This window comes from Chiloscyllium punctatum, chromosome 26 (assembly GCF_047496795.1).
Source record: "Chiloscyllium punctatum isolate Juve2018m chromosome 26, sChiPun1.3, whole genome shotgun sequence".
Lineage (NCBI taxonomy): Eukaryota > Metazoa > Chordata > Chondrichthyes > Orectolobiformes > Hemiscylliidae > Chiloscyllium > Chiloscyllium punctatum.
The window spans coordinates 56,699,557-56,810,774 of record NC_092764.1 but is presented as its reverse complement, the minus strand read 5'-3'; the positions used below and the strand labels follow the sequence as shown (position 1 = coordinate 56,810,774).

The 111,218-nt window shown below is 40.9% G+C and overlaps 1 protein-coding gene and 1 long non-coding RNA gene across 3 annotated transcripts; one reads left to right on the top strand and one right to left on the bottom strand.

Moving 5' to 3' along the window:
* Window positions 1-29,873: 29,873 nt before the first annotated feature.
* Window positions 29,874-43,717, bottom strand: LOC140453079 (uncharacterized). 2 transcript variants are annotated; one of them, XR_011952294.1, is made up of 4 exons: window positions 43,603-43,717; window positions 41,056-41,141; window positions 36,186-36,248; window positions 29,874-35,210 (listed from the first exon to the last, which is right to left on the bottom strand). It is a non-coding gene; the product is annotated as an uncharacterized lncRNA (long non-coding RNA). The 2 variants fall into 2 exon arrangements; XR_011952293.1 differs by having other exon boundaries at window positions 41,056-41,148; window positions 43,603-43,710.
* A 225-nt stretch (window positions 43,718-43,942) lies between these two features.
* On the top strand, window positions 43,943-107,457 carry hsd11b2 (hydroxysteroid (11-beta) dehydrogenase 2). Its single transcript, XM_072547467.1, has 5 exons — window positions 43,943-44,213; window positions 96,055-96,267; window positions 98,365-98,550; window positions 99,788-99,925; window positions 105,125-107,457. Exons 1-5 carry the CDS (start codon window positions 43,943-43,945, stop codon window positions 105,460-105,462), a joined length of 1,146 nt encoding a protein of 381 aa, XP_072403568.1. The 3' UTR covers window positions 105,463-107,457.
* The last annotated feature ends 3,761 nt before the right edge of the window (window positions 107,458-111,218 follow it).

Here is a 111,218-nt window from a genome sequence, read left to right as displayed (position 1 = left end):
TGCATTGCTTCAAGAGTCACCGGAAGACTGCTTTCTAATAATGGCTCAACTTGATTTGTCAGTCTGCTTGCAGTAGCTCAGTACAGCACCAAACTGTGCTCAGACCCAATTTCCCTGGCTGCTTCTTGTCAGCATTGTTCCATGATCTCAGCGCGTCTTTTCTTTCTCCAGGATTTTCTGTTGGCAGAATGATCTGTAAAGACACATTTAGATGTGTTTTTGGGAGCTGTCATCTGCTCCAGTTCCTCTTTATGCAGGATGACTTTTCTGTGATTAATGAGAAATCAAGCATCATTATGAACAACAGTGCCCAGAACAGTAATAGGCTTTGGGACGGCACAGAAAGGATAGTGAACTGGGCAGAAGCACGGCAAAGGTGAATGAGGCACATTGGGCAGACTGGTATGGGAAGGGTAGTACAGTATGAATGGCATAACTTTGAAAAGTTTAGATGAGTCAAACTTTGTCAAGAACCCACCCGTGGAATATTTTAACATGGAGAGTCTGGCCTGGGGTCTCTCTCACTGCTACCACTCACTGGTTGATAATCAGCCTGTTTGGATGTGTTATGAATGCATCTTCCATGGCCATCAAGTCTTGAAGTGGGACCTCTGGTTCAAGGGCATGAATATTACACTGCACCATGAGACCTCACTCACCGATGCAGAGAAAGGCTGACAAGTTTGACAGATCAAGTTCCTGCTGCCTGAAAACTTATGAATCATAGCTAGAAAAGTGAAGGAGTCTGCCCTCTAGCCTGACCCACAGATCGGCTCAAAGCCTGAAACCAATCCTCTTCAGCTCTTCAGTACAAAAAGGCTGGCCATTCACATCCAGTGAACCTCTCTTAACTGAGGTTCCACTGCAGTCTTCTGCAGAACGCCCAACAGCATTTATAGAATGACAAAATGCTGCAATGGCAGTGTAGTATCTGCCATGGTGATTCTGGGCTCCTCCATTGAAAGAGGTTTGCAGCCTGCCTCAGCTGCCGAAACAAATGTCCTCCAATACACCAGTGGCAGACTGAGTAGATGCCCCCAGATGGTAGTATGGCAATCATAGAACCTACTGGCCTCATTCAGGATGTCAGCTTTACTCCTCCTTCCCCCTCCTTTCTTGCCAGGACTTGTCAGTAAAGCTGGCCAAACTGCTGAGGCCTATGGTGAGCTGTTGCAGTCTGGGCTGGACCATTCCAGTCCCTAGCCTGTTACAGGCCATCCCATGTGGGTGTCTGAACTACCCTCTTCAGGCCTTTAGTAGCTGTCCATCTCATCTGCTGCTATTGTCACTCGAGATGCACATTGTAGAAGCAGCAGTGTAGAACATAGAACATAGAACAATACAGCACAGAACAGGCCCTTCGGCCCACGATGTTGTGCCGAACTTCTAACCTAGATTAAGCACCCATCCATGTACCTATCCAAATGCCGCTTAAAGGTCGCCAATGATCCTGACTCTACCACTCCCACGGGCAGCGCATTCCATGCCCCCACCACTCTCTGGGTAAAGAACCCACCCCTGACATCTCCCCTATACCTTCCACCCTTCACCTTAAATTTATGTCCCCTTGTAACACTCTGTTGTACCCGGGGAAAAAGTTTCTGACTGTCTACTCTATCTATTCCCCTGATTATCTTATAAACCTCTATCAAGTCACCCCTCATCCTTCGCCGTTCCAACGAGAAAAGGCCGAGAACTCTCAACCTTTACTCGTACGACCTACTCTCCATTCCAGGCAACATCCTGGTAAATCTTCTCTGCACCCTCTCCAAAGCTTCCACATGTTTCCTAAAGTGAGGCGACCAGAACTGCACACAGTACTCCAACTGTGGCCTAACCAAAGTCCTGTACAGCTGCAACATCACTTCACGACTCTTGAATTCAATCCCTCTGCTAATGAACGATAATACTCCATAGGCCTTCTTACAAACTCTATCCACCTGAGTGGCAACCTTCAAAGATCTATGTACATAGACCCCAAGATCCCTCTGTTCCTCCACCTGACTAAGAACCCTACCATTAACCCTGTATTCCGCATTCTTATTTGTTCTTCCGAAATGGACAACCTCACACTTGGCAGGGTTGAACTCCATCTGCCACTCCTCAGCCCAGCTCTGCATCATATCTAAGTCCCTCTGCCTCCTCACTGTCCACAACTCCACCTATCTTCGTATCATCTGCAAATTTACTGACCCACCCTTCGACTCCCTCATCTAAGTCATTAATAAAAATTACAAACAGCAGAGGACCCAGAACTGAACCCTGCGGAACTCCACTTGTAACTGGGCTCCAGGCTGAATATTTACCATCTACCACCACTCTCTGCCTTCGACCGGTTAGCCAGTTTTCTATCCAATTGGCCAAATTTCCCTCTATCCCATGCCTCCTGACTTTCCGCATAAGCCTACCATGGGGAACCTTATCAAATGCCTTACTAAAATCCATGTACACTACATCCACTGCTCTACCCTCATCCACATGCTTGGTCACCTCCTCGAAGAATTCAATAAGACTTGTAAGGCAAGACCTACCCTTCACAAATCCGTGCTGGCTGTCCCTAATCAAGCAGTGTCTTTCCAGATACTCGTAAATCCTATCCCTCAGTACCCTTTCCATTACTTTGCCTACCACAGAAGTAAGACTAACTGGCCTGTAATTCCCGGGGTTATCCCTATTCCCTTTTTTGAACAGGGGCACAACATTTGCTACTCTCCAGTCCCCTGGTACCACCCCCGTTGCCAGTGAAGACGAGAAGATCAATGCCAACGGTACTGCAATTTCCTCTCTTGCTTCCCACATAATTCTAGGATATATCCCGTCAGGCCCGGGGGACTTGTCTATCCTCAAGTTGTTCAAAATGTCCAACACATCTTCCTTCCTAACAGGTATCTCTTCTAGCTTAACAGTCCGTTCCACACTCTCCTCTTCAACAATACGGTCCCTCTCGTTCGTAAATACTGAAGAGAAGTACTTGTTCAAGACCTCTCCTATCTCTTCCGACTCAATACACAGTCTCCCACTACTGTCCTTGATCGGACCTACCCTCGTTCTCGTCATTCTCAGGTTTCTCACATACGCATAAAATGCCTTGGGGTTATCCTTGATCCTATCCGCCAAGGATTTTTCATGCCCTCTCTTAGCTCTCCTAATCCCTTTCTTCAGGTCCCTTCTGGCTATCCTGTATCCCTCCACTGCTCTGTCTGAACCCTGTTTCCTCAACCTTATGTAAGCCTCCTTCTTCCTCTTTACTAGACATTCAACCTCCCTCGTCAACCAAGGCTCCCTCACACGACCATTTCTTTCCTGCCTGATAGGTACATACATATCAAGGACACGTCGTATCTGCTCTTTGAAAAAGTTCCACATTTCCACCACATCCTTCCCTGACAGCCTATGCTCCCAACGTATGCTCCTCAAATCCTGTCTTACAGCATCGTAATTTCCCTTCCCCCAATTGTAAAATCTACCTTGTTGTGCGCACCTATCTCTCTCCATAACCAAGGTGAAAGTCACAGAATTGTGGTCACCATCACCAAAATGTTCACCCACTAACAAGCCCACCACTTGTCCCGGTTCATTACCGAGTACCAAATCCAATATGGCCTCCCCTCTGGTTGGACACTCTACATACTGTGTTAGAAAAGCTTCCTGGACACACTGCACAAACACCGCCCCATCCAATCTACTTGATCTAAAGAGCTTCCAATCAATATTTGGGAAGTTGAAGTCGCCCATGACTACGACCCTGTGGCTTCTGCACCTTTCCAAAATCTGTTTCCCAATCTGTTTCTCCACATCTCTGCTGCTATTGGGGGGCCTATAATAAACACCCAACAAGGTGACTGCACCTTTCCTATTTCTGACTTCAGCCCATACTACCTCCAGAGGCAGATCCCCCTCAAACTTCCTTTCTGCAGCCGTTATACCATTTCTAATTAGCAATGCCACCCCCCCTCCTTTTTTACCACCCTCCCTAATCTTACTGAAACATCTGTAACCAGGAACCTCCAACAGCCATTCCTGTCCCTCATCTATCCATGTTTCCGTGATGGCCACAACATCGTAGTCCCAGGTACCGATCCACGCCTTAAGTTCACCCACCTTATTTCTGATACTCCTTGCGTTGAAGTATACGCACTTGAGCCCATCTCTGTGTCCGCAAGTAGTCCCTGTCAGTGCTACCTTCTCCACAGCCTCCCTACAGTCTTGGGCATCCTGACACACAGCTAGCTTACTTGCTGGACTACAAGTCCGGATCCCATCCCCCTGCCAAATTAGTTTAAACCTCCCCGAAGAGTGCTAGCAAACCTACCCCCCAGGATATTGGTGCCCTTCTGGTTCAGGTGCAACCTGTCCTGTTTATACAGGTCCCACCTTCCCCAGAATGCAGTCCAATTGTCCAAATATCTGAAGCTCTCCCTCCTACACCATCCTTGCAGCCACGTGTTCAACTGCACTCTCTCCCTATTCTTTGCCTCACTGTCACGTGGCACCGGCAACAACCCAGAGATGACGACTCTGTCTGTCCTAGCTTTTAGCTTCCAGCCTAACTCCTTGAGCTCTTGAATGACCTCTCCACCCCTCTTCCTACCTATGTCGTTGGTGCCAATGTGTACCACGACTTCTGGCTGCACACCCTCCCCCTTAAGGATTCTGAAGACACGGTCCGAGACGTCTCGGACCCTAGCACCCGGGAGGCAACAAACCATCCGAGAGTCTCGCCCATGTCCACAGAACCGCCTGTCCGTCCCTCTAACTAGAGAGTCCCCTATAAATAGCGCTCTCCTCCTCTCCCCCTTTTCCTTCTGAGTCTCAGAGCCACAGACCCCTTCACTGCAGCTTACACCTGCAAGGCTGTCCCCCCCAACAGTTTCCAAAGCTGTATACTTATTTTTTAGGGGAACGACCACAGGGGAACCCTGCACTGCCTGCTTCTTCCCCTTCCCACCTCTAACTGTTACCCAGCTACCTCTGTTCTCCGGCGTAACTATGTCCCTGTAGCTTCTATCAATCACCTTCTCAGCCTCTCGAATAATCCTCAGTTCGTCCAACTCCAGTTCCAGTTCCCTAACTCGTTCGGTGAGGATCAGGATCTGGCTGCATTTCCTGCAGACGAAGTCGGCAGGAGTATCGGTGGTCACCCCTACCTCAAACATCCTGCAGGAGGAACATTCCACCACCTGCGCTGCCATAACTGTACACTTTGTCTCCAAAAACAAGAACACTGAGTCAATAACACTGAGTCACTTACCTGTGGACTTTAAAGTTAGGTTAGAGGAGGCCCTACAAAAGTAGGACCTGGGGTCTAGAACACACCCACTCAAATACTAATCACTTAACTTCCCGCCCAGCTCTGTGCTCCAACCTCACTTCCGCTGCCTGCTACAGGTAAGTAATTTTGAAACAAACTGTCTTACCTTAGCTGTAGTCTCCCGGGTTCGCTTTTCCTCGGCCGCTGCTCCCACTCAAATGACCGTTGGTGATTAAAGGGTGAGTATTTATACTCACAGCTCTCCTTCCCGGCTGCCCCTCTGTTTGCCGTCACTTCCTCTGCTGCTCCCGCTCTTTTTGTGAAGAGAGAAAAAAAAACACCGCTGCCCGCTACAGGTAAGTAATTTTGAAACAAACTGTCTTACCTTAGCTGTAGTCTCCCGGGTTCGCTATTCCTCGGCCGCTGCTCCCACTCAGTGTAGCTAACAGCAGGATGGCAAAGGACAATATCAGATTGGTTACTGGCTATTCACGACACTTTATATTTTATCCACTGACTATAACTGAACTGAATATTAGGCTTAGTTTATAATGACCTGCAATCTGCTACTTACTGTATCTAACCATTGACCGAGATAAACTTCAACACACAAATATTTCATTTGTATCTTAATTGTTTAATATATCATCAGGAAATGAAACCAAGTAGCCTCCTCAACCACCCTTAAGGCTGGAAATCTACAAAGGAGGAGGGACTCTACGTAACACTTCAATCCAAAAACCCTCCATTATAGAAACAAAGAATATAGGAGCAGGAGTAAGCCATTTAGTCCTTCACTGCTCCACTGTTCAATATCATCACACTTTCTCTCCATACTCTTTGATCCCTTCACCCTTAAGAACTGTATCAAACTTGTTTTGACCTCAACCACTTTCTGTAGCAGAGAATTCCACAGGCTCACCACTTTCTGGGTGAAGACATTTCTCCTCATCTCAGTCCTAAGTGGCTTACCCCACATCCTTAGACTGTGACCTCTGGTTCTGGACAGCTACTGGGAACATCCATTCTACATTTATTCAGTCTAAGCCCTTCAGAATGTTACAGGTTTCTATGAGATTCCCCCTAATGTTCTAAATGTATTACTGCAGGAATCTTCCATCTGCGTCTCTAGCACAAAATAGATGTGCATGGCCAATAACTGACTTGTTGGAAAATTTGCCAGCTCCTCACTGATTTCCCAAGTGAACCCATTTTCCCTGCTCAGTTTACTGCCAGAATTAATTGTTCTTGAAGAGAATGTGAAAGAGCTAAAATTAAATGCTCAATCTTGTATAAATGGAATGACCTCATGTGCAGTAATTGGGCAGTAATGTCAGTTCCCATGTGTAAAGAATTGAAATCTTGTTTTCCTCAAAAGTGACCAATAGATATTTTTAATCAACATGTTCGAACATGTTATGACATCTCTGGTGCAAGTAGAATTTGATCCCAGTTGTCCTTGCTCAGTGGTGGGGGCACTACTGCCACAAAACAAGGGCCCCTCAAAGGTGAGGTAAGGTGGGTTCCAGCAATCAAAATGAGAAAATTAGGAATTAAATTGAACACTTCTTTCTCTTCAGAATCATTTTTGCAGGAGATATGTGCTGGCAATACCTACTGTATAGAGTCACCTGGAACGACCAAACAGAATTGCCTTTGTGGGCTTGGAGCCACCTGAGAAGCAGTTAAGTCAGTTGCTGCCATTTGACCTGTAGCCAACCTCGTCCTGGGTTGTTATATACAGAATCATTGAGCGTAAGACTGAAGTTATGTTGGGCATTTAGAAAACACTGTTTCAGCTCCAACTGGAATATTGTGTCCAATTCTGCTTGTCCATTTTAAGAAGGAGCTGTAGACTTTGGAGATGGTGCAGAAAAGATTTACAAGAATGGTTTGAGTGGAGTTATGTGGGAGATTGGAGAAGCTGAGGCTGATTGCATAACAAAGTTTTTTTTTAAATGCAGTGAGTTGTTAGGATCAGAAATACACTGCCTGAGAATGTGATGGAGTTATATTCAGTCATGACTTTCAAAAGGGGAATGGCAAGTCATTCAAGAAGAAAACAACTGCAGGGCTGTAACAGAAGGATATCAGTGTGGTCCCTGTTCAAGGAGGCAATAGGTTTGCATTTGCAGAACTATTATTACCTGACTGAAGAGGATTGGGCTTGGCAAGATGCAAAATGTTCACAGAAAACAAATAAATGTGATTAAGTTGATAAATCTCAAAACATCATTGTTACTAAAGTAAAATACTTCGCTTACAGTCAATCTCAAAACTTGGAAATACTTGGCAAGTCTGGCAATATCCTTGGAGATGGCACAGATGTCCTGATGCCCAGATTAAATGTTGTTCCAAATCCTCATCTTATTGGGTGCTGCAACCTGGCACCAATTTTCAACCTCTTCTGACTTGGAAATATAGCACCATTCCTTCAGTATTGCTGGGTCAACATCCTGTAATTCTATCCCTAATGGCATTGTTAATCAACCTACTGCAAGTGGATTTCAGCAGTTCAAGAAGGTAGCTCACCAACAGCTTCTCTGGCCAGCTGGCAATGCCCACGTTCCAAGGATGATTTTTTTTAAGTAGGCATTATTATGGGGACATTGGTTGGACTTATTTATTTAAACAAATGTTGTGGGATCTGGCTCTGTTTGGTCACACCTGACCAAAGAAATGTGTTCAATCTCACACCAATCAGCTCATCAGGAGCTGACAGGTGAGGCTAGGCAAATTTCTCAGCGAACAACAGATCTTGACGTTGATGATCCAGGGCATCAGAAGCTGCTGGCCAATCATGGATCAGCAATTACTGGTTCCCAAAGTCTGCCAGTCCAGGGCTATTCCTTGAGGGATCCAGCAGTGATTCAGTAAGTATTTTTTGTACCTCTCTTACGTGGTGAGGATCACAGAGAGGGGATGTTCAGAGGCAAGGGCAGAGGAGTGACTTTGAGAGGATATCATTTACCCCTCGTTCATAGATTCAACTGCCTGCAGATCAGGCCAATTGGCACACCCCTCCCCTCCAACCTGCCGAGGAGATCACCATGATTTCCCAGTTGGACCTTTCTTGTCCACTGGAGAGCCAGGAGATTGAGAAGGTGGCATCTTGAGCCCCTTAAGTGATCATTAATTGACCACTTAATGGCCTTAGTTGAGGGTGGGTCAGGAAAGTCAGCCATTGGTTTTCTCACCCAGAACCTAATTAGTGAGGTCTCTCCAGAGCCCACTCACCCAATTATTTCCCCATTTCACCAACTCTCTTACTGGCCATCTTCTGCCCTATAAGGAGACTGAGATGATAAAGGTCTGTCTCCTTTGAGGTAGAGAACTGTTCTGCCCACTTAAGTTCCTTTGACATCACCGTATTAGGTGGAGCATAATGTACTCCTTAGCATTAACCCATTAGGAAACATGGGTGTCAGACCACCACTATGGAAGGTAAACCCTCCAAGCATTTGTCATGCTTCCAAGGTCATGAAGGGGGTGGGGTGGGGGGGGGGGGGGGGGGGGCGGGGGGGGGGGGTGACAGGTTAAAAGGGGCTGAGCTACAGATTTCCAATTAGTTTTTTAATTGGCCTTGTGTGCTATCTACCTTTACAGGGCAGATAATAATTACCTGTTCAATCCACCCTTCAGCAAAATGGCTAGGAGGTGGGAAATTCAGTCAGTGCCTGTTTCTGTTCCCACCCCATATCTGGCCCGAAGGTCCTGGCAATCTTTCAAGTTGATAATCTCTCATTGGAGCTGGAAGATGTTAGATGCTTTTGAGCAAGTATAAAGCCAGAAATAAAAGTGGGACAGAGGTGGGGTCGAGAAGTAGGAGCATGAGATTTACATATTATTCAAATTTAACATGCTCTCTCCCAAACATTCCTGTCTTCCACGTTATGCTCTGCTAGTAACTTGTTGCATTGATGAAATGGTAACCACTCTGAGAACTTGCTTCATGGGGGTTGATTCATATGCTTGAAAAATATTATTCTAAAACTGCCAGTTATTTCTTCCAATTGTCTTTACAAAGTAATCCTCAATTTATATACCAGACATGGGCTCAATACTGCCTAAAGAATGTATCATGGTCTATCGTACATACTGCACAACATCCCAGTGCTATTTATTGTCCCACTCAATTTTAAAATGTATTTGGCAAGTCAATGTTTATCCAGGAATGGTATGGATAGGGCTTTTTCCAATATCTTAAACTAAAATACAAAAGGAAAAACCAAGTTAAATAAAACAGCACCATTATGTATATAGTGAGTTGAAATGTAAATCAAAGGGTAAATGTTCCACCCTAATTGAATCCAATGATGAACATTCGAAATGTCTGGTTCGTTCTCTTTGAAACACCACAATGCCATACCAGCAGATCATTTTATTCAAGCTCAAATTACAATTATTTACAGGTAAGGTATTTAAGCAGAAACACTTGAGCAATATATGCATTATTCGAAATGAGACTCCAAAATCCTTGTTGTTCTTTTTAATATCATCTCAGAGTAACTTTGAGAACTACATTAGAAATGATTCATAATCTCTCTTAGCTGCAGGACTGCTCCTCAGTCTTCTGTTTATCTTTCCTTGGCAATGTATCACCGTTCCTGCACTGTCGCTGAATCAAAACCCTGGAACTCCCCTCGCAATGGCATTGAGGGACTATCTACAGAACATGGACTGCAGCAGTTCAAAGCAACAGCTCAACACCACTTTCTCAAGGGCAAATAGGAATTGGCAATAAATGCTGGCTCAGCCAGTGACACGCATATCCCACAAGTGAATTTAAAAAATCTTAAATTTACTGGTTTGATAAAACAAGTACTTTTTACTGATCTGTCAGTTGAGACTTTAGTTATTTTTAACTCATGAACAGGTGTAAATAGTAACACCTCAGTAGCAGCCAGTGAGGAGTTGAGGTCAACCTCAAGAGTCTCTGAAACTACAGCAAATTGAGTCTCTAGTGTGCAACAGAAGTATTTATCCTGTGAAATGAGCAGAAGATAGTTACATAATTCAAATGTCTGATATAAAGCCAATTACTTACAGCAGTGATTAATGGACAAGTTGCCTAAGCAGCTCCACTGGCTAGGATTTGTCATGACACTATTTGCAAACTAATACATTTACCTCATTTCTGTCATTATTTGGATTCATTCACTTTTACACTTCAAAAAAGCATTTTCCAAACACCGACTTATATTTGACACAATCATTCTGTGCGCAGACACTGATACTAACAATAACGGCTGGCTGCTTCCCTTTGAGCCCGATATAGTTGAGCAGTTCCACTTCCCTGACTGAAAGGCAAATGTTAATCCAACTAAACCTGATTATTTGATACCAACTAAAGCTATGGAAATCTTACCTTAGAGATAGTTGTTCCTATTTGATGCAAGATTTTTAAAAAAGCTCTAATTTATTTGTCAGATATAATTCAGGAAATAACTTCAGATGAAAGCAAAACACTACAGAATCTGAAAGCATGTAATTTAGACAAGTGACTACACTAGCTTGTTCTAGTGAGATGGCCTCTGGTTAAGTTAACTGCAAAAGGGAAAACCATAACTATTAAGCTCTCCCTCCATTATTAGATGGAGGTTGTTGCTCAGTTTGTTGTTGATAACTGCAGTTGCTGCAGTTAGAATTTCATACGGCATCCTGAGGGGAATTTTGTGTCATTAGTACAAAGAAGTGCAAAGTACAAAGCACAGTGGCTCAGCAGTTAGCACTGCTGCCTCACAGCGCCAGGGACCGGGTTCGATTCCAGCCTCAGGCAACTGGCTGTGTGGAGTTTGAACATTCTCCCCGTATCTGCATGGGTTTCCTTCCACGGTCCAAAGATGATTGCAGAGGTTCCAGTGTTGGACTGGGGTGGGCAAAGTTAAAAGTCACACAACACTAGGTTATAATCCAACTGGTTTATTTGAAATCACAAGCTTTCAGAGCAATGCTCCTTCGTCAGATGGAGTGGGTGAGGACACACTGACACAGAGTTCATAGGCGGAGAGATCAAAGGATCATGCAATTGGTGTAAGTGGACTGAACAAAATGGCTGATGGAGATCTCTGTTAAAAAAAAGAGATACAAGTTTCGATTGATTAAGGTGCAAATTCAGAATCTGTTTCAAGTCCCTGCCCTCAGATAAAGGTCTTATCAGTGTCTGCCTAACTTTGCAAATTTCACTCCAGCAGAGATACAAAAGGTGACATCTCAGGTCAGACACTGAATTGTAAGTATGAGGCCTCATTCAAAACCTTTCTCCGAGTTTTAAATCAGGCTGATTTTATTCCAAAAGCATAAATTTATAAAATAATCAATTTAAATTTGCATCTCCTTTCTGACAGAGTTCTCCATCAGCCATTTTAGGTTTGTTCACTTCACTTGTACCAATTGTGTGAACCATTGATCTCTCTGCCAATAAACTTTGTGTCAGTGTGCCCTCTCTCACTGTATCTGATGCAGCATTGACCCAAAAGCTTGTAATTTCAAATAAACCTGTTGGATCATAACCTGGTGTCGTCCAAAGACGGGCAGGCGAAGTGGATTAGCCGTGGGAAGTGCAGACTTACAGGGGTAGGGTAGGGGAATGCATCTGAGTGCAATGTTCTTTGGAGGGTCAGTTGTTTTGGCTCATTGGGCCACATGGCCTGCTTCCACACTGTGGGGATTCTAGAAAAACTCTGGCATGCATCTGAACAATGGCCACCACAATTTCTCAACTACTCAAGTTAGTAGTTTAAAAACTGGGAGAGTTGTAAATAGGGCTGTAAATAGAGCTTTAAAATGCTGCTAAATTTCTTGCATACCCTCCCATTGTCTGCAAAGGGAGCAGCAAAGTTTGAATATTTATCCGATTTTATTTATCTTTGACATATTGTTGCACAAGATGTTTTATGTGTTTACTCACCAAACATTATAAAAAAACATTATCCAGCTATTATCTCATGAGTCTGGGACTTTGCTGCACTCAAATTTACAATGAAACAAATACGCAAAAGTACTTTGTTAGCTGTGAACTGCTTGGAATGTCTCAAGATCATGAAGAGAACACATTCTTTCTCTCCTTTCTTTGAATGGAATGTCTTTTGACTGTTGCAAATCCTTTAAGAATATAAGCCCTTACAGGCTCCAACATCAGCTTGGATTTCAGGGGTCTGACAATGATCGGCTCACTCCAGCACAATTTCTTTTGAGGGAACAATGCAATGAGGGTTAATCTCCACATCACTCACTTCAATAAAAGTCATAGTTTCCCATACCCTGACTAAAGGAAAATTCCAGCACTGGTGTTTAATGCGCTGTTGAGATTAATTATTGCCAGGTCATATCTTCAAATGTGTCAAAATGGTAACCATTTCTGGCACCTCAAAGACAGAAGTAAATGAATAGCTTATTTTTGTATCAGTCTCTACTTTATGACACTCTGTATAAGCTAGTGGCTATTTACTATGATACAGTTCCTAGGGGTTCTAAGGATGAATTAAATTTAATTGTAGCCGTAGTACCAATGCTAGAAGTGTAACCTAAATCCAGAACTTGTGTCTAATCATCACTGGCAGTGAAATGGAACAAGACCTGTCTAGAGGGAGATTGGATCCCAGTTCCACTGTTACACACTGTACAGTCACCGTTCCAAGTGGAAACTGCTTGTGACCTTTATAATCTTATTTACCCTATACTTTCTCAAATGCCATTGTGGGTCTACCTCCAGCACATGGACTGCACTGATTCAATGACTCAACTCGGGATGGCCACACCCAACAAAATGAGTAATCAGTTAAAAACACACACACACACACACACACACACACACACACACACACAATTTGCTTGTGGCTCAAGTAATAAACCAGATATTAGTTTTGAGGTTCAGCTTTTTAATTTAGTCCTTAGTTACTCATACTGCCAATGCAGAACCTCTTTCTTAGTCTTATCTATATCACTGGTATCCACATCAACACCAACAACTAGATCTTTCCTCTCCCAGAACAATTTTCTCTCCAGTCCCAGGCAAATATCCCTGGCATCAGCTTGCTAAAAATGCATTTTGGACTGTCACTTCCAGCAGCAAGGAACTGTATCTATCCCCTTAGTTACACTATCTCATCTCACTAGTCTCCTAGACTCATTACATTCATTTCTTCCTCTTGTTTGAACTGCTTCCTCTCTGACAGTGCAATGGGAAATTTATGCAGACCCCATTTTATAAAAACCCGATCCTGCTGGACAAGCTCCTCAACCTCTACTTTCCTGCCCCTTTATCTGCCTTACTCACAGTCACAACTTTGTGTCATTGACTATGGGCCAAATCAAATTAATCCCATTCTAATGGGTGTAAATACATCTCAAACAAAGAAACCAGGTATCTTTTCCCTTCCCTGGTGTATTACATTATCTGTACCTCTGCCTTCAGCTCAGTGTCTACAACTTGGAACTTCTATTCAGAGTCACTTATTGCAGATGTGATTGCATAGTGTCACACTAGCATCCATCAGCTCCCACATATTGTAGCTGCAACATCTATGCGTGTGAATACATATGAACATACAAATTAGAAGCAGAAGTGGACCGTTCAGCCCCACAGGCCTGCTCCACCATTCAATAAATATCATGGCTGATCTGACTGTTCCATGTTCCCATCTATCCGTGATGAACTTTCATCTACTTGCTTATCAAGAATCTATCCACACTGACTTTAGAAGTATTCAAAGACTCTGCTTTGACCACGTTTTGAGAATACTTTGCCAGCTTTATTATGTGTCAATTATTACATTTTCCTTAATTTATAATTAATGTACCCTACCACAGCTAAGTCTTGCTGCTGCTACTAAACCCAATTGCTACTAATAAAGCTTTACAGTTACTAATATATAACTTAAGTTTGAAAGATAAAAGAGAAAAGACTCACTAGCTTATTTCCCAGTGATGTTTCACCTGGACTTCTTCTGGAGATCTCCCACTGGTCTGAGTGACTTTCTCACTCTCTGCACCACTCCTTTTATCTCAACAGCATACTCTCATCACTCGCACTGGTCCCACAGTGACACTTTCTCTCTCTCTCTATTACTCCCTTTAATTCAACAGCACTATTGCCTCTCCCACTGGTCTCATATCTCATGATTGTCATAAAAATCCAATGGTGTGGTGCAGGAAAAGCACACCAGTCACACAGCATCCGAGGAGCAGAAGAATCAACATTTTGGGCCTAAGCCCTTCTTCAGGAATGAGGGTGCTGTGCTGACCGGCTGTGCTTTTCCAGCATCACACTCTTCGACTCTGATTTCCAGCATCTACAGTCCTCACTTTCTCCCATAAAAATCCAGTGGGTCACCGTTGTCTTCTGTGGAAGGCAACATTAGTATTGTTGAGTCATTACTGCCTCATTTAACTGTTGCATCAAACAGTTACATGTAATGGTTCAAGATGCGCCACTATCACCTTTACAGGAGAATGGAAAACTGCATATGGACAAAATGAATTTATGTCACAACGAGATGTTACTGCATGCAAATAGGACCCTCAGCCGTTGGAAGTAATCAGAGCAGCCAGGATCTTGTTGAGTGGGATATCAGGCTCAAGAGGCCACTAAATGGCTTACTCCAATTTCTAACTCATGTGTTGTTATGCTCCCACTCTAGACCTATCTTTTGGCCTTGTTGTAGACTCAGATTCTTAAAGCGCCAAAAGAAGATTTGTATTGACGCTGTCATTATCTCACCCGGTAACAGTCCTGGACAAATCAGATCCCAGATTGAAATCTGGCTTAATGGACCATAAATTTTACTTCTGCAATTTGTTTACAGGGGTGATCAGTCAGTGAGCATTATCACAAGAGGCTGCCAGTGTACTTTTAAAAAAGAAACATTAAAAGGTTTGTTACTCACAAAGGAAAATAAAAGTACTTTGCACTATACATGAACGATTTGAAATAGTTTTATTACAAATAACCAGAAATAAATATTCAACCCTTTTAACGTCAATCACAATCTTACCACACTCCAACTTCAGGGAAGGGTCATGTTGTTTCCACTTTAATGTTCCTTGTTCAGTTGGTTATGCCTGCATTTACTCAGTACAATCTTATTTAGTTCATGTTTCTTCCTGAGAGCCATGACCATTTCAATCTAGAAAGACAAAGACAGCAGACATTTGGGAATGCCATCACCTGCCAGTTCCCCTCCAGATCACTCACCCATCCTGACTTCGAACTATATCTCCATTCCTTCACTGTCACTGGGTCAAAATCCTGGAATTCCTTTCCTAACAGCACATTGGATGTCCCTAAGCCACATGGACCCAGGAGTTCAAAAAGGCAGCTCACCATCAACTTGAAAAGGGCAATCAGGCTTGGATACCAAATGTTGGACAAGGCAGTGATTCCTGCATCAAGTGATATTCTGAATATCAAAACATATTCTGATGCCATTTTGATGTGTCTTCAAAATTGCCCTTACACATCGAGCCCAAGAACTCTTAATCACTGTCCTGCATGGTAAATCTAAGCCAAAGCTTACCCCTGTAACTTTGTGTGCAGACCCACATAACTGACTGGGCAGAGAATAAAGGGGTGGGCTGTATGATGTCCCCACCAAGCTCCCACTCCAGCTAAAGCACGGACAGTCAGCCAACAGGACAATAACAAGCCTGCCCCATGGCCAGAATCCATGCACCGGGAAAGGGAATTTGAGCAATTGTTGCAGAGTCAGACTTCCACCCTTCACTGGGGTATGTGGGTCAATCTGATTGAATGCCCTATGGATTCTGGAGTAAGGCCAATCAGGAGGTTTTGGACACCATGGTTTTGGTATCTCAGGAAGAGAAGCAGGGGGTTAGCTTTTAAACTACGTGTGAGGGGAGGACTTGGGGGGGCTGGGGGGGGGGGGGGAGGACAAATGTCACCTCCTCTGAAGCTGGTACCTCCTTCCTTCCTGTTTTATTCGATGCTTTAAAAAACATAGAAACTTTAAGCCTGCCCACCTGCCCACGCAACCACACATGGAGCAGGCAAGATCATACTGGAGTGAATGGAGTTGTTGAATAACTAGTTTTTGGTCACACCCACCCTCTGTCTTGCGGGCGGGATGGCAATGGTGAAACACATCCCAATGGGGAGTATGTATTATCCAGCTTTGGTGCCTATGTTTTTAATCAGCTATTTCTTTCCAGCCAGAAAGGAACACATTTCCAGGCACATAGGGGTGATCCACGGTCAAAGCTGTCCAGAACTCTGTGTTCAGCCCAGGTCACCGCACTGTAGGAAGAATGTGATTGCACTGGAGCAGGTGCAAAGGAGATCCACCAAGATGTTGCCTGGAATGGAGCAGCTTGGCTAAAAAGAGGGACTGGATAAGCTCAGGTTGTTTTCTTTAGAGCAGAGAACGTTGAGGAGGAACCTGAAAGTCATAATATTCAAGTCAATGAGCCTAGAGCAGGAAAGTAGAACTAGTGTGGATTTAGTATAGCTTCGTCAGTGTTAAGATACATGTCTGAAGCAGGTAAGATATGAATGTGAGCCTTCTGGCCCAAAGATAGGAGCGTTACCACAGCCACCACAAGATCCTAAAACTACAATAAGGTACAGTTGCTAAAGCAAACAAATGAATTTCTGACAAATTGATAGTCTATAGGGAAGCAATATCGATGCTCTGTTAATTGGCATTTCAATTGATACTTCAGGTAAGAGCTTCAGTTAAAGCTGCATACAGTCACAGCCAAGTTAGAGATGACTCGATGGCCATAGTGACTAGAAATGATTTTATACACCATAGTCACACTGTGTAACTATCCTCAATTCTCCATATTTTCCCAGACAAATAATCCTTCTGTAGTTTCAGTCATAAGTTCTATTTGCTGAACCATGTGAACACTCTGTTTAAATTGAGAATCCCATGAAATAATTCAGAGACATCAACAATGTTTGCCCATGCTTAGTTCCAAAGGTTCAGTGCACTCAGAAATCAGAACACTGCAATATTTGTTCCCAGTGGTTCTGTAACCAATATTAAGACTCAGGGATGGTAATAGCCATCATAGGAGTCTCCCCTTTTCAAATAGCAGCCTGAAGATATTTTTGTACTAAACTAATGCTCAGATTCTGGATCAACAAGTGGCTTTATTTACATGGTATAGATTCCAGATGAGTGAGGTTCAGAAATTGAGCAATTTAGCAATGAGTGAGGCAGATCAAGATTCAAACCCGTAATTCTGGTGAGAGTTGAGTGGAACATTAAGCAGGCATGGATTCAGATGTGCTGTGTCCCCACCCATTCTCTGAGAGCTGGGTTGACTTTGAAAGAGGTAGTGCCTGCTCCTAATGAGGGAATAATTTTAAGCAGGAATCACTTCCTTGGCCCAGTTAAGAAGTGACTTAAGATTGGAGGTCAGCATGCTCAAGCATGTGAGGCCTGTTGGACTTCCAACTATCCAATTTAAAAAAAGGATCTGTACTGGACCTCTGATGTTACAACAATATTTTGGATGGTTTCCCAATATGTTGGCACTGAATAGAACCGTCACAGCTGACCTAGGCTCCTCCCCATGAGGGTAACCAGCAGAATTCAGGCAGAAATGAATTTCTAGTGGGTGTGGCTGACTACCGACCCAGGTGAAATGTAAGTTATGCTGGACTGACACTTTAAAAGTCAAAACGTGTGGTGCTGGAAAAGCACAGCCAGTCAGGCAGCAGGAGAGTCGACGTTTTGAGCTCCAACAGTCTGCCAAGGACATGCAAGTCCTGGGCCTCCTCCACTGCCAAATTCTAACCACCTGATTCCTGGAGGAAGAACACCTCATCTTCCGCCTTGGGACTCTCCAACAGACAACACCTCACCCTCCACCATTTCTGTCACATACAGTCAGACCCCAACACCAGAGATATATTTCCCTCCCACCTCTTTCAGCATTCCGCAGAGACCATTCCCTCCATGACTTCCTCGTTAGATCCACCCGCCACCCCCCGACCCCCAAACAATTCACCCTCCATTCCCGGCATCTATCATTGCCACCGCAAGAGGTGTAAAACCTGCAGCCACACCACTCCCTTCATTTCCATCCACTGCCCCAAAGGATCCTTCTAAATCCAGCAAAAATTTTCCTGCACATCCAAACACCTCATCTACTGTGTTCGTTGCTCTCCGCTAGATTGGGAAGATGACACCAACTTGCGCAACATTTCAGAGAACATCTCCGGGACATACACACCAATCAACCCCACTGCCCTATGGCCCACCACTTCAACTACCGCTTCCACTCCTCCAAGGACATGCAAGTCCTGGGCCTCCCCCACTGCCAAATTCCAGCCACCCGACACCTGGAGGAAGAATGCCTCATTTTCTGTCTTTGGACCCTCCAACCATATGGCGTCAATGTCAACTTCACCAGTTTCCACACCACCCCTCCCTCCACCTCATTCCAAATCCAACCCTCCAATTCGGCACTGCCCTCTTGAACTGTCCGACCTGTCCATCTTTCTTCCCACCTATCCACTCCACCCTATCACCATCACCACCCCACCTTCATCTACCTATTGTATTCCCAGCTACCTTCCCACCAGCCCCACCACCCCCTCCCATTTATCTCTCAGTCCCCTTGGCACCCCCTACATTCCTGATGAAGAACTTATGCTTGAAACATCAACTCTTCAGCTCCTCAGATGCTGCCTGCTCTGCTGTGCTTTTCCAGCACCACACGTTTTGACTCTGATCTCCAGCATCTGCAGTCCTCAGTTTCTCCCTATTTCTTGAAGAGACTGATCATGTAACACCACAACATTTTGGAGATAAAAAGTTTAAGCCTTGTTCCTGCCATGTTATCATCTCTTTAATAAAAGCTGCTGCTATAGTTTAAATATGTTGTCTTTCTAGCCCTTCTTGAACCTACCAGTAGACTCATTAGATGCCACCTCACTGATCTACCAAGTTCCAGCAGTGGCAATATGGAGGTTATAAATCGAATCAGGGTCCTATGATGTTTGGTGCCTAATAACAACATGAAGTTGATTGAAGTTGTTAATCTTTATGCCATCCATTTATATAATAACGTCTGTTCTAATGAATTACCTCAGTCTTGCAAGCCTCACATGTTCCTATCATTGGAATGCCAATGATTTCAAAACCAATTTTCAGAATTATATCCATGATAACATTCTTTAAGTAAAGGCAGTATCAGATGGGCAGTCAAGAGTTCAGGCATGATTAGGAAAGTACATTATGTTTTACTTTCAGTGCCAAATGTTCTTAGAAAACTGCACTTTGTCCTCATTATCCCAATCTCTTGAGAGGACAAGGAAATACAAAGTCTATTATTACAGAAAATTCCAGGTCAATGAATTCATGGCCTCCTACTGGCAAAACATTTAAACTGTGATGATGTAAATAGTCTACATTATTGATCAAATGAAAATTAGAGTATATATTTTGCTGATGTAAAGATTTATTAAATTATACAGTTGTCCTTCACTTAATCTCTGCAGATTTAAGTTTGTTGAAGGAGTTCCCTTTAATCTCTATTACGTATCAAAATGGGATCAGTGGCACTCCCTTGATATTATTGGCATTCAGTTCCTTGACTGGTTTCCAGGTGCTTCTGCAACAAGTTCAGTTCAGTTTGCAGGGCAAATAAGGACATAGTGCAGTTTATTTATTGGCATGCTAAATTAATGTAAAGATTTCCTTTTCTGATAAAGATTATCATTCATGCAGCTAGCTGATATTGTTTTTTTTTGTGAATCATCTCAGCTAGGATATACCCTGACTTAATTATGTTCAAATAGCTCTATTCAAATCATATCTTAGTAGAGCAGTAAATCTGGCTTCAATGGTTTTAAGTTCTAAGCTTAAATGTAAAAGTTGATATTATCTTTACATTTTATAAATGTGAACTAAATATGGTCCCAGTGTACCTCCAAGCAGAAAAGTCATAGTGTATTATATTATTATAGTATCTTAGATAAACTTTAATTCAGAAGTGCATATTCTTTGGGCAATATGAGTACAATATCTGAAATAAAAGCGCCACTTGTCATCTACTTGCAGACATCTTTTGTGAATCCCATTAAATGTTATGGTCAAGATATTAGCATACACATAGCTAATGTGCACTAGAAGTACGCAATGCAGGCAGATCATACCATTAGCTGTGCCAATTTAAAGCTCTGAGTTTCAGCCAAGTCCTTTCCTTAAATTGCATTAAACAGCACCGAGGACCCTTTCCATTTGTATTACGATTCTACATAGGTTTCATAATTGGTTCAAGATGCTCAAGACTGTGAAATGGATCACAAATTTCTAAAAGTCCCAGTAGTGTAAAGCAAGTGTGATAAAAAGCTGACAATCAACAAAATTTATTTAGGCTTAAATTCTAGCACACCACAGAGAAGATGCTATATCGCATCAATGAGGCAAAGTTGAGATTTCAATGTGATCTTTCTTGTCCAATTGAAAAAATGCAATTGACCTTGGAGTAATAGCTCATCTCCAACATGATATTTCTGTAGGGCAGAACTCCATTACTACAGCACTGGAATGCCAGCTTAGATTGGTTGTTCAAGTCTTTGGTGTGGAACTTAAAACTCCAACCTTGTGACTCAAATGTGAGAGTCAATCACTGAGCCAAAGCTGACATTTATTAACTGACACATGTTTTGTAAAACATTTCTCAACTCAGTATTTTTCTTTAACAGAAACATTAAAATACCACATAGCTGAAGTCATACCTAAACCATTAAACTTTTGACAACTAATCGTGCCAAATGTTTTCTCTAGTTTATATAACCTAATAGAATTTGACAATTAAAAATAAATGTTCAGCTCTGAATCTAGCTTATTTCTATAATACGCAACCTGAAACAATTTGGGATATCAGGCTGTGGGAAGGTGGCTTTGTGGCTCTTCTCATCCCTGAGATAGGGAAGGTGGGTGTTTTAAAGAGGAAACAAAGATTCTGTGTACATGAGGATCATGGGGGTGGTTTCACAAAGAGAAGTGCTTTATTCTTGCTTACATGATGAAATATGTTATTTATACATAACCATGTGTTAAGTTTAGCACAGAAGACTTTGAAAGTTTTCTGACCATGTACTAGCCCAGGTCTTCTCCAACTACGTTAGCACTGTCAAGAAGTCTGCAACTGCTTTAATGTGTTGAGGGCAAGTTAAGAAATAATAGCAGAAAAAAACTTGCACCATTTTAATTTAAAAACAAGCGTTACTTGCCCTACTAAAGTACAGAGTTCAGATGCACAAATTTACAACTCCAGGAAAGTTGTAGTTAATCAGCAATTGATGCTAATTGCATCGTAGGATAAATTCAAATTGAGGCAATTCACAATTAGGAGCAAAATTGTGTGTTAAAACCAGACCCTGAAACACAGATGTCTTAGTGGCACAGTACCCACTTATTTTCATCTTTTCACCAAAATAAGCCCTGGATCTTTTAGGTTCACATATTTTTGGAAACGCAAAGACTGATTAGGTATAATCAACATGGCTTTGTGCGTGGGAAATCATATCTCACAAACTTGATTGAGCTTTTAGAAGAAGTAACAAAGAGGATTAATGAGGGCAGAGCAGTGGAGTGATCTGAATGGACTTCAGTAAGGCAGTCGACAAGGTTCCTCCTGGTAGACTGGTTAGCAAGGTTAGCTCACACAGAATAGAGGGAGAACTAGCTATTTGGATACAGAACTGGCTTGAAGGTAGAAGACAGAGGGTGGTGATGGAGGGTTGCTTTTCAGACTGAAGGCCTGTGACCAGCGTTTTGCCACAGGAGGTATAGTTAGTAAGTTTGCAGACGACACCAAAATTGGAGGTGTAGTGGATAGCAAAGAAGGTTACCTCAGAGTACAACAAGATCTTGATCAGATGAACCAGTGGGCCAAGGAGTAGACAGATGGAATTTAATTTAGATAAATGTGAGGTGCTGCATTTTAGAAAGGCCAGTCAGGACAGGACTTATACACTTAATGGTAAGGTCCTTGGGAGTGTTGCTGAACAAAGAGACCCTAGAGTGCAAGTTCATTGTTCCTTGAAAGTGGAGTTTCATGTAGAGAGTATAGTTTCATGTAGAGAGTATAGTGAAGAAGGTGTTTCGTATGCTTGCCTTTATTGTGCAGTGCACTGAATGTAGGAGTTGAGAAGTCATGGTCCGGCCATATGAGACATTTGTTAGGTAATTTGTGCAATTCTGGTCTCCCTGTCAGAGGAAGGATGTTGTGAAACTTGAAAGGGTTCAGAAAAGATTTGCAAGGATGTTGCCAGGGTTGGACGGTTTGAGATATAGGGAGAGGCTGAATAGGATGGGGCTATTTTCCCTGCAGCGTCGGAGGCTGAGGGGTGACCTTACGGAGGTTTATAAAATCATGAGGGGCATGGATGGAATTAATAGACAAGGTCTTTCCTCCAGGGTGGGGACTCCTAAACTAGAGGGCATAGGTTTATGGTGAGAGGGGAAAGATTTAGAAAGGACCTAAGGGGTAACTTTTTCACGCAGAAGGTGGTGCGTGTTTGGAATGAGCTGCCAGAGGAAATGGTGGAGGCTGATGTTTTAAAGCCATCTGGATAGGTATACGAATAGGAAGGGTGTAGAGGGATATGGGCCAAAAGATGACAATTGTTTAGGATGTCTGGTCAGCATGGATGTGTTACAGCGAAGGGTCTGTTTTTGTGCTGTATATCTCTATGACTCCATGATTGTCTCACTGATTGTTCGTAGGTATAGTCTCAATGACCAATACACAGAGGTTCTACATCCCCAGGGTGCATGAGTATTGGTATAACTTCCTACTCAAGTCAAGCAGGAAATCGTCTCTCTTTGCTACTTATTCACAATAATAAGAATGCTATACCAGTGGCTCTGCGATTGTAAAATTACCTTGGCAAATGATACATATTTTTGGTACTGACAGTCACATAGCACCGGAATCTTAGGCAATCAGAGTCACAAAAAAGACTGACGTGGAAAGCAGCAACAATACACAGAAATTGATAAAGACAATAGTAAATTGCAGTTCTTCTATTTTGTATTTTTTCAGAATATTAGTATCCATAATGATTGTCACTGGTGTTTTATTTCAAGATTCACTCACTCTCAGAATTTGGTGATTTGATTGATTTAAAGAAAGGAATTTTTAAAATTTAAACCTGAAACAGCATAATTGCTAGCTGGTAATTTATCCCAGAGAGGGGCACAGGATTCATCCTTTCCGTGTCTGTCAGTCTCACAAAACACTTCCAGCACCACTCCACTATCTCTCCTCAACTCCTTACCCAGCACAATTTCTGCAGGTCTCTGCACTAGCTTTATTGATCACATGCAAACCAGTTTCCTGTTTGTATACATTCAAAACAGACAATGGATGCATGTTGAAACTATGTTAATAACTACTTGGAGAAATCTTGAGGAAAGCTGGGATGGGAGATGGAAATGCCAGTCCTGTGAAGCAAGTTTAGTGTTAAGGTATATTGTTGGACTAGACACAGAGGATTTAATACTGCTAATGGCCAATGGTAGACTGGAAGGGAATATTCTCAATGCTAATACTGAGAGCAAATTAGAAAATATTTCTTACATTATATTAAAACAACGACTACACTTCAAAAGTACTTCATTGGCTACTACATAGTTTGAGGCAACAGTTGATGCTATAAAGACCTGTATCAATGAAATGTAGATTCCTTCTGATTTATTGCAGTCTAGTTTCTACAAAATGGGTACTGGTTCACCTTTAAACTGTTGTTTCCCAAACCCTACATTTCAATAAACAGACTGTTTGTTTTCGGTATCTGCATTTTGTCTAATTTGGTTTGCCTAACTGGCTTTTTTGGTTTGCCAAACTGTGTAATTTTATAAGTAGGTAGGACTGTCACTTTAAGAATCCAATCACATTGTGCGATGATGATGTCACAGCTACTTTCGAGGGAAACCAGTAAATCTAACCTTGCTAGGACAAAGTGAGGATTGCAGATGCTGGAGATCAGAGCTAAAAATGTGTTGCTGGAAAAATGCAGCAGGTCAGGCAGCATCTAAGGAGCAGAAGAATCGAAGTTTCGGACATGAGCCCTTCAAGAATCGACGTTTCGGGCATGAGCCCTTCAGGAAGGGCTCATGCCCGAAACGTCGATTCTTCTGCTCCTTAGATGCTGCCTGACTTGCTGCATTTTTCCAGCAACACATTTTCAATCCAACCTTGCCAACTTATAGAGTGAACACCTTGTACAAGAAAGCTTCTGCTATTTTTTAACACTTCAGTCCCCTATCCTTCTTGAAATATAACACAAGAAAAGAACTGGCAACAAGGATAAAGTCTGCTTTGTGATCCACTAGGTCAATCCACTGATTTAATGAAAAAATGTCATGGTCCTAACTTAGATCTCGGAAGTATACAACAAAAGAAGAAAAGAAATCAAAAGACACCATCATTGCAATAATGCAGGTACAGTCAGTTAAAAAACAATAATTCACCCAGGGAAGAGAAATAAACGTTTTAACCTCCTGAACAGTGTGGTAGTGACAGAAGTCAAAGCTCAACAAGAAATAGTAAGAATCCTGGAGCCGTTCTTCACAAAAGCATTGGTGATTGTTGAAAGGTTCAAGTTCCATAAATGCAATCAACATAGTCTTCAATCAAGCAACGTCCCTTTACGGCCACTACGTGCTGAAAGTTTTGTGGTGTTACATCACTTGACCTTGCATTTTAGTTTGAGGTCGGTTTAAAGCACTAAGAACACACATAGTGCCCAAAAAGCAGCAGTACCAACTGCCATAGTCTTGAAACTATATTGTCAGCTCAATCATCTTTAAACCTGACAACTAAGGTGTCCATGTTATAGCAGTATGAACTCCTTGCAAGGCCAGCAGAGCATGACCACAAAAAGGACAAGTAGTAAAATCCTGCTGCTCAAGACACTTCAGATTTTCTAGCGCTTCATAGGCCTTGGGTATAAATTGGAGTTTTAGGCCCATGTATTGTGCCAACAGTCATATCCAAGACTGATCTCAGAATCTGACAAAATAGATTATTGAAAGGAAATTACAGTTTTGACAGAAATTCTGCCTCCAAATGTAGTCAATTGCACGTAGGACTTTTCTTGTACTACTCTATAGGGACTGCAGTAGTTGTGAGAGTTTATATGTTGCAATTCATCTTTCCTCGCTTGGCTTTGCATAGTGCCATCCCAGATAGTTTTCTATTTTTATTTGACATTGAATATGTGTGGAATTTGAATTTTTGCCAATTACAACAGCATTCAATTGCAATCATGTGAGTTGTTGCCAAACCAACCACCAGGTAATGTGCACACCTCATTAAATTGCAAAACTTTAGCACAATGACTTAAGTGTCATGCCAAACAAATACTTTGGGCTGAAAATGAACTTATTCTGGTGAAAGGGGACACACCCAAATGTGTTGATTTGATAAATGATGGACCAGTACTGGGAGATATCTAAATGTGGGGTGGATATAGCTTAAATACATTTCAACCATGATTAAAGGAGGCCAGCGAAAAAATAGGATAAATAGTAGCAGGAAAAGTTACGCTTTTGAAAAGTGGCACATGATAAATTTATGGAAGGAAATAAGGAGGATAAACTTTATGGAAGGGGATCAGAAATGAAGATCATGAAGATTAAAACAGAATCTGAAGAAGGTCAGTGGAAAATATACCTGAAAGTACAGACTTTTCTATGCAATAAGTAAGGCAGAGAATTAGTTGGGCTAATTACAGGATGAAAGGGGCCTTCTAATACTTGGACATAAGGAAAATGCGGAAGTGCTGAACAAGTATTTCTGCTGACCTTATACCAGGGAAGGTGACAACAGGTTTACAGAAGTATCTGCAGGCTTTGAAATTCCACTGTGAAAGGTAAACATTCAACAGAAAAGTTTATTAAAATCAAAAAATCTGAATGAGATTAATTGTAGAATAGTATCCAGATGGCACATACCCAGGAAACTGTGGGTGACTGAGAAGGGGATAATGGAGACACAATCTATCATTTGCTTTTAGTCTTTCAAAAAATATGCATTCTAATTTCCACTGGCATTGCTGGTAGGCAAGACACATCACTTTCAGCACAAACATGCAAGTCTACTATTCACCTAGGAAAAAAAATCTATTATACTTTCTCGCACACACTGAGCATTAATGTTAGAATGAGGTTTTCCAGGTGAATCTCATTGAGTGTGAGTTTCCTGATCAGGGCTGTTAACCTATGGCCCATCAGGGAGTCCTGGCTGACAGATATAAACTGGAGTCTACTGTTTTGATCACACAGCATTGCCCTTTGATGTGAAGGGCAGTGCTTGTCACTGGCCACTTGGGTGTTTTTCATATCTTCCTGGTGGTGGAAATTGAATAAAGATTTGTGCACTTTGTGTCTTTCACTGTGTCTCACATCTAAAAAAAATTAAAAAAAAATAAAAAATAAACAGGTGATCACCAACACCCTGGAGTTGTGACTGGCCACTCGAGTGTTTCCTTCCCTTCCGGAGAGATTGGACCATTTTGTGATTGTGATTCTGTGTATGTGCAAAAAAAAAAGAAAAAATAAATAAAAAAAAAATAAACTGGAGTCTACTGTTTTGATCACACAGCATTGCCCTTTGATGTGAAGGGCAGTGCTTGTCACTGGCCACTTGGGTGTTTTTCATATCTTCCTGGTGGTGGAAATTGAATAAAGATTCGTGCACCTTGTGTTTCTCACTGTGTCTCACACCTGCACACATGCACACCATGGATGCTGGGGAAAAATAAGCACTACCGCAGTTAGGCGGTAGTGTGGGGGTTAAAAAAAATATATAAACAGGATTCTTGATCACACAGCATTGCCCTTTGATGTGAAGGGCAGTGCTTGTCACTGGCCACTTGGGTGAGAAGAAAAAGAAAAAATAAATAAATAAAAGAAAAATATATAAACAGGATTCTTGATCACACAGCATAAAATGATAAACTGGAGTCTAAACAAAGTAAGAGAATACTTAATAAATGGCAAGGTACCAAGAAATATAAAGGACTTGGACTTTGAAACCCCAGTTCTCTGTAGGTAGCAGCAAAGATAGACAAGGTGTTTAAGAAGGAAAAGGGATACATTCCTTTATGAGAATATGAAAGTTGGGAGGTCTTACTGCTGCTATCTAAAATACTGGTCAGGCGAGAGTAAAGTAAGAAAAGATTTTAAAAACACAGAAGTCTATCCCCTTCATTGTTTGATCACACAGCATTGCCCTTTGATGTGAAGGGCACTGCTTGTCACTGGCCATTCGGGTGTTTCCTTTCTTCTTGGTGATGGAAATTTGAATAAAGATTCGTGCACCTTGTGTCTCTCACTGTGTCTCACACCTGCACACACACAACATGGGTGTGTGATAAAACGAGCATGACCGCAGTTTGGCGGTAGCGTGGTGGTTAAAAAATGAAAAAAAGGGAGAGAAAAAAACAAAAAAAATTAAAATAAAAAGGAGTGTCAAAAAAAACAGGAGTGTCAGAGGTTATGTTCACACCTGAGTGAGAGTAACACTCTGAGGGAGCTGGACCAGTGTTACATACTACACATGCATAAATAAAGGGTGACTTGGTGACAGGATACCAGCCTCTGTGGATCCATTTCACTGGGTTTACATTAGATAGTGTAATGTGTGTCTCCATGCCCACCTGGGATTTGGGTTTACTGTCATGATTTCCTAATTCATTTTTACAGGAAGCCCATTTCTTACTGATGTGTACTGATGATCTCTTCACATCTGGACACATTTTGTATCTCTTATAGCAATTCCTTTCCTATCCCCATGCACAAAGATATTACCTTCACTCAGTCCTGTATCACATCACAATTAAAACATAGGGATCCAATTTTTTTTATCCCTCCACGTGGATGACCCTTGACGTAAATGCCATCAGGTCAGACAAAAGGCAGAATGTTCTTGGCTTGTGATGGTAGGCTTTAAAGCATTGGGGGCCTGGGAAAATGGGGAGGGATCAGATCAAGTTATAAAACCTAATCATCAGAAAGAGAAATAAACAAACAGAAGTCTATCCCCTTCACTGTTTGATCACACAGCATTGCCCTTTGATGTGAAGGGCTCTGCTTGTCACTGGCCATTCGGGTGTTTCCTTTCTTCCTGGTGGTGGAAATTTGAATAAAGATTCATACACCTTGTGTCTTTCACTGTGTCTCACACCTGCACACACACAACATGGGGAAAAAAAATAAACAGGAGTCTTAAGGGCACTGCTTGTCACTGGCCACTCGGGTGTTTCCCTTCTTCCTGCTGGTGGAATATAAATAAAGATTTATGCACTTGTTGTTCTTCTTCACTATGTCCTATACCTGCACACACATGGGTGCTGGGGAAAATAAGCACCAACGCTATTAGGCAGTAATGTGGGGGAAAATAAAGAAAATTTAAAAAGAGCAGGAGTGTCAAGACATCAAAAAGAAGTGTGAACAGGAGTCTCTGCACTGTTTCTTATCTAATTGGACTGTCTTGTATGTATTTGTTACTGCTTCCTCTATGATGACTGAAAGTAGGATTTGAGGTTTGTCCTCATTTTCCTGAAACCAGCTGAACTGTGGGCTTTGGGGTCTGGCTTTGCTGCTCCTCTCCTTTGTAAATTGCTATTTCTCTGTATACAGCTCTTAATGTTAATTGTTTGTAAACTGTACTGCTTAATAAAATAAAAAAAACAGAAGTCTCAGGGATTCTTCTCACTTTACGGACTGAATACTTGAACCTAGGAAATGGCAAGTAAAATTTGAAATTGCAATGTCAATTTAGTCCGCATTTAGTACAAGACAATCTTGGTAAAGGAGTTGAAGCTCCAGCTGACCAGAGGATCATTGAGCAGCTATTTGTCACTTCAAATAGCTATTAATGTTTGGTAAAGAGGCTGCACATCATTTTCATGACTGGAGTTGTCCTAACGCCTGTCCTAACAGCAGTCAGCTGGTTTGGAGTGAGCTCAGCATCGATGTTAATTTCAAACATACTTAAAGGGATATCCACCAACAGCTCACATTCACTCTGTACTGACACTAAAGTTTAACAGCCAGTGAGTGAATCAATAAACCAGACAGCAATCTTTTACTTGCTACTAAATTTATTTATAATGTTACAAAGGTCTGCCTCCTCCCTAAGCAACACCCAGTGACCAAACAATATCTCTTTAATTCTGTACAAGATACTTAACTAATTAATGCCCTTTCCCAGTAAATTTGTAATCTCAATAATACAATTAAACTATAAATAGAGTCCCTTTTCTCCCTTCAAATTTACACTTTATAACGTACAAACAATACAGAGAGTCTGTGTTAAACATTGCCTCTTTTTGGGATCATTTCACTTTAACATTGCAAAGTTATTAAAACCAGAAATCTAATTAAATGTCGTGAGATTCCTTTTAATGTTGTTTACTGCAGTACCTTACCCGATCTGTTTGGTGCCATTTGACACACCCACTCTCCTCAGGCTTGAAGCTGCTCCAATGCTTCCAAATTGCAGCCTTTCCCCCACCTCACCATTATTTGACGATTTCACCAGGGACCCCTGCAGCAACCCAGATCACACACTGCCTGCAGCAGCCACTGCCCCTACCCCGTCCCCCAGCTACAAAGTATCCTGCTACCCCACCCCGACAAGGCCATTCAGCCAAACATGCGCCCTGGACCTGCACAGACACAACAGTGCTGCCCTGACTAATACAGCCATTTATAGGTTGGTAGGAAGACAATCAATACAATCAGCATCGGTTTGGATAAGGATTAGGGCCAAGCATTGCAGCACCCACAGCTACAGAAATGAGGTCAGGAGAATAAGAAGGGAAAAAAAGATTTCATTTATATGTTTCCTTTTACAACTTCAAGATGTCCCAAAACATTTTACAAACAAATAAATGTTTTGGAGTGTAATTAGTATTGTAATGTAGAAAATGATGACATTTGTGCAAAGAAAACTCCCACTAAGAGCAATATGATAATGGATAAGTAATATATTCATTGAGGGATAAATATTAGCCAGAACACGATAAGACCATGAGGCCACAAGATCTAGGAACAGAATTAGCCCATTTGATCATGACTGATATACTTCTCAACCTGATTCTCTTGCCTTCTCCCTGTAACCCTCGATCCCTTTATTAATCAACAAACTATCAATCTCTATCTTAAACACACTCAATGACTTGATCTCTATAGCCTAATGCAATAATGAGTTCCACAGATTGAGCACCCTATAGCTGAAGAAATTCCTCCTCATCTCAGTTCTAAAAGGTTGACCCTTCACCCTGAGGCTGTGCCCTCAGGTCCTAGTCTCTCTTCCTGGTGGAAACATCTTCTTCATGGACACTCTATTCAGGCCTCTCAGTATTCTGTAAGTTTCAAATCTTCAACTACTCCTCTTATGGTAGGCCTTTCACCTTGTAAACCTCCTCTGGACTGGCTCCGATGCCAGCACATCCTTCCCTAGATATGAGGACCAAAACTGCTCATTCCAAAGGTGGTCCGAACAGAACCTCTGCTCTTGTATTCAAACGCTTTTGGAATGAATGCTAACATTGCATTTGCCTTCCTAACTGCCAACTGAACCTGCAGTTAACCTTAACAGAGTCCTTAACTAGGACTCCCAAGTCTCTTTGTGCTTTCCAAAGCGTTTTCCTGTTTAGAAAATAGTCTACACCACTATTCTTACTTGCAAAGTGCATAACCTCACAATTTTCCACACTGTATTCCATCTGCCACTTCTTTGCCCACTCTCCTAGCCTGTCCAAGTCCTTCTACAGCCTGCTTCATTGACACTACCCACCCCTCTGGCTATCTTTGTTCCATCTGCAAACTTAGCTTCAATACCCTCAGTTCCTTCACCAAGATCATTAATGCATAACGTAAATAGTTGTGGTCTCAACATTGATCTCCTTAGAAGAACTCTAACAGATTTGTCAGGCATGACCTACCCTTGATGAAGCGGTACTGACTATGCCCTATTTTACTATGCTTTTCCAAGTACTCCACAATCTCATTCTTAATAAAGGACCCTCAAATCCTCCCAACATAAGAGATCAGGCTAGCCGGCCGATAGTTTCCTGTCCTCTGTACCCCCACCCTTCTTAAACAGGAATGTTACGTTGTCCATTTTCCAGTGCCCAGGGACTCTTGTTGACTCACGTAATTCCTGAAATATCACCACCAATGCCTCCACAATCTTGTCAGCTATCTCCTTCGGAACCCTGGGGTGTGGTCCATCCAGTCTGATTAGATTACTTACAGTGTGGAAACAGGCCCTTCGGCCCAACAAGTCCACACCACCCCGCTGAAGCGCAACCCACCCACACCCCTACATCTACCCCTTACCTATACTACGGGCAATTTAGGATGGCCAATTCACCTGACCTGCACATCTTTGGACTGTGGGAGGAAACCGGAGCACCCGGAGGAAACCCATGCAGACACGGGGAGAACGTGCAAACTCCACACAGTCAGTCGCCTGAGGCGGGATTTGAACCCAGGTCTCTGGCACTGTGAGGCAGCAGTGCTAACCACTGTGCCACCGTGCCGCCCAAGTCTGGGTGATTTATCCACCTTCAGACTTTTTAGCTTTTCCAGCACCTCCTTAGTGATGACCACTACATTCACCTCTGTCCCCTGACTCTGGTATGTAGCAGGGAACAGTCACCTGCTCTGAGGAAGGGTCACTGGACCCAAAAGGTTAACTCTGATTTCTCTCCACAGATTCTGGATTAGTGGTGCTGGAAGAGCACAGCAGTTCAGCAGCATCCAAGGAGCAGTAAAGTCGACGTTTCGGGCAAAAGCCCTTCATCAGATACTGCCAGACCTGCTGAGCTTTTCCAGCATTTTCTGTTTTTGTTTCTGATTTCCAGTGTTTGCAGTTCTTTTGGTTTTTATTTGCCAAATAAATGAAGTGACAAAAGGAAAACTGGACACAGGTCTTATGAAGCAAGTTGATACACAAAGTGAGCCTGAGATTTATGCATCACTTTCAGAAATGACTTCCATGGACTATCATGCAGTAAAAGATTTACTCTTGATACATATGAATTAGTTCCTGAGGAATACAGATAAACATTTCAAAACACAAAGAAACATCCAGGACAATGCCTACATTGAATTTGAAGAGGTAAAGTGAACCAAGTTTGACTATTGGATACAAACGTAAGGAGTAAGTGTCATGTTTCAACCTCTGCAGGAAAGTATGTTCTTAGCAGAAATTAAAAATTCACTTCCTCCAGTAATTAGAATTAGCAATGTTGAAGACAAAAGAGTTGCAACAATTAGACAGACAGTGGAGATGGCTGATGATGAACTGGTTCATAAAACAAACCTCTTTTTGTCATTGCCATAAATGCAATAAAGATAGAAGGTGAGAGTGTGACAGGAAGACAAGTAGCTCATACAAAGAAGAGGCAACTGAAAATAACCTGTGAATTTATCCTTAGATCAGCAAGGAAGGTATTAAGGGTGAAAGTGAAAGTCAAAGATCTGTTTCCATTTAAAAACAGTTTGCATATTTACTCAGTATGCTAGAAGGTGTGTGAAACTCAACACGGGACTTATTGATGTTCCTGAACCTGGAAAGAAAACACAATATATGAAATTGTCGTTTAAACCCTAAGTATGAGACTTAAGATGAGCACTGCTGTGAGTGCATGAATTGTGAGAGCTATAAAAGGATTATTGTTGAGGAAAATTAACCCCTACTCATCAAATGGTAAAACCAACTCCATAATCCTTTATGATGGATTATATGTCTACATTCCTGGACAGACTAATGGGAGCCTGCAAAATAGCACAGGAGCAATTAAAACCTTTTCAAGCGCAGATGAAGGAATGGGCAGATAAGCAGTCTGAAACCTGAGCATTTCAAAGAGGAGCCCAGACAGTCATGAAGAGATGAAGTTGTAATACTTTTACAGGTCAGTCTTATGAAAGCAAGATTCAGTTGCTCACTCAGGTAATAAATATGGGTTAGTGAAGTTAATTATCAGAGTGACACTCCAGATCACAAGAAGAAGAATCAATTGTGCTAAGATATTACAGTAGCAAGAAGCAAGCATGTCATACATTAAGAACAGTGAAAGATGACAAAAACATTGTTGATGAGGTAGACGTAACAAACGATTCACATTTTGAACTTCTTACTATGTGATTTGCTCATACTGAAAAGGTAGGGCAGTTAGACACCTTATTCTCCTATTTAAGCGAAGGACAACTAGAGTATCTAGTGAGGTTACTTATGGAATTTAAAGAAGAAATAAATCAGAGTGTATGACTTTAGCCAGGCTTGAGGTCCAAAGTCTGTGAGAAGATTTGTAGCTTGGGTGCTCGTTGTTGTGGTTCTGTTCGCTGAGCTGGGAATTTGTGTTGCAGTTGTTTCGTCCCCTGTCTAGGTGACATCCTCAGTGCTTGGGAGCATTCTGTGAAGCGCTTTTGTGATGTTTCCTCCGGCATTTATAGTGGTTTGTATCTGCCACTTCCGGTTGTCAGTTCCAGCTGTCCGCTGCAGTGGTCGGTATATTGGGTCCAGGTCGATGTGCTTATTGATTGAACCTGTGGATGAGTGCCATGCCTCTAGGAATTCCCTGGCTGTTCTCTGTTTGGCTTGTCCTATAATAATAGTGTTGTCCCAGTCGAACTCATGTTGCTTGACATCTGAGTGTGTGGCTACTAAGGATAGCTGGTCGTGTCGTTTCGTGGCTAGTTGGTGTTCATAGATGCGGATCGTTAGCTGTCTTCCTGTTTGTCCTCTGTAGTTGTTTGTGCAGTCCTTGCATGGGATTTTGTACACTACATTGGTTTTGCTCATGCTGGGTATCGGGTCCTTTGTCCTGGTGAGTTGTTGTCTGAGAGTGGCTGTTGGTTTGTGTGCTGTTATGAGTCCTAGTGGTCGCAGTAGTCTGGCTGTCAGTTCAGAAATCTTTTTGATGTATGGTAGTGTGGCTAGTCCTTTGGGTTGTGGCATGTCCTCATTCCATTGTCTTTCCCTTAGGCATCTGTTGATTAAATTGCGGGGGTGTCCGTTTTTGGCGAATACATTGTATAGGTGTTCTTCTTCCTCTTTTTGCAGTTCTGGTGTACTGCAGTGTGTTGTGGCCCTTATGAACAGTGTCTTGATGCAACTTGATGTTATAGTAATACTGAGTAATGCCATTCTGATCTTTCGAAAGACTCTCAAACCATGTCAGTACTAGTATTTCTAAGAGTGTGTTATCACAACTCACTGGGGTCGATAGAAAACATGTACTGAACAAGACTGTATTATGAGTAATTAAACTGCAGCTATCGGTGAAGAGTTATAAATTATCAGCATATAACACTTGTAAGTAAAACACTAATCTCCTATTAAACTCCCTCTTTACATACACAAACAAGTAGATGTAGATAGGAGAAAGTGAGGACAGCAGATGCTGGAGATCAGAGCTGAAAAATGTGTTGCTGGAAAAGCGCAGCAGGTTAGGCAGCATCCAAGGAGCAGGAGAATTGACGTTGCGGGCATAAGCCCTTCTTCAGGAATCCATAGGGACAAGAACACATGGACAGAGGGAAAACTGGGAAAGCAGTTCCATAGTCTTTCTTCACAACTTTTTTTGTTTATTTGCTGGTGGAACATAGGTGTCACTGGCTGGTCAGTATTTACTACCTGTCCCTAATTGCCCTTGAAAAGCTGATTAGAAGGTTTCTTCTTGGCCTTCCTTTTCCAGATGGTTCCACTGGTTTGCAAGAGGCACAGGGTGACTGGTTAGCTTATAAAATGTCTCTGACTAATCATTAAAAGTCACAATTTACAGCAATTGCTGAAGAAAAGATAAACTGGCTTTCTTCAGGTTTAAACTGGGGTTGGACTGCAGAAAACAGAGAGACAGCTGATGAGCTGGTGGAGATTTTATCACTTCTCTCTATCTTGTTTCCATTCTTAAGCTCGTCAGTTCCCTGAGAACCAGTCACACGGTCATCTGTGGGCAAAAGCCGTTTATCAATGATTAACTGGTCACTAGTCCATAGACCAAAATAACATCTTGTTGTGAACAAAACCTGCAACCGAATACCTCTTGGGTCTAGTCGCCTACAACCTAAACTTCAATTATTACATGTTCAAGCAATGTTTCAATTATGCTTATTTTTCAAGACATATAATAACCCTTGCAAACTACTGGTTTTAAAACCAGTTCTTTCTCATTCATTTCACAATTTAAAAAATCATAAGTACAGACCGTCTTTACAGTGATTTACTCAGATGATATATTCATATGCACCAATGGCCGAGAAGAACATATAAAACAATTAGAAGCCTGATTTCAACAATCACTCTTAGCTGACATAGTGCTAAGTCTTGCCAAGAGTGAGTTTTTGAAAGCACAAAGAAATTCTAATTTACAATGATTATAATCCCTTGACTTCTGTAGAAATGATTAAGAATAAAACTAGCTAATGGTTTTGGTGAAATCTGCTAAGTCAGATTTCTAATGTAAAAATTGTTCATATTATCAAGAAGGATAATACAATTGCTCAGCCATTATCAAGTATGATGAGGAGCTGCTGACGTTGGACTGAGATGGACACAGTTAAAAATCACATGTCACCAGGTTATAGTCCAAAGGTTTATTTGAAAGTACAAGGTTTCAGAGCTACACTCCTTCATCAGGTAGCTATAAGCTTTGAAAGCTTGTACTTTCAAATAAACCTGGTGATATGTGATTTTTAACAAGCATGTACCACAATTGCATTGGGATTGTTTACCGATTAAAAGGTGACAGGAAACTTAATAGATTTTGTATGAAGAGTGAATGAGAGGAATGAATATCATAAGTAAATACATTTGGAAGTGATGTTCCATTTCTCCAAGGATGGAGCACATTGAGAATTTACAAGACTAAACATTTGACACTTTCTGGAATAAAAGGTGTTATTAGCCTTATTTAATGGAATACCTGTCTTTGGAAGAGTCCATGATGCTTCTCTGCTGATGGTTGCTTCGTTGATTTCGATTTCAGCTTGAAAACCCAGGGAGTCAGAAAGGAGAAAGGGAGGCGGCAAAAAGGAGCAGTGAAACAGCAGGATATCTCTTTCTCTTTTGGCTAGTTGACATTTAGGAAACGGACAATGTTCACACCACAATACTCTGACTGCATTGCAGCCCCTGAAAAGCTAACCTATGACCACTATCCAAAGACTTGAATCCAGCTTAATTTTCAATTGATCTTTGTTTAAAAGCTATCCCATCAATATTAATCAGAAAGTCAGAGAGATGTACAGCATAGAGACAGACCCTTTGGTCCAACTTGTCCACACCGACCAGATATCCCAACCCAATCTATAACTGCTTTCCGATAACTACCATTTATTGCACCCCCTTGCTGTTGTAAATTCCTCATTGCATCTAATGGTTGCTCCAACCAATCCATTTGATCTGATAGGATTCACAACCAACAGCATTTATTGCAGATATAATCCTCAGTAACATGTAAACTCTCCCTAAACTCCCACATCTGACAGGAAGAGCATATCATTTTACTAAGGGCCATTTTTGATTCTTCCAATCTGCAGTCCCAGAAAATTGCACAGTCTGATTCCCCCACAAAACACTGCTCCAGGCTAGATAGGTCTCTTGATTAAACTTAAAATATAAGCTATAGCTATTAATTTAACCTGGGGCAGTGTTTGTAAAGGAATAAGACGGCGTTATTTTCTGGGTCTGTAGATTGTGAAGGAGCAAAAATGGCCTTTGCAGTGATATGTACTTCTTGTCAGATGTGGGAGTTTAAGGGTGACTGCGGATTATATCTTCCATAAATGCTGTTGGATGCGAATCTTATCAGATAGAGTGGATCAGTTGGAGAGATAGATAGAAGCGATGAGGAATTTGCAACAGCAACAGTATGTGATGTATGGCAGTTATAGGAAGGGGGGAAAGTCTCAGATACAGTCACATAGATGGGTTAACTCGAGGAAGGGTGAGAGAAGTCGGCAGCTAGGGCAGGAGTCTTTTGTGGATATACCCATTTCAAACAGATATGCTGTTTTGGAAAATGTAGAGGGTGATGGATTCTCAGGGGAACATAGCACGAACTGCCAAGTTCTTGGCATTGAGACTGGCTCTGATGCAACGAGGGGTACGTCGGCTTCCAAGAGATCAATTGTGTTAGGGGATTCTGTAGTCAGAGGTACAGACAGACGTTTCTGTGTTCAGCAGAGAAAAAGCAGAATGGTGTATTGTTTCCCTGGTGCCAGGATCAAGGATGTCTCAGAGAGGGTGCAGAATGTTCTCACGGGGGGAGCGGGGCCAGCAAGAGGTCATTGTCTACATTGGAACCAACGATATAGGAAGGGTAAAGGTTGAGATTCTGAAGGGAGATTACAGAGAGTTAGGCAGGAATTTAAAAAGGAGGTCCTCAAGGGTAGTAATACCTGGATTACTCCCAGTGCTAAGAGCTAATGAGGGCAGGAATAGGAGGATAGAGCAGATGAATGCATGGCTGAGGAGCTGGTGTATGGGAGAATGATTCACATTTTTGGATCATTGGAATCTCTTTTTGGGTAGAAGTGATCTGTACAAGAAGGACGGATTGCACCTAAATTAGAAGGGGACTAATATACTGGCAGGGAAATTTGCTAGAACTGCTTGGGAGGATTTAAACTAGTAAGATGGGGGGTGAGACCCAGGGAGATAGTGAGGAAAGAGATCGATCTGAGATGGGTACAGCTGAGAACAGAAGTGAGTCAAACAGTCAGGGCAGGCAGGGACAAGGTAGGACTAATAAATTAAACTGCATTTATTTCAATGCAAGAGGCCTAACAGGGAAGGCAGATGAACTCAGGGCATGGTTAGGAACATGGGACTGGGATATCATAGCAATTACAGAAATATGGCTCAGGGATGGGGAGGACTGGCAGCTTAATGTTCCAGGATACAAATGCTACAGGAAGGATAGAAAGGGAGGCAAGAAAGGAGGGGAAGTAGCATTTTTGATAAGGGATAGCATTACAACTGTGTTGAGGGAAGATATTCCCGGAAATACATCCAGGGAAGTTATTTGGGTGGAACTGAGAAATAAGAAAGGGATGATCACCTTATTGGCATTATAGTATAGACCCCCCAATAGTCAGAGGGAAATTGAGAAACAAATTTGTAAGGAGATCTCAGCTTTCTGTAAGAATAATAGGATAGTTATGGTAGGAGATTTTAACTTTCCAAACATCGACTGGGACTGCCATAATGTTAAAGGTTTAGATAAAGAGGAATTTCTTAAGTGTGTACAAGACAATTTTTTGATTCAGTATGTGGATGTACCTACTAGAGAAGTTGCAAAACTTGACCTACTCTTGGGAAATAAGGCAGGGCAGGTGACGGAGGTGTCAGTGGGGGAGCACTTTGGGACCAGCGATCATAATTCTATTTGTTTTAAAATAGTGATGGAAAAGGATAGACCAGATCTAAAACTTGAAGTTCTAAATTGGAGAAAGGCCAATTTTGACAGTATTAGGCAAGAACTTTCAAAAGCTGATTGGGGGCAGATGTTCGCAGGTAAAGGGTCTGTTGTAAATGGGAAGCCTTCAGAAATGAGATAACAAGAATCCAGAGAAAGTATATTCCTATCAGGGTGAAAGGGAAGGCTGGTAGGTATACGGAATGCTGGATGACCAAAGAAATTGAGGGTTTGGTTTCAGAAAAAGAAGGAAGCATATGTCAAGTATAGACAGGATAGATCGAGTGAATCCTTAGAAGAGTATAAAGAAAGTAGGAGTATACTTAAGAGAGATATCAGGAGGGCAAAAAGGGGACATGGGATAGTTTGGCAAATAGAATTAAGGAGAATCCAAAGGGTTTTTATAAATATATTAAGGACAAAAGGGTAACTAGGGAGAGAATAGGGCCCCTCAAAGGTCAGCAAGGCGGTCTTTGTGTGGACCCACAGAAAATGGGGGAGATACTAAATGAATATTTTGCATCAGTATTTACTGTGGAAAAGGATATGGAAGATATAGATTGTAGGGAAATAGATGGTGACATCTTGCAAAATGTCCAGATTATAGAGGAGGAAGTGCTGGATGTCTTGAAAAGGTTAAAAGTGGATAAACCCCCAGGACCTGATCTGGTGTACCAGAGAACTCTGTGGGAAGCCAGAGAAGTGATTGCTGGGCCTCTCACTGAGATATTTGTATCATCGATAGTCACAGGTGAGGTGCCGGAAGACTGGACGTTGGCTAACATGGTGCCCCTGTTTAAGAAGGGCGGTAAGGACAAGCCAGGGAACTATAGACCGGTGAGCCTGACCTCAGTGGTGGGCAAGTTGTTGGAGGGAATCCTGAGGGACAGGATGTACATGTATTTGGAAAGGCAAGGACTGATTTGGGATAGTCAACATGGCTTTGTGCGTGGGAAATCATGTCTCACAAACTTGATTGAGTTTTTTGAAGAAGTAACAAAGAAGATTGATGAGGGCAGAGCAGTAGATGTGATCTATATGGACTTCAGTAAGACGTTTGACAAGGTTCCCCAGTGGGAGACTGATTAGCAAGATTAGATCTCATGGAATACAGGGAGAACCAGCCATTTGGATACAGAACTGGCTCAAAGGTAGAAGACAGAGGGTGGTGGTGGAGGGTATTTTTCAGACTGGAGGCCTATGACCAGTGGAGTGCCACAAGGATCGGTGCTGGGCCCTCTACTTTTTGTCATTTACATAATTGATATGAATGTGAGCATAAGAAGTACAGTTAGTAAGTTTGTAGATGACAGCAAAATTGGAGGTGTAGTGGACAGCGAAGAAGGTTACCTCAGATTACAACAGGATCTGGACAAGATGGGCCAATGGGCTGAGAAGTGGCAGATGGAGTTTAATTCAGATAAATGCGAGGTGCTGCATTTTGGGAAAGCAAATCTTAGTAGGACTTATACACTTAAATGGAAAGGTCGTAGGGAGTGTTGCTGAACAAAGAGACCTTTGAGTGCAGGTTCATAGCTCCTTGAAAGTAGAGTCACAGGTAGATAGGATAGTGAAGAAGGCGTTTGGTATGCTTTCCTTTATTGGTCAGAGTACTGAGTACAGGGGTTGTGAGGTCATGTTGCAGCTGAAAAGGACATTGGTTAGGCCACTGTTGGAATATTGTATGCAATTCAGGTCTCCTTCCTATCGGAAAGATGTTGTGAAACTTGAAAGGGTTCAGAAAAGATTCACAAGGATGTTGCCAGGGTTGGAGGATCTGAGCTACAGGGAGAGGCTGAACAGGCTGGGGCTGTTTTCCCTGGAGTGTCGGAGGCTGAGGGGTGACCTTATAGAGGTTTACAAAATTATGAGGGGCATGGATATGATAAATAGACAAAGTCTTTTCCCTGGGGTTGGGGAGTCCAGAACTAGAGGGCATAGGTTTAGGGTGAGAGGGGAAAGATATAAAAGAGACCTAAGGGGCAACTTTTTCATGCATAGGGTGGTACGTGTATGGAATGAGCTGCCAGAGGATGTGGTGGAGGCTGGTGTAATTGCAACATTTAAGAGGGATCTGGATGGGTATATGAATAGGAAGGGTTTGGAGGGATATCGGCCGGGTGCTGACAGGTGGGACTAGATTTGTTTGGGATATCTGGTCGGCATGGCCAGGTTGGACTGAAGGGTCTGTTTCCATGCTGTACATTTCTATGATTCTATGACTCTATGACTCTACGCTAACCTAACACTTATGGCTTATATTTTAAGTTTAATCAAGAGACATATCTTCTTCAAACATTTAATCAAGAAAGTACCCACTCTACTCATTACTACAGACTTACAGTAAGATCACACTTAAAAACTGTTCACTTACCTGTTTCTGTGCTGTGACCACTCCCGAACAGGTTCCTCCAAGACCAGTTGTGAATTCCACTGTTTGTTACTTTTCCCAGATGCACTCTATGAACTCAACAGCAAGGTCATCAGTAATTCAATTTTGTCAACAAGCAGCTTGCTGCATTTGAGGAGTCTTCAACCTCTACCCCATGTTTTACAAGGAGAAAGTGAGGACTGCAGATGCTGGAGATCAGAGTTGAGAATGTGCTGCTGGAAAAGCACAGCAGATCAGTCTCCATCCAAGAAGTGGAAGAATCAACGTTTTGGGCATAAGCCCTTCATCAGGAAGGCTTATGCCCGAAACGTCGATTCTCCTGCTCCTCGGCTGCTGCCTGATCTATGTTTTACAAACCATGCGTCAATAAGGGTGTTTTTCCCTTTTAATTAAATATTATCTCTACAGAATCATTTTTTGTCCTGTGTGTGTTTGAGATTAAAGGAGGATATGGTTCTAGTTCTGGATTATAGTTTAGCTATTAACCAGTTGAGCTATTTGTTATAAGAATAAGTTTTATGACATAAAAACAGATTACCTTGAGTTTATTGAAGAAGCCTAAAAAAGTCCCCTTTATTCTGCATTGCAGTGCCAAAGGGAAACAATTGGCCATTTTGGTGATCAAATTTAAACATTTACACTAATGGTGTGTCTCATAATGTTTGGAGCTTCATTATCTGCAGATTCCTCCCTTTATAGTTGTAGCAATTGATTAGAGCATGACATTCTAAAATAGCATTGCTGGTATGAAACCTGCCTGCTCTGCATATTTTCAGTGAAGTGTAGCTGCTAACTCTTTGACCAAAATGGCATCCAACCTGTTTTGCATCTGATAAATGTATGTGTTTGTGAATGCCATTTTGGATCTCTAATGGCCCACCCAACTCAGTGTTACCAAGCTCAATTTTGTGCCCCATGACCTCAGATGGAGTTGCTACTGGGCTACATGTAGATAATGAAGAGGAGGGGACAGCACAGATTCTTGCATGACTAGCTTCTTGATCAGTAGTTGAATAAAGGCTTATGGGCAAAATGCAGGAAAGTGGACATGAGAAATGTTGGATCAGCCATGATTGTATTAAATAGCGGAGCAGGCTCAAGGGACTGAATGGCCTACTCCTGCTCCTATTTCCGATGGTCCACAGTGTTAACTGTAGAGGGCTGGGAAGAAAATATATTGTTGCAGCCGAAAAGCGTAAACAGTCTCACTGAGTTGCACAATGAAAGAGAAGTATTTCAGGAGGATGATATACAGGAAAGTCAAGATAATAGGGGAGGGATAGAGCAATGTAGACACTTTGATTAGGATTGTGCTGTGCTATAGAAGGGGTACAGACCTGACTGAAGAAATCCAAACATGAATTTATCAGGAAAATGGACAGAACTTTTGACGGTCTTCAAGGTCTTTGGATGAGTGGTTCATAGAATCATAGAGATGTACAGCACGGAAACAGACCCTTCGGTCCAACTCGTCCATGCCGACCAGATATCCCAACCCAATCTAGTCCCACCTGCGAGCACCCGGCCCATATCCCTCCAAACCCTTCCTATTCATATACCCATCCGGATGCCTTTTAAATGTTGCAATTGTACTAGCCTCCCCCACTTCCTCTGTCAGTTCATTCCATACACGTATCACCCTCTGCATGAAAAAGTTGCCCCTTAGGTCTCCTTTATATCTTTCCCCTCTCACCCTAAACCTATGCCCTCTAGTTCTGGACTCCCCGACCCCAGGGAAAAGACTTTGTCTATTTATCCTATCCATGCCCCTCACGATTTTATAAACCTTTATAAGGTCACCCCTCAGCCTCCAACGCTCCACGTTAAACAGCCCCAGCCTATTCAGCCTCTTTCTATAGCTGTTGAAGTGGGGACCAAATCTAGAAAATGACAGGGATGTCTGCTGTTTGAATCCGGTTCAGACTGGTTTAGCCAGGGCTGACAGGATCAAAGTGACAAAGACCACTGAACAGGTCACCCAAACAATTGGGAAGAGTGTGCAGTTGGGAAATTGTTCAATGATCTATCCCATTGTATTTGAAATTCCCCATGGTTGTGCATCACAATAGCTGAACGTTGTCACCGAAGAAAACGGATTAACTCTGTAGGTCGCAGCGAACAGTCGTGGCTTTTCCAGGTTTCCCGGAAGTTGATAGTTTAAATATCCTGGACACGAGGTTAGCTGGACGCTTTGTTAATCAGAGTTGAATGGGAAAACATTGAGCAACGGTGGAGCGTGTTCTTTGGAATTTCAAAGCGGACTCTGAGTTCGACTGACTGATCCACTACGTGTAGGAAACCCAATTAACAGCCGCTTCTGTAATACTTCATTCCCCCTAATTGTGACATTTCACGACTTACAATACCCCGATTCCCAGCCACTTTCACGACCCCTGGAAACATTTAACCTTCGACTGCACTGGCCACGCCAGGACCTGCAAACACATACAGGATGTTACACCTGACCGGTGCTTTTATTTCTATGGTTTTTAATGAAAGATGGTGATTCTCTGTTGCTGAGAAGTTTACCTCGCAGATTAAAGTTCAGCCTCTTGGCAGCTTTCCAACATCAAATGGCAGATATTCTTTCAGCTTCGATGTGTTTTTTTCTCAAAGTTGAAAACAAACGTGGGGTACTTTCTAATGAGCTGATCTGAAGCAACGCCGCCAGCTCTCGGTTTAAGATTTGAAATCGTTCCTTCAAACTGCCGAGTTTTAAGTTTTCTATCACTATTTAAGCTGGTGCATATTTCCATAGTCCCTCCCCCTTTTGGGGCTACTCGTTTCTTCGAACAGTCTATACTATAAGTACTGTCTTTGAAGCAGTCAAAACTTGGACCAGCTGCAAAGTGTGCGTCTGCCAGAATCAATGGAGGACTATTCCAGCTCCTTTCTAGTTTATACGTGTGTTATCACCGTGCTAGGCATTGTCGCTTTCCTGAGGCTGTTCATGTCTGAACTGCAACTGACTCATCGCCTGATCATTTATGCGATTCTCCTTCTGTTCCTAGAGAGGATCTGTTGCATGTATCTGACCGGCTTGTCAGGGGTTCTGGTTTTCACTGCTGTATGCTTGCTCGCCTTTCAGTCACTTTCCTCTCCTAAGTTATCTGTGCAGGGAAAGGCTGTGCTCATTACAGGTAAGAGGCACCCTGTTACTGAAAAACACGTGTTTGAATTTCGTAAGTGAATCTTGGAAAAAAAATGCATGCTGTCAAATATTTGTAAATGGAAATGCATGGGGAGATTATTAGTTCAAATTGTTAATAGACCAGTTTTAATCTTATTAAGTATGCTTCAGTGACTAGCCTCTGGGGTTCTGAAATGATAAAACATGTGTTGCATTGTGTACAATCCTTTTATGTCTGTGGCATACTTCCACAGTGGCAAAAATATTGGGCTGTTCAGATTCTGTCACTTCCTTCCAAGTGATGCTGCATTTTCCCTATGAAACACCTCAGAGAACAAAGATTGTTTGAGAGTGATCATTGTGCTGAAATTCTGGGACTTCTTCATGCTGTGTTTTTACTCATGTCAAATGACCCATATATATTTTGTCAAGTAAAATGAAACAAAATTGAAATATTCCATTTTTTAAAAAATCTAATCTCTCCTGGAAAACATTTTGCAGGTTTTCATCACAACTAAATTATTCTGTTGAAGTGGGAACAAATTTTTAACATGCATATATGATTCTTTTACCAATCTCTTCCCATTTCTCTCGTCCTTTCAATGCTATCAATGGCAGAGGACAAATGGGCAAAGTTTTACTAGATCAACAGGGTCCAGACACCAGGGAAAAGGGCAGCCCTCTGCGACTGCAATTATTGCCTTCACATTCTTTTAATAAAGTATTTCCAGCCATTAATTGTTGTACTAACTCCAGCCTACTAGCTGTCTACAGATCAGCACCAACTCACTCTGAAACCAGTGATTGATGATTACTGCTCATCTGTAAAAGTATGCATTTCACTTCTTTGCTGTATTTGTGGTTCTAAATGAGTAAGTCAAAATGGAACCCTGATAACCAGAGTCTGACAAATCTTATGTATTCATAAACCAATGTTAATTTGTAAACTCTTTAACACAGTAGTGTGGGTGTGAGGAAGTCAGCCACTGTGCTTACAACACAATCAAATTTGATCTTGGCTGCCTTGCATCTTAAAAAAATTGTCAAATGAAGTTTAAAATTAATCTAACTTGAAGTTAATCTATTAATCTAACTGAAATCAACTGTTGAAGGAAGCAAGTTCCAGATTTCAACAAAAGCAAAGGGAAGTAATTCTTTCTAATATCATCCCTGAATGGCTTTGCTCTCATTTTATGATTAAATTCCCTCTTTTTCCCGCCACATGAAACAGTTTCACTCTAGCCTGCCCATTTCTTTAATCATTCTCAACATGTCCATTACATCTCCCTTTGATCTTCTATAGTCAAAAAAAATCCTAGTATTCTCATAATTTAACCCAGGAATCCCATTATAAAACTGCAGAATTTGTGCTCTGCCCTCCAAAACTGATGTACAGAACCCCTCAGGGTGTGATGCCTATAAGTGAATGTTATGCTCAAGAAATGGATTAAATAGAGGATTCTACAAATGTAGCAGAACTTTGACTGTCTGGGGTAAATGGGTGGGGTGGCAAAGGGAGATTGGGTGGAGTAGTGAGGGGACACTGGTGTGGTGAGGACAAACTAGGCTTAGGGGGTATAAGATGGGTGGGGGAGATGGGGTGGGAAGGGGAGACTGGGGGGTGCAGGGTGAGGGGAAACTGTGTTGTGGGATGGTGAGAGGAGACTGGGCTAGGAGTGTGGAATGGTGAGGGGAGATTAGGGTGATGAGGGGCGACCAGGGTAGGATTGTGGGATGGCTGGGGTAGAGGTGTGGGATGGTGAGGGGAGACTGGGGTGGCAGTGGTAGATGAGAAATTTGCTGTGTTTTATTTTTACAAATTGCCATTGATGTTCTTCTCGAACTCCAAGGGCATTACACCCTCCTGTATTAATTTATCCTGAATCCAAAATAATAAACAGATCCTGTCAGTAAGTTGATGACTAAATGCTCATTTGGTATTTGTAAATATGTCCTTTTGTGACTGGATTAGTTGATGATAGGGGTGTGCTTTAAAGATCTCATTGGTATCCAAGATCTTTGGGGCACAGTGAAGGGAAAGTTCTTCCAGATTGCCATTAACACAACTGCAAATCACCTTGGCAACAGTTAAAAGTTCCACTGAAGAAAGGGTCAGATTAGGACAGACGTTCTGTCTGCTGCTATGAGAACATCAGCTGTCATTAGCATTGTGCAACAGCTGTATCTTTTCTTTTTCGAAATGTGCAGGACAGCCCCACTTGCCAAGAAGACAGCAGCACATTTTAGAGTGTTCCTGAAGTGAGTTGTGTACCGATCCCACTGTTTTTCACAGAAACACAGCCTAGTTTATTCACTTCACTACTTTTTCAGCTTACTCTACTTAAACCATCTTCCTCATTCATTTGATGTTTCAGAGCCAAGGTTTCTTGTTGCTATAAGTCAGCACACTGCAAACATTTTGGGAAGATTGCCTTTTAGCTATTAACAAATCATAACCACAAATCAACATTTCTCCAAGTCAGCTCAAATCAATTTTTTTGTGTTAGTATCGTGTCCTGTTACTTTTTTTTTGCTCTACTTCACTGTGGTCTGCAAATCTAATAGGATCAAAATGCAAACCAGAAAATTAAACAAACCTTACTTTGTTCCATTTATTGACTGTACAATAATAATCCCAAGCTGTAGGGGCCTATTCCTGTGGTTAAATGAATCCTGCTTACTTTCTGGGCACATATTTTCTGACATGGAGGTCAGAATAGTCAATTGTAATTTATAAAAATGTTACATGGGATTTTTTGCAATCATTCGTGATGTATGATATTACTACAGTTAATAATATTACAATAGCTGAATTCATTCAGCACTATACATTTGGAAAAGACTGATGTTCCTTCAAATGTAAGAACATGTGATAAAATAATTGAATCTGTTAAAAAAATTTAAAGCTTTTCTGATGACTTTTCAGATGTCCAACTAAATGCGATACCAAATGTTACAGGGTTAACAAATAAAATATCTTTCGCAAACATATCAGAAATGTAAGGCAGAATATACAGGTGAGAACCAAGAGGAATACCGAAGGTTTAGCAGGAGGTGAAAAACCAAATAATTGAAGCAAAGAAGAATTAGGAGAAAATACTAGCACCTAACAAAGAAAAATACTAAAATATCATGTTGGCATATAATAGTAAAAGCGTGATTAAAAAAGGCATAGGACTGATTAGAGATCAAAAGATGGAATTAACACATAAAGGCACCGGTCATGGCTGAAGTGTTAAATGAATACTTTGTATCTGTCTCAAAAAGAGGAGGATCCTGCTTGGGCCATGGTGACAGTGGAGGGAATTTTATCACTAAAAAGGTTCAAAATTAATAAAGAAGAAGCCTTAGATAGACTTAAAGTTGGTAAGGCACCGGGATGACATGAGATGCATCCAAGGATTTTGAAATTAGTGGGGATAGAAATTGGGAGTGAATTGGCCATAATCTTCAGTCTTCCTGGACTTGGGGGAAGTACCAGTAGACGGAATAGTTGCAAACATTATGGTCTTGATCAAGAGACTTTGTAAAATCAATCCCAGCAATTATGGACCAGTCAGTTTAGCTTTGGGGGCAGGCAAGCTTCTAGAAGCAATTACTCAGGATAGAATTAGAAGTCATATGGAAAAAGGGAGGTTGATTAAAAAGAAATTGTGTTTAACCTAGCTTGCTGGAATTTTTTTGAAAAGGTAACAGAAAGGCTCAATGAGGGTAATGCTGTTGCTCTACATAGATAGATACATAGATTTTCAGAAGGCATTTGACACAGTGCTGCACAACAGACTTGTGAGGGAAGTTAAAGATCAAGGTATAAAATGAACAGTAGCCTAGTGGATATAAGATTGGCTGAGTAATGGTCACTGGATATTTTTAGTAGATTTGTGGTGGAGTTCCCCAGGGGTCCTATTGGGACGCTTGCTTTCCCTAATATGTATTAATGGGTTTAGTTAGCTGGATGGCTGGTTTGTGATGCAGAGTGACACCAATGGTGTGAGTTCAATTTCTGAACCGGCTGAGGTCGCCATGACGGGTCCTGCTTTCTGAACCCCTCCCCTTGCTTGAGGTGTGGTGACCCTTGGGTTAAGCTAACTTCAGTCATCTCTGTCCAATGAGAAAGCAATGCTGGGGTTCTTCTGGGTCCATGGTTTTACCTTAGCATAATATTCTGGGTTTTGGTATGCAGGGGCCAATTCCAAAGTTTCCAGTTGACGCAAAGTCTGAAGGATTGTGAACTGTGATGACAACAGTGTGAAATTTCAAAAGAACATTGTCAAGTTGGTGGAATCGGTGATTAGATGGCACATTAGGTTCAATGCAGAGAAGTGTGAGGTGATGCAATTTGGTAGGAAGAACACTGAAAGACAATAACAATTAGGGGCACAATTATAAATGGGGTGCAGGAGCAGAGGAACCTGGGTCCAAATGTGCACAGATCATTGAAACTGCTGGGACAGGTGGAGACAGCGGTTAATAAAGCATAGTTTCCTTGGCATTACTAATATGGGCAATGATTCAATAGCAAGGAGGTGATGTTGAATTTTTAAAAGTCTCTCGTTAATTCTCATTTGGAGTACTATCTGCAGTTGTGGGTGCCATGTTATGAGAAGGATGTGATTACGCAAGAGAAGGTGTAGAGGAGATCCACCAGCATGTTGCCTGGGCTGGAGTGTTTCAGATAATGATGAGAGGCTAGGTGAGTATATAACCACATGGCACAGTATTAAGGAAAGGAACAGGGGGGGTTAGTGAGAAAACAATTTTTCACTCTGAGGGTGGTGGATTTCTGGAACTCAATGCCTGAAAGGGTGTAGAAGTATGAATCCTGAAGATATTTAGGAACTATTTAGATGAGAATATGGAAGATCACAGCATTCGAGGCGATGGGTTGGATGCTTGAAATGGGATTAGAATAGATCGATGCTCACAACTGTTATGGGTACAATTGGCCAAATGGCTTTTATTCATACTGTGAAAACTCTGTGTCTCTATGACCAAGAGGTAAAGGACCCAATTCCACCTCGTGAGAAAATTAAAGAATTTTGGCCAAATTTCTGCCGGCATGCACTGCCTTCCTCAAAGCCCAAATAAATTTTTTCCATGATCATGAAGGAGTCAGTGAGGTCAATGAGAAGGGATGAGGTGGGGGATATGGTATTTAAAAGGCTGTTTGAACACCAATTGGTGTAGATCTGGTGATCCAGTTTCCAAATCAATGGCAATGGGTGGGATCTGGCAGGAGGAGGACAAAACCTTTGATAGTTTCAATGCATTATAGTTCCATGTTGTGCTGCCAATCCCTAAATATATGTTGTTTTGAAACTGAGAAATTTCAAGTCATTTGTATTCAAGTCACAAGTTTTTAAAAATCTGATTTCAGTTTAGACTCCAGTCCACTTCACTTACTCTGCTGGAAATAATAATTGGAGAATTCTTACTTCTCTTTCTGAGATTGCTCAGCTCAGTTGACCTGAAGAAAGCTGTCCTTGCCAACCCTAATTGTCTTGTGCCGCTTCTATGTTCTACATGTTCTATTTCTTCAATGCCATTTTGGTTTTTGTTGTGTTTAAGTTCTTTTTTTCCAAAATAACAGTCGAGTGGGTCCATCTATTTCCCTACGTTAAACTTTCTTTTAAGTTAGTTTCTAGGGGCACTAGTAGTAGATGACCTGTGTGGTGATATGTTTTTATAGCCACTGCTATCATGGAATCCCGACAATGTGGAAGCAGGCTTTTCAGCCCATTGAGTACACATTGATCCCACATTGATCCTTTGAAGAGTATCATACCTGGACCCCCATCCCCATAATCCTGCATTTCCCACAGCTAATCCATCTAAACCTGCACATCTTTGAATTGTGGTCCTGCAAACCCATACAGACAAGGGGTGAATGTGCAAAGTCTACACAGACAGTCGCTCAAGGTGGAATTGAACCCAAGTCCCTGCCGCTGTGAGGCAGCAATGCTAACCACTGAGCCACTATGCCACCTCAACCATGAATGGTTACAGTAATTCAATCCTCCATCGTTTAGAGAGAAATGGATGCTTGGGAAACAACAACAACAACCATCTGCATTAAATAGTATCCTTTTAACATGGTAAATTGCTCTGTGGAACCCAATTGGAGTGTAATTAGGAAGAGTTTGACTAACTATGAAGCCAGCAGTTGTTAGAGGGTACCAAAATGAAGTATTGGACTGGTTACTAAATAGCTGAATATTAAGAATAGTTTCAAGACAGACAAGGGGGAGATTTTCAGGAGGGATTTTCCATAGTTTGGAGACTAGGTAGCTGGTAAAGTGGGAAAGTGATGAATAGACTCAAATGAGTACAGAGTTGGGAAAATGTACTGATCTCAATGTGTTGTGGGACTGTTAGAGATAACGGAGATAGGGACAGAAATTGTTTGGTTCTGACTGAAACCTTTGGTCTGGGGAGTGTGTACCAACAATTGATTTTCAACGTTCATAGAACTGAACAGATGAATTCTTGTTACATCTTGACCATTAAGTTTATTGAATCCCAGTTAGCCAATCTATTTATTATTAGGGGATATTTCACACAGGATGGAAGAAAAGAAATATTGTCAGTGTAAAAATTTGCTCCAGTACAAAGATTTATTGTATTTATAAATGTCAAGAATGAAAACATGTGGCCTGGATCATTCCCTCATTCCTACTTATGGAATTCTTGCCTTTAATAAATAACTCTGAAGTCAACACTGTACTATTGATCAGGGATCGTCTGCATGGCTTTGTCAGAGGGAGGTCATGCCTAAAACATCTGGTAGAATTTTTGAGGAGGTGACCAAGGGTTTGGATGAGAGTGGAGTGATTGATGTAGTTTATATGAATTTCAGCAAGGCCTTTTTACAAGGTCCCACTTGGGACACTGATAAAGGAGGTTAAAAACTCATGGGATCCAGGGTAACTTGGCAAGATGGATGCAAACTGACTTAATGATAGGAGACAGAGGGAAGTGATAGAAGGCTATTTGTGTGACCATTGGGTCCAATGTGCAGTGGCGTTCCACAGGGATCAGTGCCGGGTACCTTTATTGTTTCTGATAATCATAAATGATGTACTGTAAATGAGAACATTGGGAGTGTGTGTTAAATAAATTTGCGGATAACACAAAGATTGGCAGCCAGTTGACAGTGAGGAGGAAGATGTTAGGTTACAGGAAAATCTAAACGGATTGGTCAGATGGATAGATCAGTATCCGATAGAATTTAATCCTGATAAATGTGATGTGATGCACTTTGGAAGAGGGAATAAAACAAGGGCATTGTCAATGAATGGCAGGTCACCGGGAAGCTCCGAAGAACAGAGGTATCTTGGGATACTTGTCCACAAAACCCTGAAGGCAGCAGGGCAGGTTAACAGCGTAGTTAAGAAGGCATAAGGAATACTTGCCTTTTATAATCTATGCCATGATTAATAAAGCAGGAAGCTTACGTTGGAGCTGTACTGAACTTTGGTTAGGCCAAAGTTAGAGTACCATGTGCCGTTCTGGTCACCGCACTGTAGGGAGAACGTGATTACATTGGAGGGGCTGCAGAGGAGATTCACCAGGATGTTGCCTGGGCTAGAGCAGTTTCAGTTTTATAAACTCGGGCTGATTTCTTTGGAACAGAGAAGGTTGAGGGGACAACCTGATAGAGGTATAAGATTAAGAAGTACATGGCCAAGGTGAATGGAAATTAGCTGTTTCTCTTTGAGGAAACTCTTTTTCACCCAGAGGATGGCGGGATCTGAATGCTCTGCCTGTGAAGGTCGATGAGGTGAAAAACCTCACAACTTTTAAAAAACACTTGAATGGGCACTTGAAGATTCGTGTTGGTGAACTTTAGTGTGGGGAAGTGGATCACATATAAATAGTAAATGTTTAGTTGTACAGACTTGCTGGGCTGAAGGGCCTCTTCTATACTATATGATTCTTTAATTGAGGGACAGATTGAGTTGTTGACCTACTCATATAAGCTGTCGATACAGTACTTAACTATGCAGCTTGGTGATGGCCAGTGTAAGCCTTTATTTTCTGTCTTGCTAGTAATAGTTTAAATTCTGCTCCAGAATGTAAGCAAAAGCAAATAAAATATATTTGGGCCTTTAATATTATGTGAAGCTGCTCTTAAAAGAATTGGTTCCACGATATTAAAAAATATGGACAACTAACACAGTGCTGTGTTCTAATTGTAAATCATTAATTAAAGGTACAAGCACAGAGTGAAATATGTCAGCAAGTGTATCTCAATATTACATTATGTCAAAAAATGTACTAGTGTGATGGAACCCAGAGGTGAGTGTGTTTTTTTTTTCTCTTTTGCTGTATCATTTCTGTAGAACAATACCATGTTGCATCTTACTTTTGATGTTGTCATCCTTTACAAAACACCATTCTTTCTGCCTTCCATTGGGCTGAGTGTTCCTGAGTATCGTGTTTCCCAAATGTTTCCCCAGTGGAACCCCAAATCGAGGCTGAAAATAGTGGCAACTTCTCTTTTGGATGGCACGGTGGCACTCAGTGGTTAGCACTGCTGCCTCACAGTACCAGGGACTTGAGTTCAATCCCACCCTCTGGTGAATGTCTATGTGGAGATTGCACATTCTCCCTGTGTCTGTTTGGGTTTCCTCTGAGTGTTCCGGTTTCCTCCCACAGCACGAAGACGTGCAGGTTAGTGGATTAGGTATGTGAAATGCAGGATTACAGGGATAGCGTAGAGGGGGGTGGGTCTGGGTGGGATGCTCTTTGGTGGGTTAATGTGGACTTGATGGGACAAATGGCCTGCTTCCACATTGCAGGGATTCTCTGATTCTCAATGAAGACTGAGAGTGGAGAAGGGGTCCCATGTTGGCAGGGAGACCCCTTGAATAGGTATTATAATTTGGCTGCAGCTCTGTGGTGGCCATCATTGCCCCAGATCCCAGGAGACTGAAACTGTAGTTTACTTGGGGTCCTGACATTTTCTCCGTAACTTTGGGAAGAACTGCCCTATTGGGCAAGATTGTTTCTGATAATAATGAAACTTTGTATATGGAAAAGAAATAACATTAAAAAACCTCATGTTAGTTGTAAGAAAATAAAAGTTGAACAATAAATGCACAATTTTTTCCAAACACCAACCATAGAATTTTGGAAATTTGATACTGCACACTAATGGTGTCTTGTGCAAGCATGTTTTGAAGTGACTCAGTATTATTTACTTCCTATTTACTTTTGTTTGGGTCAAAACTTCAAAGAAGTTTCTTATTTGATCATTTGGGCTTTCAGCCAGTGATTCATTGCACTGTATGCTTCATTAATCCACAGTACAATGAAGGCCTAGTGAGTATAATGAAGTAAATAAAGCTTCTGATCACAATGCTATTAAATCCTAAAGAAATCACTAGACTTCTGTCAGATGTTATTGTGTTTTTTAAAAATAGTTGAAGTACTTCAGTATCTCTCAAAGCAACATTATTTTCTGTGATTCAAAGACATGTTATCGATGTCAAAGATTGAGTGTCATTGATGCCAAAGGTTTTCCAATTGGTTGTCTCCTGTTCAGATGATGATTAGCGTGTCATACCATACTCAGATACCAGGCTGGTGATCTGAGTCACTGACAGCAGTCTTGTCAGCGGGCCAGAGGGCTGTGGCATGTGCCCATAATACATTGAGGAGTTGTGGTGATCTGAAGGATATATACTCCTGCAGACGCACTTGTGGTTTGGATAGACTCTTAGGTTTCTACAGCGCATTCAAAATGGAGCAGTCAGTTCCTACAGCATCAGGACATGCTCTCCTCCTTTGATGAGGGCCATCTGCAAAATAGATTGAATGTTCATTTCAGAAATGTGGTTAAATGTTGATTATAAATAACTGCCCTGAATTTGTAATTATATTTCAGCATTCAGGAACAGAGAAGCAATTCCTTATATTAAGTAATGTTGTGACATTTTGACATGTAATGGATCTATGTAAAATCTAATATTGTATAAGTTAGACAATTAGAGAATTTAAAGTGTTCAGTTCCTCCTGTGCAGTTGTGCTAGAATCATGTGGGCTCAGTTGTTAGCACTGCTGCCTCACAGCACCAGGGTCCCAGGTTTGATTCCAGCCTCTGGCAACTGCCTGTGTGGAGTTTGCACATTCTCCCTATGTCTTTATGTGTTTACTCTGGGTGCTCTGGTTTCCTCCCACAGTCCAAAGATACACTGGTTAGGTGGATTGATCATGCTAAGTTGTCCCAAAGTGTCCAGGGATGTGCTGGTTAGATGGGTTAGCCATGGGAAATGCAGGATTACAGCGATAGGGTAGGGGTGTGAGTGTGATTGGATGCTGTTCAGAGGGTCGGTGTGGAGTAGATGGGCTGAATGGTCTGCTTCCACACTGTAGACATTCTATGATTCTAAGTCTGGTGGAGAGGTTTCAACTATAAGGTTCCAAACTTTTCTGTCTGATCCCCTGGGCTACATTTGGCAGGAATCTCCCAAACAATGTCAGATGGGCCAAAGGGATCAAGTCCAGTGGCCACCCAAGCCAGACAGTTCTTGAGAAACTGCTAGTAAACAGCTAGTGAGCAGAGAATATACTAGTCTGCTGGCTGGCAGAATGACTAATCTGCCTGTAGTTACAGGTCTGTAACTTGGCCAGTACCCAAGATGTTTTGCACTCCAGTCCAAACACTTTAGAAATGTCCAGCAGTCCCCTCTGCATATGACAAGTTTTCTCAAGTGCTGGCCACCCTAAGTGACACCTCTACCTGCACCTTTTGTTTTTAAATTGACGCAATCCCATGTCTGCTGCTGAATTACCAATAAAGATTTCTGGTCCATGAGCCAAGTTGTTAGGGAATAACATGGCCTAAGAATCTTTTGAAGATCACAGTTGACAGCATACAACATTTCTGTTCATGCTGATAACATTTGAGGGTGGGAGATGTACCTGAACTTTGTTTTATTCCTTACCCTTCTGTCCCTTGATCCCAGGAGTACTGAAGCCTAACTGAGATAGCAGGGCTGACCGAATGTAACGTGGACAGGGGAACAGAGTGATTCTGCTCTGCATCTTGCTCTCGAGCATTGAACAATTACAGCAGTTTTGACAATTATTTAGATATTGTGGCACATCCTGATTATGAACTGGTGATTTCTCAGAAATCTTTCTTCACAGAGCAGAACAGACCATGCACACATGATGCCCACATTGGTGTCAGCACTTTTTTTAGAAAAAACAAATTTGTTTGTTACAAAGGAATTTCAAATCAGATTGCAGGAAGATAAGTTCTAAAAATTCACTTCAGTACATTCCATTCCAATTGTGTTTGTTTTAAGATGAACAAGCATTGTTTAAAAAACATCCGTATAAAGAAAATTAAAGGAAATGTTCAAACAATCTGGGATATTGGTGGTCATGGTTGGGAAGAAAGATGGTAGGTAGTTGACTCCAGAGAATTTTGAGAGAGTGATCTTCAAAAAGGTCAGAGTCGACATTTAACTATGGTAAATGAAACAAGCTTTAGGGCCAGAACTGAACAACAGATCAGCTTCTGAGAAGGAGAACAGGTTTGATGAGTCAATTTTTCTTCAAATAACATCTGAGACAAGCAGTCAGTGGTGCACGTTGTGCGCAATGTCACAAGACGGTGAAATTTCTGGGCGTCTGTTTACAGCTGCTCTTGCAACCGTATGATACATTTTAGTAAAAGCAGTATTCTCTCTGTTTTGTGAGTATTCTGACTGCAGCCCAGCCTTGCACAGCGACGGCAGCACCACCTCACAGCTGTCTGGGTCCTTCACTGAAATGAGGTTACGCAATCTCCACCTGGTTCCAACTGGGCAGCAGTCCACAGAACAAAGTTGCTCATAATTTTGCACTAATTGACAGTAAATTGGCTATTTTGCTCAAAGAGGCCTCAAAGATGGCTGGAATGAGAAACTGAAACGTTGTTCTAGCAGGACTCTTGTTGTTTAGGCACTTTCTCCTGGTGGTGTAGTTGGTCTCTACATGGTTCCATGTTGCTGTCAAAAGCAGAAAAGCTTCAAACTCCAGCAATGCCATCCCATAGCATAATAGGAAATAAGTACTCAAAATAATTACGATAAAGAAACCTTGGCATTCACAGCAAATGAAATAAAGAGTTGCCTTCTCTCCCTCAAAGAGATGTACAGCATGGAAACAGACCCTTTGGTCCAACCCATCCATGCCGACCAGATATCCCAATCCAATCTAGTCCCACCTGCCAGCACCTGGCCCATATCCCTCCAAACCCTTCTTATTCATATACCCATCCAGATGCTTCTTAAATGTTGCGATTGTACGAGCCTCCTCTTCCTCTGGCAGCTCATTCCATACACACACAACCCTCTGTGTGAAAACGTTGCCCCATAGGTCTCTTTTATATCTTTCCCCTCTCACCCTAAACCTATGCCCTCTAGTTCTGGACTCTCTGACCCCAGGGAAAAGACTTTGTCTATTTATCCTATCCATGCCTCTCATGATTTTATAAACCTCTATAAGGTCACCCCTCCGCCTCAGACAGTCCAGGGAAAACAGTCTCAACCTGTTCAGCCTTTCCCTATAGCTCAAATCCTCCAACCCTGGCAACATCTTTGTCCTCATACTTAGTTATTTCTGCCATCCACAGAAGGTGAATCCAGAAGTCCACAACCTAGGTTTCCCTCGCTTTAAGATATCAGCTGCAGATCACTGCAAGCTTTCTCGCCTTCAACTCTGAAAATTGTGGGTTCAAGTCAACCAGTATAGATTAAGGAAAATAATCTGGGTAGGTGCCTCGGTGCAGTACTGGGGAAGTGCTGCACTGTCGGAGCTGTTCTTAGTCAGATTAAACATTAAACTGAGGAACAAGCTGCCCACTCCTCGGGAGAAAACAGATTGAGTAGCATTATTTCGAATAAAATAGAAATCCAATCCCTTCCTCATGCCCAACAAGAGTCTCATCCTTTTATTCAGCCCTTTCCACAGACTTCTCACCATCATGTGCACACGCTGCATCTCCAACAGAAGATGATTTCTTCTTCAATTCCTCTATCATCAACTACTACTGTGGTTAGTCCAATAAATTGTGTTCCTCTAAACTTCCTTGCTTGCTGATAATTCTCTCTGCTTTCAAAATATTTATTTCCTATGAGAGCCTGATTCCCTCACTAATTCCTCCTTTTCTCTCCAACTTGCTTCTCTCCAACCTTCTTATCTCATCCGTCCTCTGACTGGTTCAGTATTTCATTCAATCTGTGCAGAGCACAGAGAATGGAATCAAACCAGAAAATTCTCAAGATACCCAGCAAGTCAGCTAACATATGTAGAGAGAGAAAAACAGTTCATACTATATTTCATCAGATTTGGGAAAAGTTCAAGATGGAAGTTATAAGCATGTAAAGAAGGAGGGAAATGGTGAGGATCAGAGAGGGAGGATTAAAGGGAAAGTCTATGATAAGATGGAAGGCAGGAGAAGATGGCCATTGGATAAGTGCAGAAACAAAACATGATTAATGGTAATTTATTTTTTCAAAAGTAAAAACAATTATCAGAAGTGTTCCAGCAGTCTATCAATTCCTCCCTCATGTTTCACAGTCCAATTTGTTGTTCCCCTCCACCATTTTGACATTCATTGACTTCTCCCCATGATGTGATTCTTATCTCCTTTCCGTTCTCTTCAAGGGAGAGTCTTCCTGAAAACCTTCCCCTTGTCTCAGACACAGTCCCCACCAGAGCTCCAGGCCTTAGGCTTCTCACAGCTCTTTTAATCACAGGCTGGTGCTCTCCTACCTTTGCTGCTGATAGGCTCACCAGTAACATGTAACAGCACAGTCGGGCCATCTGATTGGAGGAGCAGCTCCTTGCAGATATATTTTTATTAAATACAAATTAATCTTGTATTTGAAACTCCAACTGCAAATAAACCATAATTAAATAAAACAAACAATAAACATCCTTTCACGTTTTCCTGTTCTGTGATCATTCTAGAGTTGTAGCGTCATGCAACACGGAAACAGACCCTTTGGCTCAACCAGTCCATGCCGACCATAATCCCAAAATAAACTAGTCTCACCTGCACACGCTTGGCCCGTATTGTTCTAAACATTTCTTATTCATGTATTTATCTAAATGTCTTTTAAACATTGTAACTGTACCCGCATCCGCCATTTCCTCTGGAAGTTCATTGCACACACAAATCACGCTGTGTAAAGCATTCGCCTATCATGTCTTTATTAAATTTCTTTTCCTCTCAACTTAAAAATGTACAATCTAGTCTTGAAATCCCCCACCCGAGGCAAAAGACACCTGCCATTCACCTTATCTATGCCCATCATTATTTTATAAACCTCTATAAGGTCACCTCTCAACCTCCTATGCTCCATGCTCCATTGACACTAGTGCCAGCCTATCCAGCCTCTCCTTATAATTAAAACCCTCCATTCCTGGCAACATCCTGGTTCTTTTCTGAACCTTCTCCAGCTTATTAATATCCTACCTATAACAGGGCAACCAGAACTGGACACTGTACTCCAGAAGCGGCCTCACCAACGTCCTGTACAACCTCAGCGTTCTTTCATAAGGTTAATGATGGGAATTGTACGAATGAACTGTAAATTCACCCCTCATCTAATGAAATTTGAACAATTATCCTTCACGCCTTTGGATGTTGGGATACTCCCAGTAATTGCCTATCAGTATTTTTGTTTGGATCTTGCATACTTTCAGCTGATGCAGCCTGAGATGTGAAGACTAGACAATGAATGAAGCTTTCCACAACTGCAGCATGGAGCCAAGTGTAGCAACACGACAATAATGTATTAGTGCAGGTTATGACCCAACATTCAGTATCCCTTTCATTCCAGGAAATAAAATAAGATAATAAAGTGCTTAAATGTTGAGTTTGCCTTTGTAGCAGTAAATTGTATTCTTCAAAGGAACATTTGTTTAAAATAACCTGTATGTTAATCCAATTTTTAAAACCCATTCTTGGGATGTCACCTTTGTTGCCCGTTCCAATAGCCATTAAGCAGGTTGTGGTGGATCGCTCCAGTTCATGTTGTTAGGTACACCCACAATGATGATGGTGAGGTATTCCAAGATCTTGACCTAGTGACAGTAAAGTAACAGCAAAATATTTCCAAGTTAGGATAGTGTTTGTGTCTTAGAGGGGAACTTGCAGGTCAAGCTGTTGCTATGCATCTGCTGCCCTTGACCTTTATGGGTGGGAGAGGTCCTGGGCTTGGAAGGTGCTGTTGATCAAGCCTTGGTGAGTTGTTGGCATGCATCCTGTATATAGCAGCCATTGTACATTGGTGGTGAATGGATTGAATATTTCAGATAATGAATGGAGTTCCAATGAAACAGGTTGTTTTTCCTTAATGATATCAAGCTTGGAGTTGCTTTGATCCAGGCAAATGGGGAAGAGTCCATCACACTCCTGAGTTGTGTCTTGTAGATGGTGGACAGGCTTTCAGAGTCAGACAGTGAGGTACTGACCCAGAATTCCTCTGATTTTTCCTTGCAGCCATCTGTTTAGCTCGTTGGTCCGATTTGGTTGCTGGTTAATGGTGACCTCCAGGATGGTGATGGTAGGAAATTCAGTGCAGTCGAATGTGCAGGAGAAATGTTTATCTTTTCTTCTGTTGGAAATTGTTATTACCTGGCCAGTCTATGGTCTGGCACAAAAGATACATAACATTTATCAGCTCCAGCCTGGACGTTGTCTGGGTTTTTGCTACATGTGGACAGAGATTACTTTAGTATCTGATATGTTACAATTGGTACTGATCACTCTGCAATTGTCCCTGCTTCGTACATAGGACTTTACTCTGAGGAGCCTCATAGTTCATGTGATGTTTTACTATACTCATATGTCTGGTCCAGGAGGCCTAGGTTCAAGTCTCAGCTGCGCTGGAGTTATGTAATAACATCTCTGAACAGGTTGAGAGAAAAATATCTACTCTTTGACTGGGTTGTTTTAACCATAGTTGACATTAGTTTGTGCCAGATATGACTTCAACCAGCAGAGAATTTTTCCCCTGATTCCCATTGACTCTAGTTTTGTCAGTGCTCCTTGATGTCACATGTTGCATTGGTGTTAAGAGCAGTCACTTTCACCAGGTTTGGACCAAGGCTGTAATGAGGTCTCAAGCCTGGTGGTCCCAGTGGAATCCAAACTATGCATTTATTGCAGTTTATTGCTGTGTAAGTGCTGCTTGATAGCACTGTTGATGACACCCTATATCATTAGGTTTGAGAGTAGATTGAAGGGGCATTTTATCGCCCACAAAAGCTGCAGTAACCTGGGCAATATTCCATGTTGTTTGGTAAATATCAGTGCCGCAGCAGTATTGGAACAATTTGGCTTAAAGGCAAGGATAAGCCTTCCATAAAATTTAAAGCTCTTAATGGAAGTAAATATTAATCATAAGACTCAGGAACTTTCAAAAGTTGATTGGAGTTGACTGTTCACAGGTAAAGGGCTGGCTGACAAGTGGGGGGCTTTCAAAAGTGTGAGAAAGAGAGCTCAGAGGCATTATGTTACTGTTAGCTTGTAAGGTAAAGTAGGTAAGATTAGGGAACAATGGGTGAATAAAGATGTTTAGGTTCTAGTCAAGAATAAAAAAAATCATATGTTAAACATAGATAACTGGGATCAAGTAAATCTCTTGACAAATACAAAGAGTGTGGGGCATTTTTAAGAAGGAAATCAGGAGAGCAAAGAGGGGATATGAGATAGCCTTTGCAGATCAGGTTAAGGATAATATAAAGAGATTCTACAAGCACATTAAGAGCAACTAAAGAGAGAATAGGGCCCCTTAAAGATCAGTGAGGTCATCTTTGTGTTGTACCTCATGAGATGGGAGAGATCTTCAATGAATATTTCACATCAGTTTTTACTGTGGAGAAAGAAAGAGGCTAGAGAAATCAGGGAAATAAATATTGATGTTTTGAAAACAGCTCACATTACAGAAGAGGAAGAGTTGGAGTTCTTAGAAAACATAAAAGTGGATAAATCCCTGGGACCTGATCTAGTGTATCCAGGATGTCGTGGGAATTTAGGGAGGAAAATGCGGGCCCCCGGCAGAAATATTTCTCTCCTCGATAAACACGGGTGAGGTGCCGGAGGACTAGAACGTGGTGAATGTTGTGCCTTTATTTAAGAAAGGCTGTAAGGAAAAGCCTGTGAACTATAGACCTATGAGACTGACATCGGTGGTGGGTACGTTGTTGGAGGTGTTTCAGAAAGATAGGATTTACATGCATTTGGGGTGGAAAGGCCTGAATAAGGATAGTCAGCAAAAGAAATCTTGGCTCACAAACTTCAATAAGTTTTTTGAGGAAGTAACCAAAAAGATTGAGGGCAGAGCAGTAGATGTTTACTTGGACTTTAATGAAACCTTTTAATAAAATTCTGCATGGTAGACTAATTAGTAAAGTTAGATCACATGTGATTCAAGGTGAGCTTGTCAATTGGATACAAAATTGGCTTAACAGCATCTGACAGAGGATAGTGGTAGAGGGTTCTTTTTCAGACTGGTGGCCTGTTACTAGAGTATTCCACTGGGATTAGTGCTGGGTCCACTTTTGTTTGTCATTTATCAAATGATTTGGATGCGAATATGGGAGGCATGTGGATGACACCAAAATTAGTGGTATAATGGACAGTGAAGAAGATTATCTAAGATCACAAAGAGATCTTGATCAATTCGGTAAATGGGCTAAGCAGTGGCTGATGGAGTTTAATTTGGATAAATGTGCGATAATTCATTTTGGCGAAATAAACAAGAGCAGGTCTTACACAATTAATGGTAGGGCCCTAGGTAGTGTTGTAGAACAGAGAAACTGAGCAGTTCAGATGCATAATTCTTTGAAATTTGCACCACAGCTAGTCAGGCTAGTAAAGAAGGCATTTAACATGTTTGTCTTCATTGCTCAGACTTTAGACTGTAGTTGGGATGTCATGTTGAAATTGTACAGGATATTGTTGAGGTCTCTTCTGGAGTACTGTGTGCTGTTCTGGTTGCCCTGTTATAGGAAGCATATTATTATTTAAACTGGAGAGGGTTCAGAAAAGATTTGCCAGGATGTTGCTGAAAATGGTGAATTTGAGTGTAGGAGGTTGAGAAGTGATCTTTATAGAGGTTTATAAAACCATGAGGGGCATCGATAAGGTGAATAGCAAAGGTCTTTACACGAGGATGGAGGAGTTCAAAACAAGAGGCCACATTCTTAAGGTGAGAGGAGAAAGATTTAAGAATGACAAGAGGTGCAGTCTTTCACACAGCATGTGGTTAGTGTGTGGAATGAACTACCAGAGAAGTGCTGGATGCAGGTATAGTTTGTGTATAAAAGGCAGTTGGATAGGTTCATGAATATGAAAGGTTTGGAAGGATATGGGCCAAATGTGGGACTGATTTGGTTTGGGAACATGGTCAGCACGGGCTAGCTGGACCGAAGGGTCTGTTTCCATGCTGGATGACTCTATTGCTCTATGACATGGATAACTACGGAGCATAAATCTTTGGTACAATAGCTAGGATGTTTTCAAAGCCTGTAACTTTTTGCAATATCTAGCATCTTCAGCTGTTTCTTGATATCACGTGGAGGGAATCAAACTGATGGCAAGGAACACTGAAGGAGACGAAGTTGAATCCCAGAGTCGTTCTGGCTGAAGACAGTTGCATACCTTTCAGCCTTGTCTTTTGGACTGATCCGCTGGGTTTCACAATCACAGGGGATGGGGTTGTTCACGGATTCTCTTTCTCTGGCTTTGGCGGGGCGGTGTGGACTTGTTGGGTCGAAGGGCCTGCTTCCACACTGTAAGTAATCTAATCTAATATACATGTGTGGAAGTGGCAGGACTGTTGAGTTTGATATGGTCTGTGATCACTTGCCTCTGTCTATGTTTGCTATTTCCACTGTTTAGCACCCATGCCACTCCTGTGTTGTAGCTGTACCAGGTTGGCATTTCCATTTTTGGTATGCCTGGCATGTAGTCCTACACTCTTCATAGAGTTTGGGATCCCCCTCTGGCCAAATGGTAATGTCATGGGAGAGATTGAATATAAATCTTGTCCTGCTCACTGCCCTTCATGAATGCTCAGTTGTGAGCTGCATGATTTATTTTGTCTATTCCACTTACCAATTGCAGCCATAACTTGGTCAAAATCCTGGACCTCCCTCCCTCACAGGAATGCAGATACGTTGAATGGGTAACAAGTTAGCAGATGGAGAATATGTGTGAGATGTGACTGTTCACTTTGGCAGGAAGACCAGAAAAGCAAAACATTACTTAAATGAAGAAAGTTCACAAAACTCTGTGATAGAGTAGAATCTGGGAATATTGGTACATGAATCACAAAATGGTTAAAATTGGCAGGTTCAGCAGATAATTGGAGAAGCAAATGCAACATTGTTTAATGCAAGAGGAATGGAATGTAAAGAAAAGGAAGTTCAAATTACACAGGTGTTTGTGAGACCATATCTGGAGTATTGTGTATAGCTTTGTACACGACATTTGAGAGAGCACATGATTTGTATTAGAAGCAATTTAGAGAAGATTCAATTGACTGATTCCAGGATAATGAGGTGATCTTTTGAGGACAGGCTGGGCCTGAATCCAGTGGAGTTTAGAAGTGTGAAAGGCAATTTTATTGAACCATATAAGACTCTACGAGTGGCACAGGGGCTCAATGGTTAGCACTGCTGCCTCACAGTGCCAGGGACCCAGGTTTGATTCCAGCCTTGAGCGACTGTCTGTGTGGAGTTTGCACGTTCTCTCTGTGTCTGTGTGGATTTCCTCTGGGTGCTCTGGTTTCCTCCCACAGTCCAAAGATGTACAGGTTAAGTGAATTGGCAATGCTAAGTTGCCCATAGTGTTCAGGGATATGTAGGTTGGGTGCATTAGTCAGGGGTAAATGTAGGGGAATGGGTCTGAGGGGGTTACTCTTCAGAGGATCAGTATGGACATGTTGTGCTGAAGGGCTTGTTTCCACACTGTAGGGATTCTATAATTTATATAAGATTCTGAGGAGAATTGACTGAGGGGTTGCTGAGAGAATATTTTTCTGTTGTGGCAGAGGCCAAAACTAGAGCACATAGTTTTGAAATAACATGGACATAAAGAAAATAATTTTCTGAGAGTTGTTGTTCTGTGGTATTCGCTTCCCCAGAGAGCAGTGGAGGCAAAGTCATTGAATGCATCCAAGACTGAGTTGGATAGATTCTTAATTCCCAAGGAGTCACAGGATATAGAGAGAGGGCAGATAGGAAAATGGAGTTGGTGCAACAATCAGGTCAGCCATGATCTGTTCAAATTGTGGAGTTGGCTAGAGGCCTGAATGGCCTAAGGCTGCTCTTAATTCATATGTCAAAGCATTTAGGTGTATCTGCAACACATGGACTGCGACAACGCAAAAAGACCACACACCACCAGCTTCACAAGAGTAACTGGGAATAGGCGATAAATGCTGTCCATATCCAGTGACGTTTACATCCTGGAAAAAAAACACTTTTTTTTGAAAAAGACAGCATAATGGAGGCTGTCCTCATCGTGTGAACATGGGGCTTCATCTGCACATGGATCGTATTTTTTTAAAATGCAAGATTGGTGGGATGCTGGTTTCAATCCTGCCTTCCCTGAAGCAGTCCTTTTCTCCAGGTGATTATCATCTCTGGGATACCTTCCTGATGGTCAGTTCTGATTGTTACTTTTGGCTGAAGACAGAAAACCTTTTGCCTATTAGCCTGCTGTTTTTGAACAGTTCTGGGCTTAGGTTTGCATTCACTGGTCAATGTTTGGTAGTTTAATATAACTTCAGAACGTGAGGCACAAAGACATAAGTATCTGATTAGCATGGGTTCACAGTGATTTCTTGACGTAAATTATTTATTTTTTAATATGGCAAAACTGGTCGGAAATACGATTTATTTTTCAAATTCTGGTTTGTACTCTTGCTTTGCAGAATCCTGTGGTATGGTTTGACATAGTCTCTGTGATGTATTCCTTGGAACTCAGTGTCACTTCCATCAAATAAAAAATAATTAATGTACTTGGATTTAAATCTTTTTTCAACTATAATCCCCAAGTTGGCTGGTAGAAGAGTGCAGGAAATCAATGGTAGATTCTTTTCTTTTTGTGCCTTTTTGGAAAGCACTTTATTTTGATCTAATACCCAGTAAAAGATTTATTCTGTGTGATTTTTAAAAAAATTAACATTTTATTGAAATCCTGTAGGAACTGGTAGAGTTCGTGCACACCGATCAACTATTAATATGTTGTCCAATAACCGCAAAATATTAATTGAAGCATCAATGTTGACAAGTTCCTTGTTAGTTTGGATACAATTGCACCTTATCCAAAGACTTGGTGTTGTAAGTGAAATTTGCATTCTCTCATCAATTTTCATATTAAACTTTCATTTGCACAAGTTGTCAGAACAGGAAAATTTCCCCAGCAATCACAAACTAACATTGTTGGCACAATCATGGTTTATTTGACGACAGCACAGAAACTGACCCATTGGTTCAACTTGTCCATACCATCCAGATATCCTAAATATAAACGTATTCCCATTTACCAGCATTTGGCCCATATCCCTCTAAACCCTTTCTATTCATATACCCATCCAGATGACTTTTAAATGTAATTGTACCAGCCTCCACCACTTCCTCTGGCAGCTCATTCCATAGTTGCTCCATCCTCTGCGTGGGAACAGGTGGGACAGGGATGATTACTGGTTTTCGGAAGAGGAAGAGGAGGGACCTTTTTTTAAAAAAAAATGACAGTGGGGATGGCAATCTGGTCAATGAAATAATTATCCATTTGAAGGCTCATCAAATGAGGCTATCAATTGTGCTAAGGACCAAAAAGGGACAGTCACTCTGCTGGGAGAGTTCTATAGACCCCACACAACCATAGAAGATAGAAGAGCAAATATGTAGATAAATCTATGTAGATAGATTTCTGAAGTGCAGAAACAACAATGCAGTAACAAGGAATTTTAGCTTCACTGGTATTAACTGGCAGAGTTTTGCTGCAAAATGTATTCAGGGAGCAAAGTTCTTGAGGTACTTTCAGAAGAATTTTTCTTTTTGACCAGCAATGTAGGAAATCCAGTGAGAGACAGAGCATAATTCTGAACTCGCATTTAGGAAATTGAGCAGGGCAGATGGAAGGAATGGCATTAGGAGAGCATTTTTGTGATGGTGATCATAATTCACTTAATTTTCACATATTTCTGGAAATGCACAAAGATTAAATAGGAGTTCGAGCTCTAACACGGGATGTGGTCTTTTTTTTAAACTAAACTGAGGATTAATTTACAGAAGTGGACTTTGCTCTTTGAAGCTATATGAGTTGGAGCAATGGGAGGCAATCGAAAGGGAGATTTAAGGGATTCAGAGTATCGTATACCCACAAAGAAAATGTGTGGGGCAGCCAAATCTGGTGCCCCTGGTTGTTAAGAAGCTTACAGAGGAAGATGAGATAGAAAGGAAAACTTTTATCCAACACCTAGAACATAATACTACAGAAAACATAGGAGCATAGAAAAAAATCAGAGTTGAAATCAAAATTGAAATTACAAATGCAAAGGGAGTGCATGAAATAATTTTGACAAGGAAAATCACAGTGCACTCAAAGACATTTTATCAACACGTTGGAGTAAGAGGATAACTAAGGAAAGGATGGGGCCCATAAAAAGACCAAAAAGCTAACCTAAGAGTAGAGGTAAAAGTAGTTGGCATTGTTTTTAAATATTGCTTTATTTTCTGTTTTATGAACATATGAAATAGCAGGAAATGTTGGTCATAGGGCTGCCTGAGTCTGCTCTGCGATTCAATAAGATCATGGCTGATCTACATGTGTTTCAATTTCCAAATTCGATCTACCCCTGATAACCACTCCTCCCCCGCCTAATAAGAATTTGCCAATCTTTCTGCAGTCCTCACTTTCTCCTCTTTAATTCACCCTGTCCAAGTGAACAACCTCAGTTTCTCACATTATACTCCATCAGTCAGATGTTAGCCCACTCACTCAGCCTATCTACATCCAATAATATACTCCTTGCATCTTCACAATGTACTTTCCTACCTAACTTGTTGTCATCTGTGAATTTAGCTACCATGGCTTTACTCCCTTCATCTAGGACATTGATGTAAACTGTGAAATGTTGAGGGCCCAGCACAAATCCTGGCAGGACCCCACTTGTCACATTTTGTCAATCTGACAAATGCCTACTTCTTCATTAGTTTCTGCTTTCTGCCATCCAGTCAATCCATGCCAATATGTTCACCCTTTTAAACCATGAGCTTTCATTTTTTTTGCAATAACCTTTTGATGTGGAACCTTATCAAATGCCTTCTATAGATCCACATACAGTGTTAATATATTAATGATTGTATGCAATTATAGGAGGCATATTCCAGAGGTTTGCAGATGAAACATTGTTGGTAGTGATAAGGAGAGCTGTAGACTGCAAGAAAATATCATGGACTGGTCAGATCTACAGCAAAGTGGCAAATGGAATTTAAACTGGAGAAGTGAGAGGTGCCGCAGTAGGGGAGGTCCAACAAGGCAAAAAAGATACACAATGAATGGTGCAATACTGAGAGGTGTAGAGCAAGTGAGGAAACCAAGAGTGCATGACCAGAACTTTGCACGTAGCAAGATAGGTTGAGAGGGTTATGAGCTAAAGTGTAGAATACAAGAGAGGTTATGTCGTTCCTGTATAAGTCATTAGTTAGGGCACAGCTTGAGTAGTGTTCAGTCTGATCACACTTCATTCCAAAAAGGTTGTAATTACACCAGAGAGGGTATTGTGGAGCATTCAGAGAATCTCGCCAGGAAAATACAGCAATGAGGTAAGATTTGATAGGCTGGAGTTGATTTGATTAAGATGTGCAAAATTGTGAGGGATCTGGATGGAGTGGAAAGGCCTATTTACCTTAAGAGAGGGTTAAGTGACTCATATTCATGGATTTAAAAAGAATAGTAGAAAAATTGGAAGGAATATGAAGAAACATTTTTTCACCCAGTGGTAGCAGGGATCTGGGGCTCATTTTGTGAAAGGATAATAGAGGCAGATCCCCTCCAGGTCATTGAAAAGATGTGTGGATATGCACCTTAAGTACCTATAGTGATTGTAACGAGATCAGCCTGGTGGACCTCAGAGAAAATGAATTCCCTGACTAGGGCTGTTTAATCTGGTCCAATCGGGGAGCCCTGGCTGAAAGATATAAAAAAGAGTGAGAGAGGGTTCTGTTCACAATAAGAACTGGCTTTAGGGAGTTTGATTTCAAGGATTCACCATGTGTATATAAAAGGAAACTTGGTGACTGGATATCAACTTCAGTGGAGTTATTTCAATACCCTAACCTGTAGGATTACAAACCAAGGTGAGATTAGGCCAGGTGGCTTGATTTTGGGTAGATGGCATTTATGGTACAGTAGGCCTAGTGGACTCCTGTGCCATAAATGTTCTATGATTCTATGGGGTATTTTACATCCACATGAAAATTGACAGGTCTTTTGGATTCAAAAGTTTTCCCCTATAATTTCCTCCAGCTAGAAACGCAAACAACTACAGTGGCTGGAATTTAGAATGCACCAAAGATGGTGTTGCAGCCAAACATCCTGATCCAGGAAGGTGGGCGAGCACCTACACTGTTTTGGGGAACATTTTTTAAATCCATGGTCAGCAGACTGCTAGGGTGTCTGCCAAATTACTCTTGTTTACTTCGAGTCATATGGGTCATGCAGCATAGAAACAGGCCCTTCGGTCCAATCACTCCATACTGACCATGTTCCCAAACTAAACTAGCCCCACCTGCCTGCCTTTGGCCCATATTCCTCCAAACCCTGCCTATTCATGTACTTATCTAAATGTATTTTAAGTGCTTCCACCACTTCCTCAGGAGTTAATTCCACCCGTGAACCACCCTCTGTGTAAAAAAAAAATTGATCCACGTGTCTTTTCTAAATCTGTCTCCTCACACCTTAAAAATGTCTTGAAATTCCCCATCCTAGGGAAAAGACACCTACCTTTAACCCTATCTATTATCCTCATGATTTTATAAACCTCTATAAGGTCACCTCTCAACCTCCTATGCTCCTGTGAAAGAAGTCCCAGCCTATCCAGCCTTTCTTTATAATTCAAACCTTCCATACCCGGTAACATCCTAGGAAATCTCTTTTGAACCCTCCACAGCTTAATAATATCCTTCTGCAAACTGGGTGACTACAACTGGATGCAATACTCCAGAAGGGGCCTCACCAATGTCCTGTACAACCCAAACATGACTTCCCAACGCCTGTATTCAAAGGACTGAGCAATGAAGACAATCATGCCAATGGCCTTTTTAACCACCCGGTCTATGTCTGACGAAAACTTCAAAGAATTATGTACCTGAAAGCATAGGTTCCTCTGTTCTGCAACATTACCCAAGGCCCTGTTGTTAATTATGGAAGTCCTACCCTTTTTGTTGTATCAAAACTGATGCTATGATAGATTTTTAAAGATGAATGTTTACCCTCTGCAGTAATTGAAGTGGCATGTGTGAACACAGATGGTGGGGTGACAGGGCTTGGGAAAGTGTTAAGTTGAATACCAGAGCCTTAATTGAAAATTGGAAGGGTTCCATACGGGTTTGTCCAGACATTGTGAAATTGAAATCCTTTCCGAGCAGATTTCTGATAATTGGATACTACAGGATCGTAAATCAAAATAAACTGTGCAGAGTTGGGTTTTTTTTTAAATCTGCAGCTGAAGCAGAAATTATTGGAAATGTGCCATACCAATTTACATTTATATAGCACCTTCAAAAGTTTAAACTCTTTTGAGGAACTAGATTCTAATTGATTGCAGGAAAACACGGAAGCTCAGGTATTTGATGACAGCAGTTACATGGCCAAATGGACCTTTTCTCACTGTCTCGTGCTGTGTCTGTATTAATGAACTTATAACACTGAACACTGCCTATAAAATCTCCTGTTCTGTAAATCATATCAGTTATCTAACAACTGGCGCTCATGTACAGGAAGAACAGCTTCTTGGTCATTGTGCAATGCTTGAGACCAGGCATCTAACCTGGCATCATTTCAAGTATGCTCCAAAAGAGATGTTGAGATGAATTATCTTTAGGAGCATAATATTACAATCCTTAGGTGCTATATCCAACAGGCAGGTTGAATTTCATGAATTAAATCTTATTTTCTACTTTTAGAAATTGCATCCCAAAGTGAGGGCTGTGCTCCGCAAAATTTGCTTTATATTTCATAATTGTTTCCTTAAATCAGAAATAAGAAATGTCCCTATAATTGAATGTAATTGCATTCATCAGAGAGTAAAAAAAGTGTTTTGCCTGATATAAGTTCACAGGAGAGGAGGTGTAGTTTCCTAATTCATTACAATTGTTTGCTTCCATTCATAAATTTTTATACTCATTGGGGTAATTACTCACTCTACTCTGTCTCTCAGGATTAGCTTTTTTGACAGTTCGTTGTGAAAGTGTTGACAGGTTTCCTAATGATACTTTAAAATGGGAGACTCACTGCTTTGGTGTAGTGAAATGGTGGCTGGTGTAACTTCTGTGAAGGGTATAATTTTATTCTAATACAAACAATACAAGACCAAGTTCCTTTTTGAAGCAGGCTTGTGGGAGGCAATGTATTTTAGTGAAGTGTATGATGCACTGGGGAGTACTCATTAACCACAGCCATAACATTGTTTAATCGGTTTTATCTGGTTTAGAGCATTAGAACCAGTTGGGAGCACTGCTTCCCTGTTGGCCAAATAACAAATAATGTGGAAGGAGAATGTGATCCTTGAATAAGAAGGGGGGACACTCAGAACTAGAAGAAACTTTCTCAATGATTCTGTTCTGAATGGGCACTCAATGACAGTTTCAGGTTCTTCAGTTGCAAAGAGTTTCTGGAGCCCAAGGAAATGAAAGCCTTTCTCTAATATCTCTCCAATCTCAAAATTTAAGACGTGTATTAAACCAATCTCATTTGACCAAGCTTCTTATCGCCTGTCCTAATATCTTTCTATGTGGCTCAGTATCAAATTTTGTCTGATTTTACTCCTGTGGAGTACCTTAGAATGTTTCACTGGATTGAAGGTGCTATGTGGAGTAATGAATGGTTAATGTACATTTTTCAAGCTGGAGGGAGGTCTGTTATGGAGATCCCCAGGGATTAATGAAATCTTATTTTCTATTTTCATAAATTGCATTCCAAAGTGAGAACTGTGTTCTGCAAATTTACTTTGTATTTCATAACTATTTCCTTAAAACAGAAATAATCCAGCTGCTCCATTCTGGGTCCCTGGGTTCAATTCCAGCCTCAGGCGACTGTATGTGTGGAGTTTGCACATTCTCCCTGTGTCTGTGTGGGTTTCCTCCAAGCGCTCTGGTTTCCTCCCACAATCCAAAGATGTGCAGGTGAGGTGGATTGGCTGTGCTACATAGTCTGTAGATTAGGTGGATCAGGCATGGTAATTACAAGGTTACGTGGGTTGGGCGGAATGTTCTTCAGAGGGTTCGTGCAGACCTGAGGGGCCAAATGGCGTCTTTCTGTACTGAACGGATTCTATGATTCTGCTTTGGAGGTGACAGTATAACCTGATGTTAAACAACAGCACCATCAGTAAGAAATGTCACTACAATGTGAATGCGTTCATCAGATGGCAAAACAGCTTTTTGCTTGATGGAAGTTTGCAGGAAGGGAAGTGAAATTTGGCAGTTCATTACAATTCTTTGCTTCCATTCATAAATTGTTATCCCCATTGGGGTAATTATTCACTGTCTCTTGGGATTAGCTTTATTGAAGGATCCTTTGCAGCTACTCATAAATATTAACAACCTAAATCTTGATAGACAGGACCCACAGTTTTAGTGAGTTTTGAGAAGATTTGTAGCTCAGGTTGAGGTTTTGAATATAGATCTGCTCGCTGAGCTGGATGGTTCATTTCTAGACATTTTGTTACTTTTTGGAGAAAAGAACAATGAAAGGAGATTTGATAGAGGTACAGGTCATTCTGTTATGTGCGTTTTGTTGACGTAAATTCGCTGAGACACAATTGACGAATTGGGGACGCTGTTTGAAAGCGCATACTTTTAAAACATGTGTTGGCTGGAACACGATTACAGTGCCAACACTTTAAGCACTATTTTTAAAGCGTGATTTTTCTATAACACAGAATTGCACAAGAATGCAATGATCATATTATAGAAGAATTGACTGTATTGGAAATCATGAAGTATGTGGATAGAGTAAACATGGAGAAACTGTTACCAGCCATGAAATGATCAAACTGCGAGGGCACAATAATTAGTGAAAGACGCAAAGCAACATGAGAAGAGATTGCTTCACACAGTGACTGATTCAGCTCTGGAATACACTGTGGGAGACTTTGATTGAGGCAGGCTTAGATATTAGACTATTATCTGAAAATGAAGAATGTGTAGTGTTCTGTGGAGAAGGTTAGGAAATGGCACTAAATGAATTGCTCCTTCAGACAGGTGGGCCTCCTCCTGCACTGTAACAATTCTGTGAAACTTCAACCCATCCAGCCGTCTGATGTTTGCAATGTTTCCTATGTCTGCATTACATTTAGAGGTAAATGGTATCTGTTGTGAGTGGTAGAGATCAGGAAGATTGCAGAATTAACCTTGGTCTTTGCTTGTTTTAACCAATCTCAACTTGTACATTGTATTCTGTCTCCTCATTGCTACATTACAAAGAGTAATATTGTCCAGGATTGTTCCAAGATTAAACTTGGCTGTGACTCTTTTCCCTCCCGTTGATATACAGCTAGCACTCACTACTTGTGCTCGAAGACAGATGGTTAACAAGGTCAGCCAACAACACGCACAAGGAATTGATCCTGTGACCTTCGTGGCATAATTATCCTTTATTTAATCCAACTAAATCATTAGTGAAATAGGACACGGCTCTTCCTGGGCACTCCAGCCCAATCCTCCTCCCAAGACTGAGTCATGAGCCTCTTACTGAGTTTAAAGTTATGCTGGACAACGCTTAGCTCTTGGTCTTTGTTCTGTGAGTCTCACTAGTAAAAGCATAGTTAAAGATTTCAACATCCTTGTACAAAGAGGAAAAAAAAACAAGCACTGTGTACTTTGACCCTCATGGTCAAATGAGAGCCACCACTTGTAATACACTTGCTCAAGGAGGCCACTTTCACAGAAAATTGCATTGTATAAACACAGAAAATAACAAAAGTATTCAGTAGGTCAGGCAAGATGTGGAGTTCGAACTAAAATGTTAATTTTGTTTCTATGACCTTTTATCAATACTGCATGGTAGTCAGTGAATGGAACACTAACATCTTCAAAAGGGAAGATGAGAGGAATATAAAGAGAAATGTTTTGTTAAGTTCTCTTCTCTGGAGACGTGAAAAGGTTGGGTAAAATTTCAATGTAACCCCCAAGTGTGAAACTGTCATTGAACCTGAATTCTGAAATCACCAACACCAATGAAATAAGATTACAAAATAACTATGATGTGGAGGTGCTGGTGTTGGACTGGGGTGGACAAAGTTAAAAATCACACAACACCAGGTTATAGTTCAACAGGTTTATTTGGAAGTACTAGCTTTTGAAGTGCTGCAGCTGACTAGGTACTGGATGAAGGAGCAGGGTTCTGAAAGCTTGTACTTCCAAACATACCTAGTGGACGATAACCTGGTATTGTGATTTTTAACTTAATAAAATGACTAGGCAGCAAAGTGAAAACTTAACTCATTATGTCGTTTATGAAACCAGTGTGTGTACAAATGTAACATAACAAACTCATCTCACAACTTTTGTAGTGGCAGAAATGCTCTTCATTTCAAAAAAAGAACTTTCACCCACGGTCGAGTTTTGTAAAGATTGAATCTTTGTCAGATTGGTTTGGCCAAGGGATTCACACCTGCACTAAATCAGTACTTACTAATGTTCAAAAATCTAAATTTAGTGCATACTTTTGCTTCTAATTATCAGAATTTGATCTTGCCTGGAGATGTTAGAGTGTTGATTAATCACAATTTTCAAGATACAAATGTGGGTCCCTTCCATCCACTTCCTAAGTCATATCAGGAATAAAGCAAGAGGGCACATAAATTCATTGTTACACTTGGTGTCCGAGTGAAGGAAGCTCAGAGCAAGAGAGATGTCATCTTGTATTCCTCAATTTAGTGGTTGATGCTGGTCTACCCACTTTGTCTCTTCTCATTCCTTGTCCAGTCCAAGTGGTCTCCTAGCTCCTATATCATTTTTAGGGTTTGCATTTCAATATAGTAGGAAATGGATGTTGGTTACTTTGTAATTTGTTTCACAAAGTTCGGACGGTCCTCTGGGAAAAGTGGCTTACTCCACTATGTGTAAGAGAGCAGAGAACCCCTGGAGTGTTAATGGAAAATTATCGTATCGTGGTGTTTATGACTGGTGAAGTAAATACTGAACGCTTATTTTCAGTTTAGAATAATCAGAGATTTTTGTTTTGTTTGGTTTAGAAAGTCTAGAGATAGAAAGTATGATAGCAATTCAGAGGGAATCTGAATGTGGTCAGAAACAAATATAATCACTTAGAATGGAGTTTTCTTTAACAGAGCACTTCAGGGATTAAGTTACCTCAATGAACAAATTTAAGTTTATGTAACTTCCAGACCAGAAGTGTTTAGTTAGCAATCTGCAGGTTATTAGAATCTGAGAAAGTTTAAGTGCTCAGTTTTGTGACTATAAGGCAATGCTGTGTAATTTGAAATTCAGAAGTAGGTTGAAAATTTGCTTTTCTGGGTGTTTTGACTTTTCTAACTGTATTCTAAATTAATTTCTTTTTGTAAAATTAACTTCTGGTCAATTATGAAAGAAACTTTGCAGCCTCCACTAACTATATTTTACTGGGTGACTATCACTGTGAGGATAGTCTTCATGCTGGAATCCAACTCGCCCAGTTGTACCATCAGCAGAAATGATAATAAGTAAGGGGACGCTTAAGAAAGATCTAAGGAAGTTATTGAATTTAAGAATCAGTTAAATCAGTTGTACATAATATGAGTATTTTGGTGAAGCTTATTGCATGGATTGGATTTTCAAAATGGTTTTGAATGACAAAGAGTTTTCTGGGAGTGGAAAAGATAATGGTGAATTATTTGAAAGCTTTGAATAAAGCTGAACTGACAGTTAGCAGGCAAATTAAAGGTAGAATTAAACAGGATCTTGTAAGGAAGAAATGCTGAAGGCGATTATCTAATGGTTAGAATTAGAAGGGAAACATTAAATTGAGATGTCACAGCATGAAGTAACTAAGATGCAGAAATAAAAATGAAACTTTAATTAGAGAAATGGAAGGCTTGAATTGGAAAGGGAAGGGATAAAAGGCAAAGAGAATTAGGGAAAAAATGACACCCATTTTCTAAGTAAAGCTAATGATCCCAATTAATGTTATTTCTGGGCAAGTCCGATCCCAAACTGAAACCTGGCTTGATGGATAATTTATTTTTAAAATTTGTTTTGGGTTTAACAACATGGTGTCCCGCTGAAATATAATGTACAGAATGCTGCAGACTTTGCTTTAAAAAAAATACAAGTTTACTGACAAAAGAACTGAAAATAAAATAGAGCAAATTAAACTATGTACTCAATGAATTCAGTGGTAAATTCATGGTAGATATATAATGCCATTTATCCCAATTTTATCTATTTTGTATCCAAAACATACACCCCGTTTCCTCTCTGTAAGTAATCTAATCTAATCTAATCTGCACAGTACACACAAACCTAGTAAAGTATCTAAAAGCATCACTCCTATGTAGACATCAGAGTCCTGTCTCTAACATCTCGGTAGGTTTAAATCACTTGTGACTTTAACCTGTAAATTGGAACTGCAGGTAGCTCCTTCCTGGTGTTATGCACATGAGCTTAAATGTACTCCACTTTAAGTAACCTATTCAGAGGATTATCACAACACTTCTGCTCTGGGACTGTTACTAACTCTTTATTTTAAGATAATATAGTTTCACTATGTTATTCTCTTCTTGGGTGCACTGGCCTATATACCCATCTTCATCCAAAGACTTCACAGGACTGCCAAAAAAAAACTTTTAAAAAATTCTCTTGAGGCTTTGGCTGTTTCCCTTAAACTTAAAATATCCCGTCCTGATTTTCTAAACTTGTTTCTTTATAAATTCCTCCACTGTGCAAAAGCTCATTAATTTTTAGGCTAGGCATCAAAAACAATTTTGAAAGAAATCAACATGGCTGCAGAAATACTCTCAAGTTAGTTATTAAATTGAGGCACTCAGAAAACCCATATGTTATGAGCTCACAAAACAAATCCCCAAGCTTACAATAAATATAAATCACATAGTCTAAAGAGGTTTTTAAAAACAGTAATGGAGAGAGAAATGGAATTAGTAAAGCTTGAGCAATTAGACAAGACTTGGTCACAGAAAAGCTTAGAGTAAAGAAAGAAGCTCTAATGATTTTGATTTCAATGAGGGATTTGACTTCACGGAAAATCTGTGCTATTAAAACCCTTGCTGATTTTAAAATTATTTTTACTTTTATTCTTTTATTGATTTTGGTTTGCGGCTGAAGATTACTTTGTGAAACAGCTTGTGGTAGAATGAAACGGACAGACCAAATATTGTTTATTTGTGAGGCCAGGCCCAAAGGCTAATTGCAGCTGAGTCTTGATCAAATCGACACAGTGACCCTGGGCAGAGGATTGTGTTTAAACAAATTGCAGAAATTGGCTATTAACAATGTCACTTCCTGGGAATTGGTTCTGGCAAATCTGGAAGAAACCCTACGTTCAAGCAGATTGCAGGTGCTGAATGGTAATTGAGGCCTTGGAGTGAGACAGTCTATCTGTAAAGGTGGAATCATTGTTGACATTTTGGTTTTATTTGAACTATGGTATCTGTGGAGATGAACTTGGTTGCTGACAAATATAGTCTGAAGATTTGAAAGCTCCTTGCCTAATCTCCCACATCCACTTCCAGGCACCCAGACAGTAGAAAGCAGAGTGAGAAGTATCACTGCCTTTACCTGAGTGAACTGAGAGGGTGTCTCTAAGTGTTGGTTCCAGAAAAGCAGCCAAGGAGTCCACATCTATGCCTATGAAAAAACATTCTGTCAAAACTTTTACAGTAGTTTTTTTTTATCTCTTAACCATATTTGTCTGTCTGGCTTTTATGTGAATGGTGGCTGAAAACAAATGTTTTTGATTTAAAGCATAGCCATTAATCACTTTACATTTTTTAATTTAATAACAGTTAAGCCTTTTGTTTGAGATACAAAACTGGTGCCTGGAATTAATTACTCAGAGTCTGGGGTTGGTTCTTCAAAAGCTTGATTAGGAATTGGAGTAACTATTCGGAGTTTTCAACTGTTTAACTTGACTGTGTTGAGAGGTAGAAAGGTGGATTTGGTTTGGCTGTCTGACACTGTCATAACAATGCTTATTATCTAAATTTACTGAGGATAGTGTCAAAAGATATTTCACCTCATTTGAAAATGTATCTGGGCAGGTGAAGTGGCCAAAATTTGTTTGGAACTTGATGTATTTTGACAGGTACAACTTTTTAAAAATTCACTTGAAAGCCATGGGTATCGCTGGCTGGGCCAGCACTAATTGGCTGACCCTAGTTGCCCTTGAGAAGGCAGTAGTGAGCTGCCTTCTTGAAATGCCTACAGTTCATGTGCTGTAGGTTGACCCACATGCCTTAAGGAAGGAATTACAGGATTTTAACTCCGTGTCACAGAAGGAACGACTATGTATTTCCAAGACAGGAGGTGAGTAGATTGGAGGGCAACTTTCAGGTGGTGGTGTTCTCATTTATCACCTGCCATTGTCCTTCTAGATGGAATTGGTCATGTATTTGAAAGATGCTGTCAGGATATTTGGTGAATTTCTGCTGTGCACCTTATAGATAGGAGCAGCATGTGTACCAAGTGTCAGTGGTGGAGGGAATGGATGTTTGTGGACACAGGATTCAATCAGTTAACTTTTCAATTGTTGAAGTTTGGGGAATGTCAGGGAAGTTATGATTATGGAACAAATCAGAAATAGCATTGCAACAGTCCTAAAATTAAAAAAAATGAGTGCTAAGTATCAAAAATAAGAGGCACAGCAGTTCTGGCAGATACCCACAGACATTTACATGTGGGGGGATGGTCATTAGAGAGCCTACAAGTGAATTGGAGGAATAAAAATCTGCAAATGAAAGATATACTCGTTTTTAGGAAGCAAACAAAAGGATGTTAAAATAATAAAAAAGAGAGGCTAGAAGTGAAATTAGTGAAAATAACATTGTAATAAGTTAAACATGAAAAAGCCAATTGCTGGAAATTAAGTAAGAGATTGATTGCAAGTGTAGGTACACCTCAGGAATCCATAGAAAAGGGAGCATAAGGAAAGGAAATTTGTATCAAACCTGTAGTGGAAGTACAAAAAGAACATGTTTCCTTAAAATGTATTAAGCAGAAAGCATGGGCTCACTTCAGTCACTTCAGATAAAGGAAGTGAACTTACAAAGATATTAAGAAACTGGAGCAATTAGTCACTGATTCTGCCTAATGATGCCATTTATCTTCAGAGGAGGTAATGAAGAAGAAAATCTTATTGGCAGTTACAAACAAGTCTGATAGAGTTGGATTAAGGAATGACTTGTGAATGCTGAGGTGTAGTTGGATTTTTTTACTGGTTTGAAAATATTGAAAGTTAAAAACCAGTAGAAGTAAAATATAATTCCATGATTCTGAAAGAAATGTGTGCTGGAAGATGAACACCTTCGTTTGGTTCCTGAATCTGTTGTGACTAGATCTCAAGCCCATAGATTCTTCTTCTTATCTAATTCTAATTAAAAAACAAAAAGGTGACTTGGAATTTTTGGGTAGTTATTAGATAAAGTTTTTGAAAATCAAGAATTGACTCATATCCTATTCCAAAATGAGAGAGCTGAATTAAAAGAATTGGATGTTCAGGATTCGTCACCAAAATTGACTTGCTGAGAGGATATTGGCAAGTTGCATTGACTAATTGAGCCAAAGCAATACCTGCTTTTGTAACACTGGATAGACATTGTCAATGCAAAATGAAGCATTTGGAAGAAAAAATGCAACAGCGACATTCCAACAATTAATCAATAAAATCTTGTTGTGATTATATGGTTAGCGTTGATTTGGTTGTTTTCAGCCAAACATGTGAAGACCATTTACATCACTTGAACAAACTACTAAACGAGATTAGTTACAAAGAGCCAATCTAGTTATAAACCTGGTGGAAAGTGAGTTTACAAAAGTAACCTATTTGGGCCAGTCTGTGGGACAAGGCCAAGAAGTACTTAGAGAAGTGGAATTCATGATTGTTTTGGTTCTTTTCCCATGCGTAGGGAACTTGTAAGATTTCGTAATATATTGGCATGAAGTTTGTTTCAGATTTCAGTGATTATATTTGCAAATTTGCTAAAGGGAGGCAGCACATTTGCTAAAGGGAGGCAGCAAATTTGAATGGACACGAAATTCAGAATGCCTTTGATACCTTGAAAGCTGTCTTGACAACTGCAGTGGCTTTAGCAGCACTGAATTATGCAAGGCTATTCAAACTGGCTGTTAATGCAAGTGATATCAATATGCATGTTGCTTTACTGCAAGAAAATGAAATAGAGGTTGAAAAACCTGTCAATTATATTTAAAGAAAATGAACCATGTCAATAGAAATACTCAATGGTAGAGAAAGGAACATTGTGTCTTGGCATGGCTGGACATTAGTTTGAAATCTACACAGCTAACAATGCTGAAGAAGCTGTTTTTTATCGAAGCCATAAGCCTTAAATATCTTTCAGAGAAATTTTGTGACAAGAACTTAGTTGTTTCAATGTTGTTTTAATCCTGCAGCCATACAATTTAGAAATCTAGAAGAGACAGTATTATAACTGATGCTTTATCAATAGAACAAATGAAGGAAACTAAATGAAATTGGCCAAATGGATTGACATAAAATAAGGTTGGCATGATACACATTGTTTTACATCAACATTTTAATGTAGCAGAAATAGTGGTTAAAAAATCTTTGGTGATGGGAAATGAAAATGCTTCTCAAGAATACATTTTCATCCTTCTTTGGGGTAGGTGTAATGTGTGAATTACATCTTAGCAGCTTTTTTAGAGTTTGGATTTCAAAATTGTGGCATGTATGATTGTTAATTTATAAAAGATTTTAGAAACCTTCTACTAGTTCAGACATTCTTCTGAAACAGTGACATAATCTATTATGCGTCAGAGAACAAGGGAGCCCCTGGAGTATTTAATAGAAAGTTGTTTGTGCTATGGTGAATTATGACAGATAAAGTAAATATCAAAGACTATTGGCTAACTTTCAGTTTGGAATCATTAAGGTTTTGTTTTAGTTAGAAAACTCAGAAATTGAAAGTATTAGGGCAGTTCAGGGGAGATCTGATTGTGGTCAGAAGCAAATATACTTTTTTCTTAGAAAGGAGTTTTTTTCTTTTCAGAGTAGTTAAAAGAATAAGTAAAGGAAACATGTTTTTTAATTTGAGGAACTTCCAAACTTTCAATCAGTTTAAAAACTGCAGGTTCCTAGAAGCTGAGAAAGTCTAAGCTTTGTTTTGTGACTATTGTAAGAAGATTCCATAGCTCATGGGTTAGAAACTAGGAAGAATCAGCTAATTAAGTCAGATTTACAGATTTGTTATGCAAGTGTAATTTTTCTGGATTTGAATCATTGTAACGTGTTGATATTAGAAATAGGCTGAAGCTTTGTTTTACTGAGTATTTTAAGAGTTTTCTAACCGTGTTCTGTATCTAGATAGCTTGGTTTGCCCTCTTTTTCATTCTCATCTTGAGCATGAAAACATTCTCATGTTTAAGAAACTCTGCAGCCATGTGTGGTGATGTTTTAATGAATAATCAACTAAAAAATACAATTAAAAGAAATATCTATCGCTGTCACTTATCCAGTAGAACCATCAACTGGGATCATTATTACAATGCTTGTTTCCTATTGCACACATTGTCCGAGAGAATTACATAATTTAGGGAGTGAATTTTGGCTAAGTCTGAAGTTGTCTTTCAATATGTTTTTTTTGAGGTGCCCAGCAGCCCTTATGATCTTTGTTTTTTGTTTGGTCAGCAAGGGGGCAAGAGTGCTTGGTACTGACCACAAACATAGAATTCCAGCAATTTTAAAGGTGAGAATGTCAATTCTCAATGTTTACATTGTCATAATCATTGTAAAATTTGCACTAACAGTTTTCAATGTCCATCACCTGGCTTGTGGAGCACTGAACAGGAATTCTCACAGTCAGGAGCTGGACATGTCACCAGGCTGCACCTTGCCATGTTAATGAGGTAAAAACAATGACTGCAGATGCTGGAAACCAGATTCTGGATTAGTGTTGCTGGAAGAGCACAGCAGCTCAGGCAGCATCCAAGGAGCTTCGAAATCGACTTTTCGGGCAAAAGCCCTTCGTCAGGAATAAAGTCAGTGAGCCTGAAGCATGGAGAGATAAGCTAGAGGAGGGTGGGGGTGGGGAGAAAGGAGCATAGAGTACAATGGGTGAGTGGGGGAGGGGATGAAGGTGATAGGTCAGGGAGGAGAGGGTGGAGTGGATAGGTGGAAAAGGAGATAGGCAGGTAGGACAAGTCCGGACAAGTCATGGGGACAGTTACTGAGCTGGAAGTTTAGAACTAGGGTGAGGTGGGGGAAGGGGAAATGAGGAAACTGTTGAAGTCCACGTTGATGCCCTGGGGTTGAAGTGTTCCGAGGCGGAAGATGAGGCGTTCTTCCTCCAGGCACCTGGTGGTGAGGGAGCGGCGGTGAAGAAGGCCCAGGACCTCCATGTCTTCGGCAGAGTGGGAGGGGGAGTTGAAATGTTGGGCCACGGGGCTGTGTGGTTGATTTGGTGCGGGTGTCCCGGAGATGTTCCCCAAAGCGCTCTGCTAGGAGGTGCCCAGTCTCCCCAATGTAGAGGAGACCACATCGGGAGCAACGGATACAATAAATGATATTAGTGGATATGCAAGTAAAACTTTGGATGTGGAAGGCTCTTTTAGGGCCTTGGATAGAGGTGTGGGCGCAGGTTTTACAGTTGCTGCAGTGGCAGAGGAAAGTGCCAGGATGGGAGGGTGGGTTGTAGGGGGGCATGGACCTGACCAGGTAGTCAAGGAGGGAACGGCCTTGCCATGTCAATGTCAGACCTGCAAGGTTTGCCAACAGTTTCCATAACAAAAGCACTGCATGAGCTTCAAGTAAATAGTGATGTGTGCAAATTAAAGGGGAGCAGTCTGCAGTGAGCTGAAGGAAAACGACAGTCTGTCAGCCAGTGACAACACAGTCAGCCATTGGGGTTGGCTATTTACACAATGGAGATTTAGCCATAATCAACTGGCTTTTGGTCCTACTAGAGTCAGTAATTTAGTGTCTTTGTGGTTCAGAGATTCAAACAATCCAGGGATTACAGGTATTTTGATCAGCATGCTGTGGAGACAGAAGTCCAGGGGTGAGCACATCACATCAGTGTGAGTCATGTGCTTCACAGAAGGAGGTAATTCAACCCAGATTAGTCCCCCTCTCCCTCCCCACTCAATCACTGTGGCCCCACAAATTATTTTCTTCAAATGTTCATTCAATTTACCTCTATTAATGTAGCCCAACGTCCGAAGTGCTTTACTAATCAATTTATCCATATGTCCTACCATCTTTGAAGATTAATACTTATGTGCCCCAGACCCCTGTGCTTCTGCACACACTGTTTAGAATTGTGCTATGAAGTCTGTTTTGTTTTCTCTCTCTCCTGCTAAAATGTATCTGCCACATGCTTGCCCTTTCTTCCAGCATCTCTATGTCACATTGCAATTGACTTAATTCGTCCTCTCTTTGCCATAACTCCCAAGTTTGGTATCAAAATAAAATTTTGAAATCCCACACTCTACCTTGTAGGATCCATGTAGTCTCTATTTCACAAAAGTAAAGCAATTCTACTAAAATAAAGTGAATCCTTCTGTACTTAATATCCTGTGATACCTTGCACCATGGCATTTAATAAATTTATTGCATCCATCCTAAGGGAGCAGAAGCTTTGCAGTAATGTAACTCCTGCTGTGTGAACACTTCTGTGGTCATTGTAAATGCATTTATGGTGGCTTCAAGTTGATTATCCAGATGGTAATGTTAAATAGCTCACGTTAGTGAAGAATAGACTTCAGAACAGGGTACCCTCTCTGAATTTATCTCATGCTCCAACCATGAAACTTTGCTAAGATTTTATTCAAGCTTTCTGGCATGTTCCATATTGCAGGTGCACCATACTATGTTTTAAAGTTACCCCGTACTTTACACAAAAAAAAGAAGTGGAGATGCTGGAAATCAGAAACAAGAACAGAAATTGCTGGGAAATCTCAGCAAGTCTGGTAACATTGGTGGAGAGAAAGCAGAGTGAAAGTTTTAGGTCCAGTGACCCTTCTTCAGAACATTTTGACAAATGATCACTGGACCTGAAACGTTAACTGCTTTCTTTCCACAAGTGCTCCATATGTCATGAACCTGTCTTTGCAATATTGCAGCAGTTAGGGCTGCACCAGTGTTGATATTGATGTAACATTGCTGACTTTGAAAGGATGCAAAATGTGGCACAATTAACAACTGTTGCTGGACTTCTGCTGTCACTACATCCTGGTGGAACTGCTTTGCAAACTTGCTACATCCACAATCAATCATAATGCGAGCAGTCAGCAGAACAAGAGCTGAACACTTATATTAAGCTCCATACACATGGTGTATGACAACCATATCAAATACTTTATTGGCAACAAAGAGACAAGAACGAAAGGACCTCCTGTAAGATTAGAACTGATTATTAACCGCTCTTGGTCTTTTTCTAAAATTGGATTCTGTTTCCTAAATCTTGATGTGAAAGTATTAAATAAATATTGTTGACTGCGATACTTTGTTCAGAATGTCTGCCTGCAGGGTTCCTTTCAAGTTTATGTAGCAGTTAATCAAATACTCATGACAAGATCAGTGGACTTTATAATAACCTGCTTCCTCCTTATTAAAAATTCAAATCATAAGACAAAAGCCCATTTTGCCTTCGTTTTAAAATAAGAATCCCTTCAATCTTCAAAGTAATCCAGCACAGATCAAAGCAATAAATGTAGACAGCTTAATTGGCCACATTATCAGATTTATTTGTGCATTTAATTTTTGGCTTTTTAATCTTTTGTTAAAGATACCATATGGTTCATATTCAAAATAATGATCTAGGCAGCCGATATTTCTGCATTTGGCCTGTGTTCAGCTTGTTCTTGGTTTAGTTTGAAGCTAAAGTGCATATAAGAACTGCTGAAATAAGTGTCACTTAAAGTAAACTATCTGAACCGTAACACATCATATTTTTAGGAAGTGCTACAATATTGTACTCAGTCAGAGTTTCACTGGGCAGAATTTCCTGAAAAGTATTCTGTGTCTTCATCTTTTCTCAAAGATCACTTGGCTTAGCTGTTTTTAGCATTCTTTTCCAATTCACAATTTTCTTCCACCAAAGTAATGGCAGGAGATTGGGAAACCCCTGCAGAATTCTTCTTCCATCACATGTTAAAAATCCATGTTATTGTTAAATGAAGTACAATAATTATTAAACAGTTTAATTAGCAATTGCTTTAGCTTTTAAAGAATATTCAGGGAATCGAAAAAGTTCAAATAAAACTAGAAATGCACTTTCAGATACCCTGGGCCAATAGGACAAGGCAGTTTAATAGGTCACTCAGTGTAAAGCTTTGGAAAGATGTGAAAGTGCATTTCTTTATCTCGAGAGTGACCGACTACCAGAATGGGTCACTGGGAATGGCGGTGGTATCTACAATTAGGGATTCTGGCAGGAAAATTTACTTTAATGACTTGAATTTTGGAAGAACCAAAATCAAATGTTTGGCTGACCTCCTGAATCTTGTTGTAGAGTTATTGTCCATAGAGCATTCTCTCTCCATAACTCACTGGGCAGGTCACTTCCCTCCCTCTCTGTAATATTCTTCAGCTTCTTGCGCATCTCTCTACATCATTCACCAGGTCATTGAGCAAATGCAAAAACCAAACTCCTCAACCAAACTTTTAGTCAACTCTCTTAATGTCTCCTTCTTTGTCACCATGACAGGTTTTTCTTTGATTACGCTCCTCCTTGTAAAGGACATTTGGGATGCCTTCCTCTGTTAAAGGTGCTATTGAAATATACACTGTCTGTGCTTGAATGGCATCATGGATAATTCTTGATATTTAGGGCACACTGATCTCTCTAGCCAAACATTTAGATGACTACTCCTGACCTTTTTGAAGCACTAGCTACACTACTGTACATTACAGTTTTACCCAAGGTAACTTCTCAAACTCTTGAGCTACTATCATGTACAAAATCATTTGGATACAGTACTCTGGCCAGCATGAGACCTCTTTTTATTGAACTGTGCAACAGTCTACAGTAGGCGGACTGCAATAGTTCAAGAAAGCAGATCACCACCACCTTCTGGAAGGGCAGCTAGGGATGAGCAATAACTGCTGGTTTAGTAACCCTGTGTTAAGACCCATTATGGGCGGCACGGTGGCACAGTGGTTAGCACTGCTGCCTCACAGCGCCAGAGACCCGGGTTCAATTCCCGCCTCAGGCGACTCTCTGTGTGGAGTTTGCACGTTCACCCCGTGTCTGCGTGGGTTTCCTCCAGGTGCTCCGGTTTCCTCCCACGCTCCAAAGATGTGCAGGTCAGGTGAATTGGCCATGCTAAATTGCCCGTAGTGTTAGGTAAGGGGTAGATGTAGGGATATGGGTGGGTTGCGCTTTGGCGGGGCGGTGTGGACTTGTTGGGCCGAAGGGCCTGTTTCCACACTGCAAGTAATCTAATCTTAAAAAAAAAATTGTGATTAAAAACATCACCTGCCTGACTTGGTTTCTTCAGCACTACTTAGATTCTCCAGCACAATCCACCTCCTTGATGGTGATGGACCCACCTAAGATTCAGGAGTAAAACTCAAAATTTAACATCATGGGATCTACCTTTGCAGTCAATATTTTCACAAGACCATTTTTCATTAAATGTCATTTATTTTTCCTTTTCCCTTTTAGTTGGTTCTTAGTATTGTTGATGAAGGTAATGAAGGTGAAAGTGATCTAAACTGGAACTCTGCCCATGTTGATATGACATGGCTACAAGGTAGAACATTGGGCAGTTCAGGCAAACAGGAATCTGGCATGGTCTCCTGATGGAGTGGCATGTATTTTACCTAATGTTGTTACAAATAGTTAAAATGCCTAAGAGTTCATGTAATCTGTGATTAGAAATGTGATGTAATAAACTATGTCCTATTATCTTAGACCAGATCCTCCTCTGCTGAGATTTAGTCATGGTCTATTATCCACCACTATTAACCATCCCTTAGACTAACAGGAGAATTGGTGGCAGCACTTCACAACCACCAGTGGTTTGTAGCCAGACACCACCCCATATTATAGCAAGATGATGATAATTGCATTCATATCACTGTAATAATAGAATCTGCTCCCTATTCCTTTTAGATTCTCCTTTCTCTCTTGCCTGTGTTTGTCTGTATCCTATGTGCATGGTTCACTCTGCAGAGCTGATATCCTTTGGGCACCTGAGCAAATCTCTTTGATTCTGACTGCTTCCAGACTGAGGATCAAAATATTATTATAACACAGAACAAAGGTGTTCAGCTTGTCATCTCTGCTGCTTTTTCTGTACCACAGCCCCACCAGTCCCTCTCCCACAAGCCCTGCAAATGTTGTTTTCTCAGATCCTTTTCCAGTTCCACTTTGAGTGCCACGTTCAAACCTATTTCTTTCCCACATTGTTTTTATCACTTGGTTGTACTCGTGAATTTATTTCCTATCTTCTGGTATTCTAAAAAACAACCACTCAGCATTACTATTTCCTGTCACTCAGCCACCTTTTGTGTCCATGTTGCCCTTTTATTTCATGGGCTAGTATGTTGCTGGTAAACCTATGTTCTGGCTTCGAATCAATCTATATACATTGCATAAAGGACATGACCTGGTATTGACCTTCTCTGTTATTTCATCAAAAATACCTCAATCAAGTTAGTTTAACACGATTTACCTGTAACAAATCCATGCTGACTCTTCTTCTTTAATCCATACTTGTTCAAGTGATGCTTAATTTTGGTCCCGCATTATCGAGTCAAAATTTGTCAGTGGCATGCCATTCCTCACCACAGAACTGGATGTGTGTGCCACTTGTGCCCTCTTGCTTTTACATTTTTTCCACAATTGTAAATAAACTATGGTGTTGTACACAGAAAACACATGAGATTTGGCAACAGGGGATAGTGTGCAGTGGTAACAATGTTCAGACAGGAATGGGGTCTCTGTGTCACAGCCACTACTTCCCCATGTCTAACTGTCATTAATGTAAAATCTATTGAAAGCAGAAAGGTGGCAGAAGTTTTTTTTTTGCAAATTTTATTTGTGAATTTTTCACATTTACATTTGTTTTACTTTATTCATGTGTGTATCATTGTTATTTGTTGAGAGCTTAGTGTATTGGCATGCCCTTGGTTGCCAAACTTGATTACAGGAAGGTGGAGGAACATTTCCTTTGTGGAAGAGACAATATTGTGTTTTTGTTCCTTTTTTGTTCACTCTCTTGAGGGTTCATGTTGCTGTCCATTGTTGGGATATGGCATAACCTGCAGGCTTTCTGTGCATTCTAAAGGACATTTTCCAAGATCACTCTCAGTAGGTTGAATGAAGTGTTATAGATAATAAGGATTTTGCCAGCCAACAATCTAAGATGTACCCACATATGCCACTTCCTCATTCCACCCTCTTCTTTTCTTACCTGGACTGATCTGGACTGACTGTCTCCAGGATGCCAAGCCATTCTATTTCAATCCTCCATTTCTCTGTTCCCCTCCCCAACCCCCAGGTCTGTGTGTTATACAACTTCAGAGCATCTTGTAGGGTAGTTCCCACAGTTGGGGCATTGAGTAATAATGTCAGTCTGCTCCCCTATCAGAATTCTTCTTAGGTGGTGAAACTGGATTCAAGTATGATAGGATGGAAAAATGCTGACTTTTGTCATCTAGTCATGATTCCAATGCCATTCTGTCCTTTTCCACCCCCTGAGTTTCCTTACCAGACTCAGAACCTGACCCTGTGAATTAGAAAGCTATTGTGGTGACTTACAAGTGAAAAGACTAGGCTTTCAACCCCTGGATCTTCCTCCAACAATGCACACTCAAAAGCTGCATCCATACCCCACCATGAGGAAAATACTCAGCTGGGAAGCATCTTCAGTGATGGTAACTCAGACTGAACTGCTCCAGAGTGTAGTGCTGGAAACGCACAGCAGGTCAGGTAGCATCTGAGTCGGAGATTCGATGTTTCAGGCTTAAGCCTTCCCTGATGAAGGGCTCATGCCCGAAATGTTGATTCTCCTGCTCCTCAGATACTGCTTGACCTGCTGTGCTTTTCCAGCACTACACTCTCTCGACTCTGATCTCCAGCATCTGCAGTCCTCACTTTCTCCTGAACTGCTCCAGTCATGGCCATTAGAAGTTGCTGTTCAAATCACTTCACCTCCAATCTGTTTTATATAGAACCCCTATAGTGTGGAAATGGGGTCTTTGGTCCAACAAGTCTACACTGACCCTCCGAACAATTTGACATTTCTTGCTATTTTACATTCATATTCTATTCTCTCTCTCTCTCTCTCTCTCTCTTTATCAATTTCTTAGTACTTTGCTGAATTTTAAAACATCTTTCAATCTTCAGGCTTACCTATTTTTGGCCATGTTATAAGCCTGTTAGAATAATAGTCGTACAATACAGAATAGACCCTTCAGTTCATCTTGTCCATGCCAACCAGGTTTCCAAACTAAACGAGTCCCCTGTGTTTGGCCCAGATCTGTCTAAACCTTTCAATCCATGTACCTGTCCAAATATTGTAATTATATGCGCCTCTATCACTTCCTCTGACAGCTCGTTCCATACACGTGCCACCTTCTGGTACATAAAGGTTGCCCCTCAGGTTCCTTTTGAAATCTTTCCCCTCTTGCCACTTCCTTTAACGTAACATTTACCTATGGGCCAAGGTTCTCTTGTTTCTCTTCGAGTTTTTTTTATCTCTAAGGAAAATTGAATATTATTTTTTTTAAATATTGGCTGTTCCCTACCTACCAACATACTTTTTAATGTATTTTTCCAGTGCTCCACAGCAAACCTCCACCTTAGACCATCATATTTTAAGAACCTAGTTTCAGATTGAACCATATAGAGTCATAGAGATGTACAGCATGGAAACAGACCCTTATCTTTTTCAAATTTTGTGGAAAATTGTGTCCTACTATGGTCACTATTTTTGAAAAGTTATTTTGTAACAAGATTATTAATGGTCTACAAAATTAAAAATCACAGAGCACCAGGTTATAGTCCAACAGATTTAATTGGAAGCACACTAGCTTTCGGAGTGTCGCTCCTTCATCACCTGATGAAGGAGCAGCTCTCCGAAAGCTAGTGTGCTTCCAATTAAATCTGTTGGACTATAACCTGGTGTTGTGTGATTTTTAACTTTGTACACCCCAGTCCAACACCAGCATCTCCCAATTAATGGTCTATTTATTATTGCATAATATTAAATCAAAAACAGCCTGTGCCCTAGTTGGTTCCCCATCATTTTACTCCAGAAAATTATTTCGAACAGATTTTAGGAATTCTTCCAACATAATGTTGGTGCCCATTAGATTTGTACCATTTATTTGTAGATTGAAGTCATTTGCTACATTGTTGTGATATCAGATCATAACTCTGGATTATTAATGGAGATATTAAATTTTTACAACTGTATTTTTAAAGAGAGGGGACAAAAGATAACTGTAGATTTAAAATTGATGGCTGTCTCTCAAATCACTGAGAGGAATCATGGATTGTCACATCTGAAGAGATGCCAATGCAACTTCAAACAGCAATCCTTTTCAAGGGATAAATGCAATTTGGCAGAAAACCTGCCAATTTTATATTGATTTGCTGACCAGCAAGTGGTTCTGCCATACTATCTGCAGCTAAATAGCTGAGATTCCACCCACTCAGTCTGCTATAAGGTCTTGAACTTCAATTTGCAAGAAGGTCTTATTCTGGAATAAAGGCCAGGAGGGTGAGACCTTGAATGGGTCTTGAAGACTGTCATCTTCCTCCAGGGATTACTGAAGGTCTATCAAAACACTAGTGCCTGGTTATTAGCAAAGGCCAGTGAGTAGCTGAGCAGGACCTGAGCAGATTTGAGGTTCTATCCCCTCTGAAATTGCTCCTGCAGAAGCAGCAAACAAAGTAAGCAGTACATTAATCAGTAGCCACATGTAGCTAAAATTAAGAATAAATCTTTAATTAGTTTGTGCCAATTACCCAGTTGGAATAATTTCTGGGAAGGTGGACCCACTACTCATTTGCACTTAAACCTATTTTGTGTTTTTGGTCAACATTAAGACCATTGAATCATACAAATGCCACCTCCAGGTAGTTCAAAATGCATGCGCAAACAGGCCAAGTGAAATCAGACACCTTTTATTATGGCTGATTTAACAAGGATTTAACAAATGTTACATTCAGATGACAGTCAGCATCAGCAGTATTTTGCTGTTGTATTAATTTGAATAAACTTCTTCTGTGAATAAGCCTAACTGGGAAACAGGGATCATTTTGTTGAGGCCTTGCTCTGGTCAGAGAGACTTGGTGGGCTCTCAGGGTTTTTTGGCTTCAGATTTTTATACTCTCAATTTTTAAAAAATTCTGAGCTGCAGGTTTCTTTACTTTTTTTACTTGCGGCTTTCCCTGGGTTTCCTTCTTAACCAATTTTTTTTTTTAGTCATTTTCCACCATCCTCTTCATACTGAAGCTGACCTCGGGTCAGAGCTTCGACCTGGTTGCCAGCCAAAGTTTTTTTTTGTATCACAGCCAGGTACATCCCTTTGGAACCACAGCAACCTGATACAACCTGATACAACCTTGGCTGATTCACTGCCAAGCTGAAGGCAGCAAACATCAGGAGCCACTCCATGCAGCAGGTATCAGTGCTGTGTCATCTTGGTGGTGTTTACAAACACTCTGCAACTTTAAAAAGTGGAGGTCCATATGATCACTTTGAGAGCTTCCTTGGTTACTGAGTGGTGGTAAACGTTTGTTCAATAATTTCCACATGAAGTGTAAATAGTGTTACGTGACTTTTTCTGTTTCTGTTAGAATTAGTGAATGTGGCCAAAACTCCGACAAGTAAGGAATGTTTTACAATACTGAGGTAAGCTAAAGAAATGCGTGCAGATCCCAAACAGTAGGCAATAGTGGTTGGGCCAGATCATGACTCAAAAGAAGTAGGGCAGTTGCCCAAAGTGAAAAGCATTCCCATCGCAGAGTGGAAACTTGCCCATTCTAAGGAGAGAAACAAGGAGTTGGAAAGTAGAAACCACATTGCACACCAAAGGTAAGCACTGAGACACAAATGTAAATATACAGATATGTAGACAAGATAACGGAGTTATAGTCTTAGTCTGATTTCTGAAGGTAGAGAAGACAATGAATGTTTGGGGATAAATGTATAGAGAGACGAAGTGACTTATTTTGTAAGAGGTGATGGAATTTCAAAATGAATGACATTACTCTTTCACCAACTGGTTCCTTCATCCTGCTCCTCAAAGCACGTCCATGATCGAGGACAAAGTGAGGACTGCAGATGCTGGAGATCAGAACTGAGTGTGCGCTGCTGGAAAGGCAGAGCAGGTCAGGCAGCATCCGAAGAGCAGTAGAATCGACATTCAGGCATAAGCCCTTCGTCAGGAATCCACGTGTCAGCAATGCAATAGAATTACTGTTCACTTGCCTGGGGGAGGGCAACTCCAACAACATTCAAGAAGGTTGACACCACCCCACATAAAATAGTCTATTTGATCAGCACCCTATCCAACACCATTAACATTTACTATGTCCGCCAGCCACATGTATTAGCAATAACTTTTATATCATCTGCAAGATGCAATGTAGTAACTCATCGAGGCTTCTTTGACTGCATATTTCAAACCAGTAGCTTGTACAGTCTCAAAGGACAAAGGCGGTAGATATGACTGAACACCCTCCAAGCCTGGCAACATATAGCTTTTATATTGCCATTTGTTCACAATCACAATCAAAGTTCTGAAACACCCTCCCTAACTGCACTGTGGGTGTACCTACAGCACGCAGACTGTGACGGACACAGCTCAACACCATCTTCTCAAGGACCAATAGGATGGACAATGAATTCTGGCTTTGCTGGAAACGCACCCTTCCCAAGAGCAAACTATTTTAAAAAAATAATAGCATTCAATTTTTCAAGTAAAAATAATGGTCAGAGTGTAAGTTTCACAAAATGGCAACTTATCTTTAAGTGCTGAACTCTATCAGTGGGCAAATGGAAGGCTTCCCACTTTTTTAAAATAAATGCTTAGTGCAATGATTTGTGAGCTGCTAAACAATAAGGAGAATTCATTGCAAGAGTACTATCCTCTAAATTGGGTGGTAGAGATCACTGGTCTGGAAGGTCCTGTTGAAGAAGCTCGGTGAGTTACTGCAGTGCACCTTGAAAAGGGGACGTGCTATTGCCACTATACAGTAATGGTGGAAAGGCTAAATGTTTGAGCTGGTGGACGGGGCATTGATCAAGCAAGGCAATTTACCTTGATGGTGTCAATCTTCCTGAGTGTTGCTGGAACTGAACACATGCAAGCAAGTGAGAGTATTCTATTGCACTCTGACTTGTGCCATTGTAGATGGTAGGCAGGCCTCAGGGAGTTGGGAGGTGAGCTGTTCCCACCTCTGGCTTATTCTGATAGATGCAGTATTTATATGGTCGATATTAACAGCCAAGATGTTGATGGTGAAGCGTTCAGCAAAGGGAATTCCATCTAAGGAAGATAGTTAGATTTTTTTTTCTTCTTAGATATGGTCATTGCCTGGCACTTGACTGGTGTGAAAGTGATCATTCCAAGTCCAAATGTTGTCCAGGCCATGCTGCAAGTGGGTTCAGACAACTTCAGTATCCAAAGAGTCTCAAATGGTAACTGAACACGGCAATCAACACAGTGGTAATGTCCCAACCTTCCAGCCAGGAGGCCTGACTTCAACTCTCACCTGCTCCAAAGTTGTGTAATAAAGTCTCTGAACAGGTTGATTTGAAACACCTGCTCTAACGAACTCCGGCAACCATCTCCTGGGAGATGAGATGATTGATTTTCACCAATCTCAGCCATCCTCCTTTGTGCTCAGTGTGAAGTACTCCAGCAGAGAGATTTCCCTGATTCCCATTGACTCCATCTTTACACTCAAACACACTACAACCCAGTAACTTTGTGGTACCTATTTTACTCACACAAAATGCTACCATTTTTGACCATACGCAGTTGAATTCATGGCTTGGGGGATAACGTGAACTTTTACTTACTGATTTTAGCGAATGTTATCAAAATGATTCAGGAATATTTGAGATGGGCAGAGGGATAGAGTTCTCATACATGGTGACTGGACATACTTGTTAGATTCGTCTCCTCATAATGATGATAAGATGCCATCAAGAAGCAGCATCGTAGTTGAGGTCCTGAGTTTGTTCACTTCCGACTGCTTTTCTTTTGCTTTTGTGATTTTCTTTTGGCTTTTTGCTTTTTCTTTCCTGTGTTTTTGTTTAAAGTATTTTGCTTTGGCAAAGCATTGGTGATGGGCCCTGCCCAAGCATGTTCTGGGATCCGGTGAGGGACCTGGCGACCGGAGGCTGCGAGCAGGCTCTACCTGAGCCTGTTCTAGGATCCAGTTGAGGCGATGGTGTTAGCGGCAGCAAGGACTCCGCTCCTCCCGTGATTCCAGGCTGTGCTTGGCCCGGGTGCCTGCATAGAGATGAGGCTTAAATGAGACTTTAATATCTGTATGTTTCTCATTCCTTTTGGCTTTGTTTCCTTGATTTCTGCTGGGTATTTTATTCCGGTTTTGTAATCGTGTGCAACCAAGATGGCGCCGGTTATGTTGGTGGAGGCCAGATGGCACCGAAGAGTGGTGACTTTCATTCCAGCAGCACAGTGTGGTGGAGGGGACTCATGCCTGGCCACCAGGCCTCAAGGCCCACGACAACTACTCCACTGGCCCCATGGCCCACAACAGAGTACTCCACTGGGCCCATGGCCTACAACAGAGTACTCCACCAGCCGCATGGCCCATGGCAAGTACTCCACCAGCCCCATAGCCCATAACTCCACCAGCCCCACGGCCCACGATTAATATTTAAGAAGGACTGTGAAGTTGGAAACCTTCTTTTGTCCGCCGTTATATTCTATATTTTGTTTTTTTTTCATTTTAAAATGGCTCCAGAGAGTGGTGACACGAGACAGCACTTTTCATGACACTTTGTAACAAGCTACACGTGACAATAAATAAATGCTACTTCAAAATAAATAGAAAATCAATTATCTGCTTTCTCGTGGAGAATTTGGCTGTCTTTCTTTGGTTATCTTTTGCTAAACATGCAATATGTTAAAGAAAGCAAAAAAAACTAGCACAATGAAGATACTCTCTCCAAACAGTCAGCTTCAAACTCAAGTGTAATCGCTGATTCACCCACTAGCAGAAATAGGGTTAACAAGCCAGAGCCAGCAGCAGTCAGTTAACATAGATTAGATTACTTAGTGTGGAAACAGGCACTTCAGCCCAACAAGTCCACACCGCCCTGCCGTAGCGCAACCCACCCATACCCCTACATTTACCCCTTACCTAACACTACGGGCAATTTAGCATGGCCAATTCACCTGACCTGCACATCTTTGGACTGTGGGAGGAAACCGGAGCACCCGGAGGAAACCCACACAGACACGGGGAGAACGTGCAAACTTCACACAGTTAGTCGCCTGAGGCGGGAATTGAACCCAGATCTCTGGCGCTGTGAGGCAGCAGTGCTAACCGCTGTGCCACCGTGCCGCCCCAACATACTCGCAGCTTTGAATGAGACTGGGCTGAAAGTACTTAATTGGGTTGTAGAGGAGTGAGTTATGAAAAAATAGAGGTTCAAAGATATTTCTTAAACCTTTTAGAAGAGATGTTGTACAAAGCTATTTGCTCATCACAAATTAACTGCTGCATTTCCAACATTGTGCTTGAGACATCTGGTGGTTGGGATAAGCACAATATAAATTAAGAGACAGTAAACTTGTAATTCTTACAGTACAGTTTAATAAACATCAACTTGAAGTTAAGTAGCACTTTTCTTTAATCCCGATGTCCTTTGATTCCCTGAAGTCCAGGCATCTACCAACAATCTCAGCCTTCAATCTATTCAACAACTTAGCAGACACACTAGGGGACAGGTGAGGAGTAAAGAATTCAAAAGCTTCAGTGAAACAATTCCTCCTGCTCTTAGTCCTAAATGTTATATCTAATATTCTGAGACTGTCCCATGTTAACCCCTTCTCCTGTTTGGTCAACCTTGGTACATTGTTCTGTGGAACATTCTTGGGAGTTGTAAGTGTTGGTTCTCTATACTATTTTTATCAATTTGATTTTCTAATCTATATGAGCTCCTTATTTCCAGCTGAATGTACCATCCAATAGTATTAGGACATCTGTAAATAACTTGCATCCCAATGTTTCCTGTCCTGTGTGATTTATTAACTCTATCCATACCAGTCCAGTTCTTATTCTCCAAAGCAGGCCAGACCAAAAGCTTACTCGAATAGTTGTGTTTCATTTTACACTGGAGTGATTTGCCTGTTGTTCTTTTAAAAAATGTTTTTTTTAACAATGTGGTACATCTAGGATGTGATTCGGGCTTTGGAAAGATAATGGCTCAACATTTCGACTCCCTGGGCTTTGAAGTGTTTGCTACAGTGCTGAATAAAAATGGACCAGGAGCAAAGGAGCTGTCACAGATGTGCTCAGAACAACTTACCTTAATTCAGATGGATCTCACTAAACCGGAGGATATTGAACAAGCTTTGCAAATCACAAAGGAGAAGCTTGGGGAAAGAGGTAATAAGTGTAATTCGCCTGAATATTCTGGTGTGAACGTAGTCTTCAAATTATATAAAGAATAATGCAATGTCCACTGCACTCATTTTAGTTTAATGGGCAAGTCTTTGAATCAGAAATAATGGTGAGACCAATGACATTCACCTGAGACCACCTTCAATGACCACAGTTAAATATGTAAATCATAGACATCCAGCCCTTTCAAAAACTGTACCCTAATAGTTTCTCACTGAGTACCTCCCTGTTTGAATACATGGAAAGATGTAAAGACACTTACCTAAACATATATGCACTAAATGCCTTAAGTTTCTAATGGTGTGGTATGTCTTAATGACAATCTCTCTCTCTCTCTCTCTCTCTCTCTCTCTCTCTCTCTCTCTCTCTCTGCACTGCCACTTTAAAATAAATTAAAAGGCATCATACCTGTACTTTCCATTGTACCGTTTTACCATCATGAAATACGGTAGAATCTCATCATAAACTGTAGGGCCAGCTAATTTTACATTTGCAGTGGTATGCAGACTGTTCTAAATCCAGTCTGTGAGGCCTTTTGATCTGATGAGGGAAAGGAAATCCCTGAGCAGTGTTTTAACACAAAAATGGCAGCAGTGTTAGCAAGATACAAATTATTGCTAATGGCAAAGTCTGTAAACCTGGAAAAGACCTTACAAAGTGGTGGGCATCTTTAAGTCTTATTCTGCGTGTCATCCCTCATTGACTCTTAGTCCTGCTCCTGTTCTGTTTATGGAAAATCTGTAGTGATCCTGGAGTTTTGACACATTTTGGGAAGTTGAAATATTTCTGCACTGAAAAGTAGTTGGAGTATTTCTTATCTTTTAATTTTTATTATTGCAGAGCTGAGAAAATATTTTCCTAATTAATTCTGGTGAGGATGGTGTTTGTAGATGTTAGGAAACTATAGAAGTAGCCGAGAGAAGCAAGATGGAGAGAGATTGGGTGAGGGAGAAAAAATAGTCATGATAGGAAGACTTTAATTCTCTGGGACAAGAGCAGACTTCAACAATGGCAGTCGTTTGTGTAGATCTTGGAAAAGCAGAAAAAGTGTGTTTTTGGGGTTGAAAGGAAGATTCTGGCTGATTTAAGATGAGTTGCAATCTCAGAAATAACATAATGCTAATTGATGGTGGAGTAGTGATGCAGGAGCAAACGGTTGCATGGGCGATTCAAACTTTACAAAGTGGAAGGTAATACCCAAACAGCCAGAGCTCCATCCTCATCAGCAGGTGTAATGACAAATATCAGGGTTGAGCTTGAGAGACTGGAGTGCTGCAGATTCAGAGTGAAGGTTACAATGAATAAGTGGAGCAGAGGAATTCAGATGACCATGCCATGCCCACAGTAAAGAAATTTAGATTATTGCAATTTGTTCTTCAAGCTGAGTGCATAGTTCATTTTGACAAATATTGTGGTTCAAACTGTCAACTAGAAACATGACTGTAAAGGACAGTTGTGACGCTTTATTCTTAGCTCTTAAGTAATAGCAGAATACTTTATTTCTTTCTTGATCAAACAAATGGGATTCAATGACCTTGTTGCAAACTTTATTGCTTAATACTCTCATCGGTCACCTTCTGTTTTAACTGAGCTCTTGGCATCAATATTATCCACTGCAGTGAATTATTTGGTTTAGTGAAATCTATTGATTCGAGGTAATTTCCGAACTTTCCAGAATGGCACATTCAAAATCAAGAACTCATTGTGTTGGGCCTGCAAATTCTGTTCCTGAGTGCAGCATGTTAGCATTGGCTTTCAGTGAAAGCACTGCTTGAAAGTGTTGCCTTGTTCAAAAGGTTAATGACACTGCATTAAAGTACTTAGGCTGGGTCAGAGCAGCCCAGCAGCACAGTGGATCACTTCCAGTTCTTTGAGGCATGCAGTGAATGCTAGTTTTCTCTTTCTTTTCTCAAGCAGTTACAATTAACAAAGTTAATTTTAGGGTAATTAAATTACCCTAAAACCCACAGCTCATCAAGAAACAAGTACAGGCCACCAACTAAATTTATGCCAATTGAAACTTAGCATTTCTTGCAGGAGCCTTAATATGGAGATGTTGTACTCTCTGGTTTTATTTTTCAGGTTTGTGGGGTTTGGTGAACAATGCTGGAATGTGCTTCAACATTAGTGATGCTGAACTCTCTGCCATGTCCAACTACAGAGGCTGCATGGAGGTCAACTTCTTTGGTGCAATTGCAATTACAAAAGGCTTCCTTCCTCTGATACGTAGAGCAAAAGGCAGAATTGTCAACGTTTCCAGTCCAGTGGGTAAGCTCTAATGTATTATTAGAGAAATCTGAGAAATACACGAAGTTCAATATATTTATATGAAAGTCTTATTCCCCATTTCCAAACTCTGTTTAGAGTCTAATCAGCCTCTGGGTGGTCAATATATTCTAGCAATTGATGAACCTGGTGACAAACACTCGTTGTTCCAGGGTTTTTGCAACACGTTGAATGTGAGAGGGTGGCCCAATGATAAGGGCACTGAATTAGTAATTCAACAGACCAAGCTAATGCCCTTGACAGAGGTTCACATCCCACCTTGGTAGCTAGTGGGGTTTAACTTCAATTAATAAATCTGTCTCAGTTATTATTGATGGTCCCATTTGATTTGTGAAGTTGTCCACCAGGGAAGGAAATCTGCCATTTTTACTTGGTCTTGCATTAAATGATTCCAAATCTTCTAGCAATGTGATTGTAACTAACCTCTGAAGTGGTTAAGCAGCTCAAGGGCAATTAAGAATGGTCTACCAATGCAACACCCACAATTCAATGAAAGAATAAGAGAAAAACAATTCAGAATCGAGATAGAAACCCAGGGGATAAATATCCTTTGAGCTTCTCCATTGTGCCTCATTAACTGCCATACCTGTTCTCAAGTTTTGACTGATTTTGTGTGTGATGGTGACAGAGCAGACAAAGTTTTCTTGAAATTTGCTCCCTGTAGTGACTGATTACAGGGAGAAAATGTGTTCATCCATAAATGTACTGCTTCCCAGTTGATCTTTCTTTAATATATTGTCCCTGCTTGATAGTGAAATATTAATATTTAAGCAATGTAGTTAAACTGCAATGATTCATGGTATATAATTTTTTTTTATCATGGTAGATAACTTTTTTTTAAATTAAAAATAGATTATACAAAATATAGAATTGAGTGATCTGGCCCCTTGAGCCAGCTATGTCATTTAATAAGATCAAGGTTTATCAGTTTTGATGCTTTTAAATTCATCTTCCTGCTTGCCCCACATATACAACTGGTCTATACTGACTGTGCTATCGCAAAACAGTATCTCTACCATAAATGAATCATCTAATGTACATACATTGAATGCATAATGACACTTTGCAAATGTGGAATAACTTCATACAGTATGCATTCAAAGTTATCTCTAATAGCATAATACATCAATAAATATTTTAATCAATAATCTCATTTACATTTTATTTAATGCAACTTAATAAAAATGTGACTAACCATTCACCGTGCATTTCCTCCTAGGAGAGATTCCATTACCCTTTTTAGCGGCTTATGGAGCTTCAAAAGCTGCACTCACCCTATTCACAAACATTTTACGCCTGGAATTGAGACACTGGGGAGTGAAAGTTTGCACCATACTTCCTGCATTTTACAAAACAGGTAGGTATTATTTGGTGTAAAGGCAAAAGCCAGCATAACGTGGACTTTGCTTAATTCCTGATGGCACCAGTAGTCAGACTTCAATATGATTGCAGCTCTGGAATGCTGCTCAAATTTCCACTAATAATTCAAAAAGACAAAATTGGTTTTTGGACGAAAGATGTCAAAATGTTCATCATTCTTGTTCAGCTCATTATGAACCAGAGACAAATAGTTTTCTCGTAGTACTGTGCCCTTTCTAGCAGAACTTGCTACACAAGGAGAACCTAGAAAAGTGTAATCCTTATTTTATCCGTCACAGTGAGAAGGATAGTGCAGAAGAGCAATCGTCAGTATGAAGAACCAATGTGTCTTTCAAATCTTGACCACTAATCCTCTCCCTGCTCCAATCTTTTTTGAACTAACTGGCAGACAATTCAGTAACTAGAGGAAACCCATTCAAAATAACGAATGAAAGATAGAGGAAGAAGTTGAGAATTATTGTGCAGCAAGTTGTTGTGATCTGGGAGGTGGTGGGGTGGAAGCAAAGTCAGTGGTTAATTTTCTTAAAAATAAAAGGAATAAGTAATTGAAAAAAGAAAAACGATTAGAATGGCCTCTTTCCATGCTGTAATGTTCTATGAAACATCTTGCTAACTACCTTTCTGTAAAAAGGCAAAAGACCTGAGACAAATTTGGGGGAAAGCCCTGCACACACTTTTTTGACTCCCTTCAACAATCGAGCAAGTCCCAGAACATGCAGGGACTTCTCTTGATTAATAAACTAGTGATGCCCTCCAATAACTGGAAGTGCCCTCTTACTCACAGATACTTGTCAAGCCCCTTTCATAGCGAGTCCACATTTTTCACTGTTTGTTCGGAGGAGCAAAAATAAATGTGTTTTAACAGAACTGACTTCATACTTTTTTTTAATGTACCCAGTATTGAAAGTCCGAATGTCCTGCGTAGACAGGCAAACTGTAAAATGGACAAGGAACTTGGGGAGGATTGGGTGGTTTATGTTCTGTTTGACAGTATGCCTGATGATTTTCTTTCAATGGCCAAAGCTGAAGTAATTGCATTGAAGCTAACAGCTTATGGGAATGCTCATTAAAGTGATTGTTCAGACAAGTGAACAGAAGGCTGAACCACATCTGGCACTTATCACTTGACAGTTGGCAGTGCTGTGCAACTTAACTGGAAGAGTGTGCTCTGATTCCAGTAAGCAATGAGCCCCACAGAGTAGGCAGAATATTTCACCAGTGAGGAAGAATGGAAATTGTCTTCTCCACCAAGTCAATATTCACAGAACTCACTGAATCCATTGGACCCCTTCTATGTACTGATTGACCTGGATAACACATTCATCTTTAGAGAGATGCAATGCGATGTTTACCAAATACTAGATAATGAAGTAAATTTCTGGCACAATACTTTCAGCTATACTCCTTGGATTATAAATTTTATGTGTGCTGTAAGAACATTCACAGATAGATACTATATAGATTCATTATGAATGATCTCCTGTTTTAGTTCATTTGTTCCCAGCATGGCAGATTGTAGATTCCTTACCTTATTCAGTATTTCTGTCTTGCTGCAATGTTGGGCTTTTTAAATTAAGCGGCACTTCATGACAATTGTTTCTTTTTGTTTTTTAAAACTCGTTTTGAGCATGTTATCTTCTTTGACCCTTTAGCTTTGATCCCTGTTCGTAGGAAAGTTTTGAAACACCAGTTGTAGTGGATGCTTGGACAAAGGGAACTTTTGAGACTGAGATCAATAGATTTCCATTGAGTAAAGGTACTGAAGGATAACCAATCAAGAAGATGCAGTGACAAAGTGGACTAATAATCTAGAAATCCAAGTAATGCTCGAGGGATCCAGATTTGTGGCTGAATTAGAAAAGAATCTGAAGTCAGAAGTCTAATGAAAGCAATGAGACTGTAAACACCTATTTGGTTTACTAATGCTCTTAAGGGAAGGAAATCTGTTTGGCTGACAAATAGCAAATTACAATTGTGCCAGACAGTGACCATCTCCAAAAAGACAGAATCTAAACATTGCCCCTTGACATTCAATTACATCACCATCACTGATTTTCCCCACTATCAACATCATTGAGGTTTCCATTAACCAGAAAAGCAACTAGACTAAACATATCAATACTGTGGCAACAAGAATAGGTCAGAAACTAGGTATTCTGCAGTGAGTAACCCACTTGATTCCCCAAAGCCTGTCCATCATCTACAAGGGACTGATCAGAGTGCAATGGAATACTCCCCAGTTGCCTGGATGAAGGAAATGCCAAGAACATTCAAGAGATTTGACACCATCCAGGACAAAGCAACCCATTTGATGGCACCATATCCACAAACATGCTCTACCAACACTCAGTAGCAGCAGAGGTACCATCTTAAGATGTACTGCAGAAACTCACCGAGGCTCCTTCAACAACATTTTCCAAGTCCACAACTTCTGCCATCTAGAAGAACAAAGGGAGCAGATGTATGGAAATACAACCATCTATAAGTTACCCGCTCAGCTTTGAAATATATCACCATTCCTTCAGTGTCACTGGATCAAAACCCTGTAATTCCATCCCTGATGGCAAAGTGGTTATACTTGCAGCAAATGGACTTCAGCAGTTCAAGGAGAGAGCTCACCCCCACCATCAACAATAAATATTGACCCAGCTAATGACATTGACATGCCATGAATGAATTATTAAAAGCTAGGTGAATAAGTGAAGTTGTGGTGCACATTTGTCCTGATGTAAGTAAATGGCAGAACAGGTTCAAAGCTTCTGAATTTTCTAGTACCATTCTCTGACCTCTGATTTGGGCAGCTTGGGCAATGAGAGCTTTAATTCACCTCCAAGTCCCATTAGCTATTTAACTGGAATTAAATGGGAATCTTTTAGGCTAGCTGCTACCTTAATAGCCTCTGCTAGGAGGTTTGATTTTGAATAATGTAGAGTTTGGTTGTTATACCCATGGCCGTTGACTTGCCTGCCAAAATTCTCAATTCAGACTTACACAGGAGGAACAGCCAACTGGCCAAGGAACCACAAGGCTGCTCCCATCAGTTAACAGCTTTCAGAAAGAGAGGGAGAAAAATATAGGCAGGAAATCCCAAATAATTTAGTGCCTATTGGGTCCAGTAACTTGAATTTGACAATCCATTGCAACTCCCTTTAATCCTTATAGCAGCATAATTGTTCAACATTAGAATAGTGTGATTATACAATTTAGCAATTTCTTGTGTGCATAATTAACAAGACATTCAGAGCCCTCTTGTTAAATAATTGACTTAATCTGAGTGAGAGGATAAGAATATGGAGGAGGAGTAGTGGAGCAATTCATTTCACCATCACATTTGAAGCATGGGACTGTTGGGAATCAATCTGACCTGGACTCCTATGTGAGGCCTCAACATATTTTCAATAGAAGGGTTACAAAGCAAGCAATGGTAGCGTGGGGAAAATAAGGACTGAGCAAATCTGGGGTTGGAGGAGCTCTGAGCGTGAGAGAAGAGAGAACCTGGGATTGGAGGTGCTCAGAGTGTGGGAGGGAGGGAACCTGGAATTGGAGAAGCAGTGAGCTCCAACAAGGGGAGGGGCAGGAACATTTAGATTGAGCAGTATGCAGCAGGTAGGTTGGGAAGTAGGGAACTAGGCAAGACCCCATAGTCAAGAGAGAAACTGAGCCACAACTGGTGTGAGCTTTCTGGATTCATTGGTGAAGTCAGTGAAGGGTAGGTGGTGAGAAACCTGGAAGATTTGCAGTAGGTAGCTGGCCTGTTAGGAGAGAGGAAATACAAGCAAACCTAATGGGGCCCATAGACTGTCTAGATTCAAGCCCTGATTTTGAATAAAACTCTGGAAGTGCTTCCATTCAGCTGTAGTCAATAACCCAGGACTCAAAGCTGGAGATGAAGTACCTAGTGGGTTGTGACCATTCTGGGTCAAGGTCCTCTGAGCTGGAGAAAGACATCAGCCTATAATGGTCAATGGTTTTGATAAGCAGCATCTCACCTGAATATTTATAATAAAGTTTAGGCTCTTGACTGTCAATAAACACTTATCTTACACACCAGCCTGGAAACCACAGATCAATTTAAGGTATCTAGATTAATGGGGAATGGACAAAAGCTCAGATTATTTGAGTTTCATTTGACTGTATGATAAAATCAATGCATTTTTAAGGTTTGTAGGAACTAATCTCAGGATTTCAAGCTGGGTGCATCCTGCCTACACCTTTTGCATTTTATCTACTCTCCTGAAAGCAGGATTTCTTTTGTCAGCGAAGGGAAATTAATAGTCCAGGTGTGGGATAAGAGACTAGCAGTAGGATAGGCAGCTCTGAGAAAGATTAGATTGAGATTAGGTGAGGACAGGGAGAACACGGTCTATGAGTAGTAATATATAATGGGGCATGTGAAAGTAGGGGAAAGATGAGACGTATAGGATAATATAGAATAGAATGTGAGGGAGGTGATATAAAGAGACCAAAGAACAGTGTCTTGGATGTGTGTGTATATGCAGTTATGAGCAGCCAAAAAATTGGATTGCATGATGCATTGAACTAGCCAAGCTCTCCATAACTTCTTGAAACTTCAATTTTTTTTATGTTGAAGAAGAAAGCAATGCTAAGTTTGCAGCTTGCCAAGTGTAAAGAAAATTTAGAAGGAATTTTGGGAGGGAGATGATGTCAAAGTAGAGTTGGTGAGTGAACTGTACATTGTAAATGGGGCATACAACAGTCACTGTGTCTGTGGCAGAGGAGATGAATATTGAGTCCAGTGCCAGTGGTGCCAATCAAATTGACTAATGAGGCATATGTTTGTGTAAGTGTTGCTGATGTTCTCCAATCCATTGGCTTTCTCTTTAGTCAATTTCTAACATTTGTTAATTGTAAAGATTTGGTTCTGGGCCTGAACTCCATGTACTTTCGTTGAAAGGCAATAGCACCTCACTTGTGCATAAACTGGTCATGGTTACTATAGCATGATGGCAGAAAGTCTGGAAGATCCAGATTCTGGTAAATCCAGATCATTGCAAATGGTTATTACTCAGTCATTTTATGATTTATGGAGGAGGAAGATTGCAGTCTTATTGATCTACACTGCCAAATGACAATATCTTCTTTTCCTGTCTGAAAGAAAATGTTATTATTTTGTTGTTTGTCTTATTATTTAATCATTCTTGTGTCTAATTTCCAGCTCCATCACGTAATTTTGAGTACTGGGAACAGCAAGTCCATCATCTCATAAAGAATATTTCTTCAGAACTGCTTCAGGACTATGGGGAAGAGTATATGCTAGAGACAAAAGACCTATTCCTAAAATACATTACAACCGCCAAGGAGGACTTTAGCCCTGTCATTGAAAGCATCACTGATGCTATACTCTCAAGAAATCCAAAACCAAGATATTATGCAGGAAAAGCAGTTATTGTTTTGTATATCTTTCTATGTATTTTACCAACATCACTGAGTGATTTAATTTTCAACAGGTTTTTCTTAATTAAAAAAGTCTTACCAAAGGGTTTGCAAAAATAGTGCAGTGGTGGTAGGGTGGGGTGGGGTTGGGGGCTGGTGGTGAGGAGAATACATATTATAAAAAATGATACATTTTTCTGATAAACCTCAATGTATTAGTTGTTCACTTAGTAACACCGTGAATATAATTCACTCTGCTGGGAAAACTGAGATAAGAAGGAAGGAAAGATGGGAGATAAATTTCACTGCACTGTCTGCATGCTAAATTCACGAAAGTGCATTGGTCATCTATAATAGAACACCCATGTTGTTAATTTTCACCCCCTTGATTCCAATCATTGAAGGTATATAGTACTCCCAAGTTTTTAACACTCGGGCATTTTGTATATAAAATAACAATTGTACAAACTATAGCTTTTTTAAAAAATCATTTGTAAATGATTATCCGAAAATGTTCAACAGCATACCAAGTTTCAAATATTACTTATCTGTTTTTGAATATGATTGTCTGTTTTAATGTAACTTATAATTATGGGTTAAATGTTCTGAAATCCCAGAAGTTGTGGTTTTATAAAATGTTAGATTCTGGCACATAAAGGGAGCATTTTTGCAGGACAAAGATTGTAAAATTATACTCCTAACAATGGAATCCAGTGTAAGTTTTATAAATAATTGTTCTTTGAACAATTTTGAAGATGCAATCTAACTTGTTGGGGAAATCTGGACTGTTTCAATCTTCATCAACCTTTTGAAGAAATTGTGCTTATAGATGCAACAAACCTATGATTTAAAAAAAAGGACTTTTGAACCTGTCAATCCACATACCTATTTTTGCCAAATAGTATGCTTAATTCATTTTATAAATCTATATTCACTCCAAAATAATATCCAAAGATAGAGATTGACAACATAGTTCAGGACTGGAAATTACTTCCAAATAGAAGGAATCCTCTACACCTTTTGTAGAAGATTTTGGTAAGAGAATATTCCTTTCAAAATGATCCTTGTTCTATATGTTATCCATTTTCTTCAAATAAAGGAACTATTTGCATCCTTCATTTGTTTAAGCATTTTAGAAAAAAAAAATTGTTTAATGCATATTAAAAATTCAACATATATTGTTCAAACAAAGCCTTGATCTATGTTATACTGCTGCTTGATATCACTTATCAATAAACCTCTTTCATTTGAAGCTAGTGAAAGTCAAAACTTTCTGCTAGTTTTCAGGAACTACTGGTATAATATTCAATCATGGAATGTCCAAAACAAAACAATGGCATTAAGAAGCTATGAATGGGGTCTTTATGTATACTGCATATACATTTGATTCTGTGTGTGTGTGTGCTTGTGTATATTATTAATCTGTTGTTTATGCTTTGAACATCAATGTTAATGAATTCATCTTTGAAGTATGATTTAAGTCCATGTGTCACTGTAGCCATCAACACTGCAAGTATTTATACTGGTCAAATAATTTGTGATGCAGAGCCGACATTCTTATGATATCCTTTAAGTTAATATTTCCTTACATCTGTTGTAACTACTGGAGCAAAACCTGCAGAATAATGGAAAGCTTTGATTTTTATTCTTTTAAAGATGTAATTTGTGCAAAGCGTGTGCTGTGATAAATTCAGGGAAAAAGCAGAATGACCTAACTCTCATCATTAATCATGAATATTACTTTCATGCCTGTTTTAATTTAGGAATAGAAATGTAGCCCAAGTTAAAAATTAGCTTTTATGTTTGGAAATGTTATGTTTGATGATTAATAGATTTAATTTAGAATCACAAATACCAAAGGGTCTTTGAAAGATATGAAAATACAGAATGTAAGGATGTGATATAACTTGAACCATGTTGAGAATGGTTTTTATTATAATAGACAGACTTCTTGTATTTATTCAAGGACCGTGCAGCTTGTTTTACATCACAAGATGAAACAAGTTATCCCATTTTCATTTTTGCAAAAGAATAGCTTGTGGTCAAATGTAGGTCTATGTAGTATTTTCTTACCAGTTTTTTTTCCTGTATTTCTTAAATAAATATCAGATCACATCTTGTTCTTGTATTGGCATGATTATGGCTCTTGGGAGAACATTGTAGCGCACTTATTTGAACCATCACAATGGAAGTACTGCCTCAGCAAAATCCTCAATGTCTTTCTCCATCAAAGCAACATAGTATGTAACTGACTACAAGCCTCTGTTAACTCTTTGAGCACTAGCTGCCATTTAGATTTGTAGGATATGTAATTTCTATCCTGTAATATTTGGATTAGTGACTAATGATAAATTTCTAGTGCAGATTATAAAAATTGAAGTTAAATCCACAGAACTATTCTTGGTTGGTGCTCTGTCTGAATGCTTGGAACAAGTTCTTAGATGATAATTCTAGTTAAATGGCCTGGCTTAACACAAGAGCAAGGCATAGGTTTACACTGGTCTGTTTCTGCACCATATATCCATTCACCCCAACCAGTCTTTCCATCATGAATCTACCATCAGACCCACAATCTCGTTTTACCCTCAAATGTTTCTTTAGTTACCCTTTAAATTGATCAATATCATTGGTTTTCAGCAAGTTCCACTTTTTTTCCTTTTTGAATGATGTAAGTTTCTTCTAGTCACCAAGAAATCCAGGAGGGGGAAATATATCATAGTCTTGAGCTATGCTCTTTCCAACTGTGAAGGAATAGTCTCTCTGTATCTACTGCATCAAAGCCTTTCAAACCAGATTACTCATGAGGTCAAGTGACCATGAAGGAGCTACACGTAAAATAGGCTGAATCTAATAGTGCAAGTACCATTTTTTTTGGAAGGATTTCTACCATAAGGTCTAGTCATTTTTCTCACCACCTCATAGAATTCCTGAATGGCAAGCCATTGAATCCACACCAGTCCTCCACAGAGCATACCACCCTATCCTGCAACCCCTGAATTTACCATGGATAAGACACCTAGCCTGCACATACCTGGATGCTGTGGGGAATTTAGCGTGGCCAATTCACCTAACCTGCACATCTTTGGACTGTGGGAGGAAACCCACACGGACACAGGGAGAATGTGCAAACTCAACACAGACAGTGACCTGAGGGTGGAATCAAACCTGGGTCCTTGGTGCTGTGAGACAGCAGTGCTAACTACTGAGCCATTGTACCGCCCCTTACCAAACCCTCCTTGTTAGTTAGTTACCTACCTTGCCCTAAGGTGTCCTTCTCATCTGATTCTGGGTCCATCATACTGTGCAGTGTTCCCAGAATAACTTGCCACTCAGCTGATATCCCAGAATTCACAAGTATCTCTTGCTCCTGCACCATCTTTAAAAGCTTTTAGTCACCCAGACAAGCACTGTCAGTCCAGAGCTGCCCTGTAAGGGTTTGGAGAAGAAGGTCAATGACCTTCATCATTCTGCCAATGGACATGCCACCATTTTCTGTTCAATATCTCACACACTTTATCAGTGCTATCACATTGAGGTCCTACCATGACTCGTTCTATCACTCTCACTAATACCTGCATCATTTTCCCTCATTCACTGTCACAAATCCCAAAGCCTGACACCACTAACAATATGCCCTCTGTGCTACTTACTCACTCAAACAGGACACTACCCACCTTCACCAAAAATAACATCTGTGTCACTGACTTTCATCTCCAGAAGGAAAGCAGGCCACAGTAGAGAAGAAAGACTGAAGATGGGTGTGTGCTGCTTGACAATTGGCTCCTTACCCATAATGGTAAAAACAATGACTGCAGATGCTGGAAACCAGATTCTGGACTGGTGGTGCTGGAAGAGCACAGCAGTTCAGGTAGCATCCGAGGAGCAGTAAAATCGACGTTTCGGGCAAAAGCCCTTCATCAGGAATAAAGGCAGAGAGCCTGAAGCGTGGAGAGATAAGCTAGAGGAGGGTGGGGGTGGGGAGAAAGTAGCATAGAGTACAATAGGTGAGTGGAGGAGGGGATGAAGGTGATAGGTGGGGGGGGGGGGTGGAGTGGATAGGTGGAAAAGAAGATAGGCAGGTAGGACAAGTCATGGGGACAGTGCTGAGTTGGAAGTTTGGAACTAGGGTGAGGTGAGGGAAGGGGAAATGAGGAAACTGTTGAAGTCAACATTGATGTCCTGAGGTTGAAGTGTTCCAAGGGGGAAGATGAGGCGTTCTTTCTCCAGGCGTCTGGTGGTGAGGGAGCGGCGATGAAGGAGGCCCAGGACCTCCATGTCCTCGGCAGAGTGGGATGGGTAGTTGAAATGTTGGACCACAGGGCAGTGTGGTTGATTGGTGCGGGTGTCCCGGAGATGTTCCCTAAAGCACTCTGCTAGGAGGCGCCCAGTCTCTCCAATGTAGAGGAGACCACATCGGGAGCAATGAATACAATAAATGATATTAGTGGATGTGCAGGTAAAACTTTGATGGATGTGGAAGGCTCCTTTAGCGCCTTGGATGGAGGTGTGGGCGCAGGTTTTGCAGTTCCTGAGGTGGCAGGGGAAGGTGCCAGGATGGGAGGGTGGGTTGTGGGGGGGTGGGGGGGCCGGGGGGGGTGGACCTGACCAGGTAGTCACGGAGGGAATGGTCTTTGCGGAAGGCAGAAAGGGGTGGGGAGGGAAATATATCCCTGGTGGTGGGGTCATTTTGGAGGTGGCGGAAATGTCGGCGGATGATTTGGTTTATGCGAAGGTTTGTAGGTGGAAGGTGAGCACCAGAGGTGTTCTGTCCTTGTTATGGTTGGAGGGGTGGGGTCTGAGGGCGGAGGTGCGGGATGTGGACGAGATGCGTTGGAGGGCATCTTTAACCACATGGGAAGGAAAATTGTGGTCTCTAAAGAAGGAGGCCATCTGGTGTGTTCTGTGGTGGAACTGGTTCTCCTGGGAGCAGATACGGCGGAGGCAGAGGAATTGGAAATACGGGATGGCATTTTTGCAAGAGGTAGAGTGGGAAGAGGTGTAATCCAGGTAGCTGTGGGAGTCGGTGGGTTTGTAAAAAATGTCAGTGTCAAGTCGGTCGTCATTAATGGAGATGGAGAGGTCCAGGAAGGGGAGGGAGGTGTCAGAGATGGTCCAGGTAAATTTAAGGTCAGGGTGGAATGTGTTAGTGAAGTTGATGAATTGCTCAACCTCCTCGCGGGAGCACGAGGTGGCACCAATGCAGTCATCAATGTAGCGGAGGAAGAGGTGGGGAATGGTCTTGAAAATCCTTAGTGGCCACATGACAGATGGTTACCAAGTCCCTGAACTGGTATCTGAGGCTGTTCTTTATCTACTGAGCCAGGGCCCTTTGAATTAACTGAGACCTACTGATAACTATGACAAGCTTCCTTCCTTTATGTCTGCATTAAATGGAAAGGCAAGACAGAAGTGAAATCAGCATTGCATCTCTGGTTGAGGGGGCAAAGTACAAAAATGTAAGGCAGGACATTGCAAGGCAGGGAATTAGCTTCCAAATATCAGTGGGTAAACACTATTGACAGCAAGTGAAGAGCCTGGATGTACAACCTGGTCTAGTCCATGAAGCAGGTGTGTGTCCCTGTGCACATAGTATTCTTGCTGCAGCATTATGATAACTGCTAGTGCAGTCTGATGTACAGCATTCGAATACAGAAGGATGCTGTACAGAGATTGGAGATGTGCCATGAGGATTCTTGGAGGCTGTCAATGTCTGTGAATGTGAAGTGCATGTGGCTGGTACAGGGATGGCAGTGCCCACTTTCCATCATGGAGGTCACTCCGACTAAGTGGTGAACTGAATTCTCCATGGCCCTGCTCTGATTGCCATTATGATTTTTCATGCTGTTGAGCTTGTTTGGTGACATTGGTAGGGGAGA

Coding starts and splice junctions, on each gene's coding strand:
- hsd11b2 (XM_072547467.1), top strand. CDS start 43,943: ATGGAGGACTATTCCAGCTCCTTTCTAGTTTATACGTGTGTTATCACC. Junction 96,268..98,364: donor GGAGAAGCTTGGGGAAAGAG/GTAATAAGTGTA, acceptor TTTATTTTTCAG/GTTTGTGGGGTTTGGTGAAC. Junction 99,926..105,124: donor TCCTGCATTTTACAAAACAG/GTAGGTATTATT, acceptor TCTAATTTCCAG/CTCCATCACGTAATTTTGAG.